Source organism: Pseudorasbora parva, chromosome 4, assembly GCF_024679245.1.
Source record: "Pseudorasbora parva isolate DD20220531a chromosome 4, ASM2467924v1, whole genome shotgun sequence".
Taxonomy (NCBI): Eukaryota; Metazoa; Chordata; class Actinopteri; order Cypriniformes; family Gobionidae; genus Pseudorasbora; species Pseudorasbora parva.
The window spans coordinates 36,518,209-36,623,709 of record NC_090175.1 but is presented as its reverse complement, the minus strand read 5'-3'; the positions used below and the strand labels follow the sequence as shown (position 1 = coordinate 36,623,709).

Genomic DNA, 105,501 nt, shown 5'->3' with positions numbered 1-105,501 from the left:
ATGCTATGAATTATAATTACCGCTGCAACTACATGTCAACGATTTTACTAAGCCATACCCCTAACAGTCTTCTAATACTCAACTAATACTTTAATAAGAGTAAATTGATGAAGTTCCAAAGTGGACCATTAGAATAAAGTGTAACCTTACTATGTCTTCTGTTTCCATCTGAGGTTCTATATATTCAGAACAGCTCCAATAACGCAATGTTCATTCATGTGCTGTGCAAATATACCACTGCTCATCTGAATGTGGTGCTAAAACAAACATAATTGGTGTTTAATGCCACAAAAAAAGCATAAAGTTAACACAGCAAAGGAGTTTTCAAGGTTCAAGCTTTATTGCTATGCTACAAAAATGTGTGATTTGTGGGCATAAAGGGGAGAGAAACATTTTGGAATGTATGTGATATTATATATTGTTTTTCTGTGCAAACAAGCAACACTAGTTCCATGTGTATGACAACAGGACTGTACAGGAAAACAGACGTACAGTGAGACGAGGAAGATGCACTTTCTGAATTTACCGGTTTGGCATGAGTACACTTGAAATGAATCCAGGGCACTTTTTCATTGAGTATAAACATGATTTGTCAACAACACAAAATAACCAATCTCACAACACATGATCACTAATTAATACACATCATCTGATAAACATTAAACCAGGGATTCTTTAATATTAGCACTATACATGTTTTTTGTGTTACTAGATCACAAAGTGCATTGGGTGAATCACACATCACTGATTTTATTTCTGGTCAATTCTCTAAATGGCACAAATTAACAAGAGAAATCATTTAGCATCTTTTATAAATGAAATTGAATGCAACAGTGCAGTGATATTAAAAATGAATTTTTTGTTTATCTAAACAACATCGTGATTTGTTTCTTGCATATTATAGGTTAAAGTGATTACAGAGATGTACAGTAATTACATTATACAAACATTGTACCAACCACAGTTGTGCACATCACAGTCATGATCAGAGAAGCACATATATTGTGGTAAGTTATAAATATAAATATTACTGACATCTCTTTTAAACAACTCTGGCCAAATATTGCTGATACTGGCCCACCATAGAGAATTATTTGTGTTATGTTTAATATATGTATATATAATTGAATAGCAGTTTGGAATCGGATCACTTGCATTCTTATACATGCCAATTTTTTGGAGAGTTCCCTTTTTAATCATCTGAGTGTTGAAACAAGAACATTCAGATTCCCGCAGTAGAAACATGAACGCTTCCCCTATGTATAGCAGTTTTTGAGTCAAAAGTGAAGAACGGCATAACCTAAATCTACACAGTTTCATTCTTAAAGGGCCATTTTCAATCAAAAAATGACATTTCTGTTATCATTTACTCACCCTCGTGGAGCTCCAAATAATCGTAACTTTCTTCCATGGAGCACAAAAGATGGAATGGATTACAGTGGGTGGAATGGATGATTTTCAATGAATAACACATTTCAGTTATTTTAACAAGTTTCGGAATCTTTTTCTTATGGCTTGGAATATAGAGCACATTTGGCCTGTATTAAACATGTGCCTTTTATGTTCAGTGGGGAAAAAAGAAATGAATATGGATTTAGATCAACAAAAAGAGTGAAAGACAGAATTTATATTATGGGTGAACTATTCCTTTGAATTGCAAAACCAATGTTTTTAGGTTTTCAGACCTTTATGATCATGGTACAGGATCTCATTTCCTTCAGTTTGTAGTTCTCTCCAAGGTGAGGGTGTCACAAACAAGGCTACGGCGACAATTTCAATGCAATATGCGGGTCCCATTTGGCACGAGGGCAGCAGCTTTAAGGAATAAGTGCTATTGTAGATAACGGTATACTTTGAAACAGTGGTTCCCAGAGTCTGCCACCACAACATGGCCATCAGAGGTGAGAGCCAGTCCTTGCGGGCCATACAGAGGGTCTGCGGAGGTGTTGATATAGGACAAGAAGGATCCACTGCTGTCAAACACCTGGAGTTCCATAGATGGATGATATAAAGATGTTAAATCTGCAGTTTTTTACCTTACATGACTAAGATATATGTGTACAGCCAGTCAGCACACAGCATATTTAAATAATCTCATAAGTTTATGTTTACTTTGGTAGCCCCAACAAAAAGTTTTAGGTGAATCAATCAGAAATATTTTGCGAAATATTCAGGTGGTCTAAGCCTGTACCTGTATCCTGCTGTTGCCCCAGTCTGCCACTATAATATTTCCATTGGCATCTACCGCCACACCTGTCGGTGCGTTAAACTGTCCATTTCCTTCTCCATTCGACCCAAACTTCAGTAAAAACTCCCCCTCTGGACTGAACACCTGCAATTTGATGACACAATTTGATCTGCATTAACACGTCAATATTTAAAAAGAAAGATGTTTTTGACTGCCTTTTAACACGTATGAATGAGCTGTTTTTCAATAAGTAACCACAATGGTGCGTGGCTAACTGAATTTAGACAACGCATTTGACAAATATGACATGGCAATACACTGATCAGGCATAACATTATGCCCACCTTCCTAATATGGTCCCCCTTTTGCTGCCAAAATAGCTCTGACCCGTTGAGGCATGGACTCCACTAGACCCCTGAAAGTGTGCTGTGGTATCTGGCACCAAGATGTTAGCAGCAGATCTTTTAAGTCAGAGTTGTGAGATGGGGCCTCCATGGATCAGACTTGTTTGTTCAGCATACGCACAGATGCTCAATTAGATTGAGATCTAGGGAATTGGAGACCAAGTCAACACCTCAAACTTTTTGCTTTGTGGCAGGCGCATTATCCTGCTGAAAGAGGCCACAGCCACTAGGGAATACTGTTTCCATGGAAGGGTGTACATGGTCTGCAACAATGCTTATGCAGGTAGTACATGTCAAAGTAACATCCACATGAAAACCCAAGGTTTCCCAGCAGAACATTGTCCAAAGCATCACACTGCCTCCGCCAGCTTGCCTTCTTCCCATAGTGCATCCTGGTGCCATTTGTTCCCCAGGTAAGTGACGCACACGTGCCCAGCCACCCATATGATGTAAAAGAAAATGTATTTCATCAGACCAGGCCACCTTCTTCCATTGCTCCTAATTCTGATGCTCTTGGCTCACTGTTGGTGCTTTCAGCGATCCTGACTGTTCTGCGGCTATGCAGCGCCATATGCAACAAACTGTGATGTACTGTGTTTTCTGACACCTTTCTATCAGAACCAGCATTAACCTCTTGAGCAATTTGAGCTACAGTAGCTCGTCTGTTTGGTCGGACACGAGCCAGCCTTCGCTCCCCACGTGCATCAATGAGCCTTGGCCGCCCATGACCCTGTCCGGTTCACCACTGTTCCTTCCTTGGACCACTTTTGATAGATACTGACCACTGCAGACCGGGAACACCCCACAAGAGCTGCAGTTTTGGAGATGCTCTGACCCAGTCATCTAGCCATCACAATTTGGTCCTTGTCAAACTCGTTCAAATCCTTACGCTTGCCCATTTTTCCTGCTTCAAACACATCAACTGTGAGGACAAAATGTTCACTTGCTGCCTAATATATCCCACTCACTAACAGGTGCCGTGATGAAGAGATAATCAGTGTTATTAACTTCACCTGTCAGCGGTCATAATGTTATGCCTGATCTGTACATCTTATTAGTTTGCATTTCAATATTTTTACTACAATATTTTACCTTTACAGAATGATTATGAAAATCCGTCACAATTATTTCATTATTTTGATTCACTGCTGCAAAGTGGGGACCTATGGAAAGGAAAGAAAAAGATTTCAACTTTTGGTAAACTAAAGCTCTTATCCCACTGGTCTACTCAATAAGAGGCACTGTTGTTTTTCAACAATTTGCCTCTTATTTTTAAATTTTTTCATAATCTTTTTTTTGCCATTAAGTGTCCCATAAAAGTGCCCGGTTACATAATCGCCATAACATTTATGATGCGTGGTTAGCTTTTCCTTTTGGTTAAAAAATAAGCTATTGAAAACACTGTTTTAGATACTGAATGAGCTGAAGGCTGAAGCAATTTCAGCAAGCGCATGGGCGTTAGATTAACGCTGCCTTCATGTGTTATCTGAAATTTTCAAATTCATACTTCTGAAGTTGTAATTATGACTGCGTTGTGTTAAGTGTGAGTGTGTAGTGCTGTTGTGTCAGAAATAATAAGAATTGTCGAAGACAACAAGTTCATTCTTGCCTATTTGTGAAATTTTATTAAAGCTAAAATGTAGAAATGTAGCATCATCACTACAGAAATATTACCTATGCTATTGTATATATTCATCAGGCTATCTAGATTCAGCAAATTCTTTCAAATAAGTGCTATTTTCGCTGTGCAAAATGCATACAATATGCATCAAATGGCTATAATGGCAAAATAAAGTTATGGGAAAAACTAATGAAACGTATGGCCTGCCCAATTCTTAAACTTATGGGTCATGCATACTGCGAATTTTCAAAATCATTTGCGAATGTTGCTTGTCAGATTGTATGAACATGATCCCCGATGTAAGCCATGTCACACTGTAAGATCTCAGTTTTCCTTAATGTCAGACTGTACGATAGTCAAGGCACACAAAAAAAGTAGCCTTTTTAGATTTTAGCGTGCCCCCGGCTTAAGGTATCAAAATTAGTTTTACGAGGCCAGTCATGTCCAATTTCTGACTAGGAAACTTCAAATAATTAGGATAGCATGTGAAGGCTGAATAAATGCAGTAACAAAGTATGTAACCAAGGTAAGTACCTGCAAATTGCTTGTCACTATTGCCTCGGTTGCCAAACTTGGAGACAAGTTTCCCATTGGGCTGGAAAATGAAGACGCAGCAAGATTTATTGTCAACCACAATGATGTGGCCATTTCTATCAACCGATACCCCCTTAGGACCCATGAGCTTCCCTGAGCCGATTTTAGTCTGAAAAAAGACAGGAAAGTGTCAAAATTCAACCTCCTGGAAAATATTGTATTTATAAAAAACATGACAATAGCGAAGATTTCTGATACTAACAAGTATTTACCATAATCTATTTACCATACATTATTAAAAGTAAAAAATGTCTAATAATTTTTTTTAAAATAAAAAACAGATGCAGATACCTTAAACTTGCCATCATTTGAGAAAATGCTGACCCATTTGTTATCATAGTCAGCGATGATGATGTCACCATTGGGGTGCACAGCGACACCAGTTGGCCTTTGAAGTTGTCCTGGTGATCGCCCCCTCACTCCAAAGCGACTTTTAAATTGTCCATCATTTGAAAATATCTACAAATGAAACACTTTACATCTTAAAAAACAAAGTTTGACACACATCCTTCTAAATGTAAATGTTTCTTTCATTTAAATTAAAAGGGCATTAAGCAACCAACAGAATGGCAGTAAAAAGATACAGCTGTAGAAGTGTATACCTGAACACACTGATTGTTACTGTCTGCTATCAGGACCTTTCCAACAGAAGAAGCAGCAACTCCCTGCAGATTGGTGAACTCCCCCTTATTTCTGCCTTTTGTTCCTTTGAGACAAAAATAAAATAAAATAAAATAAAATAAAATAATATGGATGGATTACATCCATACAAAATTACATTTTTCATTTAGGATAAAATAAATGCTGGATTATTGTAATTTTGTGTTCCTAAAGACATTCATCCAGAACTGATGTTACTTTTTTATTTTTTATAATCTGCCAATATTGGATATTCAATTGTTTCTTAAAGGTGCACTATGCAACATAGAGGGCGATAGAGGGCGCCTATAGAGGTGTGCGATACCGCTAGATTTGGTATCGATCCGATACCAAGTAAATACAGGGCCAGTATCGCCGATACCGATACCAATACCGATACTTTTTAATAATTAAGGTGGATGCGTCTTCAACCTAAATCTAAATGAATTTTCATGACTTTTAATTTGTTTTTGTGATTTGCATTTTGGGTTATTAATCAGTACTACAAAAGCTTTTGTTCAGAAACAACTTTTGGTTACTTCTGTTTTATTTAAATAAACAAAGTTACAAAATGATTACTTCACAAATATAAAAAATGTAAAAACAAATTCTCTTTTCAAGTGGCATGTTAACAAAAACTGTTTCTCCTCTTTTGTGCACTTCTTTTCAGGATTTTTTCTTAAATAAACAAAGTCACAAAGTTTTACTTCACAATAAATATAAAAAATGTAAAACAAATTCTCCTTCTAATCCGATATAATGCTGAAAATTAAAATGCGCGGCTGAGCGGCGCGCGCGCCTGACTGCTGGTGGTAGCGCTAGTGGTGAGTCACGTGACGGTACAAAACAGGAGAGGGGGAGGAGAGCAGTGTCGAGCACGAGCAGCACATTCTCTTGAGAGCTTCCTCTGCTCTGTGACAGCAGCAGCATTTTGACAAACACAGCCAGGTCGCAAAACGAGAGAAACTGAAACTTAAGTATCGATATTTTCACGTTGGTATCGATCAATACCAATACCAACGTTGGTATCGATATTAGAATCGATCTGCCCACCTCTAGGCGCCTATTCAAAAAAAAGGCGTACATCTTGGGACATGTGGTCTTCACCTCACAGCTGGTGGAAAATAGGACTCGGGCAGAAATCATGTTCATGGATGTGGTTATTAACATTACTGTAGTGTGAAGCACAGAGTGTTGGGGAGCTGAGCAAGGCCACTGGAGCGATTGTTAATGAGATAGACAACACACCCCTCGCGAGCAGTTGGACTTTTATTATGACGGGACGGGACAGTCGCCGGCACCATTTCCGCTTTTCCGGTCATGAGTATGAGGTGAGGCAGCTCTGTTTATCATATAAGATACATTTGAGTGTATTGAAAATGATGTTATGACGTTACTCTGTGCGTTCGCTCAGTGGCTGCTGTGACATTTGTTGCACACTGCTAAGAGTAAAGTATTTCTATGCCAAATAAAACTGGAAACCGAGGGTAACGCTGATATGACGCAATTGACAGGCGACTCCCTCAAGACACTATGATCAGACGTCTCGGTCCTTGGTTAAACTGGCAATTTTCTCACAATTTACAAATAGTTGGAAACATTTGGGATATTGTAAGAACTCAACTGAACAAAATATATAACAGTGACCTAGTGGTTTTTGGATATTTTACTGAAAAATACTACATAGTGCACTTTTAAGAGTACAGATTTATAATATACACATACTAACCATAAGATCCACAAAACACCTGGAAATTTAAAAGCTATTGCTCTATAACAAAGAGCACTTTTGTCAGCAAAAGTGCGTAAGTGTAGGTTTCACTGTCATCTTTTTTTTTTTTACAAAAATAAAAATTCCTCTTTGTTCCTCTTTACACTTTGATCAAACTATAATTTTTTCGCTAATAAAAGCAATCCCCATTTACAGTCACCTGACTGTAGTAGTGTTAAATTCTTATGCAATCTGTTAGGACAGGATTCAGACAAATAGAATTTGTGCACATCATACCGATTCGGAACATGAGGTCATCTTCAATTGGGTTTTCTTTCCGTTTGCCGGTGCTGTACATGCTGGCAGGGCGCTTGAAGGCACGCTGTTTCACATGGCTGCTTCCTGGAGATTTGAGGCGTTTCTTGCCTCCGTCTGCAGTCAGGGAGATGTCTGTCATTTTGTTGGCACGTATGCTGAATGGGCTGCCTTTAATATGCTGATCATAGAGCTTTAGTGAGAGTGTAAAGCGGCCCTCACACGGGACCCTGTATACAAACTCATAAGTGCCATTTTTATGATCTGTGACTTCGCCTTGCCCTACTATGGTGCCATCAGAGGCAGAAAGATCAGCTATGAGCAGAGCATTTCCTGTCCGGCACAATCCGCCGTCTCTGTCTTTTGTTGTTATGGTCACAGAGGTTAGCTGCCCCACGATGCAGTGCCTCAGGCCTTCACCGGTGGCGACAGTTTCTGCGGCTACAGCATTGGTGGTTAATATAGCACCAAGGTTGTGGATGGATTTGCGAAGACCCTCGATCTCCACCAGAAAGTCCAGCTGGTTGTTCTCCTCTGGCCTAAGTGGGAGCACCTGACTGGCCAGCTCATCAAGACGCTCGCTCATCTGCTTCTTGACCAATAGGACCTCAGCTTCCGAGCCGTGATTAAGAGCCTGCTCGGTGAAACTGCAGCTGCTGCGTATGCCCTCCTGCCCCTGCAGCAACGACTCCAGTTGAGCTTGCAACACCTGCAATGACATACAAATTATATATCAATGTCTGTGTAAACAAACAAATGTTAGCACTTAGCAGTTAAAGCTGCAGCATGTAACATTTCCATCTGCTAGAGGGCGCCAATTAAAACCAAAGGCATAGTTTGATGATGCCAAATTTGAGCGCAGAATCTTGGGACATGTGGTCTTCACCTCACAGCTGGAGGGAAATAGGACACGGGCAGAAATCATGTTCATGGATTCAGTCATTAACGTTACTGTAGTGTGAAGCAGAGCAAGACAGAGTGTTGTGGAGCTGAGCAAGGTTGCTGGAGCGATTGTTTCGCAACACATGCATCGCGAGCAGCGGACTTTTATTATGCCACGGTCACAGTCGCCGGCGCCATTTCCGCTTTTCTGGTCATGAGGTAACGCAGCTCTATTTATCATATTAGATACATTTAAGTGTGTTTAAAATGAAGTTATGACATTATTCTGTGCGTTCTCTCAGATATACCACAGATATGCCACAATTGACAGGCGACTCCCTCAGACGATCCCGGTTCCTTGGTAAAAATAGCAATTTTCTCACAATTTTCAAATAGTTGGAAACATTTGGGATATTGTAAGAACTCAACTGAAAAAATATACAACACTGGCCTGATGGTTTTTGGATATTTTACTGCAAAAATACTACATAGGGCACCTTTAACCAGTGCTTAAAGCATGTACTGGACAATACAAAAGTCCCCTCTAAATGAACATCTATTCCTGATATGCACAACAGGTAGTCATTTACCAAATCTAGTACTTATGAAGCTATTCTATCAAAGAAAAAAAGGTCTGGTGGATCAGTCAGACTAACATGACAAGGACCAAATGTACTCAACGCTGACAGATCCATGCTTTGATAAATCTATCATGTTCAGTCATAAACTACAACGGTCATAAAATAATATAAAATGAGGGAAATCTTGACAGTTTGATTCTAAAAACAAAGATTCTAAAACCGATTCTAAACTTCACAAAAGTTTGAATTCAGAATCTTACCTCACCTCAACTTGTTTATCACAGTCCTCTTCCATTCCAATGCCTCAAACTATCTGTACCTGCTAGCGACTAGCTGTGCTGCCTTTGTTTACTTTGTGTTTAAAGGCTGACTCTGTTGTTGGTCTGGTTCTTCCAGATGAATCATTCCCATGTGACGCACTGCCAGCTGCCAGGACTGATGTCAGACACACACAGAAGCATGTGCAGAGTTTTGAATTTGATTAATCATTCACCACAGCAAGATAGTGTGACTGATATGGGAGGAGCCAAGATCTTGCATGTGTGCAAAATAACAGTGCAGACTGCGGAGAATAAACAAGTCTATCCTAATTTGGGTCGAGATCTGCCCACTTAATAAGAAAGAGGCAGGTATGTAAAATTTCAATTCAATATTGAGCAAGGAAATCTGAATATGGTGATACCGTAACTGAAGAAATATTCTGAAACTGTGAAGAACGATATACTTGTACTTTGTGTAGGTTATAAATCTATACAATCTCTATCAAGATCAGAAAAAAAGTTAGTTTGTTGTTTGTTTCAGGAGTTCGAAACAGCTGTCTAAAGTGAACCTTCTAAATAAGTTAGCTCTGGCTAATAAACACCTTCAAACTACCATTGGTCCATGGCGATTATGTAGCCTGATAAATACAGTAGGTGTGATCTGTGGTGACTGTGCCTTCTTTGATGGGGAAATCTTCTCTAGTTAATTTCTTTTGTTCAAGTTTTGTTGAGGTCAGACATGACTATAACATGAACACACTGGAGAGCTGCTTTAGAAATTAAAGTTGTGATTCTAACTGAAAACGACTTTGTTTTCATGGTTAATACAGTATATTAACCCTCTATTGGCTTTCTTTAACCCTCTGACTCTCTTCATTTTGGAGTCACACTTGGCTCCTTCTTGGTCAAAAGTGACTGAAGCCTTGAAATGTAACCTTTTTTCCAGGAAAATCAATGTAATATATTTTTGCCCAATAATATTTTTTTGATTATTAGAATTTTAAGGGGATTTTATAATACTATGAAATATTTATAAAAACATTAAGAGGTATTTTTTCCATTATAATATAATATAATAATTTTATTTTGTTTAATTGGTTTTCTTTTAATAAAAGCAATATTTCACATAATTTTTTTTATAGTGAAGGCCTTTAAAATCCTTTTTTTTTTTAAAGTGAGAACAGTGCCATCTAAAGGTGTTAAACATTTGTTGTACCATTCATTTCATATTTGACACTAAAATTATGAACCAAGATATTCAACTAAATATACAAATAAAATTAATTAATTAGGTCTTATTTAATTCTATAAACTATAATATTGATCTGCCAACATTTTCGCTATATGATAAATTGAAATGAGCTGATAACATCACTGTTGTCTCCAGAACGACTGTACAGCCAAGTCTAATTTCGTTGCAATATTATCCTGTTTGACACTGTGAAGCTGCTTTGAAACAATCGTGATTGTAAAAGCGCTATATAAATAAAGTTGATTGATTGATTGGTTGATATTTCTTATTCATTTCCTAAGTACCATTTTTGACTATGAAGGAGCCAAGTTTGACTTTTTTGTTGACCCTTTAACATATCCGAATCATGTCCATTTTTTTTCTGTGTTCACATAGCTAATGCAACAAAAAGTCACCAAGTGTCATCACACTCTAATGAAGCAAAAAAAAAAAAAAAAAAAAGGTAAAACAATTTTTTGGGGTAATTTCGCATAGACACATCGGGATGTTTGATAACAGTATAGTGCTGCTCAGGCATTTCAACCAAAGAGAAAAAAAAAAAAATCTTTTCCATGAGTATATTGAACATTTAAGGCCATTTTAACATTGTTTAAACATTTAAAATGTTGCAAAGATATGATGGTAAGAACCAATGATGTCATTTTAAAAATGATAGCCTCTAGATAAGTGTACTAGCCTTCTGTTTGAGTCCATAGTTGACCTCCAGCTCCATCAGCAGAACACTCTTCCTTACATTGAGGGTCTTCTGAAGTTCCTCAAAAGTAGCATGAATAACTTCTTCTATTGAACTCTTCTGATTGCTCAGCTGCAGCAAAATCTCAGACAGAACCTCCAGCGCAGAGTCAATTTCTGGCAGCCTAAGGAATAGAAGTTACTTATTTTAAATATACTCTTTCTTTGCCATTTTTTTTGTGCTATTTTCCACATTTTAGAATTATTTAAAGTCATTAAACCTATAAAGCAGGGTTGTCCCGTCCTGTTCTTAGATGGCAACTGTCCTGCAGTGTTTAGCTCCAACCCAAATTAAACACAGATTGACCAAGTTAATTAACAGATTAATCAAGGTTTTCAGGATTAATAGAAATTTAAAAGGAGTTAAACTATACAGGCCATTGACCCTCCAGGACTAGGATTAAACACCCCTGCTAAAAAAACAAAAACAAACAGAAGTATGGGCAGAATAGCATCACAGCATATCGTTCAAACAAGCTGATTCTTGTGGTTTTCAGTTGTGGTCCTGGGAACCCACTGCTCTGCCTTTTGGTATTTTTCGGTAATTGAAAGCAAATTTTTCTTCTTCTTTTTGTGTTCCCATCACTGTGGTTTGTATGTTCAAACTGTGTTTTTTAGTCGTGATCCTGCGGACTCTACAAAAGATTTTAATTGATAATAATAAATATTTCTTGAGCAGCAAATCAGCATACTTAAATTATTTCTGATGGATCATGTGACACTGAAGTCTGGAGTAATGATGCTTAAAATTCAGCTTTGCATCACAGGAATAAATAATATATTTAAATATATTTAAATAGAAAACAGTTATTTTAAATCATAATAATATTTTTTTCCAGTTCTGATGCTCAGATGCTCACTGTTGGCGCTTTCGTTGGTGGACAGGGGTCAGCATGGGCACTGTCGGTACACGATCCGTTCCACCTGCACGATCCGTTCTACGCATGCGTAGTAGACTCTTTAGAAAATGCGCATGCGCAAATGAAAATACTGTTTTGCAACGATTTACGACACTGCACGATCTGTTCCACGCATGCGCATATTTATACCACGAGACTTTCATTCACTCACAGCAAAAGAAAAGAGAAGCGTCTGGCTGCAGACTATGGGCGATTTTTTTTTTTATGTTTATTATTATTGTTGTTAATTACAAAGTATGACTATGGGCGAGTGGAGCATGTATGAGTAGGAGCTCGGTGGGAGGGTTTGGGGTCAAATCATTGAAAATCATAAAATCATTGGCCAGAGGTTACCATCTTGTCATCATGTGCCTTGGAGATATTGGCTGATTGGACTGCTGTCAAGTTTAATACCACTGCCCCCCGCAAATCATCCACTCAGCAACAACTCGGCAACAAAGTAAGCCTATTTCCAGAGGTGAGTAACTTTTTATTTTTGCACAAACTGTTTAAATATTATAACTAACTTCACGACTAAAAAAGAAATCTAATAAAAATAAAGTGATAAGGCCTAGATGACGCTGACAACAGAGGTTACATTGATTACATGATTTTATAAAGTTGTGAAGAAATGACAGTAGCATGTAATATTTTCTGACAGGATTTGGTGTCAGAGAAGGGTTTCTGACAGAAATTTGTTTTTTAAAAGTAATTGTTCACCTTATTTCATATTGCATACATGATTTTTATAAAGTTGTGAAGAAATGACAGTAGCATGTAATATTTTCTGACAGGATTTGGTGTCAGAGAAGGGTTTCTGACAGAAAAAAAAAATTTTTTCTTATAGAATGAAAATGGAGTTCAGAGGAAAAACAGAGAAGTTTGCCCTTTACGATGCCGTTCAGCGATATTTGGTTTACGGGCTAGTGGATGCGGCGTTGAAGAAGAAGGTCTCACGCATGGCTAAAAATTTTGCTATAAGAGGTAAGTGAGTGGAGACGGGTAGCAGCAGCTAGGAGTAATGGGCAGAATAGTAATTTTAGGAATATCTATTTTAAAGTCAGTCCAAAATGAAATAGAAAAAGGGCAATACAAAAAATAAATGTTTAATATCTTCAAGTGATGTGTTACAAAAAGTGCATTCATTTTGTAAAAACATTGTTTGTCTATCACAGAAAGTCATTATTTTTCTCTTTAACAGTATGCCCTCTGCATCTGTACTGGTGCCATGTTTCACTTTTTGGATGTAAGTTGTAGTTCATGTAATGTATGTATCCAAGAATGTTAATAAACAAACAATGCAAGACTCCAATATTACATGTATATTACAGACTGACATACCATCTATTCGGAAGTGGTGGTGTCTCCAGATCCTGGAGAAATTCTCGATCGCAAGGTAGGACACATTTCAAGCACTAAAACATTGCTTGCAATGTCTGCTTTACAATTGTGCTGCATTAACAGTACCATACTTTTAAATAGGCATGGGCAGAACTTAGGGCAGCGCTTTGCCTTCTGGACAGAGGAGGCAGAACAACTGATGGCAGGCACCCTACCACCGATTTACAGCCTTTATCGACCCCAAATAGTCAAGGTATGGCCAAACTAACCAGACAACCATTTCCACGTATGCATTCTATATAGGTAGGTCTCCAAAAATTAGAATATTTTGGAAAAGTGTGTGAATTACTGAATTAAATGTAAAACTTGAAACGGATACATTATATAGATGTATACAACATGCTACATCATGTGATATATTCAAAAATAGAAGATCGTAACAAACAGTCAAATGGATTTATAATTTAATTAAATTACTTATTTAATAACCAAATATAACCTGTAATACAACACGAACCCCGCCTCAGATCTGTTATTCAGAATGTGTGGACGCACTTCCAAGAACAACGTGCTGAAGCGTCACCTCAACCCAATTAATTCAAAACGATTTATTAAAATATTGTTTTCATTAATGTTATGTAATGTGACAGTCCCAATCATAGTTATTATTAGTCGTGCGTTGTAGAGGATGGATACCCGACCCGAGCCCGACGGGTTCCGACGGGTCGGGCCGGGTTCGGACAGATATTTAGAAATGACGTTCGGGTTCGGGTCGGGCAAAATTGGTAAGATGACTTTCATTTCAATAAGCATGTCAATTGTGTTACGTTAATGTTTTGTTCTGTTAGCTTGGGCCATTTTTAGCAGACCTTTGTTCATTTAATTTCAGTTGGCTATTTGATTGGGCTCTGTGTGAGGTTTGATGCCCCATGCGCGTGCTGATGCGCTCGTCTGTAACGTTAAACATTTCAGAATGCCTTCCTTACAGTTGCTTAATAAAAGCGGACTTTCCACACAAACAAACGTGCGTGTCATTAGTATATGAGGGGGAAAAAAATGGATTTTAACTGTCGGGCTCGGACATAAATATTTTAATGCCTGTCGGGCTCGGGTCGGGTTCGGTTACTGGTCTGTGGGACGCGGGTCGGGCTCGGACAGAAAAATGCGGCCCGATCCGCACTCTAGTGCGTTGCTGTTTGAACTGCGCGAGCTGAAGCGGATGCGCTGAATTAAAACCGGTAAGTTAGGCAAGGTAAGGCACTGAATCTCTTTGTTAGCGCATTATTTAACTAAACAAAAAGCTTCCTATATGAGATTAATCAGATTTATATAAAGTTAACAAAATATTACAAATTATATCTACACAAAATTTTGCGAATGCACAAGTGAACTTGAATTGAGTTGCTGATATTCATATTCAGAATGGGAGACGCGTACACACGCTCCTCCTAGAACGCTCTTAACACGGCACCTTAACCCAATGACTTTACAACCATTTATTAAAATAGTGTTCTCATTTCTGGTATATAATATGATCGTCCCAATCATAGTTATTATGCATTGCTCTGTATGCGCTAAAGCAGAAGCACTGAATGAAAACCGGTAGCCATCACTGACTGAAGCCACTTGCTAGTGCGTTTTATTTCACTAAAAGAAACGCATCCTGATTCATCACATATATAACGTTACAAAATAAATGTAATATTACAAATTACTTCAGCACAATCTGATGCGAATGCACAAGTGCACTTGAACTAAGTTACATGCGCGAGTCAGAATGCGTGACTCATGTTGCAGGGAACTACACTGCGACCAAAATGGTCGCATATGCGACCTTTTGAAATGCCATTGCGACCCGAATTTCTATGGGGTCGCAAATGTATCACTGATTATTTTTGTAGCCTACCTACCTTATGTTTTAGGCAATATACTATGATTTACTATGAGCATTTATTAATACAGAAATGTGTATTTTAAGAAAACATTTTATAACGTGCTCTGAGCATTCAACACATCAAGTTGGCTTCAACCCCGCGACCCCCGCCCCCTCCCAAAATGTAGGCGAGGCGTACGTTGATTAAAAATAATATAGGCTACCTCTCGTTAAGACACACACAGCAATCGCATATATATCTCAACATAGCCTAAGTTACAATCTGTACGTGTTGAAATTAAGCGGATAATTGACTCGTATTGTAAGAAGGGAAGTTCAAGTGTAACATTTTTACGGTCTATGAACAGAACCATCACTTGATGTCGATGCGACATGTCAAACGGAGCCTGTGAGTGGGAATGATGTGGCTGAGGGGATTCGTCAGGGAAAGCACACGCGGGAAAAACGAAACGGACATATGAATTTCGACACCAGTGGCTCGAAGAATAAGTTACCAGTGGTTAAGGTACCAAGACGGAGCAATGCACTGTATGTACTGTAAATTCTGTGGGCCATCAATTGCTTGCAGGACTGTCCAAATTTGTAACTGCGTCAAAACAATTCAAACACGAATCATTAACGTTAGCCGCCACGTTTACATGCACACTTTTTTGTCATTCCAATTAAAATAATTATGATTGAAAGATTCAGTGGACTGTTTACATGAGACGTTATCTAAACCGAGCTGACTTTCAATCGCAATCATCACAGAGCAGTTTGTCTGCCGCTTCAGAAATGTCGACGCTTCTCTCCAGCAGCTGAATGTGTTAACGGATGCCATAGCAACTCTCAACAGCCACCAGGACTTACACGGTTTTATAAAAGCTATTTATTTGTTGTAAAGTGTAATAATCATCTCAGAAAAAATAAATTCTTCTGTCAGGCGCAGTTAAAGTAAAAAGTGCCTGGGACAAACGCTGTCAAGATGAGAGGATGTAGCCAGGCTATGTCTGTCATTATTCCAACATTATCTTCATACGTTCTTAAGAAATAAAAAGTTTACCCCTCAGAAAAATAAACTTTCCTCTCAACATTATAGCCTGCGTTTGAGCGCGGCGCGCAGTCAGTAGTGAAGGCGCGCGCTGTGTATCACGTCATATAAGGACGCACACTGAAAAGTAATCCGGTCAGGTCGTTTAACATGGTTACATATTTCATGAAAAGGTTTATCCCACCCCTCTCAAACTGATTACAATTTCATTCGGTTTGGGCATTTTTATTCAGATTGAGGTGTGTATATGGAGCATTTTCATTTGGATTGGACTTTTAAACCGATTATAGTGCTCCATGTAAACGCACTGAAGCTTCACAATGATAGTATTTTTCTTATTATTTTATGGATTATATTTATTTTATTTTTCCTTAAGAGTTCAGGAGTCTGCCCATCTGTGCCCACCACAGCATGTTGAAATGCAAAAGAAATTAATTTTGCACTTTATTGTGTACTGTATTTTTTATTGCAATAAATCTATCCCAACCATTGTTAAAGAAAACAAGAAGGCATGTGGTTTAAAAGATGGCAAGTAAAAAAAAAAGCACATCGGTATGCAATACAGTTTCATTATTGTTATTATCCAGGCTTACTATAAATAATTTGTGCGACCAAATCATGTTTTGTGCCAGTAACTGAAAAAGTTAGTAGCGCAAGTGCCACCAGTGGAAAAGGTTAGTGTAGTTCCCTGTGTTGTGCATGTGCTCTTCCTGGATCAACGTAATGAAACACACGGCAAATAAACCCAAATAATTAACAATCACAATGTTTTATTACACTAGTGTTCTCATTAATGTTGTGTAAAATGACAGTCCCAATAATAGTCATTATTAGCTGTGCATTGCTGTTGGAGCTGAAGCTGATCACCACCATGCTTTAACTACCGCCTCTAACGTTAATGATTAACCAAATGCATCCTAATGAGATAAATCAGCTATAGATAGGCCTGCACAATATAAACACAATATTACAACTTACATTTGCACAAAACAAAAGGCTGCGACTGCACATGCAAACTTGCAGTCATGATGAAGGTGTAACTCCTGCTGTAAAATGGTCCCTAGTAGAACTCGGGCACGCTCGCATCATTTTTCCTCCCGTTTCGCGGTTGAGCAGCACGCACGCGCATGACCCTGCTTAATCGATGATCGATAAGTCTTATCGATCAAATGTCTTATCGACAATTAATCGATCATCGATTAATCGTTGACATCCCTAATGTACACCAATAATGCGCTTTTTTCCAATGATCAGAGTAAGGAGTTAATCGCAGTAAAATGTTTACATGACTGGAGCAAACCTCTTCACTCCTACATGCAGTTTTTATTTTCGTATTATTTACACATAGCCCAATGCAGAACACAAATGATGAACTAATATACTGTCCACTGTTTTAATTTACGGACGTTAAATAATAAATAGGTTCTAATGGACGTATTTTGTTATTCTGTGCTGTGATGAAGACAGAAATATTATGTCGGTGACTGTAACAGTTTTATACACTACTGTCACGTTATCTGAGCTGTTTCTGGATAAAGGCAGACTGCTGCCGATTAATTGACAGTGAGTCGTGTTGACAGAGTTCAGGGAAAACGTCCTAATTTCTGTAATTAAATTTTTGTTTATTTTTGGTTGTATGTGCTATTCTAATTTTGTGAGATACTGAATTTGGGGTTTTCTTTAGATATAAGCTGTAGTAATCAAAATGAACATGCATAATATAAATATTTCGCATAGTGTCTAATGAATTTACATAACGTATGAGATTCACGTTGTAAATTTGAATTATTGAAACTTCCACAATATTCAAATTTTGTGAGACCTACCTGTATTTACTTTGTGCATGTTATGGTTTATTTGAGCTAGCAGATGCTTTTGTCCAAAGTGGCTTACAAATAAAAACAGTACAAAGGTTCGCAATTAATAGCCTAATGAAAATACAATATAAAAGCATAAAAAACCATAACTAATAATAACTATTTAATTTATGCTGAAAATATGTCTTAAGGCCCCTTTTGAAAGACCCAAAACATCTTATGTTGTATTAATGGTATTTTACTTTGTCATAGGAGGAACAAGTAGAAGTGGAGGAGCTGCCCCTCACATTGAAACACATGTACCAGGCAGAATACATTGTGAGGAACAGTGTTGGGCTTTTCACTGGCCAGGTGCAAGAACCAAAATACATGTCCATGGATCATGATGAACGAAGGAAAGCATGGAGGGAGCTGGAGTTGATGAACTGTGATGCCATGGAGCCTTTTACGTTTATTTTTGAAAACCTCCAGGACATGGAAACATTCATGATAATTTGCAAAGACACCCTCAACCTGAGAGTAAATGCTGGAGTTGGGGTGCACAGTCACCCATATACATTTTGTTAGTGTGGGTGTATCTGGGTGACTGTGCACCCCACACTCTGCGTGAGAGGGAGAGAGTGTGTGTGTGGGAGACGGAGGGAGAGAGAGGTATGTGTGTATGTGTATGTGTGTGTGTGTGTGTGTGTGTGTGTGTGTGTGTGTGTGTGTGTGTGTGTGTATTTGTACTCATAAATAAAACTTCTGTGTGAACAAATGCTTCTTTCAAGTCATTTACACATAGCAGTCAACATCAAACATTGAAAATAATTTTACACAAGTCATTATAGAAGTATTATTGACATTATGAGCTGCATTGGTCTGCCATTGTCTGTGATGTTTGTTTGCTGTAATATTTACCATTAAAGAGTAGGTTATAGCAACTTAATTAATTCATAAAACAACAATATTATTATTGTTTTCATTTTAATTTAGTTTCTATTAAATTTCCCACAAATTCTACAGTACAACAGTGATATATTTCTCAAGTAAAACCGAACTTTCATTTTGACGAGTTGCCGTGAATATACCTTTTAGTTTCTGCGTGTTTATGATATGACGGTGGGTTTTCTCAAATGAAACGGTGAAACACAGATGAAGTGACTCTCAGAGTGGGTCTGGAGATGACGGACATGCGTTTATGTCCTCGTCTGAGATGGAATCACACGACTGTCAAGCTGAATTCTTTGTAGGCCTATGGGTTTGAGGTAAACTGCGGATCAGCGCCATTCATACCCACACACACAGGAGTCAGGAGGACACTCAGGATTCGTAGCATAAATAGTTTTTTTTGCTGTTTAATATTCACATAAACTAGTCTATATCACCAGATGCGGTAGGGTATTATGTCCCTTGTCTTCTGTAAACAACATTGAAGGGATTATTTTCCTCATTTAGATTATATAGATAGCCTATATAGATCCATACTAATACAAAATTACTCAATTTAAAGGTTAACTATTAGCAGATATTAATTTTAAAAAACGGCACAAACCGTCTTTGACGGTTGTTCATGTAACGACTCACGTCCTTTGCTATTTATTTTGTGTTACATTTAAAAGCATCAAAATAGACATGCTGTTAAATGTAACACAAATATGACGCAAATTGTGCCGCCTTGCCGTCAAGTGTTTCATTTGTACCGATAGTGTAGGAAAACCGTGACGTTTTCTACTACGTAATTATGCGCATGCGTAGAACGGATCGTGCAGGTGGAACGGATCGTGTACCGACAGGCACCCTGACTGCTCTGCTGCTATGCAACCCCATACGCAAACAAACTGCTAAGCACTGTGTATTCTGACACCATTCTATCAGAACCAGCATTCATTTCTTGAGCGATTTGAGCTACAGTAGCTCGTCTGTTTGATCAGACCTGGAACACCCCACAAGAGCTGCAGTCTTGGAGATGCTCTGACCCAGTCATCTAGCCATCACAATTTGGCCCTTGTCAAACCTAATATATCCCACCCACTAACAGGTGCCGTGATGAAGAAATAATCTGTGTTATTCACTTTACCTTCAATGTTATGCCTGATCGTTGTATATATGAATAATGTATATACATTATTCCTATATACATAATGTACTTTACATTATCTAATAAAACAGGCCTCCTTGGATGACATATTTGGTGTAATAGGTAAAACAACTAATTCACATTCAGGAGTACATTTCAGGTGTTACTGTGTATTAATTAGTTTGTCTTCATACTGTGTAATCAGCTTTATTTAAAATTACACATTTTACTAAAACACAAAACAATGCAACTTAAGATTCTGTAGCAAGGTGTGCATAAACATATATTACATGTGCAAGGTGTATGTAAGCATATGTTTCATGCCTGTTTTTTACGGCATCCAGCTGCTCCTGTAGCGAGGCTTTGTGCTGTTCTAGAACATCCTTGAGTGGGACTGTGGCGTGTTCTGCGTGCTCGCCGCTAGTACACTCCTCACACATGGCTGTCTCGCATGGCGGACAGTAGAACTCCATCACCTGATGAAAAGAGGGAGAAATGAATATCATACTGAATATGAATGCACTTATACATTATATTATATGTTTACATATACTCCCTTTGCCATTTCACATACAAAAATGCACAGAATGCAACTTGCCAGGAGGAAAATTCTTCTAACATACCGCACAGTCAGGCTTCTGTAAATTAGAGCTTTAGTTATTCTGTGCTGCTGTGTAAGTCTTACGTTTCCTCCATGATTGGGACAGGAGAGTGGTTGTCCAGAGGCCACTCCATTGATAGCGTCTGTGCAGTCCTCACTGAGGTTAATGTCTGGGCTCCTCTTTAGTACCTCCATTAGGTTGGTGATGAAAAAATTACTCTGAAGTGCCGCCACACCCTTCTCCGGCAGGATGGAGGTCTGACGGCACACGGGGCAAGACAGAGTCAGACTGTGGGCGGGAATATAGTTCTGCAGACACCTGGAGCAAAAGAAACAGGTTATTGAAATGATCTATGTGGAATAACTGGCTTCCAGCAGAAAGACTCTGATTGTGAAAGATTGTGTAGATAAAACTTATCACTGGGCATATTAAAGTCACCATAAAATTAAAATGGACAATTCTTACTTTTTTATGGAATATTGCAGTATTATTAATACACCATGAATCCCACACCTCCTTGCAATGACATCTCTGATGATGTGTATACTAGCCTGAGGGCTGGACAATATAGTTGTCCAATAGATGAGTGTCAATCCCCTTTAAAGTCAACACACAAAATGGAAATTGCGACCAACTTCTCTTCTCTATTTTGATACATTTCCAAGTGAAACGGCTTATCGAACAATAAGAAAATGCAGGGCAGGAATTGATTTTGTCCATTGGGAATCAACTAGACTGTAAAAAGTGACACTGTAAAGTAAATGGATGATACTTTAATGTGAGTGATGGGTTGCTGGAGGGTAGGACTGACACTCATCTGGCTATTAGATAACGTCATTGCTCAGCCCTTACATCAAAAATGTCATTGTGAAGGGGGACATTCTTTTTTTTTAAATGATGCGCAAAAATAAATCATTAATAATAAGTCACTGCCACTTATTTTGTAAATGTCCTATACAATGCTTAATGCAAATACAATTTATGAAAAAACAACAAACAATTGTGCATAGTTTGTACAGCAAAAAAGAGCAGACAAAGTACGATATAATTTTCAGTGATAAACTCTTAGCTGGCCAAAGACCACCATCACAAGTTGACTTAAATAAAAAAAAAAAGTTGTTTAAAGACAACAAATAAAATCATAGCAATGTGATGTGTCAAAAACAAAAACTCTGTAGGCACTTCCAGTGTACTTTATACATTTAAAATGGGAGTGATTGAGTTCCCTTTCAAAAAGGGAACTTGCACTATGTCCCCTAGAGGGCGCTATGGGGAATGCCTGCGTCCTGCAGCATGATCGGTGTCTGAAGCATGAGTCTCAACATGACAATGAACATGAAAGTGGCAGGCGGTAGCCTATAAAGTCACTACTGGTGCAAACATGAGTATAAAAGGACACCTGTCAAATACGTCATCCTTTTTCTTGTCTTGTAAAGTCTGTTTGTTAGGACGTGTCTAAAAATTAGGCAACTATGGCAAGCACTAGCACTAAGTCCTTTAGGAAGTGTGTTCATCTCTCTCAGCATTATCTGATACCTGTGACACACATGATCTTGTATGGGTTATTTCCCTTGGCTAGGATAGGATCATACACGTTCAGTCCTTGAGAGGGCTGTTTGCGTGCATTGTAATCACTTTTATATGAAGAAACTTCTCTATAGTCTGTACCTCTTCTCAAGCACCACATATGACAAGTTGTTAAGGTCATGACCCGTGCCATGCAAAGATTAGATCAGCTGTGGAAGTGCGAGTTCGCTTGTAGTCGCTATTTGTCAGGGCATACCCATTCATCTTTTACAACCCTTCCCCTTCTCCCAGATCTTCACGCTGAGGTGGAGATTAAGCCTGCATCAATTGCACTCAAGTGAACTATGCTGATGTGGAGGGGATGTGGGAATATGGTTGTCTCGATGCCTCAGATCGAAGAGATGCTGGCTAGCTATCTCTCATTGGGTGAGGCAACTACATGGCTCTGTCTCTGCCCTCGTCTAAGCCATTGTGTCACATCGCAGCTAAATGTTTGAGCATAGGCGGCAGCGGTCTGCACTGCACAGGATGGCTGTGCTGCAGGCCTACCAGGCTGACCTGCTTAAGGACCTGGACCAGGGCCAGGGGCTCCCCCCTGAGTTTGTAGTCATGGTCAATCCATAGTGGCCAGTTTCGCCCTCCAAAAAGTTTGCTAAGTGGTAGGCTCTCAGTGATCTTCCTTAATAACTGCTTATTTAATGGCAGAGGTGGGACAAAGTCATTGTTATGCAAGTCACAAGTAAGTCTCAAGTCTTTGCCCTCGAGTCAAGTCGAGTCAAAGATGAGGCAAGTCCCGAGTCAAGTCAAAAGTCAAAGCCAACAAGTCAAGTCCAAAGTCCTACCATTTTAGTTTCAAGTCATTTCAAGTCATCTTACCACAGAAATAAAAATTATACAAATCATGTATGTCTGTAAGATTTGTTTTTATTTAAACCTCTTTTTATACAATGACATTAAGCAAATACAGTAAAAAACTGAAAATGTACATTTTCACAAAAACTGCTTGTATTTCAACAGCATATTGCACTAGAAAATGCACAGCAGCCTCAGTCCTGTATTGTATTGACCTCATATTGCAAAACAGTTTAACTTTTAAAAAGACATGGGTCCTTTTAGCCAAACTTGGGGCCATTATGGTTTAAGCCATTAAGCATTGTTTAGCTTATTTTTGGTTTAATTTGGTTTACTTTAATTATTTAATTTATTCAGTTATTTTGTTTTGCTATACTTTTCATGCCAGCTTGCCATGCCCCCCCTCGCATCCCCTCGCGGGACCCAGGGGTCCCCGTCCCCGCTTTTAAAACCACTGCTATAAAAGCATATGACTTCAGTTTCTTGAGGGAAAGGGCTTGCTTATGACTTTTGAAGCAGCGAAAATATTCTTAAGATTGCATACACTGAAACTGAAACGTATTATCGTTTATCGTAGTGTATAATAGACAATGAATATTAACACAACAACATTGATATGAGTAAAGAGTAGTTTCAAATACAACATGTGGCTATAAGGGATTTTCTGACATCTGTTTCATATCCTTCTCTGTTACAGGTATGAAGAATACCTAGAGGGGTGGGGAAAAGGGGCGGGGGCCCAATATTATTATATTATTTATTATCATCAGTATAGTTTATGATCAATAATTTATCAATAAATGATCCTACAACATATTAAATTGAAATCTCTTGGAATTTAAAAAGCAAATACAGATGGGATTTTACAAAATTCTTCAAATTGCCAAAAAAAGGCTGTGAACAGACGAGGTTTGGAGATGGAAAAAGAGAAAAAGTGACGTGAAGGCTAATTATGGTAACCCATAGTCAGAGTTATTGCACACATATTAGGAGCAGTGGTTTCCTCTCCTGTTTCCTCTCCATCTTTGTACATTTCTCTTGTTTGCATTGTTTCGTTAAAAAAAAAAAAGTCTATTTATGTCTACCGATAATGCCTGCACGTTGAGCGTGATTTTTCTTCAATGAGGGGGAGAAGGAAGCGGGATGTATGAGGACGAATTACTATAGCACTTTTATCGTTGTCATATTTTCCTAACAAGCAACCACATTTTTTTAAATAAGCCCAAAAAACTGCGACCCGCAACTCAAGCCCAAAGTCGCGTGTTATACGCGGACTTGGCAACTATGGATGTTGTCGAATCAAACCAACGTGGGACTACAGGTGATTGGATGTCGTGCAGGCAGCGCTCATGCTCTCTGCATGCATAAAGGTGCACATTTTTTTCAAAGATGCAGATACACTGAGAGCGGCGTGGTCGTGTGAAAATTTCATGGGAAGTAGCAAGTCTTGTCGAGTCAAAAGGCGCAAGTCCAAGTGAAGTCACGAGTCATGTTAAAGTCTAAGTCGAGTTGCAAGTCTTTGTACATTTTGTCGAGTCGAGTCTGAAGTCATCAAATTCATGACTCCAGTCTGACTCGAGTCCAAGTCACATGACTCGAGTCCACACCTCTGTTTAATAGAGCATGGTTAGGCCTCCTCTCACTTGAGAGTCGTTATACTAAGGCTTCCACTCCCTTGAGCTCTGCTCAAATATCTTCAAGTAGTTTGGCTTTCTGTAAGCCCCGTCTGTAAGCTGTTTGGAGTATAGGATGCAGTTAGGCCTCCTCATACTTTAAAGAATTGTCATGTTAATGCCTGCATCCACAGAGCTCCACAATTCCACAGTTATTCTCTCTCGAACCTCCTTGGTCTATGCCTTTACGAAGCACCCTTTGGTCTCCTCTTGCTATAGAGAGTTTTTCCATTTGTCTAGCCTCTGCTCCCTTAAGCTTCACCTGTATAATGGTTTGAGTTGTCCCATGACTCAAGCCATAGGCTAAGTGGTTAGGCTCTGTGAGCCGCCCTGTCTACTGTGAGTGTCACCAGGTCTCCTCTCTCTAGAGGATAGCAATTGTGAGTTGTAAGCTAACTGTAAGCCTCCTTGGAAGCTGTTCTGAGTGTGAAATGTAGTTAGATCTCCTCTCAATTTAGAAAGTAGTAGTGCAGGATAGTATGTCAGATTGTTAGTCTCTCTATGAGCCTCTTTGTCTACTGACCTTAGAGTAGAGTGTTTTTTTAGGACTCCTGTCATTATGAGAGTTGTTATACTACAGAGCTTAGCAGACCAGTTTTTCTAAGTTGCTAGCTTTTTCTGATCTTTTTGGACTATTGTTTTTTGGTTAAAGTGTTATTTGAGTCCTCCACTTTTCAGGGCTGCCTGACAGAGGTTCTTCACAGCGCCCGCTAGTAACCTGAGATTTTTTTTGTTTTCTCTTTTGAAGTAAAACTTTGAAGCAGAGTCATGAGCATTAACAGAGATAGAATAAACTATTTAATATAAGAAAATATATATCTCTCGTTTTATGCTCCCCCCTCCAGCTTATGTTTGTGGTAAAGTCTGCTCTCATGGACCTGATGTGTTCTTCTATGAAGAAGTGGAAAGAGGCAGACCAGAGTGATATACATACAGCTTTGTTGCCCTCTTCAGCTATATGGAGATTAAAGCGGACTAGTGAGTCGCTTCTCAAGGAAAATCTTTCTTATTGCTGCAGATCAAGGTGTGGTTGTGTGAAACAAAATAAAAATGGAATGTAATCCCCTCTTTGGTTTTCAGCATAGATAAAGTCGTGGTGAGTTGATTTAACTCCTTCACTTTCTGGTGACCACTTTTTAGAAGTAGTGTTTGCATTAAAAACCAGTGGCAGGTGTTAGTAGTGAACTACTGAGGTAGAAGCTTATTGAATTATTGGTTGTGTTGAAATAAGGCAACTCCTTCATTTTTAGCCTGCACTTCTCAGCTGGTAAAACTGCGGAGAGAAATCCATTTTAGAAGGGCTGGTTATAGTGAGATGATGCAACTCCTCACTTTAGTTGCTCTCCCTACATTTTCTGGAGGTGCAGTAAAGTTACTGATGCAGTGGCCGCAGTGAGATAAAGCAACCTCTTTACTCTTTAGCTGATCTGCTAAAGTTCAACCACTTTTCAGAACACAATGAGAAGTAGAAGAGTGTAAGTGTAAGTTATGAAATTAGCATTTTGCATGCTCCACCTGGAAAAGCTGCTCAAGTACCCATACTATCACAACAAAATCAACAATTGCTCTGACTCTCACACACTCTTTAAAACATTCTCCTCTTTGTCCTCCTCCTTCATCAACTCTTACAGCTGATGACTTTGCATAATTTTTCAAAAACAAAACATCTCTCATCAGCAACAAGTTCTCCTCACCACAAACTGACACGCACATCTCAACAACTAACACGAACACGCTTCCATCCTTCTCTCCGCTCTCCGAGGCAGATATTTCTAAACTCATCCTTTCCAATCACCCTACCTGTCCACTTGATCCTATACCCACTACACCTCCTTCAGGCCATTTCTTCTTCAATCACTGCTGCACTCACTCACATTGTCAACACTTCTCTTCACACAGGAAACCTTTCCCACAGCATTTAAGCAGGCTCGGGTAACCCCACTGCTTAAGAAACCCTCTCTGAATCCAGCACTTATAGAAAACTACAGACCGGTTTCCCTTCTGCCTTTCATTGCAAAGACACTTGAGTGAGTTGCATTCAAGCAACTCTCTGTGTTTCTTGAACAGAACAACCTCCTGGACAACAACCAATCCGGCTTCAAAAGCGGCCACTCGACTGAGACTGCCTTACTCTCGGTAACTGAGGCACTGAGACTGGCAAAAGCAGCTTCCAAATCCTCAGTGCTCATCCTGCTGGATCTGTCTACTGCTTTTGACACAGTTAACCACCAGATCCTCCTGTCAACACTTAAGAAGACGGGGATCTCAGGAACTGCTCTCCAGTGGTTCAGGTCTTACCTCTCTGGTAGGTCCTACAGGGTGTCATGGAGAGGTGAAGTGTCTAAGTCACATCATCTAGCTACTGGGGTTCCCCAGGGCTCAGTGCTTGGACCACTTCTCTTCTCCATCTACATGTCATCATTAGGTTCTGTCATTCAGAAACACGGCTTCTCCTATCACTGCTATGCTGATAACACTCAACTCTACTTCTCATTTCAACCAGATGATCCTACAGTCATTGTTCGTATCGCTGCCTGTCTGACAGACATTTCTGACTGGATGAAGGAGCATCACCTTCAACTCAATCTTGCAAAGACAGAATTACTTGTTTTCTCAACCAACCCAGCACTTCATCAAAATTTCTCCATTCAGCTTGGTTCATCAACCATAACTCCATCCAGGACAGCCAGGAATCTTGGAGTTGTGATTGATGACCAGTTAAACTTCACTGACCACATTACTGCAACAGCCCGGTCCTGCAGATTTGCTTTATACAACATTAGAAAGATTAGACCCTTCCTATCAGAACAGGCGGCACAACTCCTGGTTCAAGCTCTTGTTCTCTCCAGACTGGACTATTGTAATGCTCTTCTGGCTTGGCTTCCAGCATGCACTATCAAACCCTTGCAGCTGATCCAGAATGCAGCGGCGAGAGTGGTCTTTAATGAGCCGAAGAGAGCACATGTTACGCCTCTCTTCATCAGACTGCACTGGTTGCCAATGGCTGCTCGCATCAAATTCAAGGCACTAGTTCTCGCCTACAAAACAACCACTGGCTCTGCACCAATATACCTAAACTTGCTTGTTCAGACTTACACGCCCTCCAGAAGCTTGCGTTCTGCAAGTGAGTGACGACTCGAGGTTTCATCCCAAAGAGGCATCAAATCGCTCTCACAGACATTTTCCTGGACCGTTCCCACCTAGTGGAATGACCTGCCGATCTCAATTTGTGCTGCAGAGTCTGTAGCCATTTTTAAAAAACATCTTAAGACACATTTCTTCCAATTGCACCTGACCAATAAAGAATAGCACTTAACTATCCATTAATTTTTGTTTGTTTGTCCAAAAAACAAACAACAAAAAAAAAAACTGTGTACTGTGCTAATTAACTGAGACTTCTTACAGCTCTTACAGGTTGTTGGCCTTGTTTGTTTCGTTGCTTCTATTGCTCTCCCCTTTTTTGTAAGTCGCTTTGGATAAAAAAAGGGGGCTACTTATAGGGGGTTTTGAGTAGAGTACCTTATGGCCTAAGCTCCCCTGAGCTCCTTTGGGGTTAGAGCCTAGGTGATAAGGGTTAGGGTTCAGCTAATCTTCCACAGTCATTCTGGTCTTAAAGTAGAACCTAAACTCCACTGCAGCTCCCTGGAGGTTTAAGAGTGTTGGGCACATTGTATTATGCCCTACTCTTATTCTTCCTCCTTTCCTTAGTATGGATTATGCCCCCATTTGGAAGGGCAGCAATAGTGAAGGTTGTAGGATAATTACAAAGTTTTTTAACACTTTGCAGGCTCCCTTCCTTAATCTGCTCTGATTCTCTTTAGGGTAGAGCAGAACAGATGGAACTCCTATGGGTAACTCACAAGTCTCCCTCTGTTTGTTTACCTCCTTCTCTAATTTATGTTGGAGCTTGAATTAGGAATATCAATCCCCTTTGAGAGGGCGCTCTACTTAAGATCTGCTGCGGCTATTCTCATTAACATTATAGATAAAGTAGAGTGGTTTTCCTTGAGGCAAGGTATGAGCTGCTTTTCCACAGTTACATTAGGGTCATTAAACAGGGCATAGCTCCCCTGTAGCTTCGGGTCTAGAGTCTGGGTAAGGAGAATTACTGGGCACAATGCTTTATGCCTAGCTCTCATTTCCCTTCTTCCCTGAATAGAAGTAAGGCTTAGGCTCCCCCTCCGAAGGAGCAGCAATGGTAAATAGCCTAAAGGACTAATTACTAAGGTTTTGAGAACTTATCCCTGTCTCATGCTGACAGAATTATGATATGCATTCACTAAATTCACTCAGTACTGTTTAGTCCCTCCCCAAGTAAGGTTGGGTCTTGAAGTAGAGCCATATTCTCCCCTGCAGCTGGTATAGTGCAAGCTTCTAGTTGACCAATGCTTGAAGAACCTGCCAGGTAGTGGCAGTCTGCATATTGCTAGGGGCAGATGCTTCTTGTTATGGCAGCATTCTAATCAAATGAGTGCATAGAAGCATGCAAGTCGATCCTGGAGAAGGCTTTTCAAAGACAGTTGAGCGCTCTCCCATTTGACTTTAACCCTTAGCAGTTTCCTTGAGCAGATGGCGAGAGTCTTGGATCTATGCCTGTCATGTATTTGCATCCCTTCTAATGAAGTGTGGGCTATATATCCATCTCTCCCGGAAGTAATGGTGGATTGAAGGTCATACTTGAGTTACTCCCTTTGATAAGCTACTCCCTGATGGCTTTGTCAAGGCACTGACATAGCTAGCATTTTATTAGAGCTTTGTTTGCTCTTGGGGCATTGGTGTCTTTTTACCTACCCTGCAGAAATTTAGCATAGGGATTGACTCCACTATGCCATGGGGGTTAATGTGCCTTGACTCCAGCTCTGTAGTCACTTTATTCTATGCCCACTATGGTTTGCATATCCATAGCCTAGTAAGGCAGGCACCCATCCAGCATGTCAATGGTTCCTGATATCGCTAACTCCATGACACTATGTCGAAATTTAACTTCAAAAGGGAATGTCTAGGTTACGACTGACAATATGACTGTTGTGTTTGTACACATGTTCAGACACCTGTGGCAATGAGAGTGATCCCCATGGCGTCAACTCCAAGTTCCACTTCCGAAGGGAATGTCCTATGTTGCGACTTTTTATGATGATTTTTGGATTTTTGGTTTGGTAGTTACAGGTGATTTTGTTTAATAAGTTGGTAAAGGAATAGCTCACCCAAAATTTAGGAGGAACAAAAAGATGATATTTTGAAGAATGTTTCAGTTGTTTTTATCTATTCAAAGTCAATGAGGCCCAAAACAACACTAGATCCCATTAACTGTCATCATATGCACATTTTTTGTAATTCTCAAAACACATATCTAAAATAACTGTAAAATGAATTGAGCGATATAACGGAATATCAGAAATGAAGTACCTTTCACAGAAGGTGTGAAGGCAGGGAAGGACCTTGGGATTGTTGTAGCGATCCAGACAGATACTGCAAATCAGGAACTGTTTGTTGATCTGACGCACCACAGGACTTGGGAGGGTAGAAGCTTCAGTGGCCATCCTAACACTCTATTAAAGACCTCCCACACTTCTTCAGCCTGGGCCCTGGGGAGAGGGTAAAGGATTTAAAATAAATAAATGAGAAATTTTGCAAAGATATTTTTTATCCTGTGGTAAGGCCCACATGATATAGCTGTTTATATCCTGTGAAATAATGCTGTATTAATTAACACAAATAGGATGCTAGTACTCAAACATCTTAAGCTTTCACCATTACCAGGTAGAGTAAAAATTAAAGCATGCTGTCATGACTTGTGTAAAAATGCTGTTTGGAGTATAGGAAAAATGGATCAAATGAATAATTTAAAGGGTAAAACAACACCCATGACTGACAGTAGACACCTGACCTGATTGCAAATGTCACAGATACAGCACAATATTAAATTAAATGTTTACTGGTGTACTGGAGATTGCAGCACTGCATTATAGGCTCATGAGCTTTTGTCGTTTTTTACTTTTTTGTTGTTGCTAATTTTAATTCAATAAATGTAAAGTTTTCATATTTATCTAGACAATGCATATTTATGCATCGCTTTTCTATGGCATACGCATAGAACATGATCAATTTCTATTATTCAAATCAGTTAAATTATTGTTAGGATGCATTAACTAGGTCAGCCGGAACCGGGAACACTTCCCATAACACCTCATGTACTCGTTACATCATGAGAAGAATGGCATCTACGCTAATGTTAGTCTCTCTGTTTATCCGGAGGTTTACTGCAGCCAGCCGGATCCAGGCCGTATCCAGATCAGATAGTGGGCCTGCGCCTGGATATGACCAACGCATCCCTGAAGTATCTGCAGAGACCGTGTCAATTAAACTCCTTCCAGTAAACGCAGCATCGACACAACATCCACAATAAATCTGTCTCCGGCATGACCATTCTAATCTTTCAAATAATCTTATGAATATCTATTTACCTGTTATGACTTAAAGGACAACTCCGGCGAATTTTTAAGTTTATCTTGATCGTTATATCTTTTTTGAGTACAGTCTATAGGAAAAAAACGAACCAGATTGGTCCTTGCAACACAGAGCTGTTACAGTTACAGCCCCCACTCAGCTAAAACGGCAGCTTTGGGGGCATAAACATAAAGGGTGTATTTGTGCCTCTTAACGAACATTAAATGCAATTAAAATGTCTGTCCAACAAGAACAGGGCCCTTATATGACAACGAAATGCGTTAAGCCACTTAGCCATTGTTTTTAATTCACCTGTTTTAGACGGCTAGTTGCAGTCTCGTGAAGAATTCCCATGGGGACCCCGCTGGAGCCGGAAAAAAGACAAATAGTCCAGTTGAGAAGAGCATCGTGTGTATGAAGAAGCGCAGCTAATCGGCTCTCAGTATCGAACAGGTCCGAAAGAAACGGTTTTCGATTCTGTACTGCTGATCCGAGAACCGCTGCACGTTCAGTTACACACACACATGCTCAGTATCAGCTGCTCGGGAGTTCATCAGTAAAACATGTCTCAGTTCAGTGAACTGTTGGAGTTACAACATATAATTCTAGACATTAGTTTATTTCTATTCTGAGGGACTGTCACTCATGACAGAAAGTGAGCAACTAAAGTAACTTGTGGGATCAGCGCTGATTTAAGACGCGAACCGTTTAGGATGATTTAGTCTGATTTGGTGAACTAGTTCGCACGGTTCACTAAAAAGAAGCAGTTAAAAAGAACGATTCGTTTGTGAATGATGATCTAATCGGGCTCACAAGTGAAGAAGAAATTATTTGCATTTGTGCCTTTCTGAATTGTGGCAAGAGAATGCGAAAATTTGCAGCAAACACTTTTGACAAGGATGACTAACATACACAGACACAGCACAGCGGGACCAGTTGAAGAAAAATGCCATTCCGTGGTCGAAGACGGGTACAACTGTGAAGGTAATGTAAACTTTATTTATCCTTCCATTTGGGCACACACGGTTTGAGGAAAGATGTGCAGTAATAAAATAATCATGCTTTACACACACAACACTCTTCCCAACTGGACTATTTGCTTTTTTTCCGGCTACAACTGCGTTCCCACAGGACTTCAGCGCAAGATATAGCTGGCCGTCTAAAACATTATTTAGGTGAATTTAAACAATGGCTAAGTGGCAAAACCCCTCTCATTTATAATATAAAGTCCAGGCCTGGTCCTCTCTCGCCTTCCACTATCTTCACTCCTCCTTTTATACTGCTGTCACTCCTCCATGAGACGAGACCGGTGTGGTGCGCAGCTGGTGCTCATTATCACTCTCCACTGGCCTGCTCTCACGCTCCCTCGCCTCGCTGCTTGCCACAGTAACTAGCTACTTTTTGATAGTAACTTGTAGTGTAGCTAAATACTTTTTCAGAAGGAGAGCTTGAATGTAACAACTACTTTAACTTACGAGTTAGCTTGTAAAGATAGTTTCCAAAGTAGTTTGCCCAACAATATGCGTTGGCATGGATTGTAGTGTATGCTAGTTAAAATCTGTGCATTAGCACGCTTTATAAATGAGGCCCTTGGTGTTGGACAACAAAGACAACTTGGAGATGGGCTTAAGCAGTGACGAGTTGGACATGGCCTTAACCAGCGATAACTAGGAGCTGGGCTTAACAAGCGATGACTTGGACAATTTTGAACTGGGTTTCCCTATATCGAGGGAACTTCGCACTGCGTCGAAACAACGAATTTGGGGATGCTCCCTAAGCATCAACGCATCTGAAGTATGAATGAAACTAGTCCAATCCTGATTGGTGCTACGTCATGATGCAGATGTGACGGCATACCCGGAAGCTATAAAGGGGAGCCCGGCGCATTGTAGCATCAGTTATCGCTCTTCAGCATAACGCTCTGTGTGTGTTTGAAAGACTGTCTGTCTATTTATTGTTGTTTGTCCCTATATATATATATATATATAAACCGATATAAAGATAATAATGGTGACCGAATTCAAGAACTGTGTGCACCCGTGTCCCCGCTTCATTTCGGGAGCGGACACACTCTCTTTGTGTTCAGTGCCTGGGCGTTCAGCATGCTCAGGCGGCTCTCGAGTGAGCCGCCTGCAGTCATTGTGAGCTGCTGATGCTTAGGGTGCTGCGGTCTAGGTTGGCGGTCTTTTTCTGAGACGGCCCGACGTCGCAGATCATGGGGCTCACAACTGGATTTGTCAGCGGAGATTTAGACTGCCGAGGCACTTTATCAATCTTCCTCTTTCTTTCAGACACCTCATCGGGGCTTGCCGTTTTTTCCGGACCTGCATAATGAGTTGTGCAGGTCCTGGAACAGACCATATTCCGCACGTATTTCCAACCCCCCAGTGTTAGATTATGCGAACGTTCTGGGGGCGCGAGGCCGGAGATGCTCTCGCGAGCTATCTGTCACCCGAATCGGCAAAGTCCCTAAAAGCCCCGGTACTGCCCACCAAGCCGTGCAGGGACACATCGACGTTGGTGGGCAGGGCATATATGGCGGCGGGTCGGGCTGGTAGTTCCCTGCACACATTATCTATTCTGCAGGCGTACCAGGCCGACCTCCTAAAAGAGCTTGACGAGGGTGAGGGTCCCTCTCCGGAGGACATCTTCGAGCTGAGAAAGGCTGCTGATTTGTCTCCGTGCCATCGGCCGCTCCATGGCCTCAATGGTGACCGTGGCGAGACATCTATGGTTAAATCTATTGGGGATGTAGGAGAACGATGAAAAATCTCCTGGATTCCCCGATCTCACCTTCTGCCCTTTTTTGCGACGCTGTTAATTCGCTCGTCGACAGGTTTCAGGAGGCGAGAAAACAATCAGCAGCCTTTCGACAGTTCCTCCCTTGCCGGCCAAAATCTGGGAAGGCTGCCACCAGTAGGCAGCCTCAGCCGTCAGCCAGCTCCTCGCACCAACAGGTGCAAAAAGAGAGCGTTGCCTCTAGAGCCCCTCCTCCGGGAACCTGGCAACAGAGGAGGCGCTCTCACCAGCAGGCTTCTGTGCAGAAGGGCGATCTAAGGAACATCCTTCTTGCTAAGAAGGCTGCTGGAAAGAGGTCCTAACTACGGTGGGACTTCTAAGAGCGCCTATAGTCTCAAGAATAAGGCTGGGCCAAAGCATCACTGTAAAACACTTTTAGATTGTTTTAGGGCATCTAGCAGCAGCGTCCTTCCGTCATGTCATCCCATTGTCATTCCGTTCAGTCTGCTACACACAATGGCCCTACAGTGGTGGCTGAAGACCAAAGGGTTTTCCCCCAGAGGGAACCTGTTCCGTATGATCAGTCACGCGCAAATGCCTTCGTGCTCTAGGTATATGGAAGAAAGTTTGGTTTCTGTCCCAAGGACCAGTGCTGGGAGCATCCTGTTGCTGGAAAACCGTTTCAACAGATGCCTCCTCACTGGTTGGGGTGCGGCCATGGAAGGCCGCTTTGCGAGGGATGCGAGGGGGGGAACTGTTATCCCTCAGGGCAATGTATATCCCGGGGATACAGAATCAGGGGGCAGACATGCTGTCGAGGCAGGGGTTATGATTAAAGTTATTCAACTAATTATACAAATAAAATTTATGAATTAGGTTTTATTTAATTCTATAAACTATAATACTGATATGCCAACATTGTCGCTATATGATAAATTAAAATAAACTGATAACATCACTGTTTTCTCCAGTACGACTGTACAGCCAAATCTAATTTTGTTGCAATATCATCCTGTTTGACACTGTGAAGCTGCTTTTAAACAATCGTGATTGTAAAAGTGCTATATAAATAAAGTTGATTGATTGATTGAGGCCCGGGGAGTGGCGGCTCCAGCCGGAGGTGGTGGAGTCGATATGCAGGAGGTTCGGCCCAGTGGAAGGGGATCTGTTCGCGTCTTGAGAGACGTCCCACTGTCCACTGTGGTTGCCCCTCACGCATCCAGCTCCTCTGGGGTTGGATGCCATGGTACAGACATGGCCGAGGCTGTGTCTGTACGCATTTCCCCCATCGCTCTGCTCCCAGGGATCGTGGAGAGAATTTGGCAACAAGGAGTCAGTCTCCTTCTGGTGGCTCCTCGTTGGCCGACTCGAGTATGGTTCTCGGATATAATAGCTCTGCTGGTGGGTCTCCTGTGGCAGGTCCCTAGTAGAGAGTAGAGACCTCCTATCGCAGGCAGGGGGCACAATATTTCACCCCCGCCCCGAAATATGGAACCTCTGGGTCTGGCCCCTGAGGGGGCCAGGTACTGAGAGGAGGGATTACCAGCAGACGTTATAGAGACCCTACTTAGTTCTAGGTCCCCATCTACAAGGAGATTGTACAGCCTCAAGTGGAATGTCTTCGTCAATTGGTGTAGAGAACGTAAGGTGGACCCAATTAACTGTCCGGTGGCTTCAGTGTTGGAGTTCCTCCAAAATCGATTCTCTGCAGGGCTTACCCCGTCTACACTTAAGGTGTATGTGGCAGCTATTGGAGCTTTCCACGCTCCGTTAAGTGATGGGCCTTTGGGTAGGCACCATTTGGTTGTACATTTCCTCCATGGGGCACGGAGAATGAGGCCTGTAGTCCATACCAGAGTACCTACATGGGATCTGGCAGTGTTACTCGAGGGTCTGGCTGAGGCCCCCTTCGAACCACTGGAGTCGGCGGACCCCAAGAATCTGACGCTTAAAGTGGCGTTCCTCCTAGCTATCACTTCTCTTAAGAGTGTGGGGGATCTTTAAGCCTTGGCCATTACGTCAACCTGCTTGGAGTTTCCCCCCGGAGGAGTTAAGCCGTACTGCACCCTAGACCTGGCTACGTGCCTAAGGTCCCGTCCAGTGTGGTCAGCTGCTTTGTCCTTCAGGCATTTCATACCCCGCCCCACGTGACGGCGGAAGAAGGGAGACTGTTCCTCTTGTGCCCGGTTTGAGCCTTGAGGGTTTATCTGGAAAGGTCAGCTCAGTGGAGGAAATCAGACCAGCTGTTAGTGTGTTTTGGCTCACCCAAGAAAGGGTTGCCTGCATCAACCCCTACTATTAGTAATTGGATTGTTTCAGGCTATAGCTTTGGCATATCAGGTGCACAATTTGCCTTCACCTATAGCCTTGAGGGCCCATTCCACCAGGGGCATGGCCTCCTCGGTGGCCCTTCTCTCCGGAGTCCCTATGCAGTACATCTGTGAAGCGGCCGGTTGGGCTACTCAGCACACGTTTATAAGATTTTACAGCTTACACCTCCCTGCGACACCCGGCGGCAGGGTACTCCAACTGCCTTGTCTCCAGTTTCACAATAGGGCAGGCATATCCTTGGTGTGGCCTAGTGAGTACTCGTTCCCCAAATACGTCGTTTCGATGCAGTGCGAAGTTCCCTCGATATAGGGAACGTCTCGGGTTATGTATAGAACCCTTGTTCCCTGAGAGGGAACGAGCACAAGCCACACCTTGTATCGTCTGAGGGCGTTTTGCTTCATCGCGATAATTGACGCTACAATACGCCAGGCTCCCCTTTATAGCTTCTGGGTATGCCATCACATCTACGTCATGCACCAATCAGGACTGGACTAGTTTCATTCATACTTCAGATGCGTTGATGCTTAGGGAGCATCCCCAAATTCGTCATTTCGACGCAGTGCTTGTTCCCAATCAGGTAACAAGGGTTATATACATAACCCAAGACGTTATCCACTGATGACTTATACTTGGCGTTGGACAACAAAGACGACTTGGAGATGGGCTTAACCAGCGATGTCTTAGACCACTTGAAACTGGGCTTTACTAGTGATCAGTATTTTATACCAATTTATCCTGCATGAAGACCCAGGCTCAGGTTATGACTGAATTTTTATATATATATTATATATATTTGTTAATATATATTTCATGTTTATATTCTCTCTTTTTTGGCTGTCCCTTTTTGCAAAATAATGGTATTTTAAGGTTTGGTTATCTCATTGCAGTGTCCGTTGAAGGCAGTTTTGTAAATATCTTCATTTTTATTTTAAGAGATGCATTCTACAGTACTCGGAAACAGAAACGGAAGCAGCCGTAGCAGTAAATATTTCATTAGGCTTTTAAAAGCTGTCTGTTTTAATGCACACAATGCAGAAAGCAAAGCAGAAGAACAGGCCAGATGTCCTCACTGCTGAGTAGAGCCGAATCATGCATCTGTGCGTCAATCCACTGACCACAAGGTGCTCAGTAAAAGTCAAACTCGAAATACAGGCTTCTGGACAATATCTACATAACAGATTGAAAATGATCCTCTGGTGTGGGATATGGAAACTCATAAAAAGAAAATTGATGGGTTTGTCTGCACTGGATGCCATATAAAGTAATAATTTTAGAGTGAAAAACAAATCTCTTACATATTGGGAAATCTATTCAAGTAAGTTTAGCAAAGCAACATCCTCATTGTGGATACATGGTTAGTATAAAAAAAAAAAACACTTGCTTTTACATGATAATTAATTTACTTTAGTACCTTAACTTATCATGAAAACAAATACCATGATTTTTAAAGTCCTGAAATGTACCCTTTAAAGACAGGCAAACAGCGTGTCTTATCCAGTCTGCCCCTTAATGATGAGGAAAATGGAAACTTTATATTCTAAGATTAAAATTCTTTAGATTACCACAATACCAGCATGGTTCCACTCAAACCCATTTGTTCTGTAATTGCTATAATTTCCTGTGTAGAGTATCCTCCTCCTTTCTTTAAGTTAAAGTGTTTTTTATTTTATTTTGCTCTGCCTCCAACACTCTTCTTTGAACCTGATGATCTTAAGCTCTTCTTAACAAATCAATAACACTGTCTTTTTAAGCATAGCTACAGTGTGCACACTTCATGTTACATGTAAACCATTTCTGCCCTGTTCCTAATTCCAAATGTAAATTTGCCAAATTTTTGTAAAGTCATTGGTAATGAGGGTTGAAGTAATCAAATTAATAATATGTCAATTAAAATTTCAGTAATTATAACTATATTAAAATAATATATAATAATGGGAATGACAAGAGCACACAAGTTAAAAAAAAGTATATAAACAAACAATATACATTTATAAAAATATTAACACAAAAACTTTCGACACTAACCAGCAAACCGTTTGTTCTGTACTTCTGCAAATGTCTGACATGAGACAGATGAATGCTTTTGAATGCATGAATACACATGAAAACCCATTTACACAACATCAATGCCTATTTTTCATAAACCTGACGCGCCCTTTTGCGATGAGGAAATACGGAGGAAGTAGGATGGCGCTGTAACATCAAAAGAACTAATGATGAGATAATAAGAGTAAATTGTGGGAGCATCTGTCAGACCTTGAGTTGGTTCTGACTGTGTTTAAAAAGATGCTATACTGTACACATACAATTGCACATATCACAACTGAAAAAATGGCTAGTAGGACATTGGCATTAGACATGTAACAAGCAACTTGAGAAAACATCCAAAAACTGTCATCTAAAATAAAAACATTAGATAAGATTCACAAGAAGTGCAGATTAGCTTGCAATGTAGGGCATGTCACAAATATGGTAGATCAGTGAGACTAAGAGAAGCAGGACATAGCCACAGTGCTGTAGTGGATCCCTCAAGGGCATCCACCCCCTCGTTCTACTGGAAAAGAGCTTTACTGAGACCATATCACCATGGCAACATTAAGAGACGTAAGGAGGCCTTGAATATCTGAACCAGAGCATAAGGGGGCGTTCACATAGGACAATTTCTTAGATTAAAATCAGCTAAATGAACACAACAGAAGTGAATTCATTCCCATACACTGCTGCAAATAAAACGTATAGATACAGATTGAAACATACAGTGAACCCTAATACACAATATGTAAATGTATATTGACCTGTTATGTTCATTGGTGTAAAACTGACATTGATTTAATGTGAATTGGTAAACTATTTTTCACCGCCTACGCCTAGCGTGACCATTCCGGCGTGATTGCGCAATCCATGGCGAGCCCAGATTGCAAGATGAGCAATTTAGGTTAAAAAGTATATTAATTGTTTTTGTGTTTTTTTTTCATTAAAGATGGTTTTGCCAGATAAGACCGTATTCTTCATCTGTTATCATACAGAGCCTCTGAAGCCCTTTGATACGGTGGAAACGGAAGTGCAAAACATTACAAAGTGTGAAACACTTTTACGAACCTCGAGACAAATTTACATTTTGGAAAATGTACATAAAACATTACATGGGCAAATGTAACAAACAAAACAAATACAAATTTTAGAAAACAAATTAATGAGACGCAAAACACTTTTACCAGTCCCAAAACAAATTTACAATAACAGATTCTTAATGTAAAGGGAATGTACCACACAGGAAGTGATACAGTGAATGGAATACTGACCGCTGATTGGATAAGACACATGTCAATCAAGACATACAAAAAGTAAATACAGTGAGGAAAAAAAGTATTTGAACACCCTGCTATTTTGCAAGTACTCCCACTCAGAAATCATGGAGGGGTCGGAAATTGTCATCGTAGGTGCATGTCCACTGTGAGAGACATAATCTAAAAAAAAATCTACAAATCACAATGTATGATGTTTTAACTATTTATTTGTATGATACAGCTGCAAATAAGTATTTGAACACCCTGAGAAAATCAATGTTAATATTTGGTACAGTAGCCTTTGTTTGCAATTACAGAGGTCAAACGTTTCCTGTAGTTCACCAGGTTTGTACACACTGCAGAAGGGATACTGGCCCATTCTTCACACAGATCTTCTCTAGATCAGTCAGGTTTCTGGTGTGTCGCTGAGAAATACGGAGTTGGAGCTCCCTCCAAAGTTAGATCAAGCCAGAACCTTGATATGCTTCTTACAGAGCCACTACTTGGTTATCCTGGGTGTTTGCTTTGGGTCATTGTCATGTTGGAAGACCCAGCCTCGACCCATCTTCAGTGTGCTAACTGAGGGAAGGAGGTTGTTCCCCAAAATCTTGCAATACATGGCCCCGGTCATCCTCTCCTTAATACAGTGCAGTCGCCCTGTCCCATGTGCAGAAAAACACCCCCAAAGCATAATGCTACCACCCCTATGTTTCATAGTAGGGGTGGTGTTCTTGGGATGGTACTCATCATTCTTCTTCCTCCAAACACGTTTAGTGGAATTATGACCAAAAAGTTATATTTTGGTCTCATCTGACCACATGACTTTCTCCAATGACTCCTCTGGATCATCCAAATGGTAATTGGCAAACTTAAGACGGGCCTGGACATGTGCTGGTTTAAGCAGGGGAACCTTCCGTGACATGCATGATTTCAAACCATGACGGCTTAGTCAGTGTATTACCAACAGTAACCTTGGAAACGGTGGTCCCAGCTCTTTTTAGATCATTGACAAGCTCCTCCTGTGTAGTTCTGGGCTGATTTATCACCTGTCTTAGGATCATTGAGACCCCACGAGGTGAGCTCTTGCATGAAGTCCCAGTCCGAGGGAGATTGACAGTCATGCTTAGCTTCTTCCATTTTCTAATGATTGCTCCAACAGTGGACCTCTCTAGTGTCTTTGGACAGCTCTTTGGTCTTGGCCATGTTAGTAGTTGGATTCTTACTGACTGTATGGGGTGGACAGGTGTCTTTATTAAGGTAATGACCTCAAACAGGGGCATCTAATTTAGGATAATATATGGAGGGGAGGTGGACATTTTAAAGGCAGACTAACAGGTCCTTGAGGGTCAGAATTCCAGCGGATAGACAGGTGTTCAAATACTTATTTGCAGCTGTATCATACAAATAAATAGTTTAAAAATATCATATATTGTGATTTCTGGAATTTTTCTGACCTCTGTAATTGCAAACAAAGGCTACTGTACCAAATATTAACATTGATTTTCTCAGGTGTTCAAATACTTATTTGCAGCTGTATCATACAAAAACCGTAATATGACCTGAACCGTTAGTTGAACGACTATTATTCGAGTCCTTAATACGAAAAAACAATATGGTGACAATTTCATTCAATAACCGAACTGTAAATGCGCTGTGACAAAACTGGACTGGACAACAAATTGTCTGTCACGTCATACAGTGCAAGAAACTCAAAAAAAAAAAAAAAGTGTAACAGAAGCAGTAGAAAAATATATGTATAGGTTTCCAGACCGAGTTACAGGGCAAAATCAAATCTCCGGGAGATCAGGGTGCAGGGTTTACCCAGTTTAGGTTAAAGGGAAAAATATTCATATTTAGAACTTTATGAACTACAGTCTATGGCTTCCAGTTATTAAACCTGTTTTAGAATGACAATAGTTTTCTATAAACTATAATATGGATCTGCCAACATTGTCGTTATATGACAAACTGAAATGAGCTGATAACATCACTGTTTTCTCCAGAACGACTGTACAGCCTAATCAAAATTCTGTTGCAATATTGTCCTTTTTAACACTCTGAAGCTGCTTTGAAGCAATCGTCATTGTAAAAGCGCTATATAAATAAAGTTGATTGATTGATTGACAACACTTTTTTTTTGCAACTTATTTATATATTGTGACAATATCGTATACCCTATACCGTGTAAATGCTTCAGCAATCATGTATCTAAATATTTGTCTTAAATATTTTTAACTTTGTTCATTTAAATCAATTGCATTTTCTTTTAGGTAAAGGCTTAAATACATCTAACATAGATACATAAATATTGCAAGGTGAGCCTGTTTCTTTTTCACACATAATTATTTTGTATTAAGTTGACAAACTAATCATTTGCTGGAGTTCACGTTCAAGGAAACAGATGTGTTGATCCCTAACTTTATGCATGTATCCCAATCCACCAGTTTGAAATAGCCACTGCTTTATTAATCAAAAGCATTCTCATGCCATTTGAGTGTTGGCTTGGTCTACATATCTAGTTTAGGTCACACATTTAAACTTCTTTTATGTCTGTTTTAACAATTAGTGTCATTACAAGTCATTAACCAGTGTAGGTATATATTAATAGTCAGGCAACTCTAAAACAAAAATTTCCTAGACTCTGTCATTTTCCGCATACCATCCCTGCTTGGGTCGGTTACATAATATTTACATAAGCAAGCCTTGTGCAGAATTCCTCTGTCACATCAAAGAGTGCATGATGAAGATGACATCTGATTTTAATACCAGACTGAATATCAACAGGAATGTACCCCTAAATGACCAGGTCATTATTAAACTAACACTACACACCAGACTAACAGCACCAGAAGTCACAACATAATGCAGTTACCTTAGTCCTTATGGCAACCATAAAGATGTATCAAGAACAGATTATCCTAAATATATATAATCTATGAAAATATCAAATTTTCCACAAACAAAAGAGCAATATTATAGCATTACTGTATCAGAATAAAAGAAGCCTGCATTCTGGCCAACATAACAGTACCAAACCAACATGTCATTGAGTATTATCAGAAGCAAGAGAATCAATGGAGCATCAACAGTATCTGAAAGAGCATCAACAACCACTGAAACCTACCATCAACCAGCTGTTCTCAAGGCACCATCCCACATGTTGATACCCAGCAATGCTGCGTTTCACGTCTGCACTGGGCAGAGAGGAAATCTGAGTGCAGCTAAGCCAGAAAAGAGATGACAGCTCATTTCAAACTAGCACATGAGGAGAGGGATTACTGGTCTCTCGCTCTCTCTGGATCTTTAATCAGGCCACACCTTTTCTTTCGGTCACTCTCTACGTCATTCATAAATTCACCATGTAAACATTCACTTTCCCCTCCCTCTCTTTTTCCTCTCACTCTCACTCACTCTCTCTAAATGCTAACTCACTGCAGTACTCTTTGCAAAGCATTGTGGGATTGTGATGTAATTCTGAGACTTAGAGGGGATGAAGGTGCAGATGCCACCAATGTTAGTCCGTTTCTCAGCCAATAGGGCATTAGGAGATTAGATTGAACAATGATGCAGAAGCAAAAGAGTGAGTGTGTGTGTGTGTATGTGAGAGAGCATGAAAAAGCGCAAGCCAATGAGATACAGCTGCTTTTGTCAGCATGCATCATTAGTGCTGACTCACGTAAGGAAGTCAGAATAAGAGGAATGCTGTGGGACTGAAAAACCTTACACAACCTCACATAGAATAAACATATGTATAGTTCCAAAGATTTATGAATATGAATTTGTTTATTAATAATAATAATTTAGAAAAAAAAACAGATAAAATTGATGTAAAAAATAAACACACACACACACACACACACACACACATATATATATATATATATATATATATATATATATATATATATATATATATAAATTATTTTTAAGAGATATTTAGTAGAATGTTCAAGCCATTTTTTTCATACAATGAAAGTGAATGTGAAACCAGAAACAGATGTGGCTACCATTCACTTTTTAATGTATAGAAAAGAACAGCTTTGTTCCACACAATAAAAATTAAAAAAAAGATGGGAAAAAAAATTTAATCGGTACATCATATAAAAATTATCATGATTAAACAACCACTCAATTCATGAATCATAAACTTTCTGAAGCATCAAAATTTTGGTTGCATGGACTTTCAATGTACAGAAATTATTTCTTTGAGGATGAATGAAAGTCTTATATGTTTGGAACGACGTTGAGAATAAATGATGACAGAATTTTCGGTTAAAGTGAAAGTTCACCCAAAAATGAAAATTTGATGTTTATCTGCTTACCGCCAGGGCATCCAAGATGTAGGTGTGTTTGTTTCTCCAAAAGAACACAAATTAAGATTTTTAACTCCAACTGTTGCTCATATAGTGCATGTCAATGAGGTGTTTGTATATGAAAGTCACTATGAGATTAAAAAACACATAGACATATGAATCCATATAAAACAAAGCGGCTTGTGATGACACATTAATGCCTTAAGACACAAAACGATTGGTTTGTGTGAGAAACCGAACAGTATTTAAATAATATTTTACCTCAAATACAACACTATGTACATCAGCCGTCCCCACGCTATCACTTACTGCAAGTGAGGTCAAATGACATGATATGGCGTAGAGCAGGGGCGGCCACCCTGCCGATTTTAGCTCCAACCTGAATCAAACACACCTGAACTAGCTAATCATGTTGTTCAGAGCCTCTTGATAATTACAGACAGGTGTGTTGGAGCAGGGTTGGAACTCAAATCTGCATAAAGGTGGCCCTCCAGGAGCAGGGTTGGACACCCCTGGCGTAAGGATACGCACAAGAGAGCACTTCCGCCACTTGTATCCCATTGAACGCCGTATCTTGTACATTTAACCTCACTTGCAGGAAGTGATGGTGCGGCTGTGGCGTTTGAGATAAAAAAATTATATAAATACTGTTCGGTTTCTCACACAAACCAATCGTTCCATGTCTTAAAAGGTTAGTTCACCCACAAATGAAATTGATGTCATTAATGACTCACCCTAATGTTGTTCCACACACGTAAGACCTCCGTTCATCTTCGGAACACAGTTTAAGATATTTTATATTTAGTCCGATAGCGTATCTAAGTGTATGCACACTATACTGTCCTTGTCCAGAAAGGTAATAAAAACATCATCAAAGTAGTCCATATGTGACATCTGTGGGTTAGTTAGAATCTCTTGAAGCATCGAAAATACATTTTGGTCCAAAAATAACAAAAACTACGACTTTATTCAGCATTGTCTTCTCTTCCTTGTTTGTGTTCAAACCTAAAATAAAGATTCAAATGGTTGTGAATCAGTGAATCGATCAATGTCACATGACATTGGCGATCCAAATCATTGATTGATTCACTGATTCATAACTGTTTGAATCCTACATACACATACTGTTTTATAATCTACAATAGCTAAAATGTTCTAATCACTCAAAATAATATTAAATGCATAAATCCTCTAAGAGCAAAAACCTTTTTTGATAGTTTAGCATCAGCACGATCATAAACATTCATTATCAAAGCAAAAGCAAAGGTAATCATGGCAAATCATTATTAAGACAGTACAATATTGCACATTATAATATGCATTACTTTAAACAGAACTATCATGGTTGGGTTTACTCACTCTCTTACTGAGAGAAATCCTAGTTTTCTTCAGAATACAGCTATAGCTAAGCATTACCGCCATCTGTTCAACATACAGTTCAGCTCTGCCATGATGATGTTCTAAACAGTCCAGCCCATTAAAGGGCTTTCCAGATACTGAGCTCAGCTGTTTTGTTTATGACTCTGCCTTTGGCAATTGACCACATTGGATTCGCACAATAGTACTGAGTAGTGACCATGGTGATGACCAAGACCTTGACCACATCAGTCCAAACAACAGAAGCAAAAACAAAGCTCTGTGTTTTAGAAGTAAAAACTAAACCTAATTCACTACTTTTAGCTAGGGATATACAGATCTAAAATCAGGTATTTGACTGTTAATTATGCTTTATTGTAAGTGTTAAGATAAATATTTTGTTTGTAAATATATGTTTGGCTCTTATTCATCTTCCTTATCAACCAAGCATTTATAATTTTGCTGCCTCCACCAGTTCTGGAGAACAAATAATTAGATGAATAACTAGTTTATATTTTATTTTCAATCTACAGTAGATTTACATTTTATACATTATATTAAATACATTATATCACTTTGGCAACTTTTTTCACGATTAAGTGGCACATTTTCCAAACTCAATGTACTAATATACATGCATACATTATTTCACCAAAAAATAAGTAATGTCTATTTTGATCTGATGGTGACTTTAAAGGCTTATCAATAATTAGAATTCATACATATTACATACCTAATAACAGACTTTCAACTTTATTGTATGTAGAAAGTATTTTATGTGAGAATTTGCAGTTTGTTAGTATACAGCAGGATAGACAGCAAGGGAGAGGAACCAGTCAATGACTTTGTAGAGGCTGATCAGAGAGGTCAAAGAGGCGGCCCTGGGGCTTCTGAAAGAGGTGGGGTGGCAGAAGGGAGGAAACTACTGTATCAATTCCTGAGAAAACTGTCAACTTTTGATGTACTGTATGGTAAAAAATGTTACGGTATGAATGCACTGTGCACTACACTATTGCTGTGTACATTAGTGCAAGTACTATCTATCTATCTATCTATCTATCTATCTATCTATCTATCTATCTATCTATCTATCTATCTATCCATCTATCTCTCTCTCTCTCTCTCTCTCTCTCTCTCTCTCTCTCTCTCTCTCTCTCTCTCTCTCTCTCTCTCTCTCTCTCTCTCTCTCTCTCTCTCTCTCTATCTGTCAGAAAAAACAATATAGAGCATACAATTATGAAAGCACATACTACTGGCAGTAAAAAAGAGAGTGATTTAACCCTTTTATACAGGGAAAGATTAAATGCAGAAACAAGCTATTTGGGCTGAACATTAATATGGTAGTGGCTAGATTTTTGGGTCACAGAAACGTACAAACCATACAAAAATAAATAAATACACAATACAATACACATGCATATATTTAAGGAAAATATGTTTTATTTATATATAAAAAATATATATTTATGTATAAGATACATTTTTTATTATATGTGTGTGTGTGTATATATATATATATATATATATATATACACACACACACACACATTTCTTAAACTTATACATAAATAAAAACATTTATTTTGGATGTAATTAATCATAATTAATTGATTGTCTAGCAATTTTTATAACTAATAAGTCTGCAGCTTTTATGACCTCAATTGAAAGGCTACATTAAAGGCACCCTATGCAACTTTCCGTCCACTAGAGGGCGCCTATTCAAAACAAAGGTGTAGTTTGATGACGCCAAGTTTGAGCACAGTATCTTGGGACATGTGGTCTTCACCACACAGTCGGAGGAAAATAGGATACGGGCAGAAATCATGTTCTTGGATTGCGTTATTAACGGTACTGTAGTGTGAAGCAGAGCAGGACCGAGGGTTGTGCAGCTGAGCACGGCTGCTGGAGCGATTGTTACACACACACGTCTCGCGAGTACCGGGACTTTTATTATGACGGGATGGGACACAGTCGCTGGGGGCCTGCAGTATTTCCGGTCATGATTATAAGGTACAGCAGCTCTGTTTATCATATTAGATACATTTAAGTGTGTTTAAAATTATGTTATGACATTACTTTGTGCATTCGCTTGGCGCTACTGTGACATGTTCACACTGCTAAGAGAAAAGCGCTTCTGCCAAATAAAACCGAGGGTAACGCAGATATGACGCAATTGACAGGCGACTCCCTCAAACTCTATGCTGACATGTCCCGGGTCATTGGTTAAAATAGCAATTTTCTCACAATTTACAAATAGTTGGAAACATTTGGGATATTGTAAGTACTCAACTGAAAAAAATATATATATAACACTGGCCTAGTGGTTTTTGGATATTTTACTGAAAAAATACTACATAGTGCATCTTTAAATATTTGAACATATAAAAATCCATTTGTCTCACTGCAGGACTATATGTAAATGAATGCAATGGAAATATAAATAAATATATAAATAAATACACAGACAACATGCACACACACAAGTAAAAGTACTTTAGTGAGCAAAAAATATGAGGGAAAAATAGGTGCACACATACAGCAGACAGCATACAGACATGAGTGACCTTTGCCATACATTCACAGCCCATCACCATCCATGTCACACAGGGTCGACTTTTTACACGGGCCCTCCCCCACCACTTTCATCAGCAGCACTAATCATCTCATCGGGGCTTTAACACACACACACACACACACACACACACACACACACACACACACACACACACAGGGCATGTGTGACGTCACACAAAAAACACAAGGAAAACCACAAAGGCAAAGCAATCAGAAAACAGTATATTCTGCTCATGCATCCTACTATAACTCTTAAGAGGAATGACAACTTTATTTATTCAGGTCAGCTAAATTCTTACATTTCTTAAAAGCCTAAAAGATAATGAGATGACCTATACAGTGTTGATAGGATCCATCATTCAATAGAATAACCAAAATTGAAACATATCAACAACCTTGCTCAAGTCAATGCACTATAATATCTGTCAGTTTCACAATATGCCTACACTATATTGATTTATACAAAATCCAGCCATCACCAAGCAAACATTTGGACTTTAATGACCGCCGACATGTCCCGTCATGGTTGAAAAATAGCCCCAAAATATAAGTTGAACGGACGTAACAACGCATTTTATAGGAAATGTTCTGTTACATATTTTTACTGATTTATGCTGTCCTACCATGACTCTTTTTGGCCAGCGACACAATGTTGATGTCGGACCAATGTTTGCTGGGTAAATACAAATAACTCCTAAGAGCTTTGAGTTACCTATATAATACTGATAAACTATTCAAATATAAGGCAGATTACTATTTTAATAACTTGAATTGAGAATCCTCAATTGTTCAATTTCTCATTAATGCAATTATCTAATCAACCAATCACATGGCAGTTGCTTCAATGCATTTATGGGTGTGGTCCTAGTCAAGACAATCTTCTGAACTCCAAACTGAATGTCAGAATGGGAAAGAAAGGTGATTTAAGCAATTTTGAGCGTGGCATGGTTGTTGTTGCCAGATGTGCCGGTCTGAGTATTTCACAATCTGCTCAGTTACTGGGATTTTCACACAAAACCATTTCTAGGCTTTACAAAGATTGGTGTGAAAAGGGAAAAACATCCAGTATGCGGCAGTCCTGTGGGTGAAAATGCCTTGTTGATGCTAAAGGTCAGAAGAGAATGGACCGACTGATTCAAGCTGATAGAAGAGCAACTTTGACTGAAATAACAACTCATTACAACCAAGGTATGCAGCAAAGCATTTGTGAAGCCACAACACGCACAACCTTGAGGCGGATGGGTTACAACAGCAGAAGACCCCACCGGGTACCACTCATCTCCACTACAAATAGGAAAAAGAGGCTACAATTTGCACAAGCTCACCAAAATTGGACAGTTGAAGACCGGAAAAATGTTACCTGGTCTGATGAGTCTTGATTTCTGTTGAGACATTCAGATGGTAGATTCAGAATTTGGCATAAACAGAATGAGAACATGGATCAATCATGCCTTGTTACCACTGTGCACGCTGGTGGTGGTGGTGTAATGGTGTGGGGGATGTTTTCTTGGCACACTTTAGGCCCCTTTGTGCCAATTGGGTATCGTTTAAATGCCACGGCCTACCTGAGCATTGTTTCTGACCATGTCCATCCTTTTATGACCACCATGTACCCATCCTCTGATGGCTACTTCCAGCAGGATAATGTACCATGTCACAAAGCTCGAATCATTTCAAATTGGTTTCTTGAACATGACAATGAGTTCACTGTACTAAAATGGCCCCCACAGTCACCAGATCTCAACCCAATAGAGCATCTTTGGGATGTGGTGGAACGGGAGCTTTGTGCCCTGGATGTGCATCCCACAAATCTCCATCAACTACAAGATGCTATCCTATAAATATGGGCCAACATTTCTAAAGAATGCTTTCAGCACATTTTTGAATCAATGTCACATAGAATTAAGGCAGTTCTGAAGGCGAAAGGGGGTCAAACACAGTGGAATGGTGTTCCTAATAATCCTTTAGGTGAGTGTATTTGTATATTCCATATACTAATTACTATTATATTGTTAAACTTAAAAACAAGTAAAAAACTGTCAATTTAAATCATGATAGAATGGTGAACAGAAACGTATTTGCATACAGTTATGAGTGCAGCACACTGACTAGACAACATGATAAAGGAGGAAGAGATGTGTAGAAAAGATTAATGTTAAGTTATAATAAATCTGCTACAATATATTACACATGCAAAATGTTAAGTGATTAGTTTCCTGCACATCTCTTCCTCCTTTATCACGAATCACTATAACCACATTAGTTGTATCGGAATGAACAGCAAAGGGAATTTTTCCACATTTTTCAACCAAAAAATAAATAAGTAAAGAACAGAAATAAATAATAATCAAACAGGTTGCAAACAGCAGGGCGCAAACATTATGATCAATTTTTTGAAGGGTTAATTCTTTCTTTCAGTGTTAAAATTATAGACAGCATTCTGCCACTAAAAATATCATGAGCCACTGCCTTCCTGTATGCAAACCAGGACACTGGGCCAATCAGCTTCCTGAGGAGGCCCATCTGCTCCAGAGTGTGTGTGCTTCACAGCCCAACAAGTCAAAATGATCTTGTTTATCTGCATTTCCTATCACAGTGTAATTTTGGTTAAGACAAACAGTAATTCATAATGCTTGTCTGAAAGTATGTGTTAATTCAGACAAACTGCTGGCTTGGAATAGTGCGGTGTTACAGAAAACTGCTATTACAACTATGATGTGTGTGTATGTGCGGCAGCATCCTTACATTATAGTGATCTTTAAAATTACAATCACTGACTGATTTACAACTGAGGAGTAGCGAGCACCACCATGGTCTGTCTAACTGTCGAAAAGATTAACATTACAGAGTCTATCTCTCTCTCTCTCTCTCTCTCTCTCTCTCTCTCTCTCTCTCTCTCTCTCTCTCTAACACACACACACACACACACACACACACACACACACACACACACACACACACACACACACACACACACACACACACACACACTTCTTCTTATATCGGAGTGGCATATTTTCCTTGAATAGGCGTCAGTGCACAGTCTGCAAGTGTAGATAAACTCTTTCCAGACATGCAGGAAGGGAGCAGGGTCATGTCACAATGAATTACCACAAAAAGAAAATGGCTTTTGTATAATATTCTGAATCTGAAATATGGTGGGGATTGTACAATTCATCATTGTGAATAACATCAATAAACCATAGCTAAACGAATAAATGTAAATTGTGATAAATGGTATAGGCCTAATTGTGAGATTTACGAACATGTCTGTAGACTACAGGTGAATTCACGTGACCTGAAGCATCTCAACACACTGCTTGCTTTAGCCTTGGTTGATGACAACATATAATACTCTAAAGTCTCTGTTCATTATTTAAAATATCAGAACTGAAGTTTATATCTATATGCTATTAAAGCAGTACATATCACCAGAAACTTACAACCTATGAACCGACATTATGAATGTTTTCTTGTTATTTCTTTTAGGAAAACACGCTCAGCAATCATTGAAACAAATAAAACAGTTCGTCTGCTGTGCCATACAAAGTTATAAAAGTCTGTTGCATGTCGCTTAGCTTATCAAAATATTGTTAAAATTCACAACAATAGATCATATTATCAATATAAATGCACATGTTGCTGGCATCGCAAAGAGCAGATTAAAGCAACACAACGTTGGGGAAATGCCTATCTCTCTCTCTCTCTCTCTCTTCGCCTTCTGCTCTCTCTCTCTATGACTAAAAATACTTACGCGTTCTCCATGTCTGCACTCCTGCTCAAGCCGATTAATTCCAGAAAAATAAAACCGTCAGATTGTCTCTGTCTGCACACTCATCTTTGTCTTGATGAAGCGTGAGTAACGAATAACACAAACTCTCGTTGTGCCGTCAACTACTGTCAAAAGCCAAAGTGGGGAGCCGTAGAAAGTGACCAATCAGAAACGCTTTGATGAATGAAAGGGCGGGGTTACCTCAGTAGCCGTGACTTATGGGCCAATGGCAAATGACTATTTTAAATGAGGGCGGGGAATGTGAAGGGGTTTGCGAGGTTTGAGGTTAAACTCTCACTGACCAAGCAGCAGGGATGAGATGAGAGGATTTAACAGTTAGTTCTGTGTGTGTATGTGTGTGTGTGTGTGTGTGTGTGTGTGTGTGTGTGTGTTTTGTATCCAGAATCTCCTAACCCTCCTCATTTGTAAAAAAAAACAAAACAAAAACTATAGGCCTATACAAATACAGTAAAATACATGTTTGTATTAAAATTAATTGTAAACATAGCCCATTTATTTTTCCTTAATTGCTAACACCTTAATTGCTTAAATTCACTTGTAATTGTAGCTTCACACATGCACCAATATGTAGTTGGTAGGCTACACTAGGCCTAAAAATATCCCATCAAATAATTGTGATTACACTGTCCTTGTTTTATGCAAAAATAAAATAATTATGCCAAATCAGGTTGCCTTAAGATATCCAGAGAATATGAAGCAAAAAAATAAACAAAATGGCAGTTTTTTGTAACATCTTCAGAAAATCCCTACCTATACTACTGAAAAATCTATTAAATTATTTAATGTCACAATCTGACATAAGATTTAAGAAGACTGTAATACTGAATGGTTGAATAGCTTCATATGTAGCCTAATAAAAATGCATAGCAAATGTATTTGTAGAACCAAAGTCAGTTTAACAGTTTGCAAAGAAATCTGTGACCTTCTGTCTAGATCATTAAAATATTACTTAATTGTTTATATATTTAATAAATAATACATATTTGTCAAGTTGCCAGACATGACTGAATAAATTGATGTCCAATTAAAATGAGACTATAATGTGTATCTTTTAAAATATTAAGGCTACTATTTATTTAAAGATACACTTAAAAGATAGGCTATTCAAAATAAAATAAAAATAAAAATACATGTATGATTGAATCATCCACATGAGCTATTGGCCATTGGACCCCAAAGGGTCTTTTCACTGATGAGCGCAATAGGTGATGCTCTGCTGCCCTCTTGCTATTGGAGCTAAACATTCAGCCAAAATATTTTAATCCGATTAGCTCAAAAATAAAATAATTGGGAAAACATATAGAACTCGTCGAAGCTGGTGTAATGCTAAAACAATTAAGCCACTTATATACCACTGACACTTATTATACAACTGAGTGAGTTCATTGCTGACCATGTAATCAATTATACTGATTTTGAATTTTCTGATATTGGTTTTCTATTCTTTCTCTGCTTGACTTATCTGCACGCCACTGTTTAAGCACACACTGGAAAACATTAACATAATGTAAAGCTAACTCTTAATTTCACAAGCACTATTCACCAATATCTGACTTCAGTCCTGTTCAAAGAAGACTAATAGCTATGCACCTCTGCCATCTAGTGGTACAACTGTGCAGACTGGAGAAGTGACCTTATATACTTTTGCTCTTCACCTAAAAAAGTTTGCTAATTTCCAACATATGGAAAATCACTTTCCTAAATTTCACTTTGTCATTTCGTCCTTTTGGCTAATGGGTAACTTTGAGAAGACATGCTGTCTGAGACAACCTCTCTGACAAAGCTGGTATAGCTTTGGTATGTTGCCACTAATAAGCTGGCAGCCATCAGCAGGAAGTTTTCTACACTCTATAACCAGTCCTGCTCTCAGCAATCTGTAGTCATTTTCTTCTTTAACGAAGACTGGTGTTTCCTCACCTTTTGTGAGATATAGGCCTAGTATCCCTCCATCTCTCACACACATCAATAAGTGCACGACTGGTCGGCAACTGTATTACTCTGTTGGATGTCCTTCATTCCAGCACAATTACACCCATGTAGAAATTATACCTTTTCTAATTTATTTCTAAATCACATTTACTGTCATACTAATGACAGTAAAACTTTTTCAGAGGCTTTTTTGGACTTATATTTCAATCTAACAGTGATGGAGTGATTTCCTTTGGAAGACAATTGTTCCTTTTGACACTAGTGTGTATTGCTTTAACCTGTTTCATCAAAAAAAAAAAAGAAGAATATTTGAAAAGATACATTTTTACTTGAACATTTGCCACTTATGGCTTTTGTAAGTCGCATTGGTTAAAATTGTACCCCAAAGGAAAAAATACAATATAAGTAAGACTTGATTGTCCTCTGGTAATATTTTACCCATTGACTAAAAGTGAATGGGCATAGTGAAAGATTTACTGATAGAATAATGAATCTTGACTCAGAATGATTAATTATTCTTGCAAGGCTGTGTTTGGAACATGAAAACAATTAGAGGAAATATGTGCTGGCATCAGTGAAACAGGATAGCTTTGGACTGTACCACACTCTTGAACCTTTCTTCCTAAAAACTTGAAGATAAAAAAAAACATATATACTATTTCTCATATACTACTATTGTTTATGATTCTCTAAACAATTCTAGTAGACACTTACCATACACTGGACATAGCTTTATTACCCAGCAGTGGCTAATTTTGATAATAGCCTAGACAAAACCCCCCCAAAAAAGTTATCGACCAGACGAGGGCCTTTTGCATTCATACGTCCACTACATTTTAGCGACATCTAGTGGTTGAGGTGGCGAATTATCAAACACAAGCGTTTCCCCCGACCCCCGATGCACAACAGAAAAAGCTCTTTCTGTCCATTCAATATTTAAAAAGAGTGTAATGGGCATTTTTTTTTTTTTTTTTTTTTTTTTTTACCAGTTATTTTTAGTCTCTCGGCATTATTCAAACAAAGCTGCTTATACTTTATGAATAAATATTATCCAGTTTTTATTATCCAGTATATATTTTTTTATTATAACTTTTAATCGTATATTATTTACGCTTTGAATCAAAAATGCCAACATTGTTATACTCAGAGAAATCTACATAACTGAGTGTGAGAGGTTAAATTATTTTAGTTTAGTTGACCTCCCTTCTTGTGAAAACTAATTAAGACATAAACACCAAAGTTGTCCAGACAAGCATCAAAAATAGGCCTCATATGTTCCTTATGGGCTTTTATACTTTTTATACATTTAACTACGAATTCAAAATTATGTAGGACCTATTGTGTTATAAAGGTGAGAGGTAAGTTTAGTCTCAGATTTCATGGCATGTTTACATTTAAAGGTTGGTTAGGGGGTAGGTATAGGGTCAACAGTGTAATTATATGTAATTAATGAAATAAATTACAGATGCAGTTATTTATTTATTTATTTAAGTACAATGTGAAACATATGTACAAAATAAGTGCACGTCATAAACAGATTAATTCAAATCATAGTAGATTTACATTTAATATAAAGTGGGACAAGCAAACAAGCTGCACCTTGCAGATCTGATAGACGACATCTGTGAGAGAAACATTCTCATGCATCTTAAAAATAACATGAGCATGGCATGCATTAGAAATGTACAAAACTTACGTTTAGATAGCCTGCAGTCCTAAGAGTCCTTTTTGCATTGAATTATAACTGTCTTGTTGAGAGAATAGTTACTCACACTGCCTGCAGCACTCAAAGTGAACATGTCATCTTGCAGTCTCACTAGGATGCTTCATGTAAGACCAATTTTATGAATTATTTAGTTGTTTGTGTGGAGGGCAGAAATATAAATAAATCATAGATTAGGCCTACCTTGTTCGCAGAATTAGTAAATTCTTAAAGCTACACTGTGTGATATTTTCCCCCATCTAGCAGTGAAAAGGTATATGACCATCCAGTGAATATTAGCTTCAGTTCCTCTCAATTCTGATTTCATTTTAACGTCTACGCTGGCCAATTTAGCCCAAGATTAACATGGCAATCCTCTTATTCACATTCAACACAGTGCCATCGAGTGTTAAAACGCAATGGGTGAAGTTTGAATTTACGGGTATGTCCCTCTTTGGCTAATGTACTTTCAAGGTGAAGGGGCAACATGGGGACCGGCATTCGAACCCCTCACCCGTATCGATGTATTTTCAATGGCATATTATAAACTTACAAGAATACTTTATTACTTGAAAGAAGTAAATATACATTAATGAGCACATATATTTTTTGAAAGAACTAAGTGTTTTTAGCTAAGAATAAACTAAAATAGTTACACAGTGTAGCTTTAACTTGTTTTTTTATGCACGCTAACCCTACTAGTAAGAGAACCAAAGCATACATTGCCAAAAGTATTGGGACACCCTCCCAAATTGAATTCAGGTTTTCCAATCCCTTTCATGGCCATAGGTGTATGTGTACATAGGTGTAACCAAGCACTTATGCAGACTGCTTCTACAAACATTTGTAAAAAAGAAAAAAGAAAAAAAAGAATGGGTCGCTCTCAGGAGCTCAGTGAATTCAAACGGATAGGTTTGTGATACTGTGATAGGTTGGCACCTTTTCCATTTGTGAAATTTCCTCACTGCTAAATATTCCACAGCCAACTGTTAGTGGTATTATAACAAAGTGGAAGCAAAATGGAACAACAGCAACTCTTCAAGATTCAAAGTGGTAGGTCCTTCTACAGACCTTCAAACTTTGTGTGGCCTTCAGATTAGCTCAAGAACAGTGCAGCTAGAGCTTCATGGAATGAGTTTGGGCGAGCAGTTGCATTCAAGCCTTACATCACCACGTGCAATGCAAAATGTCGGATGCAGTGGTGTAAAGCGCACCTTCACTGGACTCTACAGCAGTGGAGACGTGTTCTCTCAAGTGACGGAATTACACGTCTCTGTCTGGTAATCCGATGGATGAGTCTGGGTTTGATTGTTGCCAGGAGAATGGTACTTGTGGGAAGTGTTAGAGTATGGGCTTGTTTTTCAGGGGTTATGCTTGGTTTTATATATATATATATATATATATATATATATATATATATATATATATATATATATATATATATATATATATATATATATATATATATATATATATATATATATATATACAGTTAAATAACAATACAATATACAGTTCCTGGGTTCTCAGGGAATACATGCAATGGGAAACATTGAAAGGCCACTTTCCCAGTCTTTTTGGATAAAATGATGACTCATTTGCAGCTATAACAGCTTCATCGCTTCTGGAAAGGCTTTCCACAAGGTTTATGAGTGGATTATGGGCCTTTTTGACCATTGTTCTATAAGTAGATTTTTGAGGACAGGTCTTCTTGTCCAATATCAATGCCTGGCTTTGGTATGGTATTGTGTTGAGGGCAGGAATCTGTGTAGGCCAGTCAAGTTTTTAAAAGTTTAAAAGTTTTTAAAAGTCCACACTAAACTCACTTTCATATCTTTATGTACCTTGCTTTGTGCAATGGTGCACAGTCATGCTGGAACAGGAAATTTTCCCACAAATTTGGGAGCTGAAATTGTCCAAAATGTCTTGTTATGATAAAGCATTACAAGTTCCTTTCACTGGAACTGATATCACAGCCATACTAATACTTTGTTTTACCCCCTATACGTTTCAGAAGTTTCTTCTGTTCATCAAGCTTGCATTTATTTGATCAAAAATACAGTTTTTTTTATATTGTGATATATTATTACAATTTTAAATATTTGATTTTCAATTTATTATACTTTAATTTATCATTTATTTCTGTGATGCAAAGCTGAATTTTCAGGATTGTTACTCTAGTCTTCAGTGTCTGTGACATGTGTCTGTGTCATGTGACATCCAGTCTTTCACATGATCATTCAGAAATCATTCTAATATTCTGATTTATTATGAGTGTTGGAAACAGTTCTGCTGCCTAATATTTGATGTATAAAAGGTTCAAAAGAACTGCATTTATTCAAAATAAAAACATATTTTATTCATCAACTTATTATAAAAAAGTATCACAGGTTACAAAAAAATATTAAGCAGCAGTACTGTTTCCAACTTTGAAAATGAATCAGAATATTAAAATGATTTCTGAAGGATCATGTGATAGACTGGATGTCACATTTGACACTGAAGACTGGAGGAATGATACTGAAAACTCTTTGCATCACAGAAATAAATATTTTTAAGTATAATAAATTGAAAACCAATTATTTTAAATTGTAATAATATATCACAATATTACATTTTTTTTCTGTATTTTTGATCAAATAAATGCAAGCTTGATGAGCAGAAGAAACTTCTTTCACAAACATTACAAATATTAATGTGTTCAAACTTTTGTCCTGTACTGTATATATATATATATATATATATATATATATATATATATATATATATATATATATATATATATATATATATATATATATATATATATAATATGTTTTTTGAATTAGTTCTGAAAATAGAACAGAAAGTAGAGCAGAAAATATTTTGTCATAAAATCTGTCACAATTTACTCGCCCTTATGTTTTTCCAAAACTTTTACTTCTTTCTTCTGTGGAGAACAATTCATATATTTTTTTTGAGAAATGGTATTCATACAATATAATATAAACATTTCTGGTTTCCAACATTCTTAAAAAATATCTTGTTTTGTGTTGCAAGTCATACAATTTTGGAATGACATGAGGTAGAGTAAAAAAAAGAAGGTTATTTTAACTTTTTTTTTTTAGGTGAACTTTAAGTGTCATGGGAAGAGGAGTTTTCACTTAGTTAAATTGTAGTTTGATATTTAGAGTGATACAAATGAAAACGCCTTTAGCTTTAAGGGTAAATAGTTCTCCACTGGAACAGCATCACCATAACAACTTAGGAGCTAGACTAGAGACAACCGTAAAAGTCAGGCGGTGGGAAAAGGGTCTCACGCCAGCATTACAGCACTGTTGTTTATGCTCCTCCACAGAATCAACAGCAGGTGGCATTCTAGTACAAAACACGTAAAAAAAAGGTAGGGTAAAAAGAAAGATTTTGCCCTGAGATATAAGGGTATGTTGAGATTCTGTGAGTGCAGGTAACGTGTAAAAAAATAAAAATAAAAAAGAAAGACTAAAAAGTGTGCTTTTTTGTCGTTTTTGTGATACATTTGCTGATACATCTGGGTGGTTTATAGGTTCCGTCTTTTTGTTTGCCTTACTATACTTCATTTGCATCTCTTTCTCGCTCTCACACACCCACTAAAGTAAACATTGGGTGTGGTTCGACTAAAAAGTGACCATTGTCAAAAACAATCCATAGCTAGCTAAACAAATAAGCACTTCCATATATATATATTTCCTTTCTCAGGAGTTTCACACAAATAACACATCATTGTAATTCACAATTGGTAAACTGATACTTTGCACGTTTTTTTTTATTTTTATTGATTAGCTTATATTGATTGTATATTCTACAATCACAGAGGAAATGACTCAGAAATAACATTCAAAATAGAAAATTCAAGCAATATCAATAAAATATACACATTGACATATAAGCCCAACTGTCTGACTGGACTAATGCAACTTTCATTTTTATTTTAAAGTTCAAATTTTGATAGATTTACTGCTAGATCTACAGCTGGAACAATGATTCCATTGTGTCAGACTTCACCATGTTGCCATGGATATATTCGAAAGCATGTTAACCAATCAGTGCTAAATACAGATATGTCAATACATAAACCTTTCCAAGAACATAAAAAGACCTTGTACATTGTAACTGAGGTACACTTGCAGAATCATTGTTAAAAGCCAATGATTCACTTGATGAGGGAGCCATCAGAATATAAGAACTAGAGGTGGCAAATATGATTCTAGAGGTAAAGAAATCAGGATTTTAGGCTATTTTTTGTTACCATGCTCTGAAATCAGCATTGAATTCAGCTGACAACCATCTATTAGTTCACCTATTCATACATATTTCATTTGTGTATTTATAATAATATGATTTTACATAACAATATTTTATTTTGAGTATATCATGTATGCCCTGACCAACATGGGGGTTGCTTAAAAAGGAGTAAACGCATAGCAGAAGGGTAAAAGTACACCATACTGGTGTCTAGTTCATATTGCACAGCTTTTACCACTGTATTGATCACCACTAATTATGCGGAACCAGTAACACTTTTACAATATGGCTCAATGTGTTAAACCAAATGTAACTAATTAGTCAATGCATTAGGTCTCTAACAGCAGCTTATATACCATGTATTAATCTACAGGTTCATGTGAATTTATTAATATACTAATATTTGTTCATTTTACTAATTTTAATTTAACATTTGTAATAACTACAAATGTATTAGTATATAAAGAAATTAATATGAACCAAAATTAATAAATAATTAAATAAAAACATATTATTCCATGCTTATTATTGAATTAATGTGTAGAACCTACTGTAAATGTGTTACTGCTTATTCTAACACTGATTTGTTCATTTTAAGCAACATGTTTTTGTAATGTAAACACGCTTTTTTGACTACCTGTCAACCAGTTAATTTCAAGCAGATACTGTAAGAATATTTGATGCATACAGTCAGTGTATGTGCTTTCTCAAAAGTTTGGACCAAACTGAAACTTCCCAGCCTTTCCTCTAGCACCAGGTTTTGCCACTCCCGGTTGGTTAACAGTATGGCTTGCTTTAAAAAGAAAAAACTATCAGCATATTCACAGAAACGTCACAAATACAGTGTCATCAGCAGCAAGACAGTGTACAGCGGCATGTACCCTGCATGAAAAGGCAAATTGAAAATGAGCAGCTGGGCAGCAAAATTTTGATAATTTCCAAAAACATCACTGGAGAGGCATCTTCGAACTACTAGCTGTAGTACTCATTGCATCAGCTACACTAAGGTGTAATTGGATAACATTCATATTCATCAAGTGTGTCTTCAGTGTGATTTGTCATCATGCACAGAAAACAGTTAAGTGAAATGTGGATGAATCGTTAAGTGTTCATGAAGTTTTTAATGGAAATGTTACCCTAGTAAACAGTATTACATTTACATTACTTTTACTATATAGGCTACAGTAAAATAAAGCAAGTTGTCACAAATTGTCTTCTATTTTATTTGTCTGCAGCAATTTGTGAGAACAGCTCACATAGTCTTTGTAGAATTAATATAGATATAAAATATAGGGTTAACTCTAACACTAAGTACAATTTGTGATTGATGTGTTCTCTGTGATAGTCGATGATGTGTCAAGTATATATAAGAAAAAGGCCATCAAAACCATCCTTGTGTGGATGTGGAAGTGCTACTAAATGTGCTGTCAAATGGTGACAGTAGCTCATGTTATTATTAAAACTGGCTGAGCATCTAGTGACACAATTTTAGCTACATTTAAAAGGCTGTAGATACATTCATGATAATTTAAGAGGCTTCTGTGCCTCTTTAGTAACTTTAATGTGCAGAAAAAGTTTGATCTTTGTTAAATAGTTTTTTGAGCCAGTATATAATATGTCCATTCTACTTCCATGTAGGTTTGTTGCTCCTGCTCGCGATGGAGTCTTTAATTTGTGTGGATCGCTCCGAAAAACTGCTACTTTTGAGGGAGTGCTCTCGTCCAGACTGTGGAGGAGGTGTGTCACTGCTCCGACTGGAAGCCCTTACACTTTGAACCCTCCTAATAGACCCCCCTAGTTTATCCTCAGTCCTTGGCAAAGGTCCGCTACTGACAGAGTCAGCTCTACCAACAGGTGATCTTTGAGAGCTATTTCTTGATAAGCTCTTTGATGGTGTTCCTGTTACGGCTGGTGAGGGCATGTCTTTTTTAGATCTGGAAGAAGATGCCACAGTGTTGCGAGCAAAGCTTGGTAAAGGAGTGGAACTTTTTAGGGTGTTGTTGGGACTATCAGATGTACCTCCTTCAGAGGTACCTTGTGTCTGGGCCTGAGATTGGGCCAAGGCACGCATTGTAGAACGACACATCTTTTCCTCCGGTGCTGGTTTTGAAATGATACGAACAGGTTTGACAGTTGTTTTTTTGATGGAGGGTCTATGTTGAGTCAAGTCCCTTGCCCACCGAGAGTTGCTTGGTGTCACTCCTCTTTGTGCCCTGGGATCTTCTGGAGGAAGGCTTGAATGTCGTACAGGTCTACCTTGTCTCTCACCTCTCCTGGCTGGCATGCTTTGGTCACGAAGTGGACGTCTAGGTTCAATGTTCTCATGTCCAGGAGGTTTTTCAACTTTCTTGCTACTAGATCGATTCTGCCTTGTAATTGGCACCACTTTGCGCATGTTCTGAGTCTCAGTTGCTGTGAGGTTTCTTGTAGGACGACTGTTATGAGCAATTGCTTTGGATGTAGTCTTGGTTTTGACAAGTGTTTTGGGGATACAGGTCTGGACTGCTTTCTCGCCAACTCTTCGCCTTTCAGCTGTGTCACAGCTATCTGTCTCTGCTTCTTCAGTATTTACAGATGGACTGATTGATTCTGGACATGCTTGATAAAACCTTCCTACAAGTGGTTCATCGCTTGATATGGACACAAAGTGACAATCAGTGGACTCAAAATTGGAGGAAAGAGAATTGGTGTCCAGAACTACTTTTGGATAGTTGGCATCCTGTGGTCCAGAACCTTCTTTCATGATAGAAGAACTCTCAATCTCAGAACAGTCCAATACAATGGAACAATCAGTTTCAGTGCAGTCCATGGCATACAACATGGGTTTCTTACTGGACACAGAGGGATCAAGGGGCAATGGGGTGTCACAAGTTGTTGAGGAAAAGGTGCTTGTGTCCGCTTCCTCCTTCTGTGATGAGATCATTTTGTCATTCCATACTTTTTCTGGCTTAGGTCCCTCCTCAGAACTCCTACTAGATGGGGGAGTATCTAGGACAAATGCTTTGGGAGGGTCTTCTTCTCTTTCCAGATTTGTTACAAACACTTCACACTGGTTGTCAAAGGCAACATTACTGTTATTATTGATCTGGCTGGTTATCTCAAAGGGTTGAAGGCCAGGGACTAGTTTGTGTTTTTCCACACAAACACTAATGTGTCCAACACCATGGCTAGATTTCCCCTGGTAAACATTCTTTGTGTTACTTAATCGAGGTGAAACTCCACCTTCCGAGAGAGTAGTATAATTATTATTATTATTGTAGGGATCAGTGTTTATGTTATAGCCAAAACTTGAGTATCTAGCTAAAGGACTGATGGGTTCTGTCTCAGCCTTTGGTGAAGCTGCTAACTTCTCTTGGTAGACCTGACTCTGTGGTCCCAGCTCCCTATTATCATCCTGTGAGACAAGCCATGCCATGGTCTTTCTTTGATGGTTCCTGCCTGAACGCGGCAGGCTGCTGAATTTGGCATAGTCGCTTGCTGAAGACCCAGAGATCTGCTCCATATAGCCACGGAGGTTGCGGTCACTAGAGGTGTGCTGGTAACGGCGGGCACTAGCTGAACGCCCCAAAGGACTGATGGGGCTTTGAGGTCTTGATTGAAGCAGGAAGTCTAGGAGGCCTTCTTTGGTTAGGATCTCAACATCATTTTCGCTGCTGCTGCGACCAAAACCTCCACTATCACCTGTCTCAGAATTGGCTGCACCCCAGGCACACCGTTTCTCCTCTAGTTCCCGTAAGCGTCGTTGTCTAGCTTCCTCCTTCAGGTCCCTGTCCAGGTTGTCCTGCAGGAGAGTAGACAGGAGATCACTATATGAGGGTGTTCACTGATAGATGATCTGTAACATGATTCTTAAATGCCTTAAATGAGTAGTTTACTTTAAAATGAAAATTACCCCATGATTTACTCACCCTCAAGCCATCCTACATATATGGTGTACATCAGAATATTTATTAATATAAATCTGATTGTGTTCATATAAACCTAGAATAACTTGAGGGTGAGTGAATCATGGGGTAATTTTCATTTTAAAGTGACCTACTTCTTTAATGTCTTGACAGATAAACTCTTAATTATATGTTTTGCTGGTTTTTACGTATTTTTTTTTTCATTTTTGCGTGTTAATGAATGTGATATGTACCTTTACAGCTTTTTTGAACTTTAGACAGAAGTCTTGGAAGATTCTGAAGCACTCATCCAGTTTAAAGGTGTCTTTGTCTTCACAGAAGAAGTCAATGAGGGCATTGCCCTTTTTGCGCAAGTCCATTCTGCGATGTTTAAGGTCCTGAAGGGCCTGTGTAGAGCTCTTACAAATAGGAGGAAAGCATGAGTCATTCTTATTGGCATAAAAAAATCAATCAAACCATTATAGCAAAACAAGATGACAATATAAAGACAATATAAATAATTATTCATAACATAAAAACATAAACATTTTTGCTGTGTATAATTATTATGTACAGTGAGGAAAATAAGTATTTGAATATCCTGCCATTTGGCAAGTTCTGCCACTTGGAAATCATGGAGGGGTCTGAAATTGTCATTGTAGGTGCATGTCCACTGTGAGAGACATAATCTATAAAAAGAAAAAGAATCCAGAAATCACAATATATGATTTTTTAACTATTTATTTGTATGATACAGCAGCAAATAAGTATTTGAACACCTGTCTATCAGATGTCTCAGATGTCAGACCTGTTAGTCTGCCTTTAAAATGTCCACCTCCACTCCATTTATTATCCTAAATTAGATGCCCCTGTTTGAGGTTGTTAGCTGCATAAAGAAACCTGTCCACGCCATACAGTCAGTAAGAATCCAACTACTAACATGGCCAAGACCAAAGAGCTGTCCAAAGACACTATAGACAAAAACCTCCACAAGGCTGAAATGGGCTACAGGGTTATTGCCAAGCAGCTTGGTGAAAATAGGTCTACTGTTCGAGCAATCATTAGAAAATGGATGAAGCTAAACATGACTGTCAATCTCCCTCGGACTGGGGCTCCATGCAAGATCTCACCTCATGGGGTCTCAATGATCCTAAGAAAGGTGAGAAATCAGCCCAGAACTACATAAGACGAGCTGGTCAATGACCTGAAAAGAGCTGGGACCACCGTTTCCAAGGTTACTGTTGGTAATACACTAAGACGTCATTGAAATCATGCATGGCACGGAAGGTTCCCCTGTTTAAACTAGCACATGTTTAGGCCCGTCTTAAGTTTGCCAATAACCATTTGGATGATCCAGAGGTGTCATGGGAGAAAGTCATGTGGTCAGATAAGACCAAAATAGAACTTTTTGGTCATAATTCCACTAAACGTGTTTGGAGGAAGAAGAATGATGAGTACCATCCTAAGAACACCATCCCTAATGTGAAGCATGTGGGTGGTAGCATCATGCTTTGGTTTTTTTTTTTTTGCACATTGCACAGGGCCACTGCACTGTATTAAGGAGAGGATGACCAGGGCCATGTAGCATTGAAGATGAGTTGAGGCTGGGTCTTCCAACATGACAATGACGCGAAGCACACAGTCAGGATAACCAAGGAGTGGCTCTGTAAGAAGCATATCATGGTTTTGGCTTGGCCTAGCCAGTCTCCAGATCTAAACCCAATAGAGAATCTTTGGAGGGAGCTCAAACTCTGTGTTTCTCAGCGACAGGCCAGAAACCTGACTGATCTAGAGAAGATCTGTGTGGAGGAGTGGGCCAAAATCCGTCCTGCAAGGTGTGCAAACCTGGTGAAAAACTACCGGAAACGTTTGACCTCTGTAATTGCAAACAAAGGCTACTGTACCAAATATTAACATTGATTTTCTCAGGGTGTTCAAATACTTATTTGCAGCTGTATCATACAAATAAATAGTAAAAAAATCATACATTGTGATTTCTGGATTCTGGATTTTTAGATTATGTCTCTCACAGTGGACATGTATCTATGATAACAATTTCAGACCCCTCCATGATTTCTAAATGGGAGAACTTGCAAAATAGCAGGGTTTTCAAATACTAATTTTCCTCACTGTATATATAAAAATACATACACGCATGTATATATTTAAGAAAAATATGTTATATTTATGTATATGTAAAATATTAATATTTATATAAAAGATAAATTATATACATATATAGAGTATATACATGCAAATATTTATTAAATATATACAAGGAGTGTATTTATATATAAATTATAATTATACACAGTCACGCACATAATATATTATGTAAACACACACTTTTTTTTTGGATGCAATTTATCGTGATTAATTGACTGCCCAGCACTAATAAATATACAAAAAACCCTAACCTTCAGTACAAAACACACAAAACATACTTTTATATAAAGTATTCTTATTGGGGGGAATGATTCATTTACCTGCAAAAATTGATCCAGCAGCTTTTGCAGCTCATCGTCATCCTGAATCTTCTCTTCCAAGGAACGTGTTTTTACATAGAGAGAGGAAAACTCTCCTTCTATATTTTCTACTGAAATTCTACAATAATAAAAATAAAACAGCCAAAGAAAGATTGAGCAAGGGGTCATAGAAAGGTGAGACCTGTTGCAAATTTCAAGTTAAAAAAGACTACATTTCTAAGAAAAAGTTAAAAGTATTAGGACTAGTAGTAGTAGTCTTATAGCCAGACCTTTACAAGATTATACAAACCCGATTCCAAAAAAGTTGGGACACAGTACAAATTGTGAATAAAAAATGTTTTCAATGATGTGGAAGTTTCACATTTCAATATTTTATTCAGAATACAACATAGATGACATATCAAATGTTTTAACTGAGAAAATGTATAATTTTAAGGGACTAATAAGTTGATTTTAAATTTCCTGGAATCAAGGCCATGTTTACTACTGTGTGGCATCCCCTCTTCTTTTTATAACTGTCTGCAAATGTCTGGGGACTGAAGAGTTGCAAATTGGTCCCCCAGCTGTTCCTTATATGTATATATAACTTTTCCAGCCTCTTATTACTACCTGTCCCAACTTTTTTGGAATGTGTAGCTCCCATGAAATCAAAAATGAGACAATATTTGGCATGACATTTCACTTTCAACATTTAATATGTTATCTATATTCCATTGTGAATAAAATATAAGTTTATGAGAATTGTAAATTATTGCATTCTTTTTTATTCACAATTTGACCCAACTTGGAATCAGGTTTTTACCATTAGTCAAGACAGGATTACTAAAATTCAATTTGAGATGTTCTAAAAGTTTCATAAAAGAAATTAAATGATTATTTATGGGAGAAGTTTTGAGAAACTAATATTGCTGTTACCTGGCTGCACTCTGAACATGTGTTAGCTTCTCTGGGAACTTCAAAAGGGCCTCATCCTTTTTCTGTGCTTCCTTTGTGAGAAAAGTTAAAGAAAAATACAAATCAAATTAGTTTAACAAAATGTGTTTGTATTAGCATGGCTGGTTTCCTAACATATTTACAAACTTTTTTGTTCAGTAAATCAGAAGAAAGCTATGGTGGACATGGTTCTGTCCTACTCACTAGTGCCACAAAATGAAGCAGGTTCATGCCAGGCTTGTTGGCCTTCGTGTCAGCCAGAGAGAGAAGCGAGGACAGTTTGAAGCCCACAGCATTGCCTGCATAGCCACCCTATGAACACACAGATAACATCAATCAATGTCTGGTCAATGCTGTAAAAGCCAACAACCCTTCCTGATTTAAAAATGTCAGGGAATGTTTTGGAGAGGAATAGTTGAAAGGAAAGAGCACAGTGAAAAGAGGACTAGGGGGAAATGTCCACAAAAAAGGAACAGATGAAGGGCAAAGGATGGGAAACACTGGGAAGACAATAAACTGAAAAAAAAGGTTGAAGACAGAGAGAGACTTACTGCATTCATGATATTTCCTGCTTGGAGAACTAAGTGTAGAATGGCATGGAGCTCTTCACAAGTCATTAGTTCTGAGGAATAATCAATAAAAACTGAATAACCACAGCCCATTTGTTCAATTACACAACACTCTAAATGCTGTTACTATCCTTTCTACTGTCTACCGTCTAAGAAATTGAAATCTAAAGACTCAATGCTACATTTAAATAAAAAAAAAGTGCTGACTGCAAATGATTAGTTAAGGATTAATGCAGGATTATTATAAGTAATGTAATAATGTAGTGGCATAACGTCTCGGTTACGTATGTAACCCTAGTTCCCTGGAACGAGACGCTGCGTCGAAACGCTGTGAGAACGCCTCTGCGTTAATGCGTCGTGAAGCGCCTGTAGAACCATTCCATCGGAAAAAAGATCGATCGTCGGCGTGATGACGTCATTGACCGGAAGCTATAAAGCGTCCGTGAAAACAAACAGGAACTAACTTCTGATAAAGCCTGAAGTAAGTGATCACGGACACGCCGGGAGTATGGCAGAGCGACGCAGCGTCTCATTCCCTCAGGGAACTAGGGTTACATACGTAACCGAGACGTTCCCTTTCGGGGAACTCGAGCTGCGTCGAAACGCTGTGAGAACGCTTATACCCACATCGCCATAGGACCAAGTGTCTCGTATGTGTGAAGCCGAAGCGCACACGGTTACGAGAGTACCTGCGCCCCAACAGTAGATGCCAGGTCTAGTTCGTAGAACCTGACGAAGGTTAGCGGAGACGACCAGCCGGCCGCATTGCAAATATCATGGAGGAAAGCCTCCGACAAAAGTGCTTTAGAAGCAGCCATACCCCTGGTAGAATGCGCCCGGACAGCCAGTGGAGACGGCTGCCCGGCCGCCTCGTAAGCAAGTGAGATGGCCTCGACCACCCACTTGCTCATTCTCTGCTTAGATATTGGGGCCCCCTTCTTAGGGGGTCCGAAACAGACAAATAACTGATCAGTCTTTCTCTACAGGGCAGCTCTGTGGACATATGTATCCAACGCCCTAACAGGGCACAGCAGATTTAATCTTTCCTGGTCTGACGTCGTGAAAGGAGGAGGACAGAAGGCTTGGAAAGTAATGGGGCCCCGTGGGCTCGTAGGAACCTTGGGGACGTAAGCCGGCCTGGGATGTAGAAAGGCCTTCACCATCCCCGGCGCAAACTCTAGACATGAGGGCCCTACTGACAGGGACTGAATATCTCCTATTCTTTTGAGAGACGAGATGGCCAAAAGAAAGATAGTTTTTAGGGTGAGGAACTTGTCCGAAACCTCCTCTAAGGGTTCGAACGGCGGCCCGGACAAGCCCCTCAAAACAATGGCCAAGTCCCATGCTGGGACCCTCGAGTGCATAGCCGGCCTCAACCTTAAAGTACCACGGAGGAAGCGTGTAATCAGAGGGTGTCTTCCCAAAGACACTCCACCCAAAGGGACGTGGAAGGCACCCAAGGCCGCCACGTACACCTTTATTGTGGAGGGGGTCAACCCTGCCGAGAACCTTGCCTGCAGAAACTCCAACACTGTACCAACCGGGCAGTTAACTGGGTCCCACTGGCGTTCTCTGCACCATGCTGAGAAAAGTTTCCATTTCAGAGCGTACAGCTTCCTCGTGGACGGAGCTCTGGAGTGAAGGATGGTCTCTAAGACCTCGGCCGAGAGACCTTCCTCTATGAGCCTAGCCCCCTCAGAGGCCAGGCCCATAGTTTCCACATCTCCGGGCGTGGATGCAGGAATCTCCCGCCCACCTGAGAGAGTAGATCCCTCCTGGTCGGAATCTCCATCGGAGAGCCTTACAGGAGAGATATCAGGTCCGAAAACCATACTCTGGTCGGCCAGTACGGAGCCACTAGAAGTACTTGGGCCCCGTCCCAGCGTACCCTCTCCAGAACTCCTGGAAGCAAGACAATCGGGGGGAAGGCGTACAGGGGTAGCCTCGGCCACTCCTGTACCATGGCATCCAACCCCAGCGGGGCTGGATGGGACAGAGAAAACCACTGCGGGCAGTGGGAATTCTCCGCCGAAGCAAATAGGTCTATTTCTGCCTTCCCATAAACCTTCCATAGGAGCTCCACCACCTCTGGGTGGAGTCTCCATTCCCCGGGCCTCGGCCCCTGCCTCGACAGGCTGTCTGCTTCCTGATTCAGGACCCCCGGGATATATACTGCCCTGATTGACAGCAATTTCCCTTGGGCCCACAGGAGGATCCGATGCGCCAATTTGTCCAGCGGACGGGACCTCAGACCCCCCTGGTGATTTATATAGGCGACCACCGATGTGTTGTCTGACCTGACTAACACATGGTGGCCCCTGAGGTCGGGCAGGAACTGTTTCAATGCAAGAAACACTGTGAGCATCTCTAGCCGATTTATGTGCCAGTGCCGCTGATGTTCCTGCCATAGACCCTGGGATGAGCGACCACTCATGGTCGCCCCCCAGCCCATGAGAGAGGCATCTGTCGTTAGCGTTACGCGACGAACATGAGCCCCTAACACGGGACCCTGAGATAGAAACCCAGGGTTTTTCCACATGACCAGAGCACGTAGGCATCGCCGCGTGACTGTGATCGTGCGGAGCGGATTTCCCCTCGGGGAGAATCCCTTTGTTTTGAGCCACCACTGCAGTGGCCTCATGTACAGTAGGCCAAGAGGTATTACGTTGGACGCTGCTGCCATGAGACCTAACAGTTTCTGGAACTGTTTCACAGTGACGGCCCGGCCTAGCTTCTGTTCTTTGACTGCTGCCAGGATCGATGCTATGCGTGTTGGCGATAATTGCGCCCGCATAATTACCGAATCCCAGTTCACACCTAGAAAAGTGGTTCTCTGAGCCAGAGAAAGCACACTCTTCTTGGCGTTCAGCCTCAACCCCAACTTCGACATATGCGCGAGAACAGCATCTCGATGCTGAACCGCCATCTGCTCTGTATTCGCTAGAATCAGCCAGTCGTCGATATAATTCAGTATGCGGATGCCCTGCAGACGCAACGGCGCCAGAGCTGCATCCACACACCTGGTGAATGTGCGGGGTGACAGTGCTAGACCGAAAGGAAGTACTCGATATTGTTATGCCTCTCCCCCGAAGGCAAACCTGAGGAACTTTCTGTGATGTGGAAGGATGGAGACATGAAAATACGCATCTTTGAGGTCTATGGTGACAAACCAATCCTCCAGTTTGATCTGCGACACAATCTGTCTGAGTGTGAGCATCTTGAACTTGAGCTTGGCCACTGAGCGATTTAATAGACGCAGATCTAATATCGGGCGTAAGCCCCCATCCTTCTTCGGCACGATGAAGTAACGGCTGTAAAACCCAGACTCCCTGCTGGGAGGGGGAACCCTTTCTATAGCCCCTTTTTGCAGGAGTGTCTCTACTTCCTGTGGCATTACCAGAGCCTGCTCCGGGCCCACCTCTGTAGGTAGGACACCGCTGAAAGGAGGTGGCCGCCCTATGAATTGAATGGCGTACCCCCTTTCGATTATCTGCAGGACCCAACGAGATATGTTCGACAGACGTTTCCACTCGTCTAGAAAATCTACTAAGGGAACCAGCCTCTCGAGGCTGGCCTCTGGTGTACTTTGAGCAACAAGCACAGTGCCCTGAAGTGGCGGACCGGCAGGGAACAACTGACTTGACTGCTTGGGGGCCCCCCGAAGGGGGCGCGGACCACCCTCGGGTGGCCCGCGGAGACCGACTGCGCCCCGGCATTACGGCGGGGTTGGCAGCGCGGCCCCCAGAGGGTGCCGCAGGGAAACGGGTACCGTTGGCAGGGGTAAACACCGTTTCCCTACGGGGGGAATCACCCTCAGCGTCCTGACGCTTCTGGCGTCAGGAACGCTTTGATGAGGCCTTCTTGGCGATCAGGACTGTCCTCAGATCAGAGGTCTGAGAGCGCCACCCCTCGTCCCTGCGCTGAGGGGGAGTTCGGGTGGCGACGCTCTGTTTCTGCTTTGCCCTGTGCGAGGCGCTCGTACTCGGCTTGGGCTGCTTGATGTCAGCAGCAGCCCCAGGGACCTGGACCCGGAGAGGGAGGAACTGCTTGAGCGCCGCAGCTTGCTTTTTAGACTCCTGGAACCTCTCGGTGACAGTATGGACTGCGTCACCGAAGAGGCCTCCAGGAGAAAGCGGCGCATCAAGTAGAAAGGCTTTCTCCCTCTCCTTGATGTCTGTGGGGTTCAACCAGAGATGCCTCTCCGTGGCCACCAGGGCTGCCATAGAGCGGCCCACACATCTGGCCGTCTCCTTGGTGGCCCGGAGAGCTAGATCAGCTGACGAACGCAACTCTTTGATTATATCTCCCCCCACGACATCACTACTGTCCAGATCCCTCAGCAGGTCAGCCTGGTATGCCTGCACGATTGCCATCGTGTGCAGCCATGCAGCCGCCTGACCCGCTGCCGAGTACGCTTTGCCCACCAGCGCCGACGTTGTCTTTAAAGGTTTGGTGGGAAAAGACGGGGCTTTAAGGGATGATGCCGAGGAAGGCGAGAGATGGCTCGCGAGCGTCTCCTCAACCTTTGGCATCGCCCCATAACCATACTGTTTCAGCCCAGCGATGTTACTATAGACCGAAGTCTGTGGGCTGAAAACACGATATGATGCCGGTCTCTTCCACGACCTTGCCACCTCAGTGTGCAAGTCGTGAAAGAACGGCAAGCCCCGTCGCTGAGGCTCTGAGGCGCGAGAAGGCAGGAATCTCTCGTCTAATTTACTTGTACGTTTTCTTCCTGCCTCATATCTCTCGGTTGGCCAGTCGATGTTAAGCCTGGCCACCGCTCGCGTCACCTCAATGAGCTTCTCGCATGCAGGGGACTGAAGTGGCGAGTCTTCAGTCTCGATGCTTTCAGCGTCCACCTCCTCAGAGCTGGACAGTTGAAGCACCGGCGACTCTCTCGGGGGGGAAGAAACCACCATGCGTGCTTCCATGCCCCGAGAAGAGCCGCTGGATGGTGCAGGTGAGGGCAGAGATAAGGCAGCGCCCGTCTCTAACCCCTCTGCAACATCCAACAGAGCCGCGGGGAACACGAGCCGAGGCACCCTCCTCGAAGAGTATCCCCACCCGTGATGTAGCGTGGGCAGGGATGAACACACTTCCTGAAATTGCTGCTATCGCTCGCCATTCTCTATCTATTTTATTTTCTCTTTTTTTGTTAATATATGTGGAATATTTAACAAAAGGGTGGAAAAACTCTTGTAATAGACAGACAGAAACACCAAATAGACAGACAGGTTCACACAGATCGCTTGCTGAAGGCTCAGAAGCTAGTTCCTGTTTGTTTTCACGGATGCTTTATAGCTTCCGGTTGATGACGTCATCATGCCGACGATCAATCTTTTTTCCGATGGAATGGTTCTACAGGCGCTTCACGACGCATTAACGCAGAGGCGTTCTCACAGCGTTTCGACGCAGCTCGAGTTCCCCGAAAGGGAACTTTATGTTTAAGTACTATAAGTGTAGACAGATCATTAACCATTGGTTTCTGAGAAGGCTAAAACAAAAGTTTAGGAAAATTTTATCCTAACCATATCCCTATTCATAAACCTAACCCTACCCATAAGTTATCCATAAAACCAGAGGGAAATTATAGGTGAATAACACTGATGTAGAAGCACCTAACCCTGGTTGTAAGCCTAAACTTGACATAAACTGTAAACTTGTCTCTCAAATCTGATCGGTTAATTGAAATGTTGTCAACCACTGACATTTTGCACGTCACGTGTCACGTTGTGTGGCACAATTGAGTGATAGAAAATGACTCAGCAAAATGCAACTCATTATACTGCTATATATTGTTTATACGTCCACACTTGACAGCAGACCTTTTGAAAGTAGTAGAATGATGCATCAAATTATAATATGGTTGGTGAGTTTGTGCATAAGAGAGAGAGCATTAGAGCATTCAAAAATGACATTGCATCCAAAGTCCCATAACCTATGTCCAACAGGTCAAAATAAGAATGAATATCCCCTCAAAATGTTCTCCCTACTTGGCTGAAGAAATACAATTATTGCTTCAGATTAAAGTAAAAATGACACAACTTCAGAACCTCCAAAGAGTAGTCTAGATTGTTCTTACCTTCTGTAGCCTGGCGCACAATGTTAATATCACGACTCATGACTGCACAGGACGGGAGGAACTCTTCCTGAAGTACCATAGCCTCAATACGCACTTCAAAGCTTTACAAGTGAACACACAATCATAGCTGATTTGCCTTATTTACATGATGTGTCTAGGAGGTATTGTGAAAATGTATTTTTGTATCTCATCGATAATACAGATCTTGTGCATGTCTTACCGTGGCACTTGAATCAGCAGGAACATGAAAGAATCAGCCAGCGTCAGCTTATTTGGGTCTCCCTTGAATTCCCTCAATCTCTTCACCTTGTGAAGATAAGAGATTTAAATTCACATTCAAATACCAGAGCAAACACAAAGCGTTTGTACTAGGAATTTACAATGTATTTGAACCATTTTTCATTTATCGGTAGATTGGATTAATAGTACAAGGAAATGCTTTTTCTTTTTAATATAGATTGCATTAGCCATAATCTTGCACTCAAAAGTGAATCTGCTGTCGGTTTATGAAGATTTGACAAATGAACTTGTGTCTCCAGTTGACTTGTATGGTTTTAAAAGTAATGAGACTTTTCAGTTTTGTGGATGTTGCCATCTTTGCTATTATTATGATCACTGTCACTATGGTTACTGGTAAGAGAATACGGGTCAATCCCATCGCCCCTTCATACAGGCAGTATTCAAGGTGCTACTGTTCATTGCTGTTTTCAAGACTTGCATATGTAAGTAAATGGGGTTGTTGATCCCAAAAATTGACAGTGAATGTAGCCAGAGTTCTCACCTCTTCTGCTTCTGGTAGTAGTTTGAGCAGTTCTTTCAGCGGTTCAGTTCCATACTGCTTAATGTTCCCCAGGCGGATGTCTTCTACTATTTCATGACTGGGCCTGAGGGAGAAAAACAGAAAAACAAACAGACAAATCAATTTTTGGCAGAAATACAACTTATGTGAGTTATGTATTTATTTATACAGTGCAGGTATTTTGGGTGCATAATAACCAACCAACCAACCAACCAACCATCCATCCATCCATCCATCCATCCATCCATCCATCCATCCATCCATCCATCCATCCATCCATCAAAACATGATTATTATATTGCGTCTTCTTTAACGTATGCATCTTTACATGATAAATGGATGCTGAAAGTCTGAGACTAGTTGTAATCTCGCCTCCTGCATGAGTGACTTGACTCACCCAACAGTACATGACCACTCACATACACATAATACACACAAACATCACAGACAAACACAAACTACAATATAATCTGATTACACATGAAAACATTGTCTTTTTCATAATCATTTATAGTCTTTGAGGATGTTGAAATACCTGTTTAAAAATAAACAAAAACCCTGTTTACACAGGACACATCCACCTTCAACTGCCCATTTCACCTTGCAACAGGTCTGACGTAAACTTATCTTGTTTTAAGCTTTTATTCTTGTCTAGTTTGTTGAGTAATGACAACATACCTTGTGTCTTTCTTTATATGGAGTTCTCTCACTGAATGTATACAGCATCCTCATGTGAACTCTCAAGTATCAATCAGAACCTGAAAGCTATTGATCTTCACACAAGAGCATCGGGTTTCCCTTGACCACCAGATCCTATTTCTGTGCTGGAGCACATGCATAAAAGCTTTACACATGATGACGCTTAGAAACTTACTTCTTAAACTGTTTGAGGAAAATTCCAACATTCATTCCTCTTTTGGAGTCCAAGATGCTGATCTGGGAGAACAGAGGAATAGAGAGGTTAATTAAAACGGATGGAAAGATATACAAAGGACAGATTGTGTGTATTTGAGAAGAAGCATCATTGCCATTTATGTTGGGCCTTCAGGTTGCTGTGGCAAGTTGATTTGAATGCAACTTCGAAATAAATCGAACTAGTATCTTTGATGGTGCAAGATTACTATAGGTTAAAAAAACATTTTATTTACCTAGTGGCAGAATTTTACATGTCAAAATGTAATAAGTCCAGTCAAACAGAATAACACCGGAGAACCTAAAATGAAGTGGGGTGAAAGCATTTCTACAGATTTAGATTTAGACTAAGAGTTATTATTTAAATTTAAAGGGATAGTTCACCCAAAAATGATTTTACTCGCCCTCAAGTCATCCTAGGTGTATATGACGTTTTTCTTTCAGATGAAAATACTCAAAACGAATGTCCTGGCTCTTCCAAGCTTTATAATGGCAGTAGTTCTGGTTAGTTCTGTTTTGAAGTCCATAAAAGTGCATGTATCCATCATAAAAGTGCTCCACACATGCTCTGGGCGGTTAATTAAGGCCTTCTGAAGCAAAGTGATGTGTTCGTGTAAGAAAAATATCCATAATTAAAACTTTATAAACTAAAATAACTAGCTTCTGGTGGACACCCGTCCACGAGTCGACCTACGGCAAAAGAGTAACCCCACTTGATGTAGGAGCATCGCAAGCTTTGAGGCCTCACACGGACAGGGCTGGGCAACAAATTCAAGTCCCTCTTCTCTTATACTGAAATCCGCATTTCTTTTTAAAAATTCTTGTTCTGGACTCTAATTAATGATCAGTGTTTTGTTTTGCTCTATCCTCTGCTTCTGCGTTCGTCAGTACATATGTGTCAAGGGTTCAATGGTCACTCTTTCCCTGTAAATCGATGTTTACGGTGGTCTGCCGGAAGCTAATTATTTTAGTTTATAAAGTTTTAAATATGGATATTTTTCTGCCACAAACGCATAACTGCGCTTCTTTATTTTTTAACCCCCCCAGAGTCATGTGGATTGCATTTATGAAGGATGGATACATGCACTTTTATGGACTTCCCTTTCACTTCCATTATAAAGCTTGGAAGAGCCAGGACATGTATTAATATATCTCACATTGTATTGGTCTGAAAGAAGAATGTCATACACCTAGGATGACTTGAGAGTGAGTAAATCATGGGCTAATGTTCATTTTTGGGTGAACTAACACTTTAAAATATATTGCCAAAATAAAGCAGACTTGAAGGAAATATGAAAATTAACAAATTAACATAAACAGAAATATACTGTATATGGCAATATGATTCAGCATTATTATTATTATTTATAGTAAAACAGTGTTCATTTGGTTACAAAATTTTATTAGAAAGAAGTAGACACTAAATGAAAACCACTAGACACATGTATTAAAGTGTTAGTTCACCTCAATATTATCTTTTTTTAATCTTTTTTATTATATACGCTCTCTGGCTAAATATAAAATTCTTCTTCAGAACACAGTTTAAGATATTTTATATTTAGTCCGAGAGCACATATCCAGAAAGGTAATAAAAACATCGTCAAAGTAGTCCAAACATAACATCAGTTGGTTAATTAGAATCTCTTGAAGCATCGAAAATACCTTTTGGTCCAAAACTCACAAAAAAGTACAATTTTATTCATCAATGTCTTATCTTCCCTTTCAATCCTCAAATAAAGATTTAAACAGTTATGAATCAGTGAATCGATTCATGATTCGGATCATCAGTGTCACGTGATTTCAGCAGTTTGACACAAATCATGAATCGATAGACTGATTCATAACCGTTTGATTCTTTATTTGAGGATTGAAAACAAACAGGGCAAGACAATGCTGAATAAAGTCGTAGTTTTTGTTATTTTTGGACCAAAAAGTATTTTAAATGTACTACAAAATGTACTTTGATTATGTTTTTATTAGCTTTCTGGACAGGACAGTATAGTGTGCATACACTTGCATACACTCTCGGACTAAATATAAAATATCTTAAACTGTGTTCTGAAGATGAACGGAGGTCTTACGGGTGTGGAACGACATTAGGGTGAGTCATCATCAATGACAACAATTTCATTTTTAGGTGAACTTACCCTTTAAGTTTAACAGAACTAAAACTCACAGAATATAACTAAGTTGTGTTTTTAAGTGTGCCATACCCGGACTGCCACTGGTTCCACTTTAATAGGATTGTATGATATGAGAAAGACAAGCAGCTTCTTAGATGAATATAAAGTACTTTAAAAAATATCTGAACATCAATCCAACTAAGCTAAACAGGAATTCATCTCTTTCCTGTTTCTAGACATGTTATTAATATTTATTCGTATGAATCTTAAAGGGTAACTTCCCCTCAAAATGAAAATTCTGCCATCGTTTACTCACCCTCATGTCATTTCAAGGCCAACAGACTTTCGTCTATCTTTGAAAAATAATGAAGATATTTTTAATAAACTCTGAGAAATGGCCTTAGGAGAGGGGGACATTTTCCAGGTTTGATTAAAAATATCTTAATTTGTGTTTTGAAAATGATTGAAAGTCTTAACACAATGCTATACTTGTTATTCTCATTAACACAACATCAGCACCAGGAAAGCCTCAGTAGCGTGATGAGATCATTAACTAACTAACATGACACAGCCATTTTAGTGGCAACTATACAGACACACAATCTTTTACTCTCTCTAGCACGCACATTTACATGACCCATGTGTGTGATACATGCAATTTGTGACAAAGGCCGAGCAGGACGGTGTCTGAAATTACAAACGAGGCCACACACATGGTCCACGCCACCTCAGACAGACAATTAAAAAAGCTTCATTAGATCTGCACAGGTAAACTCGGTACCTTAGTGGATAATTACAAAGCTACCAAGACCTGCAGCAACCACACAAAACAACACAAAAACACAGCTGGGCGCTTAGACATAAAACTACAAGCTTAAGAGAGCATATGTTTTAGATAATAGCGACATGTTTGTTTTATGCAGAGGTGGAAAACACACGTAATAACATTTCTTATATTAGTAAGAAAATCCCCATGCTTCAAATGCTACAAATTTAACACACAAACATATAAATATCATACAAAATAACCACTTAGTTTTTTTGTAGGTATTTGTACATAATATTTACATGGATATGAACTGAAAAAGAACAAATTGGATCTATTTGCAGCATCTAAAACATAACAGTATTACTTTCCCATATAATTATTTTATATTATACCATTTTACTATTTTATACCTAACCTAAACACTTCAAAACAATATCAAAAGCATAATAGTGATATAAACTGTCAGAATGCCAAAGCATTACAAATGTTATGTAACTTGAATATATACATTTTATGGATTAAATACACTATAATCAATATTATAGTATGAACCTATAAAAGTTATTCATACTGTTTTACATGTTGTCAATTCAGATCATTGTAAAATAGTTGTAAAAATACATCAAGTTGTAAAATACATCAACAAATCTGCGCATACTTACGTGACAAACTTACGAATATATTTATGTGCTAGGACCAAATTTTATGTAGGAATACCAACGATTACTGATAAATTCATATTGAATATAAAGATGTGTCACTGTATCTAGTAAATTAACGTAATAAAGTTACTCTAGCAGGCCTATAGATGTACTTTACACCACTGGACAATGCTAATAGTTCAGAGATGTAAAGATTTTCCTGGTATTCTTTCCATAGAATAACTAGATCTAACTACTCTGACTTCTAAATGCCACAAATAAAAAAAAAACTAAAACTAAAAAACTATATCTGAAGCTCTTTAGAGGGCAGTGAAAACAAAAGAAGAATCTCAAACCTGGGTATCTGGTAGAGATGACATCGTATTGAATCATAGGTAAAATAAAAATGAAGCCAATAAATTATAGCCAAATGATCATAGTGCCCAAATTATGCCTAGTAGTCATTTTTATTGTTAAACACAAATAACATCAAATGTTTACATAAAGTGTATAGAAAATCATTATATATTTTTGAAAGTATCTATCATCATACTTTTATAAAAGAAAGTTGGCAATAACTGTGTGTAAATTTCATTGTAGGCCAACATTTGCTAGATGGTTGTGGGTGAAGCAGTTGTTATGCTGTTAAATTAATGTTTATTGCATTATTATAGTGCCGTGTGTGTCACCATGATGATGTGCATCTTCTATAATATTTACATCAGCTTGTTGAAAAGCTACTTGTGAGGAACTTTGATTCATGTGTTTTTTTAACCACCTGTGTTTATAAGGGAGTTGTATATGTAAAATGTATATTAAAAGTAATGTAATTTTATCTATAAATATAATTTCTGAAACATTTTACTGTACATTTCATTTCTGAGTTTGCAACCACAATTCACTTTTCTTTCTTGTTTTCTTTTTTCACCATACATTTATCTTTTTTTTTCCTTTTTTTTTTTACATCCAACAAATTGTATTATGTACACTGTAAAAAAAATATCTCCAATCGAAAATGTTCTAGTGACTGATCCCATCTAAATTTTTTAGTTGCCCGAATTGAAATTTTGTGAATTCATGCAATTTAATTCACATAAATTAAATTCGGCCAACTGAAAAATTTAGATGGGATCAGTCACTTAAAAATGTTCAATTGGAGACCTGAATATTTTTTACAGTGTATATGCTATTATTGGTTACTTGCATTAGTATTCAAGCAATTATTTCCATACTGATGCATCGCTAATATCTTGTAGTATTAGCTAAAATTCAGTCTTGGGCAATATTAACACAAATCATCCTATTAATTCACTTTTAAAAATATACTTAATTGAAATAGGAAGTCTCACGACTGCTGCACGGGAGCGCAAAACATTTGCATATTGTGTAGAGAGAGCCAAGATAAATGACGCTGTCTAAAAAGCTCTAACTGCAGATATTACAAACAATGATTCAGTTCTACTCAGGTTGCCTTACCTCATCCTTGCTCTCTTTAAACGAACCCCTGGATCTTCCAAGACGAGGCTGTCCACTGCTTGTCTGGGTTCGAACTTCCTCCTGCTGGCCGAACAGCTCCTCCACTGTCCTTACGTCAATCTGATATTGCTGCTGTCTCACTGCTAGAGTCCAAATATTAGGTTTACCCCGAACCTTCTCCTCTGGAATGGTTTTCCAAAAGAAGCTCCGTACCCGTCGTTTCTTGCGTGAAGCATGTTGGCCTGGTGCCTGGGGTGGCGGTGGAGGAGGTGGAGGCGGGGGTGGAGGTGCTGCTGGAGGGCAGGAAGTGCTGTCATGTCCACTACGAGGGTCATTTGTAGAAGGTTCAAATGGCAGTGGATTTACTATTGGTGTGGTACAGTCGCTTGCCGACTCCTCCGCAGCAGTCACGCTGGCCATGACAAGCATTACATTAGCAATGACACTAGTCCCAGTGGGGCAGACTGTGAGGGGAAATTTCACCCCGTTTCCACAAGACCCCTTTATAAAACGGCAAACAAATCAGGACAGCCTCCTTGTTTGATTCTAGGTGCTGTCTGTTGGAGTCTCAAGGTCGCTCTCACTCATAGTGGCTAATGCAACTAACAGCCGTGTAAATAAGGAGTTTTTCTTCAAACAGAACATGTGCGGCGTTCATTCTTAATTCGAAATAAGTGCAAAGAATTTAGAATTGATCTTTTTTTTACAAAACTGTCAACTGACAATAATGAGGGATGATGGTGTTTCGCAATCTTCTTAGGCCAATGTCGTGACATTCTCACATATTTTGTCTTCACTTCTTCTACCCAGTCCCATAATGCCAAGCTGTTACTTCCAAGTTTTCGCCCACTGTGTTTTGGTCAGAGGTCAAACCCTTGGAACTGCAGGAAGGACAAAACACACACACACACAAAATCAAAATTACTGAGGTGCAGTCAAGCGAATGAACTTGGAACCAAAAAACAGAGGAAATGAGAAAGTAACAGACATCAAAAGAGATGTGGCAGTACACTCAAGGAAAGGCCCCAGTAGGAAAATGACAAATGCTATTGTTCGGCTTAAGACACTGGGGCCAGCCTGATATCTGTAAAAATGATTTTGACAGATGAATCAAATCTTCACTAATGAAAACTCACACAAGGCACTTTCAAGGGATTTGTGTGTCTCGTGGCAAAATAATTTGGCAGAACTCATAATTACCTTTATATAACATTAATTATATTGTAGTTACATAACATGTGGCTTACAGTAGTTTGGTGCTAATCTAAAAAGTTGTACACAATAAGAAATAAGGCGTGTTTGTGATGAAGCGTCATATGAATGGTGTAGACTTAAATAAAATGAAGACTTTACTTATAATATTTCTAAAGTGTAAAATATAAACAAAGTGTTTTAAGCATGTATGAATCGGGTCATAAACAATAATAAGCACTTAAGTTGTTTTTTTGTTGGACAGGAATTTATTATTGTGTAAACCTCTCTCTAAAACTCACAAGTATTATCAATGTAATTAAAACAAACAAACAAACAACAACAAAAAACTAACAAACAAAAAAACAGGCTAATGCACCTTTAAAAATGTAAGTAAAATGTGTGAAAAATCTTGTCTGGCTATCACCAGACCAAGCTCAATTTAAAACTGAAAATTGGTCAGGGGGGTCTGCTGTGTATTTTCTGTGTATAAGGCGTGATCAAATGGCATTATTCAAATAACTGTATGCAATTGGATAGTCCTTCAACCAATCAAACCACTAGAGGTGCGATCAACAGGCAAAGACCCATCGCTTCTCTATCTGTCATTGTGTTAAACCCGCCCATAGCACGCCAGGTGGATAAGCCAGTCTGTGATCGGTTCCCGTAAAAGTGTAACAGAAGCAGTAGAAATGTACAGGTTTTCAGACTGAGTTGCAGGACAAAATCAAATCGCCTGCAGATCAAGCTGTGTTTACCCAGTCTATGAAAAATCATAAAGACAACTGAACAATAACATTGCTCAAAGTGCTCAAATGATCTTGTTCTCTCATTTTACATTTTAAAGCAACTGCACTATAAATTACTATAATATATAATACATTTTGGTAAATGTTTAGCCATTAAAAAGTGAATGACATAATTACAATAGTTTTCATACTGGTGATTCACTTGTGCCACATCTGCTATTTGAATATGCAAAACAGCTGACATCAAACAGCCTTCAAAGTACAGTGAGGTTGCCAAGGGGACCAGGCAACAACCAATCCACAAAAAAGCAGGTATTTCACACAAGTATTTGCAAAGATATGCAACCAAAGCTCTTAAAAACAAAATATATGGATTATTTTCTATAGTTTTGATATATATATATATAATTTACAAGAGCCTTGTAAGGCAACTTACATTGATCATCACATTACAGCATCAAGATGATCGTAAGGCTCAGGTCTTGTCATGCAGGTCTTGTGATACAGAGACAATGTCATGCATTGTCTCTGTATCACACACATCGAGTGAACATAGACTGAAGTAAAAGGCACTGATTTTTGCCTTGTGTCCTACTGTCAGGAGTGACATACTGCCGTCTGTTGGGAGAGGCCACAGGACTTTTGAGTCAGACCGAATCTTATTGGAAATCTGGGTAAGGCTTTAGATTACAGCCCAGAAAGTACTGCGCAAGTAAAGTGAATTTACTACGTTACTTTAGGTAATTATAGTGTAACTATAAAGTAAGTATGTGTAAGTATAATGGAACAATATGTAATATTTGGGGAACTATCCAGAAAATTAACAAATAATTTATACAGTAAGTATTTTTAATTAAGGTGTAATTATTTATGTACACTTAAAATGCTGGGTTAAAATTGGACAAACCCAGCGAATGAGTTGTTTTAGCCCAGCGGTTGTAAAATTTTTGCCCAATGTGCTAGGTAGTTTTATTTAACCCATCTATTGTAAAAAAAAAATACTATAGGCTATGGCTGGCTTAAAATGAACCCAAAATAGAAATAAAAAATCAGACACCTGTCTGGTGTCTACAAGAGGCAACAATAATAATACCATTTTACACTCATGCAGAGGCGGCGCGGTAGCACGTCGCAGGGGCAGAGCAGATGATTAACATGAAAAATTACAACGTTCACCATGAAATCATGTAGTGAAGTGTTCCGTGTGTTTTACCATCACCATATAATGCCATACCAATACACATCACTTCAAGAAATGTTTGCCCAAAAGGATTAAAACTAGAGGCATATCTTAACTTTAAGGTTACTTAAGGCATATGTGTTTGGGGCAGAGCGGAACATGGTCGCATGGTTGCATTTGCACTCGTCTGTATTTGCAATACACAAGCAATGGGCGCGCACTGTTCCCGCTCTCCACACACACACAAAATGACAAAAAGTGGTATAAAATCCGCACATTGCATTAAAATGAAAACGCATTTTCATGACATCAAATGAGAAGGGTATTCCTGCACAACCGGAGGCTGCAGTTTCAGGACCCCAGTTCTAAGACCGCAGTTCTAGGACCCTAGTTTTTTGTGACAGCACCACCTACCGAATTGAATCACCAAAACACTAATTTAAGATGGACGATGGACACCGATCAGACTGTGAATACTGATATTCAATCAAGTTTTATTTTATAACTTTTAAATAAAACAAAATGTACTAAAGTGAGCTGCTAACAATGAATTAAGAATTAATTCACACGAATTAAGAATTTGTGTGCTAGTTTTATTAATTAGGCTACTAGGATGTTCTTGATCGTGGCGTGGCTGAGATTTATTAAATCCTTTTTGTTTTTTAATGACTATAATGCATCTAGCCAGCTGCCAGCACATTAATTAAACTTAAAAAGATGACAAAAGCATGTTGGTGTAAGGGTGTGTACCTGTATTAGAGGGCAAACTTGCTGAATACTCATTGTTTTACCATAGTTAAGAATAAAATATTCTTACATAACTGCGCTGACTGCCTGGTTGCACTACAATATTAGTCTGTCTAAATGATGCATAATGTTTGACAAGTTCAGCCATTTATACTATATATTTACATTATACATTTATACAGGCTACGTTCTTATAGCCTGTACTAATATATTTTTGCTGTGAAGGATTAAAAAGTTTAAAATTAATCCTTTCATTTTTAAAAAATAATTTTTCTGTATGAATCTTGCACAAATGTTTTTTTTGTTATCCTTGGAGCTGGACTGAAAAGACTTGGCATAACATTGCAGTGATTAATAAATGCATATTTAGCTACTCCAAACAAATATTATTATATTCCATTCTGCATATCATGTAAATTTCATAATGTAACCGAGATGGCAATGGCTTTTGACATGTGTTACCTTTTTTTTGCTTTTAGGGATTGCCACGCCATCACTGTAGAAATGACTGCGGGATAAAGTCTCATCAGTGTTTTTGTTGTTGTTGTTTTTTGTTTTTGTTTTGCCAAGCATATGGTAATATAGTATCTGTCATTAGAAAGTGGTGGTGTCTTCTTCTGATGGAGCGCTTCAAAATAGGAGGGTTATAACAATATATATTTGTTTATTCATCTCTGTAACACTTGCTGGTTTTTATAACTTGCAGTTTTTTTTATTTTTATTTTTTATCTACAGTTCATTTTGTTCCTAGGCTCATTTATCAAAATTACCATGTTCACCAGATTAGTATAATGACTGTCAGTCGTCATCCAGCTAAGTAATGTATATAGGAAATGTTTACAATAGTTGCCAAGAATGATTGAAGAATATATAGCCATTCTGTCTGTGCAGCAACTGATGAAAAAAGGGGTCTTTTTGGTGCTGTTGTTATTGCAAAAATGACATAAATATATATTCTTCAATCATTCTTGAGTCTTGCCTTGCCTCTCTACAACCTTTAAAATATCTGACTGTAATTTAGTGACTGAATATACTGATTCCATCTTTATTTTACCTGATAATGAACTAATTAGTTAAACTTAAGGAGGTTAATCAATATACAGTATAATTGAAGAAATTAAGATTTTTAAGGTACTCAACTTTTTTTTAAAGATTGATATACATTTTTAAATGTTAAATGTATATCAGTGTAAATTAATTTGTTTAAATTTAAAATTGTGCATCAAAGCAGCTATTACACACTTTGTAATTAACCTCGGATGCATTTTGAATTTAAAAAATCACATAAAATATACTCCTGAGATTAAATATCTTGATACTATGTAGGCTACTAACTAAACCACCTGAGTCGTAGAACTGAGGTCCTGAAACTGCAGCACACCGCTATATCATCCAGTTCTGTAGGTGGCGCTGTCACAAAAAATGAGGGTCCTAGAATTGCGGTCCTGAAACTGGGGTCCTGAAACTGCAGCCTCCGGTTGTGCAGGAATACACTACAGCATCAAACGGAACACAACACTGTCATTATTTTTATGCCAGCTAGAGGGCGCATGACTTTAAAACATAACTATAGGTCGCAATAAGGTGCTTGAAAAACGACCTATAGTCGTATTTTTTTGGAGGACATAATTCATTTATACCTACAAGTACGCACTTTATAGTTACACTATAATTACCGAAAGTTATGCTGTAAATTTGCTTTACTTACGTACTTTCCAGGCTGTAATCTAAAGCGTTACCGGAATCTGTTATGTAACCTGTGTATATCTCAGACAAACTGAAGGTTATAAAAGTCTTCATGGTATAAAAAATGTAATGGTCAAAATGCACATCATTATTTTGTCTGGCCTTATAATCTTTATTTAAAATAACTTCCCTTCCTTATACAGCAACATCTCCTCTCTTTTCTGATGACATGTTTACAGGCACAAGGATGGGGCAACCTGCAACTCACATGAGATCACAGCAATAGCAAAACACAATTATCCAATTAATTCCCGATGGACAAAATCAAGTTCTGTCCTACATCTTTTCTTGTTCAAGAAGCCGTTTCACTTGGATATATGTAACAATAGGGAAGAAAAGACTTCCGCAACTTCCATTTCACCCCAGCTTCAATGCTGAGGTGTGTAAGACAAAAGTCAGATGTTAATATAACAAAGATGATGCAACTGAACCCCAAAAAGGTAAGTTGTTATGGGTTTGCACAGCTGTGGTGAAAGATGTTCTAGAATGAGACATCAAGTGCTGTAAACCAGAGCTCATCATACTGCAACCTGTTAACAGGGTCTCATTCGATCCTCTAGGTTTTTACTTATTAAAAGACAATTGACGTCACAGGAAGACTCTGTTTCCATGCTGGTTCAGCTGAGTTAGGCACCAGCTACTATGTATAATTAATTAATGTGCAAAAGTGGATGTGTTTTTTCCTTTTAAGACATCTTCATAAGGGTTATGTATGATGTTCTAACATGGTTTAAGCACATACTGAGTGAAAAACAAATTCACTTTATTTCAGTATCAACAGCTGTGTGTGTATATATATATGTGTGTGTCCAGATTCTGAATGAACATGCACTATGTTGGCTAGAGAAGAGAGGACAGGGTTAACACTCTGTAACACATTCTTCCTCGTCTCAGTGGTGTCTTTGCTGCAATGTCAGCGACAGTGTATAGCAACGCACCCAGATACACAGCAGCAAATCTGTTAACGGTTATAACCAACACATTTACACACATCACATTTATCACTTGAAAACCCATTTGAGGGCACATTAAAGTAACAATCATTTTAAGATAATTCAGACACTATAATAATATTTATTATTATTATTATAATTTGTTACATTTATATAGTGCTTTTCTACTCAAAGCATTTTTAAATGGAAGGGGGAAACTCTTCAACCACCACCAATGTCCCACCTGGATGATGCGACTGCAGCTGATTGGTGCTCAGTATAGAAGGATAATGAGGAGGCCATGATGGACAGAGGACATTGGACAAATTTGGCCAGGATGCCAGGGTTACAACCCTACTCTTGATCAAAGTACATCCTGGGATTTTGAATGACCACAGAGGGTCAGGACGGTTTAACGTCTCATCCAAGGATAATAATGTGATATAACACACACACACAAAACCTGTCATCAAAATCTGTTCCATTAGACTACCATTAATCTTGAATGGGAATTATAGTATTTAAAAAAAATAATATTCTTTCATCATTTTTGTATGTCCATGCATTGAATGTCAAAACAACCAAAACTTTCATACATCAAAAAATACAAAAGGACATTGAAAAAGTAATCCATTAATCTAGCGGTGTCCTGAAGAGACAGATTCATGTTTTAAATCCTAATGGTAAAGTCATTAGGATTTAAAACATGGAATCTCAACTCAGCAAACATCACTGTTGCCAAGCAAGCAGCTTACATATATCATATTTGATGACCTCTGTGTGCACTGTTCACTGTTTATATACGCATAAAAGTCTAAATAAATGTGTTCATTTAAAGCAATCTGTAGCTACTGAAATACCTTGATTCACATGCTTTTCTCTCTCACGCAACATAAACACACATGAGAATTTAATATTGTGCCTGCTGCCAATCCTGAATTTGTACCTCATTTTGGAGTAGTATGATTTTCCAAATCCTGCCACAAATACAATTTCTTAAGCTTATTTAAAAAATGAAGCATGTCCTTGTATATGTGTTGAATTATTTTCAAACACATAAAGCGTGCAGCCTGCCATGATACATCACATGATGTAGACAGCAGAATACTTAATTACTTTTACTGATAAAAAAAGAGGATGTTTTCCCAGCTAAGCCTATTTCTAATCAGAACAGGGAGCTGGACTCCTGGGCTGTGATTTTAAATCTACCTCATCACAAATCTGATCGCTGCATTCAATGTTATACTTGAAAATTTGGGGCATGATTAATAAACACACACACTGTACTCAGACCATTAGACATCTGTTCACATGCTTGGCTGTCTAGCAAATTAATCTGACCTCCTTTTGAGAAAATCTCCTAACATTTCTCATTGTTTGATTTTTAGTGATTAGTCTTAGTTTAAAAATCATGGCGGCACAGGATCATTTAATAAACTTAAAGGGTTACTTCAGCGATTAGCATATGGCTTTGTATCAGTAGAAACCCTGAAGTAAATTCAAATGATTGTGCTTTCCCCCCTCATATCCCCCTGAGAAAAGAGATTTATGCATTTTATTTCTGGAAAAAATCCTCTTATGATGCAAATTGACGATATTTCCATCATAGGAGGAATGTTTGGCCAAAGGCTAAAGACTACAGCCAGCAGAGGGAGCCATTTCCGCATGTTTTGAACCCGCTTATGGGGAATGGGAGATCACTCAGAGCTCAGCTCGCAGCTACAGGCACTCATTTAAACGGAGCTATGGTGAGCAATGTAAGTCTTTTAACTTCTCAAATTAATTTCTATGAAAGTTAAGCTTGCAAAAGCATGAACTGAATCAGGCCAGACTGAACTTGCGTTGTGAATGTATGCCGCGAGTGTAGTCGCGATTACCTCAGCTCTCATCACGAGAGCTCAGCTCATTTATCTCACTCCTGCAGTTAGTGCTCAGTGCTGTGATACTCGCGCGGTGACTCACTCATTATATTGAACAGACACGTTCAGTATTTAATTGTAGTGTCTTCAACTCAGTCACAGTAATCAAGTTGGTGGCTTTGGGAATGGCCTCACAGGGCAGCGAAGCATTCTGGGAATTGTAGTCTTTCATCCCCATGAGACAAAAATACATTTTCTGTCTTTTCTCAGTCTAGAAAGCACCAAATTCAAAAATAATAATTTCACATTTCTACTACATTGATGACCCAGTTTAAATACAGATTCATTTTCGCTGCGCTGAAGTACCCCTTTAAAGGATGGACGGTTAGATGCTTCAATTTTTAACTTGATTTGAATACCAAAATTCCCAAGAATAAAACTCTGGTTCTGGTTCAAAGGCTTTGTTCAACACAGTAAAAATCTTGAGGAGCAATCTCTGCCTGATCTACCCCATACATTTAGTTTTGTTGGTTTAACTCTTAAATTCATGAGTGTTCCGCCAATAATTATTATATATTTGGGTTTTTAGACACTCGGAAATATATCTAACACGTATGGATCTCTACCTGATGTGATAATACAAAACTCTCCAGATATTAATACGAAACGAAACGAGTGGTTTGTGTGAGAAAACGAAGAAAAGAAAAGTATTTATATAGTTTTTACCACTTGTACACCACTACGTCCGACTGATCCGAGGGCGCGTGTGCGTGTTTCCTGTGGTGGACAAGAGGTAAAAACGATATAAATACTGTTCGTTTTCTCACACAAACCGCTCGTTTCGTGTCTTAGGCCATCAGTGTGTATTTACGATGGGGGATTGTTTAATTTGGACTTCTCTGTGTATGCTCTTTGAGTTGGTGACCATAGACCTGCATTATGTGAGGCACAGACAAGAACGGTTTGACCTTAAATGATCAAAATTGAAACTACTGGGGAAACAAATACTCCTACATCTCGGATGCCCATGAGGTAAGCTAAAACATATCAAAATTTAATTTCAAAGTGAACTATCCCTTTAAGGATTTGAGTGAGTTTGACAAGGGCCAAATTGTAATAGCTAGATGACTGCAGCTCTTGTGGGGTGTTCCCAGTCTGCAGTGGTCAGTATCAGTATCAGTCAGTACAGGGTCATGGATCATTGATGCATGAGGGGAGCGAAGGCTGGCGCGTCTGGTCCGATCATACAAATGAGCTACTGTAGCTCAAATTGCTCAAGAAGTTAATGCTGGGTTCTGATAGAAAGGTGTCATAATACACAGTGCATCACAATTTGTTGTGTATGGGGCTGAATAGCCGCAGACCAGTCAGGGTCCACCTTCTGGCTGACCCCTGTCCACCTTCAAAAGCGCCAACTGTGGGCATGTGATCATCAGAACTGGACAATGAAGCAATGGAAGAAGGTGGCCTGGTTTGATGAATCACATTTTCTTTTACATCACGTGGATGGCCAGGTGCCTGTGCGTCGCTTACTTGGGGAACACATGGCACCAGGATGCACTATGGAAAGAAAGCAAGCCAGTGGAGGCAGTGTGATGCTTTGTAAAATGTTCTGCTGGGAAAACTTGGGTCCTGTCATCCATGTGGATGTTACTTTGACACGTATCACCTACCTAAGCATTGTTGCAGACCATGTACACCATTTCATGGAAACAGTATTCCCTGGTGGCTGTGGCCTCTTTCAGCAGGATAATGCACCCTGTCACAAAGCAAGAATGGTTGAGGAATGGTTTGAGGAACACAACAATGTGTTTGAGGTGTTGAACCTCCAAATCAACCCAGATCTCAATCCAATCGAGCATCATTCGGATGTGCTGAACAAACAAGTCCAATCCATGGAGGCAGCACCTCACAACCTACAGGACTTAAATGATCTGCTGCTAACATCTTGGTGCCAGAGACCACAGCACACCTTCAGGGGTCAAGTGGAGTCCATGCCTCGACAGGTCAGGGCTGTTTTTTCAGCAAAGGGGGACCAACACAACATTAGGTCATAATGGTATGCCTGATCAGTGTAGGCTGAGGTTAAATAATATTTTTGACTTGAATAAAATCATTTCACTTAATTGTTACTACAGTCAACATTTTTAGACTAACATTTTTTTCTTCTTCAGTGAAGTAATGTGATACTGAAGGTTAGTTAATGGCTGTGATCCTTCAGAAGATCCTCAGAGGAAACAGATGCACAAAAGTGCATTCACATTCATTTTCAGATAACATAACAGTAGACATGCTTGCCCTTGGGTAAGTCTAGGCACAAACACAGACAAATGGTACATCTTTTACCCTATCACTACTCTTCAGACAAAGTCTTACCCGGTTACCTGATTCAATTGATACCGCAGTTTGAAACGCTCTGGTCATAGATTGATTTCCAGTGTGTCTGGGTAATGAGGCAACAACCCATACACAGATTATCTAATACCTCCAGTGGAATATTTGGGCGCAATGAACAGCACTAAAGACAAAGAACCTTTGACGAAACACAGAGATTAAGAAATATTTAAGGAGATTCAAGTATTAATGTCTTAATGGTGCTTGTGCAAGTGTATCTCGGTAAATCAGCCATGTATCAAAGTCCAAGCACCCACAGGGTCTTTAAAAATCACCCTGCTTTCATAATCAAGGGGAAAAAAAGCAAGCTAAATGATCTAAAAGAAATATTGATAAAAGCCAATGGTTTTATTTGAGACCCAGACATATCGACCTGTAGTATAACATATATCATCGGCTATTCAAATCATGAGGTCGTTTTTGTTTTAAACATTCATTTTAATGTCAGTGTGATGTTGGTTGATGATGTTGGTTTAAATTGTTCAAAGCTGATGATTTAGAAAGGCTAATTAAAGGGGAATCATCATATTTAGCAGCCATAACACGTGATCATCAGCAGGTGATCCAGCAGGTGCGGCCACATTTATCTATACTCTAAAACTGTTTCATTTCAAATTGAATATTGTTGTTGCAAATTGTGCAAATAAAAATACCACCTACTTAGAATATGTTTACACTTGTAGTTCTTGGTTCTTTTGGTCTGGGCCAAAAAAGATAAGTTTAGTCCTCGTTTGCATAGCGTTCACACTGTCATTTGAAGCTAAAGATACAAAACAACAACAAAAAATGCTTTAAGGATGTACATTTTTCGATGGAACTTACTGAATATCCAATGCTGCCTGCATGCGGGCTAAATGTGCTTGTTATATGTGTGTACATGTGATGGTATTTTTTTCCAGTTGAGAACTCAGAGAAGCAGAGGTGGACAGTAACTAAGTACATTTACTTGAGTACTGTACTGAAGTACACTTTTTGAGTATCTGTTCTTTACTTGAGTGTTATTTTTTTCTAGAAACTTATGACTTTTACTTCACTACATTTGAAAGACAAATGTCATACTTTTTACTCCACTACATTTGTATCTAGGTCAAAAGTCGTTTCTGTAGCAGCTCTGAAAGTCGGAGGATGATTTTTTTCCCTTCTTTAAAAGTTTTTTTGACAGTCTATCAGGAATCACTCATACATTTTGCCAACTTTTTCAAAAATACAAAAATGTATATGCAAAATATACACTGATCAGTTCATAGCAAAATGGAAGAAGACGGTTCTTAGGAACAAGTGTGTTCACCTATAGACATACCTTGAAAGTATGTTTTAGTAAAAAAAAAAAAAACAAGATTAGTTTAGTTGGCATACACTTGGTGCATGTTAAAATATTAAAAATATAAACATCTGGGAGAAAGAGAAGAGTAAAGTTGGGAGAATGTCAGAAGTGTATCAGTGTATTGGATCCGTGCATTCGCCCTTAAAATGACAGCAGCTTTGAAAAGAGATTTGTAACTTTTAAACAAGTATTTAAATGAGTTTAAGTTAGTCGTATGCTAGTATGTCGGATGGAGCATCACTGAATGACTTAAACCATGATGACAGTGTGCATTTATACAAAAATAATAAAATAATGCATTGGCATAAAAAAGGAATTTACTTTTATACTTAAGTACTTTTCAAAACAAATACTTCTGTACTTTTACCTGAGTAAAAATCTGTTTTTACAACTTTCACTTGTAACGGAGTAATATTTGACCAGTAGTACTTTTACTCAAGTAATAGAGTTGTGTACTTTGTCCACCTCTGAGAGCCTATAAAATGTGTTAAAACAGCACCAGGAATATCTCTGTTGCACACACAAATAAAGATCTGCTGCAAGGAGACGTGGTTCTGACTCCTGTTCTAAACTGTAATGGACAACATTGTGACTACGGTTAGATAAACCAGGGGTACCCAAGCATTCTGTCCTTTCCATCTCTGTCCTGTCCATCTTTTCAGGGGTCTCTGTTCGCTTGTTTGGTATGCACCATGATGGCAGATGCCAGCGTTACCACTTATTCAAATTAACCATACTAATAGAGCAATTGCACCAGGTTTAATGAGGGAGTATGAGGGAGTCACCTGTCAATTGTGTCTTATCTGCGTTTCCCTCAGTTCCCATTTTTATTTTGCAGAAACGCTTTAATCTTAGTGCATTGTGCAACGTGTCATAGCATGCGCCGAGCGAACTCACATAGCAAACGTCATAACATCATTTTACACAACATACTCAAATGTATCTAATATGATAAACAGAGCAACGTTACCTCATACTCATGACCAGAAAAGCAGAAATTGAGCCGGCGACTGTGGCATAATAAAAGCCACACTGCTTATGAGGCGTGTTTTGCGTTCATCTTATTAACAATCGATCCAGCGGCCTTACTCAGCTCCAACACCACTCGGCCCTGCTCTGCTTTATACCACAGTAATGTTAATAATCGCATCCATGAACTGGATTTCTGCCTGATTCTTTCCCACCGGTGAAGACCATGGCTGAATCCAAAATTGCCCCCTAAACCCTCATTCACTATTCCCAACTTTAGTCCACTAATATAGTTCACTTGAAGGAATGAATAGGACAGCCATTGTGTGTACATCAGCAGTACACTTGCTATTGTGGTGCAATGTGAGATTGAATGAGTGCACTCAATGATATTTAGTATGGTTTCGGACACCACTTAAAATGGCTGTCCCTTCATTTAGTGCCCTATTTAAGAGTATAAAGGGGCGATTTCGGATTCAGCCCACATATACCAAGATTGCGCTCAAACTTGGCATCATCAAACTACACATTTGTTTTCGAATAGGTGACCTCTAGTGGAAGGAAAAGTTACTTAGTAATACATTTAAATTTCAGGTCATATTAAAAATTAAAAACATAGTAATATTTGTTTATTTAACCCCCCATATCCCCCTCAGACGAGAGATTTATGTATTTTATTTCTGAAAGAATTACTCCGATGATGCAAATATCCTCATCGGATACATTTTTGGCCAGAGGCTAAAGACTACAGACAGCAGAGGGAGCCATTTCCGCATGTTTTCAACCCGCGTGGGAGATCACACTCACAGCTCAGCTCGCAGCTGCAGGCATTCATATAAATGGAGCTATGCGGAGCAATTTAAGTGTTTTAACTTCTCAAATTAATTTCTATGAAAATTAAGCTTCCAAAGGCATGAACTGAAAACATGCTGTGAATGTATATGGACGTGTTTACCCCAGCTCTAATCACGAGAGCTCATTCAGCTCGTTCATCACTGATGAATGTTATCTGACTCCTGCTGCGTTTGTGCTGTGAAACTCCCTCAGCAGCTAAATCAGATTATTTTGAACAGACATGTTCAGTTTTTAATTGTAGTGTCTGTTCTCTGAACTGATTTTGTGAAAAAGAACACGGTGGGGAAAGTGATCCAGTTACAGTGATTCAGTAGCGGTGGCTTTGGGAGTGGCCTCGTAGGGGCAATGAGATCCCCATGAGACAAAAATAAATGTTCTGTCTTATCTCAGTCTAGAAAGCACCAAATTCAAAAATAATTTCACATTTCTACTACACTAATGACTCAGTTTAAATACAGATTCATCTTCCCAGGGCTGAAGCACCCCTTTAAATTCTGTATATATTTTTTCATCAGTATTTCTGTCAAGTGAAAAAAAATATATAGTTCAAAATCTCCTTATTGTTGAGCCCTGGATATGCCACTACGCCATTACAGAATCAGCCTTATTTTATATTTTGTGCACATGCTAGTTTGGCTGCATCAAAGTGCTTAGACATTTACTTATCCTCCTTGGTATGTATTTACAGGGACAATGCAGGCAAACATAGTTACAATAGAAATCCTGAAAGTGATGCGCAGCAAACAGAGTTTATAGCTGATGCTAATTCTCACAATGTGGTACAGATCTGTGGAAAATACCCTAACTCAAAACCTGTATTAGTCCATCACAGAAAACTTTCTGCATCATTACATTTTCAAAAAACATCACTTAGTATGATTTATGAAAATGTCCCCACAAGGTCAAAGATTTCTGGTATTGTCATCCATTTTGTCCCCATAAAGTAGGGGATTACCAGGACCACACACACATTCCGCAAACTATGGCTCCTTTTTTCTAAACTCTACACACAAAACCACAAAACATGCACACAACATGCAAAACATTATACATCTCGTGCAAGAGTAAACACTTGTTGATTATTAGCCATATACACGTAAAACTACACGGATGTAAAACATGTAAAACACTACTAACTTGGGTCTTTTGCTTGTTCAGTGTGCAGTGGAGTGCACATAATTTGTCACACATATGGCAAAATGTACACAGTATATGTATGTATGTACAATTAATAAACTTTACAGTTATTGAACTGAACTGAAATGACACTGAATGACTACTGACCCTTTTATAGTTTTAAAATTTGAATGTGTTACTATTGGGTAAAGAGCTCCAAAATAAAGGTGACTTGACTTGCATTTATATTCAGCATACTGTATATTTAAAAAACAAAAATAAATGCAATGATCAAAAATTTATTTGTTTCTTAAAACACTGACTTTTGATTTCTAAGTGATCAAATTATTTACACTATAAACAGAAATGCAAGAGGCTAAAAAGTATTTCTTTTTTTTTTGAAAACTTTGAGTTTTGATTTCTAAGTGATAAATTTATGTATAAGTGTTTCATACATGATCATTGGGTGTAGGTATTCTGGAAATTATGTTGGCATTAAAATGACAGTGTTTTCTAAATGAAACAAGAACTGTTTTAAATAATGCATCTAATGTAGAAAACTGTGTTTAGTGTTTGTTTTACAATCGCAAACTGAGTGTAAAGCATATAATGCTCTTGCTGTTTTGCAGACTTGGTCTGAAGATTTGGTATATTTATGGAGTTAATTGTTTTTACATGAGTGGGCCTTAAGTACCATAGTGTCGTTACAATGCAACTATTGAGTATACAATTGTAAATTGGTAATGATTTTTCCAAGTGAAAAATAAGTACTATTAAATGCATTAAACGTACTTGAGTATGTTTTTAGTACAATACAAATATACAATACATCCTTTTTAATACATTTAATAGTACATATTTTTCACCTGGATTTGGTAATACGCATACTATGTACAGAACCACATAAACCCTGGTAGCACCTCAACATTTTGAGCTCAAGATGTAGTGTATGCAGTGTTTCTTTGATCAAAAACCTCTCTTGATCAAATTCTGTACAGTATAGATGAAAATGTTCAATGTAACAAATGAAATGTTTATTTTTATTTCTTAGAATAATAGCACCGTGATATCTCCACTGGTGGCTATAATGAATCTTCTGCTTATCAAATTTAACCACAGCTGGGGGCAGGGTGAGGCTTGACCCAAATACAGATTGAGGAAGATATGAGAATGAAGAGATATGGGGATATCTGATAGGGAATCAGATATTAAACACATTCAAGAGAAGTTCAGGAGAAAACAAACAAACAAACAAACAAACAAACAAATAAAATAAACAAATAAATAAACAAATACCCCAAAAACAGGACATCCAGCCATCTGGGTATAATAATATTATAAATACATAAAGACAGGGTTTAGAATGAGCCAGGATTAAACATCAGTTTAATTAAGACATTTGAATAGCTTTTATAAATGTGATTTAGAAAAAAAACAGGGTTACTTCAGTCATTTAGCATTAAGCTTTGTATTTAAACTGGGTTTATTAATGTAGCAGAAATGTGCAATTATTTTTTTTATTTGGTGCCTTTTGACTGAGAAAAGACAGAAAATGTTTTTTTTGGTCTCATATGGGGATGAAAGACAACAACTCCCAGAATGCACTTGCTTCGCTGACCTACAAGGCCACTCCCAAAGCCACAGCTACTGGATTGCTAGATAAGTTGCCCACTGCGTTCATTTTCATAAATTTGGTTCAGTTAGAAAACCGACATTACAATTAAAAACGGAACGTGTCTGTTCAATAACGTGTGAATGAGCCGATTGAGAGTCACGCACGGCACAAACGCAGCAGGAGTCAGATTACAATCATTACAAGAGCTGAGGTAAGCGCGGCCGCGGCATATATTCACAGCGTGTTAAGTTTGACGTGCTTTAAGTTCATGCCTTTGGAAGCTTAACTTTCATAGGAATTCATTTAAAAAGTTGAAACACTAACTTTGCTCCGCACCGCTCCGCTCCGTTTATATATGAATGCCCACAGCTGCCCGAGCCGAGCGCTGAGAGTGCGATCCCAACCCCCATGGATAGACGGGTTAAAAACATGCTGAATTAGCTCCTACTACTGGCTGTAGTCTTTAGCCTCTGGCCAAAGAATCTGCAGATGACGCGAAATGACCATATCTGCTTCATCTGAGGATTTTTTTCAGAAATAAAGTACAGTATTGTTCAAAATAATAGCAGTACAATGTGACTAACCAGAATAATCAAGGTTTTTCGTATATTTTTTTATTGCTACGTGGCAAACAAGTTACCAGTAGGTTCAGTAGATAACAGAAAACAAATGAGACCCAGCATTCATGATATGCACGCTCTTAAGGCTGTGCAATTGGGCAATTAGTTGAATTAGTTGAAAGGGGTGTGTTCAAAAAAATAGCAGTGTGGCATTCAATCACTGAGGTCATCAATTTTGTGAAGAAACAGGTGTGAATCAGGTGGCCCCTATTTAAGGATGAAGCCAACACTTGTTGAACATGCATTTGAAAGCTGAGGAAAATGGGTCGTTCAAGACATTGTTCAGAAGAACAGCGTACTTTGATTAAAAAGTTGATTAGAGAGGGGAAAACCTATAAAGAGGTGCAAAAAATGATAGGCTGTTCAGCTAAAATGATCTCCAATGCCTTAAAATGGAGAGCAAAACCAGAGACGTGGAAGAAAACGGAAGACAACCATCAAAGTGGATAGAAGAATAACCAGAATGGCAAAGGCTCAGCCAATGATCACCTCCAGGATGATCAAAGACAGTCTGGAGTTACCTGTAAGTACTGTGACAGATAGAAGACGTCTGTGTGAAGCGAATCTATTTTCAAGAATCCCCCGCAAAGTCCCTCTGTTAAAAAAAAGGCATGTGCAGAAGAGGTTACAATTTGCCAAAGAACACATCAACTGGCCTAAAGAGAAATGGAGGAACATTTTGTGGACTGATGAGAGTAAAATTGTTCTTTTTGGGTCCAAGGTCCACAGGCAGTTTGTGAGACGACCCCCAAACTCTGAATTCAAGCCACAGTACACAGTGAAGACAGTGAAGCATGGAGGTGCAAGCATCATGATATGGGCATGTTTCTCCTACTATGGTGTTGGGCCTATTTATCGCATACCAGAGATCATGGATCAGTTTGCATATGTTAAAATACTTGAAGAGGTCATGTTGCCCTATGCTGAAGAGGACATGCCCTTGAAACGGTTGTTTCAACAAGACAATGACCCAAAACACACTAGTAAACGGGCAAAGTCTTGGTTCCAAACCAACAAAATTAATGTTATGGAGTGGCCAGCCCAATCTCCAGACCTTAATCCAATTGAGAACTTGTGGGGTGATATCACAAATGCTGTTTCTGAAGCAAAACCAAGAAATGTGAATGAATTGTGGAATGTTGTTAAAGAATCATGGAGTGGAATAACAGCTGAGAGGTGCCACAAGTTGGTTGACTCTATGCCACACAGATGTCAAGCAGTTTTAAAAAACTGTGGTCATTCAACTAAATATTACTTTAGTGATTCACAGGATTGCTAAATCCCAGAAAAAAAAATGTTTGTACAAAATAGTTTTGAGTTTGTACAGTCAAAGGTAGACACTGCTATTTTTTTGAACACACCCCTTTCAACTAATTGCCCAATTGCACAGCCTTAAGAGCGTGCATATCATGAATGCTGGGTCTTGTTTGTTTTCTGACAATCTACTGAACCTACTGGTAACTTGTTTGCCACGTAGCAATAAAAAATATACTAAAAACCTTGATTATTCTGGTTAGTCACATTGTACTGCTATTATTTTGAACAAGACTGTACATCAATCTCTCGTTTCAGGGGGTAATGGGGGGGGGGGGTATACTCCCAGCTTTCTACTGATACAAAGCCATATGCTAAATCGCTCCAGTAACCCTTTAAGCCTTGTCTGTGAAACCACGGGATAATTACATAAATGTAAAAACTGATATTTTAAAGCAATGATGCTGAGAGGTGGCAAGGATCAAGCATGAGAAAGCTTTCTTCTCAAAGCCTAGTGATCTCAATAGATCGCAAAGGGCCATTAGAGAAGGTAAATAAAGCAGCAACAAAGACCACCTAACAAGTACACAGAACATAATCAGACTGAACTCAGGGAAATCTAAGCGCTTTAAGAACTCTTTATTAGACAAAGGAATTCTAGAGCTCAATGAAGCAATGTTCCAGGAGGATCGAATTAATAAAGTACAACAATTTCTGTACATAACACACCGCATGAATCTGAAGCATTCGTTAGAACAAATGCGACATGAGAAGGACATTTTAATGTGTCCTTTAAGTTTATGGGAAAACCAGAAAGTGCATACAGGCTCTTTTTAAAGCTGTTTGAGCCATGAAGATCTTCTTTACCGCATGGGACAAGGACTTTAAAAGTGCACTGACTGAGTCTGCACTAATGTAAATGGTCCTTGATGTCAATCACTGATGCTGCATATTGACTGCTGGCCATTTATACTAATTCTTCACATGCTTCACTCTAATGTGAACTGAATGAGTGTTTAATTTGTAATCGCTCACATACACTCACACATGCTAAAATGGACCCACTTTGATTAATAGAGGGGACTAGCAAAGCACACGCATGCTCATATTACAGTCACACACTTGGTCTGACTTGCCCTTTGACCACAAACAGACAAGATTTTCTGTCTCCACTGCTAATACAAACTCCACTAAATGATTTAGTTCCCATAGGAACAGCTAGTAATAGAAGACAGTGAAATGACCGCAATAAAATATAAATGGGATGTGCTTACGAATAGAGCACACTGGTGTAAATCAGACCTCTCAGAACACCAAAACAATCCTATTACATCTTGATATGCTGCATAATTACAGATATTTAGTTATTTATTATAGAGCAACAGAACTAAATAGTTAATAGTACATTTCTAATGTTTTTCTAGCCATTTTATACAAGGAAGTAAATTAGCCAGTAGGATGACAGGATGCATTTTGGTTGCCATGGTGACAGAAGGTGGGAGGGAAAGCTGAAGCCCAAACACCTGATGTTTACGTGTGCAAATGAAAGAGCTAGACGCTTACTGCTGAATTGAGTCCCTTTAGAGACCATTAGAAGTGTTGCGAAGGATTAAGTCAAACAACAAATGATGGAACTGTCATGACGGCATTATAGATGTTACCTAAAACTAATACAAATACATTTTGGTCATTTTAAAATAAAACTTGGTAACTAATTCAAATAATTTAAGTTTAAGACGTACTAAAATAGCTACACTGTCAGAGCCCAAAACAATCCACAAATTTGCAATCACGTGTTACCACAGTAATCAGTCAAGTCAGTACTTTGAGGGGGCTTGCACCAATGGAGTTCCACTACTTTTAGGGTGTGTTACCGTGGCAATGTGACAACAGACAACCACCCTCCCCCGTTGACCTCACCCTGAGGGAAAACTTTTTCCTAAGCTTTGTTCCAGAAATCCTGAATGGGTTGTCTCCAATTCATCTCACCATGAGAAATGGGATGGGTCACTAAAGAAGCTGGCTTCAGAGGATTACAATAAAGCACATCACAATCTGTGACACAGCAGCACAAAAGCACTAATAACTGCCCCAAGGGTCTCTGTGGGGCATAAGCAAAGCTGATAAGTAGCAGAAACCTTCAAATTTATACATTTGTACTTACAGTTCTCCTGTCAACAGCCTACACATTTATACTGTGACTATGACAGATTTCAGATGATGTAATGTTTACAGACCATGTTTCAGGCACAATAGGGTTAAATAAAGGAGGCACTGAAGGCTTTTGAGCAGGAACCGTGGTATACTTTTCTCATTAAAGTCTGAACAACATGTTCAGTTTACAGAAGAGCTGACTGACCCATGGGATCAGCGAGGTTACACCAGAAATACTGTGCATCTTTAGTGATGCGTCCTATGGCGTGACAGCGATCACACTAAATGGCTACAGAATAAAGCCTGAGTGTTAATGAAACACAGGATGGATCGATTATACCCAAAGGAGAGACTGGGAGAATGACGGACGAAATTGCAGAATCTATACATCTGTCATTTATAGCATAAGCATAACTTTAGTAGCCTATTCTCCTCGTGATCTCGCATGGTCGCACATTAGGCAAATGTCCCTGCTTTATGACACAATAGTAGGCGGCTAATAGTTCTTATTTGATCTCTATCTATCTATCTATCTATCTATCTATCTATCTATCTATCTATCTATCTATCTATCTATCTATCTATCTATCTATCTATCTATCGAAATCAAATTATTACTATTGTCAAAATAAAGCAGGAATATTTGCCTGTAGCCTGCGTCCATGCAAGAATCACGAGGATGATATTAAAATTATGATTTTCAGAATAAACCCGGTCTATGAATAAATTACGTTACATAGGCTACGCATATGGTCAACAGGACATCGATAGAAGAAACAATTAATTCAGCAGTAAAAGAGTATAAAGAACAGCGAAATGTATGTATCTAAACATAAAAATTAAACTGCGTTTAAGAACTTACCCTGTACCATCAAAGGAAAAGATGTAGTAGTTTTTTTTTCTGTTGCGGCAGGTGCGTGTATCCGAGGGTAGGTAAGTGTGTGTCGGTATCAACGACATTCTGCGCGCCCAGCGCTGCAGCGACGCTCCAAGATGCAGTGCATTACAGCCAGAGAACACACTACGCACGCGCTTGTGTTGGAGGGATCCCGCGCATGAGCAGCGCGCACTGAGAATGGCTCAGGTGAACATTTGGGACCGCTCAAATGTGACGTATGTCACTCGCTGGTGACGAGTGTAACATAATAGCCTACTGCTCAGATACAAATATTAATATTGACATACTGCATCGCTGACTGTTTATTAAACATAAGCAGGTAATTGGCAACCATGGAGATGATGGGCCAATTGCCTACATACAAACAGTAAGCTGAGGGTATTTTTAGAAGTATTTACTGAAATGTATTCAATATTCTCAAATGCTGTATGAGCACAAACAATTGTTCCCGAATCCAGTTTCAGCTAAGTAGTGATAGGCTATAGGCCTACATTTTGCTTAGTTTTTTTAGACACTGAAGTCAAACATTTTTAATTTATTTCTTCATATGAAAATCCTCGATTCATATTAATAACTTTCAGATCAAAATAAATATTGGTACGGGTCTGGCAAGGTCAGTAGTATAATGTGTTATATTATCTGGTGTTACACAGAAATGCACTCAATAAAATTTGCAAAAAAAATAAAAAAAATAAAAACTGTCACTGGGGTAGTAATCTTTACAAGACATCTTTATACTTTTTTTTTTTTTTGCTACTCTACTAATATGCACCAGGGTGAAAAAGGTACTAAGATGTATTTTTAAGAGCACACACACACACACACACACACACACACACACACACACACACACACACACACACACACACACACACACACACACACACACACACACACACACACACACACACACACACACGAAAGTATTCGGCCCCCTTGAACTTTGCGACCTTTTGCCACATTTCAGGCTTCAAACATAAAGATATAAAACTGTATTTTTTGTTGTTGTGAAGAATCAACAACAAGTGGGACACAATCATGAAGTAGAATGAAATTTATTGGATATTTCAAACTTTTTTAACAAATCAAAAACTGAAAGAAAAAAAAAAATATATATATATAATTAATATATATATTTATATATATAATTAATATATATTTAATATATATATATATATATAATTTATATATATATATATATATATATATATATATATATATATATATATATATATATATATATATATATATATATATATATATATATATATATATATATATAAAATGTAAAATGTACTCTTAGAAATATATATAGTACAGGCACATGGACACATTACTATTTGAAATGTTTTTGATAGAAGTTTCTTCTGCTCATCAAGCCTGCATTTATTTGATCAAAAATATATTTTGATGGTGATATTTTACAATTTTAAATAATTGTTTTTTAATTTATTATACTTTAAATTATCCTTTATTTCTGTGATGCAAAGCTTAATTTTCAGGATCATTCCTCCAGTCTTCAGTCACATGATACTTCAGAAATCATTCTGATGATGATTCATTTTCAAAAGTTGGAAACAGTTCTGGTGATTAATATTTTTTCATAACCTTTGATACTTTTATATAATACTTTGATGAATAAAAAGTAAAAAAAAAAGAAAAAAAAAAAGAAGCAAATGTTTTAAAAATAGAAATCTTTTGTAACAGCAAAATACACTAATGGTCTGTATTTTGGGGTCAGTCATTTTCTTTTTCTTTTTTTTTTAAATAAATCAATAATTTTATTTAGCAAGGATGCGTTAAATTAATAAAAATTGATAGTAAAGGAGATTTATATTATTTGAAAATATGATTTTATTTTGAATAAATGCAGTTCTTTTTAACCTTTTATTCATCAAAAATATTAGGCAGCAGAACTGTTTCCAACACTCATAATAAATCATTTGTCAATAATGATTATGTGTAATGATTATCAATAAAAGACATATATACATATACATACATACATCCATATACATACATACATACATGTCCTTCTCAAGAAATTAGCATATTATGATAAAGTAAATTATTTTACATAATGTAATGATACAAATTTTAGATTCATTGCACACCAACTGAAATATTTCAGGTCTTTTATTGTTTTAATACTGATGATTTTGGCATACAGCTCATGAAAACCCAAATTAGCAAATCATGAAAAGGTTCTCTAAACAAGCAATTAACCAAATAATCTGAATCAACTAACTCTAAACACCTGCAAAAGATTCCTGAGGCTTTTAAAAAACTCCCAGCCTAGTTCATTACTCAAAACCGCAATCATGGGTAAGACTGCCGACCTGACTGCTGTCCAGAAGGCCATCATTGACACCCTCAAGCGAGAGGGTAAGACACAGAAAGACATTTCTGAACGAATAAGCTGTTCGGCAAAAAGGAAGGAACCTGAGAAAGATTGTGGAGAAGGACCGATTCCAGACCTTGGGGGACCTGCGGAAGCAGTGGACTGAGTCTGGAGTAGAAACATCCAGAGCCACCGTGCACAGGCGTGTGCAGGAAATGGGCTACAGGTGCCGCATTCCCCACGTCAAGCCACTTTTGGGCTACAGAGAAGCAGCACTGGACTGTTGCTCAAATCTTGCATGTCATTCAGAAATCAAGGTGCCAGAGTCTGGAGGAAGACTGGGGAGAAGGAAATGCCAAAATGCCTGAAGTCCAGTGTCAAGTACCCACAGTCAGTGATGGTCTTGGGTGCCATGTCAGCTGCTGGCGTTGGTCCACTGTGCTTTATCAAGGGCAGGGTCAATGCAGCTCTCAGGAGATTTTGGAGCACTTCATGCTTCCATCTGCTGAAAAGCTTTATGGAGATGAAGATTTCGTTTTTCAGCACGACCTGGCACCTGCTCACAGTGCCAAAACCACTGGTAAATGGTTTACTGACCATGGTATTACTGGGTTCAATTGGCCTGCCAACTCTCCTGACCTGAACCCCATAGAGAATCTGTAGGATATTGTGAAGAGAAAGTTGAGAGACGCAAGACCCAACACTCTGGATGAGCTTAAGGCTGCTATCGAAGCCTCCTGGGTCTCCATAACACCTCAGCAGTGCCACAGGCTGATCGCCTCCATGCCACGCCGCATTGAATCAGTCATTTCTGCAAAAGGATTCCTGACCAAGTATTGAGTGCATAACTGAACATAATTATTTGAAGGTTGACTTTTTTTGGTATTAAAAACACTTTTCTTTTATTGGTGGGATGAAATATGCTAATTTTTTTAGATGGGAATTTTGGGTTTTCGTGAGCTACTATGCCAAAATCATCAGTATTAAAACAATAAAAGACCTGAAATATTTTAGTTAGTGTGAAATGAATCTAAAATATATGCTAGTTTAATTTATCATTACATTATGGAAAATAATGAACTTTATCACAATATGCTAATTTTTTGAGAAGGACCTGTATATATATATATATATATATATATATATATATATATATATATATATATATATATATATATATATATATAAATAAATAAATAAATAAATATGAGAGAGAGAGAGAGAGAGAGAGAGAGAGAGAGAGAGAGAGAGAGAGAGAGAGAGAGAGAGAGAG

At 38.8% G+C, this 105,501-nt stretch overlaps 2 protein-coding genes across 4 annotated transcripts; both read right to left on the bottom strand.

The window, feature by feature from the left end:
• Positions 1–318: 318 nt before the first annotated feature.
• Positions 319–51,813, bottom strand: trim2a (tripartite motif containing 2a). Of its 3 annotated transcripts, none has more exons than XM_067441656.1 (12): positions 51,675–51,813; positions 30,280–30,458; positions 20,905–21,139; positions 20,544–20,695; positions 11,124–11,304; positions 7,455–8,181; positions 5,410–5,513; positions 5,099–5,266; positions 4,748–4,916; positions 3,685–3,755; positions 2,192–2,332; positions 319–1,984 (listed from the first exon to the last, which is right to left on the bottom strand). In XM_067441656.1, exons 2-12 carry the CDS (start codon positions 30,411–30,413, stop codon positions 1,832–1,834), a joined length of 2,235 nt encoding a protein of 744 aa, XP_067297757.1. In that variant the 5' UTR covers positions 30,414–30,458; positions 51,675–51,813; the 3' UTR covers positions 319–1,831. The 3 variants fall into 3 exon arrangements, with proteins under 3 accessions (XP_067297757.1, XP_067297758.1, XP_067297756.1); XM_067441657.1 differs by lacking the exon at positions 51,675–51,813 and adding an exon at positions 44,252–44,353; XM_067441655.1 differs by lacking the exon at positions 51,675–51,813 and adding an exon at positions 42,802–43,022.
• A 7,289-nt stretch (positions 51,814–59,102) lies between these two features.
• On the bottom strand, positions 59,103–102,010 carry fhdc1 (FH2 domain containing 1). The gene is made up of 12 exons (XM_067441654.1): positions 101,852–102,010; positions 80,285–81,165; positions 75,238–75,299; positions 74,346–74,448; positions 73,785–73,870; positions 73,565–73,665; positions 67,462–67,532; positions 67,115–67,222; positions 66,893–66,963; positions 65,978–66,095; positions 63,746–63,910; positions 59,103–63,388 (listed from the first exon to the last, which is right to left on the bottom strand). The coding sequence occupies exons 2-12, from the start codon at positions 80,711–80,713 to the stop codon at positions 61,232–61,234; spliced, it is 3,471 nt and encodes a 1,156-aa protein (XP_067297755.1). The 5' UTR covers positions 80,714–81,165; positions 101,852–102,010; the 3' UTR covers positions 59,103–61,231.
• Positions 102,011–105,501: the final 3,491 nt, after the last annotated feature.

Bases quoted from the DNA above. Each gene is read 5' to 3' on its own strand.
- fhdc1 (XM_067441654.1), bottom strand. From the start codon at position 80,713: ATGCTTGTCATGGCCAGCGTGACTGCTGCGGAGGAGTCGGCAAGCGAC. The intron at 66,964-67,114 runs GTGAGTAGGACA...TTTCTCACAAAG, and splicing joins TGCTTCATTTTGTGGCACTA to GAAGCACAGAAAAAGGATGA. The intron at 63,911-65,977 runs GTAAATGAATCA...CCTATTTGTAAG, and splicing joins TGCTGGATCAATTTTTGCAG to AGCTCTACACAGGCCCTTCA.
- trim2a (XM_067441656.1), bottom strand. From the start codon at position 30,413: ATGGCCACTGAAGCTTCTACCCTCCCAAGTCCTGTGGTGCGTCAGATC. The intron at 21,140-30,279 runs GTACTTCATTTC...CTTTTGCTCCAG, and splicing joins CTTCACACCTTCTGTGAAAG to GTGTCTGCAGAACTATATTC. The intron at 2,333-3,684 runs GTAAAATATTGT...ATCAAATTGCAG, and splicing joins TTCATAATCATTCTGTAAAG to GTGTTCAGTCCAGAGGGGGA.